General features: G+C 50.1%; 4 protein-coding genes and 1 non-coding gene across 11 annotated transcripts; 3 read left to right on the top strand and 2 right to left on the bottom strand.

The window, feature by feature from the left end:
* The first annotated feature begins 19,223 nt into the window (after positions 1-19,223).
* Positions 19,224-22,097, top strand: Gprin1 (G protein regulated inducer of neurite outgrowth 1). The gene has a single exon (XM_048333865.1). It carries the CDS (start codon positions 19,224-19,226, stop codon positions 22,095-22,097), a length of 2,874 nt encoding a protein of 957 aa, XP_048189822.1.
* A 1,007-nt stretch (positions 22,098-23,104) lies between these two features.
* Cdhr2 (cadherin related family member 2) lies at positions 23,105-48,566 on the bottom strand. The gene is made up of 32 exons (XM_048334387.1): positions 48,470-48,566; positions 44,341-44,401; positions 43,716-43,790; positions 42,546-42,685; positions 42,298-42,351; positions 41,699-41,788; positions 40,935-41,024; positions 39,803-39,928; positions 39,559-39,705; positions 39,390-39,465; positions 39,007-39,131; positions 38,691-38,924; positions 37,985-38,140; positions 37,523-37,684; positions 37,256-37,317; positions 36,479-36,722; positions 35,032-35,271; positions 34,328-34,397; positions 32,730-33,335; positions 31,359-31,430; positions 30,689-30,738; positions 28,954-29,105; positions 28,443-28,551; positions 28,247-28,335; positions 27,842-27,910; positions 27,679-27,756; positions 27,503-27,563; positions 27,101-27,225; positions 26,686-26,799; positions 26,533-26,607; positions 26,209-26,266; positions 23,105-23,297 (listed from the first exon to the last, which is right to left on the bottom strand). The coding sequence occupies exons 2-32, from the start codon at positions 44,390-44,392 to the stop codon at positions 23,157-23,159; spliced, it is 3,942 nt and encodes a 1,313-aa protein (XP_048190344.1). The 5' UTR covers positions 44,393-44,401; positions 48,470-48,566; the 3' UTR covers positions 23,105-23,156.
* Positions 48,567-60,236: 11,670 nt separating this feature from the next.
* Rnf44 (ring finger protein 44) lies at positions 60,237-73,416 on the top strand. Of its 6 annotated transcripts, none has more exons than XM_048334389.1 (11): positions 60,237-60,515; positions 66,516-66,666; positions 66,810-66,999; positions 67,355-67,522; positions 68,502-68,678; positions 68,775-68,936; positions 69,659-69,789; positions 69,964-70,051; positions 70,150-70,271; positions 70,365-70,464; positions 70,948-73,416. In XM_048334389.1, exons 2-11 carry the CDS (start codon positions 66,560-66,562, stop codon positions 71,008-71,010), a joined length of 1,308 nt encoding a protein of 435 aa, XP_048190346.1. In that variant the 5' UTR covers positions 60,237-60,515; positions 66,516-66,559; the 3' UTR covers positions 71,011-73,416. The 6 variants fall into 6 exon arrangements, with proteins under 6 accessions (XP_048190346.1, XP_048190351.1, XP_048190350.1 ...); XM_048334394.1 differs by having other exon boundaries at positions 60,238-60,515; positions 68,514-68,678; XM_048334393.1 differs by having other exon boundaries at positions 60,248-60,515; positions 68,505-68,678.
* Positions 62,940-119,192, bottom strand: Faf2 (Fas associated factor family member 2). Of its 2 annotated transcripts, XR_007209179.1 has the most exons (13): positions 119,092-119,192; positions 99,382-99,450; positions 96,376-96,510; positions 91,941-92,017; positions 87,759-87,897; positions 86,237-86,322; positions 86,058-86,149; positions 84,126-84,303; positions 81,034-81,205; positions 80,319-80,462; positions 76,900-77,131; positions 76,713-76,846; positions 62,940-62,950 (listed from the first exon to the last, which is right to left on the bottom strand). XR_007209179.1 is itself a non-coding variant. In XM_048334388.1 (12 exons), exons 1-11 carry the CDS (start codon positions 119,152-119,154, stop codon positions 76,949-76,951), a joined length of 1,338 nt encoding a protein of 445 aa, XP_048190345.1. In that variant the 5' UTR covers positions 119,155-119,192; the 3' UTR covers positions 76,234-76,846; positions 76,900-76,948. The 2 variants fall into 2 exon arrangements, 1 of the variants encoding a protein (XP_048190345.1); XM_048334388.1 differs by lacking the exon at positions 62,940-62,950 and having other exon boundaries at positions 76,234-76,846.
* Positions 99,063-99,169, top strand: LOC125342258. The gene has a single exon (XR_007209194.1). It is a non-coding gene; the product is annotated as a U6 spliceosomal RNA (small nuclear RNA).
* Positions 119,193-124,159: the final 4,967 nt, after the last annotated feature.

Here is a 124,159-nt window from a genome sequence, read left to right as displayed (position 1 = left end):
GACGGACCTCCCCACCACCACCACTCCAAACCGCGTGCACGCACACAACCCTGCGCACCCCTGCCCAACGCAGGACGGAAGAGCCATTGCCCTAGAAAGGGCTCCCAGCTCCGGGCTAAAACCTGCGCCACCCTCCTCGAAGGGGGCAGCAAGCTGGGAAAGCATCCGAAGGTTGCTGCGGATCCAGATCGGCGCTAGAGGGCCCTCCGACATCGCCTGAGTGGAGAAGATCGGAACCGCGACCCTGCGGGCCCCGCGGGGCATTGGGGATTGGGGGGGGGGGCGGTGGCTACACCTGCCAGGGCGAAATCCCTGCCTCCATTGGCTCCGGAGCTCTGGGCTCCGCCCCCGTTGGTGCAGCGCTCATCCTTTTGCTGCAGGGGCCCCGCCCAGATCGGTGCGGGAGCCGGGCTTCACTTTGCCGCAGAGCAGCCCCCACCCCACCCCAACCTCGCCTGCGCAAGACCCTTCCCATTTTATATGCCGATCTGTCCTCAGATCCAAGCGGAAACTAGGGCTCCGTCTCCGGGAGCCAAGCTGGACGAATCTTGCTCTATTTATCATGCCCTTCGTGGAAGGGAGGAATGCCAAGCCTGGGAAGGCTTTGAAGGCAGCAGGACCAGTGTACTTCGGTCACCTTGGCCTGAAGTGTATGGAGTGTGTGTGGGTATGTGTGTGTGTAGACCTTCAACCTCAATCCTCATGATTGTAAATTCATGGCCCTTAGGCTGAGTTTGAATGTAATTTGCTAGCACAGTTTTTAAGTGTGTGTGTGTAAGTGTGCACCAGTACTGGAGTCTTCAAGGCCTGGGCATTGACCTTTAGCATTTTTCCAGTCAAGGCTGATGCTCTATCATTTGAGCCACAGCTCTACTTACAGCTTTTTGGTAGGTAATTAGAGATAAGAGTCTCTAGGGGCTTTCCTATCCAGGCTGATTTCAAACTGCTATCCTCAGATCTCCCAAGTAGTTAGGACAACAGAGGTGAGCCACTGGCAACCAGCAAGGCTTTAAATTGCTTAAGGCAAGTGCCTTTGGTCTGCACCTTTTCTAGTCCCATTTTCATGAACCCACACCCCTCAATCCAGCACCTAATCTTCATTTTTAGGTGCCCAAACCAGTTTCACCATCTGGCCTGGGGGGATATTTCGTCCTCCTTCTCAGGCACTGAGCCTTTCACCTGGCCCCACTGAGAAAGGTTCTGTCCAGAGCCCAATGTTCTCATCTGCAGAGTCACTTGAGATGCATTCCAGGCACAGGTCCAAGAAGCTCAGCCCAAACTGCCAGCCATGGCAGCCCCAACTGCACGTGTGTCTCAGCCCACCCAGCTCACAAGCTCCTTCCATGTGACAAGCAAAAAGCCATTGTCCAAGTGCCCGGTGACACTGCCCTCCCCCTTGAAGTCATTCTTCAAGCAGCTTTCTTGTAGCCCACAGATGGGGGAAGGGAGGTTATAGACACAAAGCTACCTGCTCTAGTGAGGTTGCTGGGATTTGGCAAAAGCCACGTTGTATCAAGTCTGACTCAAAAGCTGAATGCCTTAGGAATGTGGGGGGGGGGTGTGCATGGTGTATGCATGCACTAGTACAGCTTGAACTCAGAACCTTGTGCTCTTGCTTAGTTTCTTTCACGTAGTGCTGGCACTCTACCGTTTGAGCCACAGCTCCACTTTTGGCTTTTTACTGGTTAATTGGAGATAAGAGTCTCACAGACTTTTCTGCCCAGGCTGGCTTCAGATTGGGATCTTCACATCTCAGCCTTCTGAGTAGCTGGGGTTATAGGTGTGAGCCACCAGCACCTGCTGACTTTGGAATTTCTTAAACTGGTTTTTTTTTTCTGGTTCAGAAGAGAGACAAATGAAAAATACAACGGACAAATGTGGGGAGGCAGAAATGTCGTGATTGGTCTTGTGTAGTGCTGGACACTGAAGGCAACATGTGTATGTACCTCTGTGTGTTTGCACTCACATCTGTGGTAGAGATGTGTGCATGTGCTGTATTTGTATCTGCATTAACATGGGAACAGAAGTGTGTGTGCTCATCCAATCACTGAGCAATGTATACTACACACATGCAAGTCAGACACAATGGCTCATATCTGTCATCCTCGTTACTCAGGAGGCTGAGATCTGAAGAAGCCAGCCCAGGCAGACAAATCCAAGAGACTCTTTTCTCCAATCAACTACCAAAAATCTGTAACTGAAGCTGTGGCTCAAGTGGTAGAATTCCAGCCCTGAGTGGCAAAAGCCACGCATGATTGTGAGGCCCTGAGTTCAAGCCCCATTACTGGAATAACAAACAAACAAACAAACAAAAAACCCAAGGGATATCAGGGAAGAGCCCTGTATTTCTGTCCTGATAGCTCAGCCACCACCAAAGATCAATAAAGCCCACCAGAGGCCCAGACTAGTAGTTCCAACAATGGGAAGGCCGAAGGATCTCAAGTTCCAGTCCAGTCTATGCTAATAGTGAGATCCCATCTTAAAAAAAAAAAAAAAGACCTAGGACCAGTAGTTCATGCCTGTAATCCTTGCTAATGGGGAGGTTGAGATCTGAGGATCCCAGTTCAAAGCCAGTCGCAGGCACATACATCTGAAAGGGACTCTTCTCCAACTAACCAGCAAAAATCTGGAAATGGAGTTGTAGCTTATGTAGTGGAGCACCAACCTTGAACAAAAAAGCCAACCAAGAGGCTGGGAATATGGCCTAGTGGCAAGAGTGAAGCTCTTGGTTCGATTCCCCAGCACCACATATATGGAAAACGGCCAGAAGGGGCGCTGTGGCTCAGGTGGTAGAGTGCTAGCCTTGAGCGGGAAAGAAGCCAGGGACAGTGCTCAGGCCCAGAGTCCAAGGCCCAGGACTGCCCCCCCCCCAAAAAAGCCAAGCAAGAGCATGAGGCTCTGAGTTCAAGCCTCAGCACCAGCATGTGTGTGCGCGCGCACACACACACACACACATCCGCAGCATAATTTCTAGTCCCATAAAGAGCATTAAAAATGTAATAGTCAAAGAAAATGACTGAAGTCATGAATGTAAGATGGTAAGTTAGGTGTCTGTGGAGGTGAAGGACAAACCTGGGGTGAATGAGTGTGGTGGGTAGTAGGTTGGGTGAGTGTGTGCATACACACACACACACACAGGTGGGATGTGTGGTCACAGAGACAGCTCCATCCAACTGCTTCAGCTCCAAGCCTCTCGCCCCTGGTCCTGGCCCCGGCTTTCTCTCCCTTCATCTGCATTCCTTCCTCCTGGGCAGCTGACCTCCACGCTGCCTGTTGAAATCCTTCCCCTTCTGAGGCGTTCTCACGCCCACTCCTGCTCAGCTGTACCCAGAGAGCACCTTTCCTCCCCACGTCAGTTCTCTAGGCACCCTTGCTGGATGAACAACCTGCAAACCGAGAAGCTGGGGGCTGCCTCCGTGTCCTCCATCATTTGCCTGAGTCCCTACCCCCACCCCCTGTAATGCGGCTTCTAGGCTTTCTCTGGAACTTTATTTTTGTTTTCTCTCTTCCCTATTTATAGCTCTCTCTCCCCTCCGAACCATCTCTGCATCCATCCCGTTGCCTAGAAACGGTTCTCTGGGCTGAGGGAGGGGGAAGGCCAGACGGAGCCCAGGCAGGGGGAAAAGGAGAGATGTCACCCCCTCCCCCTTCCCCACTACCACCCCCAGGCTTCCAGAAGCCCACAATGCCCCTCTACCCAGCACGCTTGGATGTTTTCTTTCTCTAAAGGGTAAAACCGAATGTAAAAACACCAGCCCTTTGTGAAGTCCTTCGTGGCTTCTAAAGGGCAGATGAATGTGGTTTCACATGCCTCTTAACCTTGCCATGGGCCTGCATGCATTTCTTCAAATGGGGAAACTGAGTCTCGGGGAAACTGAGTCTCCAGGAAACTGGAGCTTCCTTTGTGAAAACTCCATGATCTGGACTTGTTAGCCTTGGGGTACTGGTCAAAAACCCTGAAAGATGGGAAAGCATTAAAAATCCATAATCCATAAATTGTATGATGGCAAAATAAGACTTCTGATGATCTTACCATGTGCAAAGCCACCAATGCTTCTGCCATGTCCTCTGCACAGCTCTTAAGACCCCTGCAAACCAAGTGTCAGTGGCTCATACTTGTAATCCTAGCTTCTCAGGAGACTGAGATCTGAGGATGATGGTTCCAAGCCAGCCCAATCAGGAAAGTCTGTGAGATTACCATCTCCAGTGAATCATCAGAAAACCGTAAGTGGTGCTGTGACTCAAGGTGGTAGAGCACTAGCTTTGAGCAAAAGAGCTCAGAGACAGTGCCCAAGCCCTGAGTTCAAGCCCCATGACAACAAAACAAAACAAAACAAAACCTGTGAAAAGCTGAGCACTGATGGCTCACACCTGTCATCCTAGCTACTCAGGAGGCTGAGGTCTAAGGATCACAGTTTGAAGTCAGCTTAGGCAAAAAAAAGCCCATGAGCCTCTTATGTACAACTAACCAGCAAAAATCCAGAAGTGAAGGAGCAGCTCAAGTGGTAGAGTACCAGCCTTGAGCAAAAAGGCTCAGAGACAGTGCCCAGGCCCTGAGTTCAAGCCCCAGGACACACTCTCTCTCTCTCTCTCTCTCTCTCACACACACACACACACACACACACACGCACGCTAGGAGTAGTGGCCTAAGTGGTAGAGCTCCAGCCTTTAGGAAAAACACTAAGAGCTAAAGCCCCTGATTTCAAGCCTCAGTTTGAACACACACACACCACACACACACACACACACACACACACACACGACCCTTGCAAGGCACCAGTCATGACCCAACCATGCCACACACTATCCTACCATGCCACACACTAGCTTGCCCCTTCCAGGCCCTGGAACGCACCTGCAACACCTTTCCCATGGCTAACACGTCATCCCTACACTGACATCTGTGTGCTTCACCTTGCTCAATGGCGGTTCCCATGCTTACCTTCCACAGACCTGAGCTCATTCCTGCCTCTGTCATTCCACCAACTGTGTGACTTTGCCCAGGGTATGTGGGGGGGGGGGGTTGGGGGGTTAACTGGGCTTTGAGTACAGGGCCTGGGGCATTGTCTTTTCAGCTTTTTCACCCAGTGTTGGTGCTCTACCACTTAGGCCACAGCTCCACTTCCAGCTTTTTTTCCTGTCTAATTGGACATAAGAATATCTCAAAATTGTCTGTCTGCAGCTGGCTTTGAACTGGTATCCTCAGATCTCAGCCTCTGGAGTAGCTAAGTTTACAGGTGTACTCCGCCAACACCTGGCTGAGAGGGCCTTTTATGTCTAAAGTGCCCCATCTTTGATAGTCCCCATCACCACTCTGTCCCCCACCCCAAGGCCTACCTCTGCTTTCCAAATAGACTCTCCGGGCAGCATGGGGGCTGGGCTGCCAAGGAGCAGCTGGGCCATGATTCAGCCTGAATCACCCATGTAAATTCTAGGGCCGCCCCCAGCCAGGGCTGGGGCCTGCCTGCAGCTGCTAAGGGTGGGGGTGGGGTGGGTGCAGGGGGGTAGTCTGGGTGGGCATCAGGGTGTGCTCTCATGCATCCAAGACAGGCGTCTCAGGACTCTCAGCTGATTCTGAGCTTTGGCTATCTGCACTGACCAAGGAGAGTGTGGCATTTGAACCACAGCCACCTGGCATGAGTCACAGACTTTAAGTAAGGTGTTTGTATGTTCTGTGTGTGTAGATGGGGGAAGGCATTGTATGTGGACGGTGCTGGACAAGCCCAAGTTTCTGAAAGTTCTGTGTACATTTCTTGTATGTCTGACTGGGGCAGACTGGGACAGCTTTGTCCCTTTCTACCTTCATAGTCCCCTTTTTTGGAGTGGGGGGTGACTAGGATTTGAAGACAGGCTCTTGTACTTGTTAGAAAGTGACTCTACTATTTGAGCCACATGCAAACCAGAGAAATTCGGAACCTCTCTGAATCCCAGTGTCCTCATCTATGGGGTAACTGTCGATCGAGGTGGCTCTGGAAGGTTAAATTGAAGGAGGGGAAAGCTGGGCACTGGGCGCTCACTCCTGTCACCCTAGCTACTCAGGAGGCTGAGATGTCAGGATTGCAGCTCAAAGCCAGCCTAGGCAGAAAAGTCCATGAGACTCTTATCTCCATTGAACCATCAGTAAACCAGAAGTGGATCTGTGGCTCAAAGTGATAGAGCACTAGCCTTGAGCACAAAAGCTCAGGGCTAGCTCCCAGGCCCTGAGATCAAGCCTCTGGACCAACACAGTCACACACAAACAGAAAAAAAAGCCATGGCTCACTGACATGCTGCCTAGAACAGAACCCATGTACAGACAAATGGATCTGAAACTGTTTTTTGGCTGGGGGGTCTCACATCTTCTTCAAAGCTTTGAGCAAAGCTGGAATGGTAGTTGTCTGTACCTCGAGAAAGGGTGGGCCTGGATGGAATGAATATGAGCATGCTCCAAACTTGGGAGAGAAGATCCGTACCATAATGGTAGGCGCGCGCATGCGCACGTGGGCTCTTACGGGTGGCAAAGGGAGGCCTGGCCGCGCATGCACGAACAGGCACTCCCAGGGTGGCACTGGAGGCTGGCTGCTGTCTCTGTTCTGGTACAGTCTGCTTGTCTCCATGGTGCCTGTTGCCACACACACTTGCTTTTTCAGAAAGTCACAGGGATTGTTTATCCCACCCCCGGGCCTGGGCGCACGCCAAGGAGCTGCAGGCACTTGTTTATCTTCTGGCAGGATACGGGTGTGTGAGTGTGTGAGTGTGTGTGTGTAGTCTCCCAGATGCAGACCAATCCGAGATACATGGTGCACACTCACACGGTGTGGGTGACCAGGTTGGTGTCTCAGGTTGAGCCCAAACGCCCAGGCCTAGACAGGGCTCCCTCCCCCTCCATCACCCAATCAATCCTGCAACTCCTCAAGTTCCAGGAAACTGTGGGGGTCACTTCCACCCCCAGAATAAATCACCATAAGATACTGGCCAGGCCTGGGTCACTACCGAGCCATCAACCTGTCCACCCCCAAGGCTGGGATGGCTAAGGGTCCTGCTACCTTCAGAAAGGAGTACAGAGCTGAATTTGAATAGCACTGGCATGCTTCACCAAGGAGCCATGAGGCCAGGCACTGGGTTCATTTTTCTCCCAGATCTCTGAGAGCCTGGTGTTATATATGGTTAAGGGAATTCCCAGAGACTTCTATCACGACCACATTGCTAGTAACTGGCCAAGTAAACTGTAAACCTACAAGGCCTGTTTCCCTGCCTGGTTTGAATTCCTCCTCTGCCTCAGCAAATGTTCTGTTGTGTTGCTTGGAGTGTGTGTGTGTGTGTGTGTGTGTGTGTGTGTGTGTGTGTGTTGGTACTGGGGCCAGGGCCTCAGTACTTGAATGTAGGGCCTCTGTGCTCTAGCTTGGCCTTTTTGCTCAAGGCTGGTACTCTACCTCCATGTCTAGCTTTTTGCTTGATAATTGGAGGTGAGTGTCTCATGGACTGTTCTGCCTGGGCTGGCTTTGAACTGTAATCCTCAGATCTCAGCCACTTGAGTAGCTAGGATTACACGTATAATATAACACCTGGCTTGTTCTCTAGATTTCTTTTTTTTGGGGGGGGGGGGCGGAGCTGGCTTGAACTCAGGGTTTGGGCACTGTCCCTGAGCTTTTTTGCTTAAAGCTTGGAGTGCCTTACTCCTTGAGCCACATCTCCACTTTCTAGCTTTTTGCTGGTTAATTGGAGGTAAGAATCTCATGGACTTTCCTGCCTGGACTGGCTTGGAACTGGGATCCTCAGATCTCAGTCTCCTGAGTAGCTGGGATGACAGGGGTGAGCCAGCAGTGCCCCACTGTCATCTGGATTTTAAAAAATGCTCTAATTAAAGTCCCTTTGGAACACAAGAGGTCAGAAAGGACGCAGATGGACAGAGGCTGTGGTTGTGCCCTCCTAGCAAACATAGCCAGAGCTCTGACCACAGCCCTGAGATCCTGAGATGCTCTGACTACTTCTGTGCCACTGTCAGGACTCCCAGCAGCCAAAATCTGTCTTGATCAAACAGATGCTTCCAGGCTGCTGGACCCCATTTTTTCCCCAGTGCATTGTGGACCAGAAATACCTAGAAATGAACCCCCAAGGACAGCCCTTGAGCCACATCGTGCCCAGAAAACTCCAGTTCCCTTGCCTAGGGGTCAGAAGAATTCTGAGATGTGCCTTTGCCCATTCTCCAAGACTTCCCTGCATAATTAAACTTCATTCACCCGCAGTGGGAGTTGGCTCAATGTCTGCCTCCCATTGGCTGCCTTCCCCACACCCCCCTGCTGGTGTCCTTACACCTCACAAATAAGCCACATGTCCTCCATCTTGGGCTCAAGCTCTGTGAGCACCCCAGGGTTCTGGATCTCACCTCCTTTCCCTTGCCAGCCCAGCCCGCATGCCCTTCCTCCATGGTGTTTCCCCCCCCCCTTTCCCTCTGTCCCCTCCACTCCTGCAATTCTCTTGTTACCTTCTTCCAAGTCCTGAGCACACCAGATTGGACTCGTTTTGTCCTCTTGAAGTGGTTGGCATGACCATCCTTCAGGAACATTCTTTCTCTTTGGCTTCTGAAACACCACCTCCTCCCAGGGTTCTCCTGGTTTCTCCTGTTTCTCTTTCTTCTTTGGAGCTTCCTTTGGCTGACCTTCTCATGCTGACTGCAGCCCCTGTGTCTTCTTCCTACCAGGTTCTTACTCTCCTTCTACAAGACCACATCCCTCACACAAGCATATCACCAGTTCAGCTCAGGGGCTTCCTGGTCTGTCTCCAAGCACAGCCACTACAGAGCTCAGCTCTGTGCTCCTGTGGCTCAGAGTAGCCACCTCCCACAGAACTTCAGAGGAGCAGCAGAACCCTCTCCCTTCACACTCACATCCATCCCACAACCAAGGCCTATAGATTTTTTCCACTATATGGATACAAGAGCTGGGCTCCAATGGCTCACACCTGTTATTCTTAGCTACTCAACAGGCTGAGATCTGATGATCATGGTTTGAAGCCAGCCTGGGAAGGAAAGTTCATGAGATTCTCACCTCCAGTTAACTAGCAAAAAGTTGTGAATGGAGGTGTGGCTTAAGGAGTAGAGTGCTGGCTCTGAGTGAATATCTAAGGGATGGTACTTGGGCTCTGGATTCAGTCCCCAATACCAACACAACAACATCAAACACAACAAAAACGCTGAGTAGGTACTAAATCTCCTTGTTCTCTCCATCCCAACAAAGGCAGCCCTGGTCTATCCAGTCACCATCACTCTAACACATGCCACAGCCTCTGCTCCAAGCTGCCTCATTCTGCTCCCACAGGAGGGCTTTGAGGCAAAGCTGACCAGACACTGGTGACTGGTGCCTGTCATCCTAGTTATTCCAGGGGCTGAGATCTAAGGATCAAGGTTCAAAGCCAGGCTGGGCAGCAAAGTCTGTGAGATTCTGATCTCCAATTAATCACCAAAAAAGCCATAAGTGGAGCTGGGTGCTAGCACAAAAGCTCAGGGTCAACACTCAGGCCCTGAGTTCAAGCTCCAGGACTAAGAAAACACACGCACACACACACACACACACACACACACACACACAGAGCAAATCTGACTCATCCACTTTACATTGTATGTGTTCGTGTGTGTGTGTGTGTGTGTGTTGGTACTGGGGCTTGAACTCAGGATCTGGGCCCTGTCTTTGAGCTTTATCACTCAAAGCTGCTGTTCTACCACTTGAATCTCACTTCCACTCCTAGCTTTTTGGTGGTTAGTTGGAGATAAGAGTCTCACAGGGCTGGCAATATGGTTTAGCGGTAGAGTGCTTGCCTAGCATGCATGAAACCCTGGGTTTGATTCCTCAGCACCACATTAACAGAAAAAGCCAGAAGTGGCACTGTGGCTCAAGTGGTAGAGTGCTAGCCTTGAGCAAAAAGAAGCCAGGGATAGTGCTCAGGCCCTGAGTCCAAGCCCCAAGACTGGGAAAAAAGACTCTCGCAGATTTTCCTGTCCCAGTTGGCTTCAAAGCAAGATCCTCAGATCTCAGCCTTCTAAATAGGTAGAACTACTGGCATGAGCCACCAGCACCAGGCTACTTCCCATGACCTGTGAATTTACCCCAGCCTCAATTGCTTCACCTCTACCACGGAGCCAAAGTTCATCTCAAAGGGCTGGAGTGGGAAGGAACTGATGAATGCCCCGAGTAACATTTGTAAACTCTGAAGAAAAGTGCCCTCGTGGGCAGCGAGGGGACCATTTTCAGCACTGGAAATTAGACAGAGGCCCGGGGTGCTGTCCGTGGTGCTGAAAATTGGTGTCAGTGGTTTTTCTTCTCTCTCCCTCCCTCCTGCTGCCTCTATAGAGATGCGAACGCTATCGGTTTTAAATCGTTTGCTATCTATATTTGTTTAAATTGTAAGGTCATGGTGAATTATGGGTCACCATTTGAGGTTTAAGACTAAAGCCTAAGGGTTAAGCGTGATGTTGTAGGAGTTAAACTGCATAGTTATTTTTATATGTCACATTTATCTGTCTTTTTCTTTAATCCGGATATAACACATTAATATTAACTTGCTTTTGAGTGAATGGAAATTTGAATTCAGTGAGATATGTAGATGAAAACTTTATCTGTGCCTAAATAAGAGCTCCATTAGCCAGGTGCCAGTGGCTCACACCTGTAACCCTAGCTACCTAGGAGGCTGAGATCTGAGGATAGTAGTTTGAAGCCAGCCTGGGCGGCAAAGTCTGTGAGACTCTTATCTCCAATGAGCCAGCCAAACGCTGGAAGGGGGGCTGTGGCTCAAGTGATAGAGCACCAGCCTTGAGTGAAGCTGGGGGCGGGGGGCAGGCCCTGAGTTCAAGGCAGGGAGAGAGAGAGAGGGAGGAAGGGAGAGAGGAGGAAGGGAGAGGAAAGAGGGAAGGTGTTACTTTGTTTGCGGAGAGCCTTTTTTAGCAGATGGATTCATAGTCAGGGGCAAGTTTTATCACTTCCAGGACAGTTTCGCAGTTGCTTTCTCCTCTGAGGGGTCTTTGGGGGCGAGGTCACTTTTCAGCCTCGGTGAACTTGTAGGCACAGGAAGGTGAGTCCTCTTGTCCTGGACCATGCTAAGCTCTAGTGGACGCCCCAGCACACCGGCTCTAGGCGCCTCCCTCCTTCCGAGACCACGGGGTCCGGTGGTGATTCCTGCCACTCCCACTTTATAGACCTGGAAACTGAGGCTCCGAGAACTGAATCGACTGGCTCGTGGGTCTCCAGGAGGAGAACCGGGCTGGCAGACATCCCGACTGCGGACGCGGGCTGGGGGAGGCGCCGCCCGGCACCTCCACGGCCCCGGTCCACGCCTCTCGCCGCAGCGTGGGCAGCGGCGAGACAAAGGCCGGGTGGGGCAGGGAGGGGTCGGGGAGGGGCCGGAAGTGCGGCCGAGGGGAGGCGGGAAATTTCCTCGAAGAGGGGAGCTTGGAGATCGCCACGACTCGGGTGTCCGCGTGCGCTCGCTCGGACCGACGACCGCCCCTCTCTGCGCCGCACCCCGCTCCCGGGGCGCCCCGGGGCCGTGCGGACTGCGACCCGAGCCCGTGCGCTCCGCGTTCGGCAGCGCGCGCAGCCTCTCCGCCCTGAGCCATGGGGACCCGACTGGGGAGAGCCGGGAACCCCAAGGCCGGGGGGTCGCGGTGAGGGGCGCCCCGCGCTGCCTCCCCAGTGAGTTCCCCGCGGGCACCGCCCCCTCCCGGGCTCGGGTCCGCGGGCCCGCAGCGCGCATGCCCGGGGCGGGGCGCGGGGCGGGACGCGGGGCGGGAGCGCGGAGCCGGCTCCGGGGACGGCGGCGCCGAGGCCGCGGGTCCGCCCGCCAGCGGGGCCGGAGGCAGCCGAGGCCGCTGGGGTGGCAGCGGCGGGAGCCGGAGCTCCGAGCGCCGCGGATCCGGAGCAGCGGCACTGCCGGGTAAGTGCCGCGCCCGCAGCGCTGCCCTTCGGGCGGGCGGCCGCGACCCCTGGGGCCCGCGGCCGCCGCCGCGGTCCCGGGTCCCCGGAGCCCCCCGGGGCGGCGGGGCGGCCGCGGTGGGTGCTGCCCGCGCGCGCCGCCGGGGGCGGAGGGCGTCCGTCTCCAAGCTGGGCTCCGGGGCGGGCGCGCGGGGTGGGGCGGGTCCCGCAGCCCCGGGAGAAGCCCCGAGGGGCCCACGGAGCCCGGCGGCCGGGCGGGAAGGACCGGGGCACCGCGTCCGGCCTCGCCGCCGCTGGATGCTTTGTTCCGCGCGAGGCAGTGCGGGAGGGGGCGCTTCCCGCCACCGGGGGGAGGGGGCCGCCCGCGTTGATTCATCCTCTCCCGAGCCAGCGCGGCGCTCGAGGGTGCCCCTGGCACCCACCGAGCACACCCCGTGTGGCACACGCCAGGACACGGCCACACGCCCGCCGCCTTCCCGCGCGCGCGCGCCCTTCCATCCTGGGCGAGGCCACAGGTCCACACGCGCGCGCAAACACACATACACACGCCATGGCCCCCGTGGTCGCTCCACCAGACGCATCCACGCGGCCACCTGTGCACCCACCCGTTCCACCGAGTGGGAGCTTTGCGTACACAGCCAGGCCCAGCTGCACATTTACACCCACCACCCCGGATCCCAGCAGACTCCACAATACTCTGGCCCAACATCCTCACAGCCATCCAGCTCTGGCCCTGGTGCGCCTCTTCTTTCAGCCTTAGACCCCAGGAAGCTGTCATTTTCCCCCCACCCACGCCAGCCCAAGTTTATGCACCCCAAGTTTATGCTCTCCAATGGATGAGTGGAGATGGGCAGGTGGACCCCGTGAGCCTTCCTCCATCCTGTTGCCAGGAGAGGGGTGTTTGCTGGGCGGCTGGAGCTCTGATGGGGGTGTAGGAATGGCTCCAGGAGGTTGGGAAGCGATCCTAGAAGGGAAGGGATGGGCTAGCCTGCTCCCTGTGCGTTCCTGGGGGCTGCTCTGCCTACAAGCACCTGTGCTCTCCCAGAAGTGATTGTCAGGCTGTGCCGATGCATTTGTGCATGTCCATGGCATCCCAGTGGTCCAGGGCATTCTTCACACACAGCTTCTATAGGTGCCTGCCAAGGGGTGTGTGTGTGTGTGTGTGCATGGACACCAGTACTGAAGCTTGACTTGAATTCAGGGCCTGTGTGCTGTCCCTTAGCTTTTTCTCTCAAGGCTAGCACTCTACCATTTGAGCCACAGTTCCACTTTTGGCTCATTGGAGATAAGAATCTCAGGGACTTTCCTGCCTAGGCTGACTTTGAACCAGGAGCCACTGGTCTTAGCTTCCTGAGTAGCAAGGATTACAGACATGAGCCACCAGCTCCAGGCACACAAAGCATTCTTGAGCATCACTCAGGAACCCAGTTCCGGCCACAGGCTATATCTCATGTTGTGAGAATTTCCACATGCACCTACTTTCTACTTGGCACACTAGGCGATCTGGAACCAGCCAGAACTCTACGAAGTCATTTCAACCTCTCCCTCAAGTGAATCCCACTGACCTGACAATGGAGAAGGATATTCCTATTATAGGAGAGCACAGAGGCAGGGACATGCTTGCTCTCTCTCCTGCATGTTCCTTGCTACTGAGCCTATGAGGTGCATGGGATTTGGCCAGACCCCAAGGGGGTTTCTTTTGTTTTGTTTTGGTTCCAGCAATGGGGCTTGAACTCATTGCTTCACATTCTTGCTTGGCTTTGTCTGCTCAAGGCTGGTGCTCTATCAGTTGAGCCACAACTCTAATTCCTACTGATCAACTGAATATAAGAGTCTCTCAGACTTTCCTGCACGCTGGCATGCAAATTATTATCCTCAGATCTCAGTCTCCCGAGTAGCTAGGATTCCAGGCATGAGCCACCAGAGCCCAGCTCTAGAAAGGGGTTTTAAGAGCCAAGTATTCGTGTGCAAGATCTTGGCTGAAATAAGCCTGGGGAAAACCCAGGTCTGGGCTCAGACACAACTGGCTTTGATGCACGGCTCCCCCCCCCCCCCCACACACACACACCAGCTGTGTGCCTTTGTCAGATCTTTTCTCTGTCTTCATCTATGGAAGGGGATATAATGCCCGATTCTGGGATTGCTGTGGGGTGGAGATGGCAAAATCAGCCTGGCTTAAACCTTGCTGGTCCTGGGCTGAGCACACAGAGGGAAAGCAATGGGATTGGGTTCTAGTTGGGTAGGTTGATAGAGGGAGGGGCAGAGAGGCTCCAGACTGGGCTGCAACTTTGGAGTTGTGGCTGGAAGACAAGAAAAGTTCCTTCAGATTCATAAGGGGGCCCAGTGTACATTCTGCTTTGGGCAAATAGCCCCTGTCTCACAGATTGGGAAACTAAGACCCAGAAAGTAGGAACACCACCCTGCATCTCAGAGCTAATCAACAACGGAGCTGGCTCACGGTGCGTTGTCTGGACCTGACCCCATCTGAGAAGCTGAGAATTTCAAGCCGGTACTGGCAGCTCATGCCTATCATCCTATCATACACTCCGGAAGCTAAGATCTGAGGATCATGGTTTGAGGCCAGCCCAGGCAGAAAAGTCCATGAGACTCTTATCTCCAGCAAAAAAACAAAAGTGGAGGTATGGCTCAGGTGACAGTGCACCAGCCTTGAGGTAGGGGGATGGAGCCAAGTGAGAGTGTGAGACCCGGAGTTCAAGCTCCAGTACAGGCACACAAAAACAGTATAACACTTGCCTGCCAGGTGTACAAGGTCTGTACACAAGTAGCAGTTGCTTTGTGCAAGGTCACATCCTGTCTTTACCGTCGTGTAGGTGGAGGGTGGAAGCTTTGGTGACCTTAGGCCTGGAGGGTAACACTTGAGGGGCTGTGATGGACAACAGCCAGGCAGTCTCAGTGTGCGAGACACAGTAGGGGTCGGTGGGGAGCGTGTCTGGTTGGAGAGTCCATACGAGTGGTCCAGGCACCCCCTCACCCCCTGCTCAGCTCCTGCTGACTGCGGCTACGTTGGATATGTGCTCTAATGCCAAAATTTTGTTTTCTGGGGGCATCTGGAAGTCCACTTCTCACATGAAATCTTATTTTCAAATGTTGATCAGTTTACTCATTTATTTAACATTGACTTTGAACTTTTTGTTTGGTTTTGTTTTTACTCAGTCAAGCATGCATGTCCAAAAGGCCCAATTTGGCTGTTTTGGGGTTGGTTTTTTTTTTTGTCTCTGTCCCAGGCCCTTCCCCACTCTACCCATCCCCACCCGCCCCCTCCTAGGAGCACAGCTGGGCTCTGACAGGCGGAGTAGATAAAAACAGGCCTTCCATGTACACAACACAACCCAGCCCTAAAGTGAGTTGAGTTGTGCCACACACACCCCACATTTGAAATCTTAAAGCAGCCTGGTGGGGTAGGGGTGGGGGTTCTTTGGGGTCCACCCAGAGCTGGCAGCTTGTTGGTGGGGCTGATGTGTGCACCCCAGAGTGGGATTACCAGGGCTGAGATGAGGGGACTGCAGATCCAGAGCAAGCACCCCTCTTTCACAGATTTCCACCACCACCCCAGGCTATTTCTCTTGTTCATCTGCCCAGATGCTGGCATTGACGGTCCTGTCCGCAGCCCCGAGGACCAGATGATCTCAGGCCACAGGCAGGTGACCTCAGAGTCAAAGCTGACCTACAGAAGGTTCATTTTGTTTGGCCCTAGCCTTCAGCAAAAGAGCTCAGGGAAAGTGCCCAGGCCCCAAGTTCAAGTCCCATGATGACCCAAAACAAAAACAAAACATTGAACCTGGCTGGACTGATGGCTTATACTAGTAATCTTAGCTACTTAGGATGCTGAGGTCTAAGGCATGGTTTGAAGCCAGCCTGGATAGAAAAGTCCATGAGACTTTTATTTAAACACACACACACACACACACACACACACACACACACACACACACACATGCACGCACAGCTAGAAGAGGAGCTGTGACTCCATGTGTATGGAGTGTCAGCCTTGAGTGAAAAAAGCAAAAGGACAGCATCCAGGCCCTGAGTTCAAGTCCCAAGATTGGCATAAATAAATAAATAAATAAATACAAGCTTGTACTTAAAATACCTGTTTAAAAATCCAGACTTGGGGCTGGGAATATGGCCTAGTGGCAAGAGTGCTTGACTCATATACATGAAGCCTTGGGTTCGATTCCCCAGCACCACATATACAGAAAACAGAAGTGGTGCTGTGGCTCAAGTGCCGAGTGCTAGCCTTGAGCAAAGAGAAGCCAGGGACCATGCTCAGGCCCTGAGTCCAAGGCCCAGGACTGGCAAAAAAATAAAATAAAATAAAAATCCAGACTTATGGCTTTGCTTGATAAATTAGGAGCCCTGCCAGGTTCACTTCTGGGCTTAAAACTCTCCTGGGGTTTCCAGTACCCCTAGGATTGGCTGTCCACTCCTCCCCCAAGCCCTTTCCTGATTGGCTGCTGCTACCCCCTCCCTTTTCCCTCTCCTGCTTCCAGCTAGGCTCCAGCCTCTGGGGCCTTTTCCTGGCTGGCTCCGATGCTAACCTCCTCAGAGGGCCTTTCTTAGCCACGTGATCCCAACCAGCTGCCCTCTCCTTTGTGCGTACAGCATCTAGTATTTGGGATGACGTTACTTATTTGCTCCTAGTTCATTACCCTCTATGCAGTCTCTCCCTGCTTTTTCCTAGCCCCAAGAATGGCACCCAGTGTATGTTGTTAATGGATAGATTCCTCCCGTTTGCCATAGTTCCCCCCACTCCCTCTTTCGCTCTGAGGATGTTGGAAGGCATTAATCCTCTCCCTTGCTCTATTGTTTTTCTTTTTTCTTGTGCTGGTACTGGGGCTTGAACTCAGGGCGTAGGCCCTGTCCTTTAGCTTTTTCACTCAAGGCTAGCACTCTACCTCTTGAGCCACACCTCTACTTTCAGCTTTTTGCTGGAATTAATTGGAGATAAGAATGTCATGGACTTTTCCTCTTTAGGCTGGCTTTGAACCACAATCCTCAGATTTCAGCCTCCTGATTAGCTAGGATGAAAGGCGAGAGCCATCACAGTCCGGCTAAAATATTTTGATCTTGATCATTAAAAAACAAAAGCAAAACCAATTAAAGCAAGTTTCCTGTCAATCGTGTGTTGGCTGCATCTCAAGCCTCTGCAGTTCGATGGTCTCTGGATGTGGCCTCGAGTCAGGTCCCTGCCACACATTGGAGATGTTTGGAAAAACAACACTGTCTTCAGCAATGTATTTTCCAGAACCTGTGCCTCCCCCACCCATTAAGCAAGGCACCATAGAACCATAGAATTGGATGCACACATGGGCAGATGAAGAAGCTCTCCCCCTGCAGATCCCTGGTCTTGTTTTTCCTTTCCTTTTCTTGCTTGGAAGTACTAAGGTTTTGAACTCAGAGCTTTGCACTGAGTTTACTGGACAGGTAGTCTACCTGCCCCGTCTACTGAGTCATGCTTCTACTATTCCCCCCCACACGCTCTCAGTATTTTTCAGATAAGGTCTCCCCCCACCCCCTTTTTTTCCCCAATAAGTCTGGCCTCAGAATAGCTGTGATTAAAGGTGTATACCACCACACCAGGCTACTGCATTTTGAGAGGCATTCACCACTAAAAGCTTCATGGGATTCCATCCAGGAATTTTCTCCCTTTAAATAGACCCATAAATGTATGTCTGAGCTTCACCTTGCCCACATGTGTGGGATCCTGGCATCTCTGCTGCCTCCTGGGTGTCTCACCACTCCATGTATTGGGAGCACCTCTCTCCATCATGCTTGCAGCTGTATGGCCAGCCATGTCCTGGTTGTGGTGACCCTTCTGGCTTTTCTTCTGTGCCCTCCTGGACCCTGATGTACCATCTGTCCATCACGAGGACAGGTCCTAGAGGAGGCTGAATGGCTCAAGTGCCATATGTGCTATGCATTTGGCTAAGAACTGACAAGTAGCCTGGAGCTAGTAACTCCCACTTGTCATCCTAGCTACTCAGGAGACTAAGATCTGAGGATGGAGGTGCCCAATCCAGGCAGAAAAATTGGAGACTTTCATCTCCAAAGGATCACCAGAAAACAGAAAGTGGCACTGTGGCTCCAAATGGGTAGAGCCCTAGCTTTGAGCAAAAACTTCAGGGACAGTACCCTGAGTTCAAGCCCCATGACGGACAAAGAAGAAAAGGAAGGAGAGAAAGAAGGGAGAGAGTCCAGGGTGACTCTGTAGTATCTAAGGCTATGAAGAATTGCTTGGAGACCCAGCTACCTGCTGCACCCTCTTCAAACTCAGTTCATCCCAATGGAGCTCCCTGTCCCCACAACGGCTCTCCCACCCAGCCCTGTCACTCATCAACCCCTTGCCCTAGCCAGTACCCCTCAAGTCACTCTGGCCATTGCCCACCATAGCCAATTGCTCACCCCTCCAGTCCTTTTCCTTCCAGTCTCAGTGCTTGCTGCCTGCAATCCCCACCCCCACCCCCACTTCTGCAGGAGCTTGCATCAGGAACAGTCCAGTGCTCCTGGCCTGTTGTAGTTGGAGCCATGTGATAGATGAAAAATCACTTGAATAAGAGCTTGAATGGATGGCTAAGCCGCCTCCACCTAGGTCCTGGCCAGCCTGGTCCTCCTCCAGCCCAACCTCCAGGCATCTGACTCTGTATTTTCCCTGACCAGACACCATTCCGTTCCCCAGGCCTACAGTCGTGTTTTCTTTGGCCCACTTTAGTGTTTGGGCTTTTTATTTTAAATCTTGAATTCATTAGCATATTTTACATTAAGGTCTGGATTTCCCACTTCTCTCAAGACACTAGGAGAGCACGTTTCAGCTGGACACTGTGGCTCATGCCTGTTATCCTATCTACTTAGAACACAGAGCTGAGGATCATGGTTCAAAATCAACCAGGCAGGCAGGTCTGTGAAACTCTTATGTTCAATGCAAAAAGCCGGAAGTTCAGCTGTGGCTCAAGTGATGGCACACCACCAGCCCTTGAGTAAAAAAAAACAACAGATGTGGAGCCTTGAGTTCAAGCCTCTTCACTGACACACACATGCGCACATGTGCTCGCACACACACACATCTCCACAGGCTCACTGGATGTGAAGAAGCAAGATAGTGCCATAGTTGGATTTGTGTGTTTAACCTAGCACCCCTCTCTGGACAGGAGCCCATCAGCCCACGGCTACATGAAGAGCGTGGGCTGCTAGGAAAATCGGGATGGAAGGCGTTCCCCTCCAGTCTCCCTAAGTCTGAGTGCCTTCTTTCTGTGTTTCAGAACTGGACAGCAGCCTTGGACTTGAGCATGGCCCTGAGGGTAGATGGACAGTTCTAAAGATCCAGCGTGCCTCCAGCTGCTTCACAGTGACTCCAGCCTCCGCGGATCCCTCAACTGCCTGCAGGATGGGAGGAGCCTGGGTACTGGGCACCCGGCCATGAGGGACCACTGCTCCTCTCAGCAAAAGCCCAGCCCTGCCCTGCCCAGGGAGACCCCTGACCAAAGCCCAGCCATGGACTTGAGACACAGCGGCCCCAGTGGGGCTGAGGAAGGGGCCTCCTGCACTGAGGGTCCTTCTGGGAGCCTGTCCTGTCCTTCGTCTACCTGCACCCCTCCCTCAGCACCATCCACCAAGGAGACCTTGGGAGCACAGGGAGCCTTGCTCTCAGGGACCATAGAGATCACTTTGTCTGGGAAGCCAGAACCCAAGTCCCCAGGAAGCCTTGCCCCCACATCCTCAGAGAACAGAAACCCCACGCTCTTGGAGAAGACCGATTCTAAGTCCTCCCTGCAGGCAGGGCCTGCCTCGGCGGGGAAGGAAGAGGCTGGGTCCTCCAAGGCAGAGCCCCTGTTGACCGAAAAGAGGGGGCCTGCAGTCTCCAATCCAGGGGATGTGGGGGCTCCTGGAAGGATGGGTCCCCCAAATCCCGGGAAGGAGGACCCTGAATCGGTGAGAAAGGCAGATCCCACTTGCACCAGCAAGGTAGCCCTGGTGTCTCCAGGCCAGGAGGACCCTGGGTCTTTGCAAAAGGTGGGGCCTGTGTTCCCAAGCAAGGAGGAGCCTAAGCCCCCCAAATCTTCAGAGAAGGTGGTCCCCGCTCCAACTGCAAAGGAGGATTTCGTGTTTTCAGGAAAACAAGATCCCGGTCCCCCTGGAAAGGCGAATCCTGCATCCTTGGAAAGTACCAAGCACACATCCACAGGAAAGACAGAAGATTCTGAACTCTCGGAGAAGCTGGAGCCCATATCTTCTGGAATAGGGGATCCTGGGGCCCCCAGAGGGGTGGACACCGCACACTTGGGAGCAGTGGGGCCTACATCTCTGGGAAATGCAGAAAAAGAGGACGGTGAGTCCCTGGGGAAGGCGGGCACTGCCTCATCAGGAGGAGGTCCAGGGCCCGTGAGAATGACAGAAGGAATGGCTGCCGTGCAGGTGGACCCCGGACCTGGAAAGATGGACCCCACCTCTGTGAAAAGCAGGGGTTCTGGGCCTTCCAGTGAGCCCGGTGCTGTTTCCTTGGGCAAAGTGGGACTCGTGTGCCCAGGAAAGCCAGAGCCCTCATCTCCTGGGCAGGCAGAAGAAAGGGGGTCTGTAGGAAAGACAGGGACATCTGAACCCTTGGGGAAAGCGGACCCCGAGTTTTCTAGGAGCGCGGAGTCCACGGCAGCTCTGGGAAATGTGAGCACATCATCTTCCGGAAAGGCCAACCGTGAATCCTTAGGAAGGGACGATCTCGTGTCCTCGAGTCCAGGGGATCCCGACCCCCCCGGGACAAGGGGTCCCCCATATGCTGTAGAAAACGCTCCAGGGACTGGAGGGAAAGCGGAGTCGCAGCCCGAGGCAGGGCCCCTGGCCTCGGGCAAGGTGGACGCAGCCCATTCTGGAGACCTTATGGCCACAGGAAAACCAGCAGTGACGCCCAAGGAAAAGATGGATCCTGGCATGGCCCTCGAGACCAAGGGGAACCCCGTGAGCTCCGCGGAGGCGGAGACCGAGGCTTCCAGGGGGACAAAGCCCAAGCCTGGGCACCAACCACAGGCCGTCCAGGACCCCGGGCAGGAGGGCACCGCACCCTCCGGGGCAGCAGAGACCCAGGCTCCGCCCAGCGAGCAGTCGCAGGCCTCTGGGAAGGCGGACCCCACCTCTTCCTCCGGGAACGCACAGCCCTCCGCGTCGTGGATCGCGGAGCCCCGGGCTCTGGGGAAGGCCGGTTTTGCCTCCGAGACCCCGGCCTTGGCCACGGCAGCCCCCCTGACTCCAGAGAAGCCCTCGCCCTGCCCGTCCCCGCGATCCGCTGCGCAGGCCTGCAGCCCCACCCTGGCTCCCACCGGGACGGCCCAGGGCAGCGGGGTCCCCGCCGCCCCGGAGCCTGTGCGCAGCCCCCAAGCCGCTTCCAGCCGGGGGTCCACAGACTTGGTGGGGAGCGGCCCCCGCCCCGAGGCCGCCGCGCCCCCGTCGGGGCCACGGACCCGCGACAACTTCACCAAGGCGCCCTCGTGGGACGCGGGCGGCCCCCCGGCGCCGCTGCCACCAGCGCGCGAGGACGCGGGCACCCAGGCGGGCGCACGGGCCTGCGTCTCGGTGGCCGTGAGCCCCATGTCCCCGCAGGACGGCGCGGGGGCCCCGGCCTTCAGCTTCCAGGGAACCCCGCGTGCGCCCAGCCCCGCGCCCGGGCCGCCCTCACGCCGGGATGCGGGGTTGCAGGTGTCCCTGGGTACCGCGGAGACGCGATCGGTGGCTACCGGGCCTATGACCCCGCAGGCCGCCGCGCCCCCCTCTGCGCCCCCGGTCTTCCCCGAGGTGCGAGTGCGGCCGGGCTCGGCGCTGGCGGCCGCCCTGGCGCCCCAGGAGGCGGCGGAACCCGTGCGCGACGTGAAGTGGGACGAGAAGGGCATGACGTGGGAGGTATACGGCGCCTCCATGGAGGTGGAGGTGCTGGGCATGGCCATCCAGAAGCATCTGGAGCGGCAGATCGAGGAGCACGGCCGTCAGGGGGGCCCCGCGCCGCCCGTCGCCGCCACCGCCACCACCACCGCCACCACCACTGCTGCCCGTGCGGGTCCGGGCCGCGCCGGGTCGGTGCGCACCGCGCCGCCCGAGGCCGAAGCCAAGCGCCCGCCGGGCCTCTTCCGAGCCCTGCTGCAGAGCGTGCGCAGGCCCCGGTGCTGCTCGCGGGCCGGGCCCACAGCGGAGTGAACCATACCCCGTTTTCTATGCACCCCCACTCCCGGGGTTCCAACCTGCTCAGGCTCCCTACGGCCCACAGCCCCTAGAAGGGGTCCCCTGGTTGTGTGAGAGGCCTCCCCCCCACCGGGAGGGCGGGCTTCTGATCTCCTTCCCTTTCCAAAAACACTTCCCCAGCCTGGAGGAACCCCGAACCCGGCCCCTATCCCGCCACCGCGTGCCCCGACCTCTCTCTCCACTCCCTCACACTGGGTGAGCTTGGGGACCTGCTGGGCACCCCTCCTCTTTCACCCTCTTTCTCCCTTAGAGCTGAGGTGAGTTCCCAAGATGGCCAAACTGGTGCCCTGGGACTCCAGTGGGGCCAGACCCCACACCCCCCACCCCCTCCACACCCCCAGAACCAGGAAAGACTGCATGCAAATCTCTAAGTAGTACTGCGCATGTGCGCACACTGGTGTGCAAGAAAGCTCCCCCACCCCCTCCCACGGGTCAGCGGGGGGGTTTGAATGGGACACAGTGTTGGCCCCCATGGCTGAGGTATCTCTTGCATGCTTTTGGTGGTCCTTCCCTCATCTGTCTCCCACCCTCCTGGCCCAGTCTCCCCCCTCCCAACCCACCCCCCACTGGGGTCACTATACCTACTAAGGCCAAAGGCCAGGACGGCCCTGGGCAGAGAGGGAGAATTGCAGAATGTCAGAGAGGGCCTCAGACAGGACTGCAGGTCACGGTCAAGTCACAGGTGGCCTCAGTGACAGCCGGCGGTGGAGAGGGAAGGCAAAGCCCTAGCTTGTCCCTTAATGAAAGGCCCTCTCTCTCCAGCTCCCCCACACCCCTCGTGTGCCGTGAAACCCCACAAGTCCCTTATAATCACTCAGTGCCCTCCACCCCCTTCCCTCCAGCCTCTGTTTTTGGCTATAAACTGTCACCATAGACATTGGTAATAAAATCTTTCCCCAATCCCTGTGTGGTGAGATGGACTGAAGGAGGAAGCAAAGGCAGTACCATCTATTATTACATCTGGGGAGAGGGGTAGGGGGCTCAGCTGAGGCAGGCCAGGATGGGGGGACCTCATCACAGGTCTGTGGTGTCCAGGCCAGCGTTGTTGAAGCACATCACCTCCTGCTGGGGTCCATTTGTGCCCACCTTCCTCTCTGCCAACACCACACTTAAGGGCTCTGGATCCAGCTCTGGTGGGCTGTGCTGAGGTTGCTTCTGGGGGGAGAGGGAGAGTGTGTAAACAGGGATGATCTCCCCAGACTCCCTGGCTGGAGAGCCCTTAGTGCTTTTCTTGGGGTCTCTGTCTCCTGGTTGTGTGGTGCCGGTGGCCACAGCTCAGGTGAAGACAGACCTGGGGTAGGGTCTTCACTGCACTTTGTGCCCCCTACAGGCAGCAGCAGTCTGGCAATTCCTGGGGAACTGTCCAGTCCTGTGTTAGCTGATCGCAGATTCTGCACCCCACCCACAGTGGGCCCCACATGGATGTTATGGAGGGTGCTCCTGGCCAGAGAGGAGCAGAGCAGCCAGGTACCGGTGGCTCACACCTGTCGTCTACTCAGGAGGTTGCAATATTAGGATTGAGGTTCAAAGCCAGCCTGGGCAGGAAAGTCCAGGAGATTCTTATCTCCAGTGAATCACCCCAAAACTGGAAGTGGTCCTGTGGCTCAAGTGGTAGAGCACTACTAGCCTTGAGCTGAAGAGCTCAGGGACGGCGTCCAGGCCTTGAGTTCAAGCCCCACAACCAACAAAAAGGGAGGGGGGGGGGGACAGGCAAGGTTTGAACCACAAGACTTGCAGATCTAAAGCCTGTCTCAGGTTGGAGGCTGTCCCTACATGGGTATCTCCATCACCCTGTGTCACCTCAGGGTCCCGCGTGCCATTTGTCCTGGTAGAACTCACTGGAAGGGAGCCCTGCCCTCCCTCTCGCTCCTCCCCGTGTGTCTTGCTGTGTGCACACCTGCCTGCTTGCACACAGCCCATAGGCTGGAGCCAGGGCCTCCCCTATCTTCCCTCAGACACTCCAAGGGCTTTTTCCAGACCAGCGCTCTTTTGGTCCCTGTTTAACAGTGGGGCCAGTGGGGCAGCGGAAGGGCACCAGACAGAAGCTCCATGTTCTGCCTGTGTCCTGGATGCAGAGCCTGAGCACAGAGCAAGTCATTGGCACAACATTGCCCAGGCTGATGCACCTTGAGATCTGATTCCTGCCCTGCACGCCATGTGACCTTGAGCAAATCAATACCCTCTCTGGGCTTAATTTCCCCGTGGCTGGGAAGGGGAAGAGTGGAGGATCTCTCTGTCCCTCACCTGGGACTCATACCACGATTGAGCCCTTGAGAAGGTCATGGCATCCAAGGGGTGTTGGCAAAGGACTACTTGAGTCCCCTCACCTGGGAAGGTGGGTGTGAAACCCTCATCTTGAATGAGCCAGCAAAAGGGACAGGTGGAGCTGTGGCTCAAATGGTAGAGCACCAGGCCCTGAGTTCCAGAAAGGTTCTACTTCAGCAGTAAGATGCAATTCCTTCTGTTTCTAGAACCCTCTCCCTAGCCAGTAACTCTCAGTACTGTCTAGGGAGAGCTAAGTATGGCTGTCCCAGCACTGAGGAGGCTGACCTTAAAGGCCAGTCTAGACACAGGCAGGTCCTTTCTCAACATCAAACAAAACAAAGCACCACACACAGGGACAGAACGCCAACACCAGGACCTCCAGAGCAGCCAGGAACTCTGGTGGTGACTTAGTATTGGTATTCAATTCCTTTTTAATTGATTCATTTCTTTTTAATCCTGCACATTGGACCCAAGGCCTCATACTTGTAGTCTAGCACTTAAGCTAGGCTCTCAGTCCTGTTTTCAGTTTGTTTTTCCACATAGGGTCTCACTAACCTTGCTCAAGGGCAGCCTCAGACCTCAATCCTCCTATTTCTGCTTCCTGGGTAGCTGGGACTACAGTTGTGTACCATCATGCTGGCCAACCCTGAGTATCTTTTTTTTTTTTTTTTTTTAAGATGATCCTAACATTAGGACAGGTTGTGAACTCTTTTTTTTTTTTTTTAATCAGTCGTGGAGCTTGAACTCAGGGCCTGGGCGCTGTCTCTGAGCTCTTCAGCTCAAGGCTAGCACTCTACCACTTGAGCCACAGCACCACTTTGGGTTTTCAGGTGGTTCATTGGAGATGAGCATCTCACAGTGATTTTCCTGCCCAGGCTGGCTTTGAACCATGATCCTCAGATCTCAACCTCCTGAGTAGCTAAGATGACAGGTATGAGCCATCAGCACCTGGCAGGTTGTGAATTTTTTTTTTTTTTTTGGCCAGTTCTGGGGCTTGGACTCAGGGCCTGAGCACTGTCCCTGGCTTCTTTTTTTGCTCAAGGCTAGCACTCTGCCGCTTGAGCCACAGAGCCACTTCTGGCCATTTTCTGTATCTGTGGTGCTGGGGAATTGAACCCAGGACTTCATGTATACGAGGCAAGCACTCTTGCCACTAGGCCATATTCCCAGCCCATGGTTGTGAATTCTTGATCAAACAAACAGAAGTAGCTAACAGAAGATGATATTATCATTTGTGAAGCCCACCTTCTCTCCTTTGCCAGATTATTTGGTTCTTCTCTGAATCTCTTTCTCACCTCATCAGCATTTCTCAGTTAGGTTGAGCCAGACTTCTGAGCCCTTGCTTTGTGCCAGGCATCTTTCATGCCTGCTTTTTGTTGTTTTTGTTGTTGTTGTCAGTTGTGAAGCTTCAACTCAGGGCCTGGGCGCTGTCTCTGAGCTCTTCAGCTCAAGGCTAGAGCTCTACCACTTGACCCACAGCACCACTTTGGGTTTTCAGATGGTTCATTGGGGATGAGCATCTCACAGTGATTTTCCTGCCCAGGCTGGCTTTGAACCGCGATCCTCAGATCTCAGCCTCCTGAGTATCTGAGGCGTGAGCCGGCAGTGCCCAGCTTGCCTGGCCTTTTTTAACCTCACCATGGCCCTGCAGGGCAGATACTATAATCCTCATTTACAGATGACAAAACTGAGGCCCAGAGGCAGAAAATCACCCGCCTGGAGTGAGTGGTGATGAGGCTGGCCCCAGGTCACTTTAGAGGCCCCAAGCCAGACACCCAGGGGCCACACCTCCCTCTCTTGCCTTAGCATCCTGTTTGTCCTTGTCCAGGTCCACAGAGTTCTCATCCAGAGAATTGAGGCTGAGGGAGAAGGGACAGAATCAGGCTGTGGGCAGGCCCAGTCCTCCCTAGCTGTGGCCTCTGCCATTATGTCCACCAGCACTATGATCACCATGCCCACACCATCACCACCACAGTTATGGCATCACCACCATCATGACCATCATCATCATCATCACCATTATTATCAACACTATCACCACTTTACCACCAGCATCACCCGCTCCCCTCTTCTAGCACTCCGCCATTTCTGTCACATGAGCCTGGCCATGAGGAAAGCTGCTTACCTGACGTAGTCCTGGTCACTGGAAGAGCTCACATACTCCAGCTCTTTGGTGGGGAGTCCCAGCATGGGGTTGGCTCTGGAAAGAAGCATGGTCAGGTGACATGGCGCCCGGCCACCCACTAGGTCCCCTGCCCACCCCAAGACTCGCACTTACCGCTCAGCATTATACACGTTGGTCCCGGGGATGGTGGGCGCGGAGGGTGCCTCCCCCACCGCAGCCCTCCGGGCCTCGTTGCCAGCCTTTATCGCCCGAAGCTTCCGGTGGTAGCTGTGGGGGGGCAGGAGGGAGTCACACCCACTGTACCCCAATGAGTGTTGGGGGGAAGGCCAGGGTGTGGCTTCTGGCAAGGCCCAAAGTAGCTGCTGAGCCAGACATGCGGAGACTGACTGGGTACCCAGCACATGGCCAAGGGCATGGAGGGGGAGACTGAGGCAGGGTTTGGGTGGGTGGGCAAGGTCTCACCGCCCACCACCCTCTGAGCACCCAGCTGCCCACTGCCTGGCCTCTGGCTCTCTCTACCACCCCTCCTGCCTGGGTGTCGGGGGCAGGGGAGGGGGTAACACCACACCTCTTGCGCACACACACAAGGGTCACAATCATGATCACGAGGACCAGCACCAAGGCCACCGCCAGCCCAATGATGGCGCTGGACAGCACCTGCGGCTGGTCAGACTCCACACTCTCCTGGGATCCCTGGGGAAGGAAGGGAGAGGGTGAGAACACCCCTCCTCCACCTTGCCCTCTCCCCATCCTGTCCTCCCCTCCACCTTTGTCTTTCCTCTCCTCCTCTATCCCCTCCCTGTCCCCTCCCCTCTCCCCTTATCTCCCATTACCCCTCCTCCTCCCCCCTCCATCTTCCCCTCCCCCATCTCCCAATCCCCCTTCTCCCTCCATCTCCTCTCCCCCTCTGGCCCCTCCCCTCCCCTTCCCCCTCTCCCCCCCCCATCCCCGCCTGATGCCCAGCTCTCACCAGGACCACCAGCCCCATGTTGAGCAGTTGTGTCAGGGCATCCTGGTCTCTCCGGATAATCCTGCCATACAATTGTGCTCAGACCGAAGGTAACCAAGACCCCACGTCCTGACCCCCCCAGACCCAGGGGTCGTGGAGCGCCTGCCTCCTGCCCATCCCCAGGCCCATCCACTCACACACTCAGCTCATTCAGTGTCAGCGCCGTCCCATTGGGGAACACAAAGTAGGCGTCGAGATAGGAGAGGGCTTGGGCCCTGGAACACAGCAGGGCCTCAGGGTCAGCTGGGGGCCACCACTGGCCTCCCCCTAAGCCCACTTTTGGGGCCTCAAGGTGCTCACCGGGCTGCAGTGTTTACATCCTGAATGTTCACCACATAGACGCTGGTCCTGGTGGCCTGAGCGAGCGCCCTGCGGAAGACACAGGCATCAGAGACTTGGAGGGTGCCAGGCTGGCCAGGGCCAGGGGTTCTTCTGGCTAAGCAAGATGCACCTCGGTTCTGTGCAAATGTGGAAAGGATTTCCTTCCCCCTGGGGTGGAGTTTTCAGCTTGCGGAGCAGAGCGGAGGCTCTGTTCCAGGCTCTCTGTACCCTTGGCCCGGCGTGAGCTTTGGGGACAAGCAGGAAAGTGGTCTAGGTACATGGTGACAGACAAGGCCAGAGTTCACAGGCAAGCACTCTATCTGGGTCTTGTTGGGGACCCCCTCAATCCTTCCCACAGCCCCTTCCTGTGTGCCCCAAACCTACGCCTTGATGTCATTCACGTTGGCGCCCACCTCCTCCTTGCTCGTGGAGAACTGCAGCCTCACACGGTAACTCTGGTCCACGGTGAAGAGCTAGGGAATAGGGTGGGGGCAGAGGCTGGGGAGATAAGTGGAGAACCAGGCCTGGCAGATGGCACGGGGGTGGGGGGAAGCAGGAGGCAGGGACGAACAGTACTCACATTTAGGGTGATCTGGGTCTTGAGTGCCACACTGTCTAAGATGTGGTCCTGGGCCTGGACTGTCACCTGGTAGGTGCCCTGAAGAGTAGAATCCAAGCTGGTCACCAGCCTGGAGGAGGAGGAAAACACAGCTCAATTTTTTTTTTTTTTTTTGTCAGTCTTGGGATTTAAACTCAGAGCCTGGGTGCTGTTCCTGAGTCTTTTTACTCAAGGCTAGTGCTCTACCACTTTAAGCCACAGCTCCACCTCTGGTTTTCTGGTGGTTCTTTGGAGATAAGCATCTCATGGATTTTCCTGTCACAAGCTGGCCTTGAACCCCAATCCTCAGATCTCAGCCTCCTAAGTAGCTAAGGTGACAGGTGTGAGTCACTGGCACCCGGCTTGAAGCCCAGCTGAGCCTTTCTGGAACTCACTGGTGCACATTCCAAGATGGAGGCAGGCCTTGGAGCCATCAAGCCTCCCTTGTCCCCCCCAGACCCCCCACCGCCATCCAGGAGCTGCTCGTAGTTACTTGATGCTGCCGGTAAACACGCCGGCCTCTGATGTGGTGGAGATCTGGAAGAAGTTACTGAACGGGGTGGTGGTCCCGTCCTTGGAGATGAAATCCACGCCGAGGATAGAGAACACAATGGCGGCATTGTCTCCGGAGTCTTCATCCTTGGCCTGGAAACAAGAGGTAAGTAAGCGTATGTGGGGGCCAGGCACCCCTCTCACAGGGATCAGAGGGGTCCACACAGGCTGCCCCAGCTCTCTGGATGCCCCACATTAAGTAAGCACAAGCGTGTGTGTGTGTGTGTGTGTGTGTGCATCCTGGGGCTTGAACTCAGGGCCCAGGCACTCTGTCTCAGCTTTTCCCCTAAAGGCTTGTGATCTACCACTTGCACCACAGCTCCATTTCTGGCTTTCTCATAGTTAATTGGCGTTAAGAGTCTCATAGACTCCTCTGCTTAGCCTGGCTTTGAACCATGATCCTCAGATCGCAGCCCCTGGATAACTGAGATTACTGATGTGAGCCACCAAGTGCCCAGCTAGCGCAGGCTTTTCTTAAGAGAAAGAAAGAGGGAGGGAGGGAGAGAGACTTTAGGAGTTTTCCTCCTATGCTTTCTTTTTTTTTTTAAAAAAGGAAGAAGGGGGTGGGGTGGAGACTGCATCTCAGAGAGACATGGCAGGCCCAGCAGCCAGGCCCAGCCCCAGGGCCTCATCCCACAGAGAGAGAGCCACCACCCTCTAATAAACACACCCAGCTCTACTTTCAACAAATTGAAAGCAGTTATAATTTTGTCCTGGAAATGAATTAAGTGGAAGGCACTCATTTAATTTATAATTGGCTGGGATTTCTACATCATATTCCAGAGTTCCTGTGTAGTGGGGGGGGGGGGGAATTCTAGCTTGCAAAGTGGTATTTGTGGTCATGAAATCCTTATAAATAGCAAATTGAACAATTAGTGAAGCCTAATGAGGTCCATTAGCCGGGCCAGCCTTGGGTGGCCTGTAATCCCAGCTACTTGAAAACCTGAGAGCTAGGGGCTGGGGATATGGCCTAGTGGCAAGAGTGCCTGCCTCATATACATGAGGCCCTGGGTTCCATTCCCCAGCACCACATATACAGAAAATGGCCAGAAGTGGCGCTGTGGCTCAAGTGGCAGAGTGCTAGCCTTGAGCAAAAAGAAGCCAGGGACAGTGCTCAGGCCTTGAGTCCAAGCCCCAGGACTGGCCAAAAAAAAAAAAAAAAGAAAAAAGAAAACCTGAGAGCTGAGGATCCCGTTTGAAGCAAGCCCAGGCAGGCAAAGTCCTTGGGATTCTTATCTCCAACTAACCACCAAAAAACAAAAAAGCCAGAAGTGGACACGCCTGCAAATCCTACCTACTCGGGAGCTGAGCTCTGAGGATCAGGATTCAAAGCCAGCCTGGGCAGGAAAGTCCATGGGACTCTTATCTCACCTTAACCACCACAAAACCAGAAGGGGTGCTAGGGCTCCAAGTGATAGAGTGCTTGCTTTGAACAAACAAAGAAAAAAGCTCAAGTTCAGCACCCAGGCCCTGAGTTCAAGTCCCAGTGTCAGCACACACACACACAATTAGCAGGTACTCATTTCCCCTTGGACTCTGTCTTTGCTGCCTTGGGACCCACTTGCTTCCTTTCTGATGTTCTGAGACATTTAGGAGACAGCTCAAAGGCCTGAAGGCTTCTGCTCTGTGTACCCCAACAGCTACTGCAACCACCAAGGTGGGAGTCAAACACTCACCTGGACAGAGGCCACCTGCTGGTTGGGAATCACAAGTTCTGGGATGATGACTGCAAGTATGAGCAGATGAGGTTAGGGCGTGGGGGCAAGGGTCAGGAAGAGGGGGAGGGGCAGGGTGGTGTTAGGGCGGGGTGGGGGCAGGCTGTGGGGACAATGCCCACCTGGGCCAGTCTGACCCACCCTCAAGGCCCTCGACACCTCTATCCAAAGAGACTCCATTCCAGCAGCCTCCGACCCACTAGTAAGTCAGTCCCTCCCCTTTTTCAGATGGAGAAACTGAGACCCAAGAAGGAAACCTGGTTCAAAGCTAAACACCAGGTAAGTCAGGGCTGAAATGGAAATTTGTGTGGCCAGATACTGGTGGCTCACACCTGAGTAGTGAGGAGCTACTCAGGAAGATGAGAGCCAAGGATCATGGTTCAAAGCCAGGCCAGGCAGAGAAGTCCATGGTTCAGGTGGTAGAGTGCCAGCCTTGAGTGACAGGCTAAACAAGAGCCTGAAGCCCTGAGTTCAAGTCCCAGTCCAGGCACATACACACAGGAAATGAGAACTGCCGTGCCCCTCCAGTTGCAGTCCCAGGGGGGTGGAAGTAGCACGTTTGTCCCTTTCTGAGGCCCCTCCAGGGTTGGCACAGGTTGGCAGAGTGGAGATTGGGTTACAGTTCCCTTACCAAAGGTCTTGTTGTCAGGCAGGAAATAGGGGGCATTGTCGTTCACGTCCTCAATGGTGATGGGGAGGCTTCCTGGGGAGAAGAGCTCATGGGCAAAGGCCTGGGCCTCACCATGCCTCCCCCTCCGCGCCTGCCCTGGCATTGCCCTGACCCCCATGCCCCCCAGCTTTCTTCACCATGCATGGCGGCGACTCTCACCCCTAGGCCAGGGAACGGCAAACAGCCATCAAGCTCATGCAAGAGGGCTGAGCCGGGACTGAACCCAGGGGCAGCCACCTGCCCCTACCTGTAAGCCCAGGACTGTGGAAGCTGAGGCAGGAGGGTCTGGAGTTCCAGCTCTGCCTGGGCTACCGAGAGAGATGCTGCCTCAGAAGGAGGAGGAGGAAACAACGAGAGGAAGGAAAGGAGAGATGGGGATTAGGAAAGGAAGGAGGGAAAGAGGAAGGGAAGGAAGAATGAAAGAAGGAAAGGAGGGAGGGGGTAGGAAGGAAAGAAGAAAGGAAGGGAGGGAGGGAGGGAAGGAGGGAAGGAGGGAAAGGAGCAAAGGAGAGGAACAAAAGAAAGAGGAAAGGAAAGGAGGGAAGGGAGGAAGAAAAGGAAGAAGCTCATAAAGCAGAGGAAAATCAAAAGTAAAATGGGTGTTGGTGGCTCACATCTGTCATCCTAGCTACTCAGGAGGGTGAGATCTGAGGATTGCGGTTCAAAGCCAGCCTGGACAGGAAAGCCTGTGAGTCTCTTATTTCCACAAAAATTCTTCAGAAAAAGCTAGACGTGGCTCTGTGACTCAAGTGGTAGAGTACTGGCTTTGAGCAAAAGCTCAGGGACAAAGCCTAGGCCCTGAGTTCAAGCTGAAAAAGAAGAAGGAGAAAGGGAGGAGGAGGAGGAGGAGGAGGAGGAGAAGCAGGAGGAAGAGGAAGAGGAGGAGAAGGAGGAGGAGGAGGAGAAGGAGGAAGAGGAAGAGGAGGAGGAGGAGGAAGAGAAAGAGAGAGAGATCAAGAGAGAGATCCACCCTGTGACTCAGTTTCCTCATCTGTATATGTTCTGTGCAGGTAAAGAACGAGCCATTTGCTAGGTGCTGGCCTGGCTCTGGGTTATTACTCATTATCCTTGCTGTAGCTATCAGAGGTGAGATTTGAATGCAGATCTAACTTTCCTTCCCACTGTCTCCCAAAACAGCTGCACTGATCGGGTGCCCCCTGTATGCCAGGCTCTGCCTACATGGCCCTCCTCCATTTTCTGCCTGGCTCCACTGGACAACTGGGGAAACTGAGGCTAGATGAATTTGATAGACGCAATGGGAAGAACCTCAGGAACCAGTGCCCCCCTGCTCTGTCCTGCAGCCCCTGAGCTGCGATACACCGAGGTTCTCACCATTGTCGCTGAAGGCCTCAAAGCGGGGATCTGTGTTGCGATCCCAGGCCCGCACCACCAGCGTGACCAGGTTACAGGCCTCATAGTCGATGGCCTTGCTCTGATTGATGTACACGGAGCCATTAGCTGCCACCCAGAACCAGCCATGGCACAGGCTGCCCACATCCACCCCGGCCTTGGTACAGATGACATTCATGAGTTCAATCTCCAGCTGGGCTTCGCTGTCCACATCCTGGGCCTTGATCTCGGCTACCTGGCCGTGCTGAGAACCGTTCTCTGCCACCTTGATGGCGCGGAGCGAGGCCGCCACCAGGGTGGGCGGCGTGTCGTTCACGTCCACCACGCTCACATTGACTTCGGCGGTGGCCTCCAGCCCCTGGGGGCCCAGGTTCTCCGCAGTGACAATCAGCTTGAAGAAATCCTGCGTCTCATAGTCCAGGCTCACACCAGGAGGCAGCCAGAGTCTCCCCTCAGCCCTCCCAGACTCCAGCACCGAGCTTTGGAGCAGGAAGTTATTGGAGCCATCGCCAGACAAGCTGAAGCTGATCCGGTTGTTGGCCTCTGTCTGGTCTGCGTCCCAGGCCTCCACTGTGCCCACCCAGACGCCTGTGAACAACCAACAGAGCTTGAAGGGGGCCCCCAGACCTGGATACCACAAACCCCTCTCGCTCTTCACCTTTGGGCCAGTGCTGTGGCTGACACTGTTAATATGCTTCGTGTGGCCTGGCACTGGTGGCTCACGCCTGTCATCCCAGAGACTCAGGAAGCTGAGATCTGAGATCGTGGTTTGAAGGCAGCCTGGGTAGGAAAGTCCATGAGACTTTTTCTTTTTGCCAGTCCTAGGGCTTGAATTCAGGGCCTGGGCACTGTCCCTGAGCTTATTCATTCAAGGCTGGTGTTGTAGCATTTGGGTCACAGCTCCACTTCGGGCTTTGTCTGCTTCTGTGTACTGTGGAATCAAACTCAGGGCTTCATGCATGCTAGGCAAGCACTCTATGTATGGCTAAGCCTCATTCCTAGTCCTGTCAGACTCTTATCTCCAATTAACTATGCAGAAAAAACTAGAAGCAGCACTGTGGCACAAATAGTAGAGCACTAGCCTTGAGCAAAAGATAGGGACAGCACCCAGGCCCTGAGTTCAAGCCCTAGTTCTGACAAAAAGAAAACAGATGCATGTAGATGTGCATGTATGTGTGTGCACACACATATTGGAGCCTGATCTCAGGGCCTCACACTCTCCATTGGCTTTTCCACTCAAAGCTAGTGCTCTACCACTTGAGCCATACCTCCACTTGCAACCTTTGCTGGTTCATTGGAGATAATCTCCATCTCAGATCTCAGCTTCTTGAGCAGCTAGGATGACAGGTGTAAGCCACCATACCTGATGGACTACCATTCTTTCTGCTCTTTGGGGTCTGACATGGGAGGTAAATGGACACCTGAACCCACAGTTTGTGGTGTCCTTTCCACAGCCTGAACCCCTGTCTATGACATGTCAGGCATCACAAGGAAGCCTACCTGCGGATTCTTCTACCCTCACAGCTAAGGTGTCCAACCCAGTGCCCCAGCACCCCCACCCTGGGCGCAGAGAGACTGACCTGGGTCCTGCTCTCTCACAAGGAATTGGTAGCTGGACTGGTTGAAGATGGGCTGGTTATCGTTGATGTCCTGCAGGCAGCAGAGGGAAATCTGAGCCCCAGGGGGCCCTGGCAGTCCTGCTAACACCCTCCCCACTCCAGCCTAGGAAGCTTCCCCTCCCCTCCCTTCCCCTGCCTTCTCTTCTTTCCCCTTCCCTTCTCTTCCCTTCCACCCTCCCTCTCTTTCTTTCTCCTTTTTTGTTGATCCTGGGACTTGAACTCAGGGCTTGGGTGCTGTCCTTGAGCATTTGCACTCAAAGCTAGCACTCTACCACTTGAGCCACAACTCTACTTCTAGTTTTTTGGTGGTTTATTGGAGATTGAGCGTCTCACAGACTCTTCCTCCCCAGCTGCCTTTGTTTCTTCTGTTTGTTTACCACCTGGTACTTGAACTTGCTGACACTTGCTTTCACTCATTGGCTGGTGCTCTACCACCTGAGTCACGCCTCCAATTCCTGAGATGGCTTTGAACCTTGACCCTCAGATCTCAGCTAGGCTGACAGGTGTGGGCCACCAGCACCCGGTTTCACCCCTTTCCCATCCCGGTCCCCCAGCCAAGATTCTGACACCAGGCACAGGCTGCCCAACCCTCAGACCCAGGGTTCCAAGGAGGAGGAAGTTGCACCCCTCCCCACTCCCACTGGGGTCCCACTGGCCTCCCTCACCTCCACCGTGATGGTGATGTTGACATCCGTGCTCAGGGGAGGCACCCCACAGTCAGACACACGCACGGTCAGCACGATGCGGCCCTCCAGGGCAGGGTCAATAGCCTCTCGATCCAGGGGCCCCAGGTTCGTAAGGAGTCCCGTGTTGGGGTTCAGGGAGAAGTTGTGGCTGTAGGGCCCGGGTAGCAGGCTAAAGACCAGGAGGCTGTTGTTGGTGTCTGGCTGGTCATTGTCGTGCGCCTGTTAAGTAAGCAAGGCGGGCATCAGGCTGGGGACTGTCCAGTACCAAGGTGACCCATCTCCCAGTCCCGTCTGAGGAGCTCAGATCCACAGCTCACAAAGGCGTTAGAGCCAAGCACTAGTGGTTCACGACTGTCATCCTAGCTACACACAGGCTGAGATCTGAGGATCCTGGTTCAAAGCCAGCCAGGGGAAAAAAAAATCCTCAATTAACCAACAGAGCCAGAAGTAGAGCTGCGACTCAGGTGGTAGAGTGGCCAGCCTTGAGTGAAAGAAAGCTTGGGAACAGTGCCCAGGCACTGAATTCAAGCCTCAGGACTGGCACCAAGGATGATTAGATGGATGGATAGATAGATAACTGGGGCTTTGGAGAGCACTGTGGTCATTTCTTCATCTCGCACATCTTTACTATCCTCTCTGCGTCTGGCCCTTACCTGGGCACCAGGAATAGGACCCATCATTAATGTTTTGTGGCCCCAACACCCTAGGGGGAAGAGGGACCTGGGAAAGATCCCTCTTTTAAAAAAATATATTCTGAATATTGCAGATACACAAAATTACAGCAAAGACACAAGAATACCAACAGCCTGGTCCCGTAGTATAGACCTATAATCCCAGGCAGAGGCAGAGACCAGAAGATCTCAGTCTGAGATCTTTGTCCAGGCTTGCCTGGCCAAAGTTAACCAGGCCCATCTCAAAAAGAAAAATAAATAAATAAATTGTGTGGGTTGGTACTTGGACTTAAACCCAGGCAGGCCTTGCATTCTTGCTTTTTTTTTTTTTTCCTTTCTGCTCAAGGCTGGCACTCTACCACTTGAGCCACAGCTCTATTTCCATCTTTTTCTGGTGGTTATTTAGACATAACAGTTTCACTGACTTGGCTGCCCAGGCTGGCTTTGAACAGAGATCCTCAGATCTCAGCCTCTTGTGTAGCAAGTATTACAGGTGTGAGCCACGGTGCCCAGCAGGAGTACCATATGTAGTTGAAAGGTTGTTCCAAGTGGGACTATCTTATGATTTCCCCAGGAACTCAGCGAGTTTGACGACTGTCTTCATTCTTTGAAGAGGAAAGCCAGGCTCAGAGGGACTGAGACATTCTCTCAGGGTCACACAGCACAGGGCAGACTTCAAGAGGATCCAGCATGGCCACAGAAGCCTGGATCTCTTGGTCTCCTGCCCCAGCTTACCCAGGGTGGCTGATACCTACCTGGATGGCCACAGACACATTGCCTTTCCCCTCCTGGACGAAGATGTTGTAGGAGCCAGTGACCTCGGGGGCGTTGTCATTGATATCCAGCAGGTGGACCTCCAGCATGGTGGTGGAGGACTGGTTTCCCCCGTCGGTGGCCTGCAGCGTGAGGTAATACACCGCCTGCCGCTCACGGTCGAGCGCTGTGCCGTTTCTCACCGTCACAGTCCCCGTGTGTGGGTCCACCTCGAAAAGGTCCACCCTGCTCAGGGTGGCCAGAGTCAGCAAATACGACCGCAGAGGCCCACAAGACTACAGCTCTTACCACTTAAGCCACTCCCAGCTTTCCCCCCCACCCACCTTTTTCTGGTGGTTCATTGAAGATCAAAGTCTCACAGACTTTCCTGCCCAGGCTGGCTTCAAACCACAATCCTCAGACCTCAGCCTCCTGAGCAGCTGGGAGGACAGGCATGAGCTGCCAGTATCAGGCTGGATTTCCTGTCCTGTTGTGTTGTCTCTCTCAAGTTGTGACTACTACAATGTCACCCACCATGAAGTCCCACCAGAGCTGAGCCCATGCCAGGCCCTTGGACCCCCCAGAACCATGAGCTAAACAAACCTCTTCTTCTCATCAAGTGTTCCGCCTCAGGCATGTAGTAACAGAAAACAAGATGAATCACTTAAAAACTGTCACTGAGCTGTCACTGAGTGTCCTATATTTTCTCAGCCCCCTTGTGGGGCCGAGAGGTGGGATCTGAGCCACACTAGCCCTACCTGGCCCTCTGCCCACCTTACCCATTTCCAGGGAGCAGGCTGTAGGTGATACGGCCCCACTCGCCCGTGTCAGGGTCTGTAGCCTGCAAAGCAGAGAGGTAAAGGGGACGGTGTGTGGACACAGGGATGCTCACTGCAAACAGGGACAGGCCGCCACGTGCATAGCCACACACCCCCACTTTGGGTTCTAGTGAGATCAGATGACCTGTGGGCCCCCCTCCCCCCAGGGCCACAATCCCAGATCTTCCCTCTGCCCAGCCACACCTGGCTGCGCCCCACACCACTCACCACGGTGCTGTTGGTGACCACAAAGCCCGTGGGACTACACTCTGGCACTTCAATGATATACAGGTTCTTGGGGAATGTGGGCCGGTGGTCGTTAATGTCTCTAAGGTGTATTGTCACTGAGGCCACAGAAGAGTTCCTGCTCACCAAGTCGGTGGCCACCACCTAAGGACAGAAGAGGCAGCAACACTAGGGAGGCACTGGGGCGTTCACACCTGTAATCTGAGCTATTCAGGAGGCTGAGACCTGAGGACCGAGATTTGAAGCCAGCCAGAGCAAACAAATTTGGGAGACTCTTATACAATGAAGGCAGGCCGGAAGTGGAGGTGTGGCTCGAGTGGTACAGTGCCAGTATTGAGCATTAAAAAAAAGCCAAGCGCTACTATGAGGCCTTTAGTTCAAGCCTCAATGCCTGATGGGTTCCCCCGTGGCTTTGGTGCCCCAGTGCCCCAGGTCACCCCTCACCTGCACCACTATCACCGTCTTCCTCTCATAATCCACCATGTTGGAGTCTTTCACCAGCACCTGAATGTCGGCTGAGCCTGCTGCTCGCGCTGGGGAGACGCTGAAGGCTGGGGCATCAGGGCCTTTCAGGGACAGCTCGAAGGTGCCATTGCTGCCCTGTGGGGAGGCTCTGCGTGACAGAGACCCCATGCCCACAGCCCACCCTCACCTTCTTCCCCTACAGTCCCAGCCTGATGGAGCCCCCAAGATGGGGACCACAGGGCCACTCTGTAGGATGGCTCCACCAGGCAAGAGCACCCACGGGCAATGCAGGGCCCTGGGCGGGGGAAGGGGGGGAGGGAACACAGTGTGGGCACCGTACCTCAGCCCCATGAAGTATTCCCTACATTCACCCAAAGCCACCACCAACATGAGGTGCTGCGGGCCTGGCCCTGCCCAGTGTCCACCCTGCTTTCTGCTCTCCATGTTTGATTTCCCACAGATTCCAGTCATGACGATCTACCCCATGCTATTCCCACTCAGGGCCCCCCACCCCAAGTCCCCAGTCACCCACAGGCCCGGGACTGTGCCCCAATGCCGCCTCCCTCCTCCCTACACGGCTGCAGGGCAGCACATCTGGATTGTCCCCAGAAGCAGTACCATGGGCCAGCTCTCCCAGCCAATGCCCACCCCCCCACACCAGCCCAGGCCCATCCCATGTGCATGCCTTGTCTGGGTCATAGGCCACCATGGTGAGGCCCTCAATGGGGATGCGGGCGGCGGCGTGCTCCTCCACCCAGCCTGAGAAGTTGTCTTGGGCCTCGTTGGAGGTGAAGCTACAGTTTTCCAGGCTGCAGTTGTAAAATTCCGGCTTGTGATCGTTGACATCCAGCACTCGGATGGTGACCCAGATACTTGCCTTGGCTTCTTGCCCATAGATGTTGGGATGCACCTCGGTGGCCTGAGGCCCAGGGCAGAGGTCAGAGGTCAAAGAGCCAAGTCACAGGTCAGAGGTTAGGGAAAGTGAACTGTGTCACACTCACCGTGACCTGAACCTGCACCTCTTCATTCTCCTGAAGCAGCTGCTCTCGGTCTAGAATGTTCTTGACTTTGATGATCCCGACTCCTCTCTCAGTCTGGATGTCGAACCAATCAAACTTCGTGGAGTCTGATTAAGAAGAAGGTGGCAGGCATTTGTTTGTTTTGTTTTGTTGGTAGTGGGTCCCTGAGCTTTTTCACTCAAGGCTAGCACTCTCCCACTTGAGCCATAGCACCACTTCTGGCTTTTTCTGAGTCTTTTATTGCAGATAAGTCTCACGGACTTCCTATTCCCGCTGGCTTTGAACCGCGGACCCTCAGATCTCAGCCTCCCGAGGCCCCACCCACCCCTCTCCCGAGGCCCAGCCTGGTGACACCCGGTCCTCACTAGAAATGCTGTAGTTCAACTTGTTGTTGACCCCTTTGTCACCATCGACAGCCTCCACTGCCAGCACAGAGGTTCCCTGGAAAGAGGCCGACCAGCTCAGAACCCCGACTTTTTAGGTCCCCCTGCCCCTGCCTCCCCCACAGGCCGACCTTCCAGCGCCCGCACACACCACAGCTGCATCCTCAGACACAGAGGCCGAGTAAAAATCCCTGACAAACTGGGGGTCCAGATCAGACTCATCCACCACGGAGACGGACAGGAAGACGGGCTGGGAGCACTGAGTGATAGGCTCATTGTACAGTATGCCACCTAAATCCTGCAGGGATGAGGGGCCTTCCGTGAGTGGGGCCCCCTGCACACGTGCACACACATGCACACATGCACACACGCACACCCGTGCCTCCCCTACGCACGCAGGCCTTCAGCTCCAGCTGGTAGAAGGAGCTCTTGTTATTGTAGCTGAGGCTGCCATTGAGGATGATGGAGCCGTTGTCCAGGATCTGGAAGAGGTGCTGGTTTTCCACAGTGTTAGGGATTACCTGGGCAGAGAACATGCAGGTTGGACTCCCTCAGGACAGGGCCATCCATTTATATTGCAGCTGGTGGCCCAGTGGCTCTTTTGGAACATTCCAAGTTTGGTTGCAAGCTGGGCTCTAGCAGCTCACACCTATCATCCTATCATCCTAGCTACTCAGGAGGCTGAGATCTGAAGATCACGATTAGAAGCCAGCTTGGGCAGAAATGTCTGTAAGACTCTTATCTCCAATGAACCTCCAGAAAACCAAAAATGATGCTGTGGCAGAGAGAGAGAGAGAGAGAGACAGACAGACAGACAGACAGACGGACAGAATGGAGCTCATGCTAGGTGCCAGGTGGCTCAGGCCTGTAATTCCAGCTACTCAGGAGGCTGAGATCTGAGGATCTCAATTAGAAATCCACGATACTCTTATCACCAATCAACCACCAAAAAGTTGGATAAAGCTGAAAGTGGAGGTGGAGCTCAAGTGGTAGAGCACCAGCCTTGGGTGGAAAAGCCCAGTAAGAGTTCAAGTCTCTCTCTCACACACACACACAAAGAACAGCACTCACATACCCCTTCATTTTCTTTCTTTTTTTTTTTTTTTGCCAGTCCTGGGGCTTGGACTCAGGGCCTGAGCACTGTCCCTGGCTTCTTTTTGCTCAAGGCTAGCACTCTACCACTTGAGCCACAGTGCTACTTCTGGCTTTCTCTGTGTATGTGGTGCTGAGGACTTGAACCCAGGGTTTCATGCGTGCTAGGCAAGCGCTCTACCACTAAGCCACCTTCCTAGCCAACACAAGTTTGTGAAAACTTAGGATAAGACTCAAGACCACTCAAACTCTTCATTCTTCTTCCTGAAACAGCTATGTGGAAAATGGAGGTTCCCCAAAGCAGGGTGCAGGAAAACCAAAAGAAAACCAGAGCTGGGCCAGGGCAGGGCCAAAGCAGCCAAGGACCCCTTGGTTGCCTTGGAGATGCTGCCACCTGGTGGCAGGAACGTGTACAACACCCAAGCATACACTCACCTTTTCTATGTAATAGTTCACCACGCCAGCAGGTCCTGAGTCCTTGTCCTCTGCCAGCACGGAGAACACCAGCGAGCCGACTGGCAGGGTCTGTAAGGAGGGACTGGTCACCCATGGGCTCCCATCCATCTGCTCCACTCCTGACTTTGTGCCTCTATTTTCCCTTCTCCACTCCCGGCACCCTGGGCTTAGAACCCCACTATCCTCCTGTGCCTACTCTGCCTCCCTGACACCTGAGCATCTTTGTGCTCAAGGCTAGCGCTCTACTTCTTGAGCCACAGCGACACTCCCGGTTTTTGCGGGGTTCTTTGGAGATAAGAGTCTTATGGGGACTTTTCTTCCTGGGCTGGCTTTGAACTGCGATCCTCCTGAGAAGCTGGGATTGCAGGCCTGAGCCAACGGTGCCCAGAGCGACCTGGGGATCCTGTTTCAAAGCCAGCCCTGCTAGGAAAACTTCACGAGACTCCTATCTCCAATTAATGAGCCAAAAGCCAGAAGTGGAGGTATGGCTCAAATGGCAGAGCTCTAGCCTAGAGTGGAAAAGCTAAGGGGTAGGGTAGGGCCCAGGCCCTGAATTCAAGCCCCAGTCTGACACATGCACACACATCCTAATTCAGTTGCTCGTTAAATGTTTCTGTAACTGTGGTTCATGGGGGGCTGTGTGTCTCTCACAGCTGGGCCTGCTCCTTACCCTCGCCAGCTGCCTGTCCTTCTTTCCACTGTACCATGCTCTGGGAAGCCCCTCCCCATCAGGCAGAGCTCACCTCACTGATGTTGGTGGACAAATTGGTGGTCTTGAAGACAGGTACATTGTCATTTCTGTCTTCCAAGATCACCGTCATCGTCCTCTGTATCTGCAGAGGAGAGAGGCCAGGGGAGTCCACAGAATGTGACTCAAGTGAAACTCCAAGCCACAGAACACAGAAAACCCCGAAAACAGAGATCACTCCCATAAAATGGAGGAGGCAGAGAGCAAGAGGACTTTGGTCCAAGGCCAAGATCCTAGGCAAGCAGAAAGCATGAGACCCTGTCTGAAAAGTAAGTAAAGTGAAAGAAGAAAAGACTACTGAGGTGTCTCCAGTGGTAGAGGCTAAAATACGTGCCTAGCTAGTGCAAGGCCTGCCAAAAGTGAGGGAGGATGAGGGGGGAGTGGGGAAGGGGAGGGGGAAGAAGGAGGTAAGGAAGAGAAGAAGAAGGCAGGAAGGCAGGTGGGCAGGCAGAAAGGAAGGAAGGAAGGAAGGAAGGAAGGAAGGAAGGAAGGAAGGAAGGAAGGAAGGAAGGAAGGATATTTCTAATGGAAAACAACAGGGATACCTGGGACTCTGATCTCCCAGCCCCTCCCTCCCTCCACTTTGCAACTCACTGGCTTGTTGTGTGAGTCGCTCACAGAGACATTGATCATGAGGTAGGAGTCTGTCTGTAGTGGGCAGAAAGGAGGGGGCCAGAGGCAGGCCACTGTTCAGTGTGGGGGTGCAGGCTGGGCACCCACCCCCATCAGGACTCTGGATCTGAAAACCTGGCTCCCTACTCTGTCCTCCCTATCCCTCTCCCTCCCTTTTCCCTCTCCCTCTCCCCCCTCTCTCTAGTCCCTTCTCACATTGCTGCATTTACCTCAAAGTCCAGAGGACTAGCCACTGTCACTTCCCCAGTGGTTGAGTTGATAGAGAAGAAAGTATGGTCCGTGCCACTAATGGCATAGGTCAGAGGGTCATTGTCTATGTCTCGGGCAAGCACCCAGAAGGCCTCCGCACCTGGAGAAGAATCAAACTACCCAGGGTCTGTGGCCAACTCTCTCAGGCCACCTCTGAACTCTGAGACACCTCAGCCTCCGGGGGCGGGGCCCGAGGTGAGGGAGGTGAGGATCAGGTGTGGTTGTTATGGGGCCAGCAGTATCCTGAGGGCACAGGTCACTGCACAGGCCCAAGGACCTGCCTGGGTTTTGTGGAGAGGTTGGAAATGGCTGGAGTCAGTACATCCTTTAGGCAGCTGGAGGCATCCAAGGTGAAAGATGCTCATGACCCCTGGAAGTGACTCAGCCTCGCCTCGCCCTTGAGTCTCTGCTTCAGCTCTGATTGGCCAGAGAGGGTCAACTGTGCCCTCCCAGAACCCGATCCTCCCTTCCACCCCCATGGGAGAGCAGGGTCCCCCAGGATGATGGGGGAGGGGAGGATCACAGACTCACCGACCACTTGGGTCCCCAGGAATGTCCAATGTCTTTTAGGTGTTTTTTTGCGGGGGGGGGGTTGTTTTGGTTGGTTTTTTGTTGTTGTTTGTTTTTGGTCAGTTGTGAGGCTTGAACTCAGGGCCTGGGCGCTGTCCCTGATAAGCTGTTTTACTCAAGGCTAGCGCTCTACCACTTTGAGCCACAGCTCCACTTCCTTCAATGTCTTTTAAAATCCCACACTTCTGATCTGGTTTGAGTGATAGTGGTCTCTGTGTCCACGCAGGCACAAAATATAATTGGGTGAGTGGAGCGTTTTCTCTCTCTCTCTCTCTCTCTCTCTCTCTCTCTCTCTCTCTTCCCCTCTCTCTCTCTCCCTCCCCCCTCTGTCTCTGTCTGTCTGTCTGTGTCTGTCTCTCTCTCTGTGTGTCTGTCTGTCTGTGTCTGTGACACACACACACACACACACACACACACACACACACACACCCCTCTGGAATTCCATCCCCCTCAGGCCGCCTCTGCCCAGTGGTAAGGCATAATATCACAGGGATCTGGGTCCCCCAGCGGCTCCTGGGACAGGGGCTTGATTCTGGTCTGGCCCAGGAACCATTACTCACCCACTGCTAGGTCCTCGGGTAGCTGCACTACAAACGACATGTTTTTCAGGAATTCTGGGGGCGTATTGGCGGTCGCTGCAGAGACACCAAACAGGGGGGCCTCTGGGCACCATGCAAAGCTTAACACCCTCCCCCCCCGACACCCAGCTGTACTCCTGAGACTCCACACCGGCAGCCCAGCTCACCAGTCTGGAACCAGACACCTCCTGGGTGCTCTCCAGACCTCCTGTGCTGATGGGGACCACCCCATCCCCTCTTCACGATCCTACTGAGGACTCCCAGTTCTGTTCTGTGTGTGCGTGTGTGTGTGTGTGTGTGTGTGTGTGTGTGTGTGTGTGTGTGAGTCCTAGGGCTTGAACTCAGGGCCTGGGCGCTGTCCCCAAGCTTCTTGCTCAAGGTTACCGCTCTACCACTTGAGCCACAGCGCCACTTCTGGCTTTGTGTGTATGGCGGGGGCGGGGGGGGGGGGGTTTGCTTCATTGGAGATAGAGTCTCACAGACTTTTCTGCCCAGTCTGGCTTTGAACCATGATCGTCAAAGCTCAGCCTCCTGAGTAACAATATTACAGATGTGAGCCTCTGTGCCAGGACTCAGTTCTGTTCTTGCCGGGGAGTGGGACACCTACCAGACCCCAGGAGGGCAGGAAGCAGGAAGCAGGGCAGCCATAGCCGCGCCATCACGGGGGGGACCTAGGGGAACAAATGTCAGAGAAATATGCCTGGCCCCTGGCCTCCTTCCTCTCACACAGCTCCATCTGCCCGGCTCACACCCTAACCTGCCTCTCACCCACACCTTCTTGTAGATGCTCCAGTGTTGGGGGGGTCCAGAGGGGTTCCAGTTAGGACGTCTGACCTTGTTACTTCCATAGTAACCAGGTGACTGCTAAGCCATAGACACAGACAGTGGGGCTCCCATGAACCATGGACACTCAGGCTTGAACTCAGGTCTTTTGCAGCCTGGAGTCCTTGTGGTCAAGCCGTATACTACCCAGTGGTTCAAAGCCAGCCAGGGACAGGAAGGTCCATGAGACTCTTATCTCCTATTAACCACCAAAAAAGCTGGAAGTGGAGCTGTGGCTTGCGTGGTAGAGCACCAACCTTGAGTGGAAAAGCTAAAGGACAGTGCATAGATCCTGAGTTCAAGCCCCAGTAATCTGCACAAAATAAATTAAAATAGGGCACAACAAGCCTCTTTAAGTTGATTGTGGTACTGAAGTTTGAACCCATGACTTCAAGACTTTCCTAGGTCAGCTCTCCCCTACTTGAGGCCCTCCCCCTTCTCTTTTGATCTGTCCTAAGAGGGTCATTAGCTAGAGGACAATTCATCCTTCGATTGCTCCACTAAGAGATGCATTAATCACCGTAACAAAGTCCATCTGTCTTGATGGATGGAAATTTCTGGCACTTTGTACCCACTAATCACTCCCACCCAAGAAGAGAAGGGACAAGGCCCAGGCAGTGAGGGAAGGTTTAGACTCCCAAACCAGATCACCTGTTTGCTCTCAAGCTTGGCTTAGTGGCTCCCACCTCTAATCACTGCTACTTCGGAGGGTGAGGCAGGAGGATCTCAAATCCAAGGCCAACCTAAACAACTTATAGGGAGTCTGTCTCAAGATATAAATATAGCAAAAGCTCTGGGGTGTAACTCAGAGGTAGAACACTTGCCTAGCATGTATGAGGCCCTAGGTTAAATCCCTAGAACTGAAAAAATAAAATAAAATAAATCTATGTTTTTTCTCTCTGTCAGCTTTTCCCGCAGGTTTCACAGACAAGTGAGGTGGATGGACAGCAAACTGAGCTGGAACCTTCCTTCTCCATTGTCCCAGGAGTTTCCACCCACAGCACCTCTTTGCATATCACCATCACTTACCCAGTTCTCCTCAAGTTGGGTACCAGTAGCTCGTGCCTGTAATCCTAGCTACTCAGGAGGCTGAGATCTGAGGATTGTGGATGGAAGCCAGCCTGGACAGGAAAATCCGTGAGCCTCCCCCACCCCCACCCCCACCCCAACCCCCACCTCAGTCCTGGAGCTTGAACTCTGGGCCTAGGCACTGTCCCTGAGCTCCTTTTGCTCAAGGCTAGCACTCTACCACTTGAGCCACAGTGCCACTTCCCACTTTTTCTGTGATTAATTGGTGATGAGTCTCACAGACTTTCCTGCCTGGACTGTCTTTGAACCACAATCCTCAGATCTCAGCCTCCCCTATAGCTAGGATTATAGTGAGCCACTGGTGCCTGGCTCCATGAGACTTATCTCTAAATGAACCACCAAAAGGTGGAAGTGGAGCTTAAGTGGCAGAACACTAGCCTTGAGCACAAGAACTCAGGCACAACAGCCAGGCCCTGAGTTTAAGCCCAGGACTGTTGTGTATGCATGCGTGTGCACACACACAGAATTCTCCTCCTCCCTACCATTCTCTCAGGAAGCTGCCTCTCAGAGCTAGCAACATGGTGTATCACATTTGTGTAGAAGCACAAATCTTTCCGTATCTGGCCCTCACATCCTTGAAGAGAAGAAAAGTCTTAGCGTTCCTTTTCTCCATGGGGGACCCCCTTTCTCCACGAGGAAGCCAAGGCTGCTCCTCATCACCCCAAAGCCAATCAGAGGGGGAGCTAGGATGGGGGTATGTTCTGACCCCTGATTTCCGAGTTTCTTGTGCCTCTCCTCCTTCCTGCCCCTGGGCCTGGGTTCCATGAGCTCTTCCCTCCTCTCTGTCATGGAGATGTTTTACAAACCCAGCCTGGACGAAAAGAAAAAGGAAAAAGTGGAAGGCCTTATTTCTTTTGTGCCTGTGCCAGTACCGGGGCTTGAACTCAGGGCCTGGGCCCTGTCCCTGGACTTTTTCATTCAAGGATATCCCTCTACCATTTGAGCCACAGCTCCATTTCTGACTTTTTTTGTGGTTGGTTAGACATAAGAATCTCACAGACTTTCATGCCTGGACTAGCTTTGAACCATGATCTTCAGATCTCAGCCTCCTGAGTACTTAGGATAACAAGTGTGAGCCACTGGCTCCCAGATCCAGCCCAATTTTTTTAAAAAGAAAATAATCTAAAATAGTTGTTTAAAGTGTTTGAAGTAAGGTTTGACAGTGTTTACCTATATATCCCAGCTATGCAGGAGGGAAGAAAAATATATATATATTTATATATGGGTGTTTTTTTTTCCAGTCCTGGGGCTTGAACTCAGGGCCTGAGCACTGTCCCTGAGCTTCTTTTGCTCAAGGCTAGCACTCTACCACCTGAGCCACAGCTCCACTTCCAGCTTTTTCTGTGTATGTAGTACTGAGGAATCCAACCCAGGGCTTCATGGATGTTAGACAAGCATGCTACCACTAAGCCACATTCCCAGCCCCTCTAAAACTTTTTTTTATTGTTTGAAGTGGGGCTCGGTAGTGTACACCTGTAATCCCAAGCTATACAGGGGGCAGAAGCAGAAGGATTATGTGTTCAGGGCTAGCCTAGGCATAATTAGCTGCAATTCCATCTCCAAAACACAACATAAACAAACAACGAAGGCCTGAGGCGTGGCTCCAGTGGTAAATTGCTTTGCCTAGAGTACTTGAGGCCCTGAGTTCAAACCTCAGTATTACCCAGAAGGGACACGGAGGCTCTGTGCAAACCCAGATGCCCTCCCCAGCCCTGTCTTGTTCAGGAAGTGCAGCCACAGCGCGGAACAGAACTCGAGAGAGCTGCTAGAATTCACATTCACTGGGCAGGAAGGATCCCAGGTTGACCCAGAAGGGAGCACCTCATCATTCAAGGCTCAGGCCCCCATGCCACAGGAGTCCCCCACCCACAGCCAAACTGCCTTACTCGCTAGGCACAGCCAGCACCTGTACAGTCACCCGCCTTCACTTCCGTTTTCTCCTGCTTTCTTCCCACCAAACATCAAGCTCCTTGCCAGCCTCACAGTGACTTGGATGTAAACAATCCAGAATCTGGATTCCAGCTTTTAACCTGGTATTGTGCGAAGCCAGGCAAGTCCGTCTCCTCTCTGGGCCTCAGTTTCCCCACTGAGAAATAGGGTAAAGGTGAGGTATGAGTTGGTTTTCAGTCACAAGCTCTCCATGTTTATGGAGATGCTGGTCTCCACCTAGAAAACAAGTCCCTCCCTTGGGGGGTGGTGAGCCCTGGCCCCAGCTCTCAGTCCATCTACCTTGTTGCCAGGAGAGGGGTGGGGGTTAAGGAAGAGTGGCCAGGACCCATTGCCCTCCTGGCCTGTCTGAGGTGGCTCTGAAATGAGTCCCCTGGGCCCTGAAAGGGTGGGCCAGCCCCACTCTGCCTGCCTTGGGGCTCTGCAGTTTTGTGCTCTTGCCAGACTACCCCCCCCCCACGATGCAGATGAGGAAACTGAGGCCTGGAAGAGCTAATAAGCTGTCAAAGTCAAGGCAGAACTCTGCTCCAAACCCAGCACTTAGAGGTATGAACCAGGCTGTTCCTCCTTAAGTGTTAGTGGCTTGTCCTTATCCCCTTGGGCCTCCTTCAAGTGGGGTCCATGAGAAGTCCCTCTCCTCCATCTGGTGAAGAGCCACAAAGGATCCAAATTACCCAAAGACCCAAGAGGGCAAGGGAAGACCACCAAAAAGCACTTAGTCTAGCACCTTAACTTCTCCTATCCACCGTGTCCACACCCAGCTATGGGGATAAGAATCACCCCCAAGCTGGTCTTGGCCCTAAGATCTCCTACCTCACCCCTTGGTCAGGAGACACCCCCTCCCCCAGCCACCGACCCAGCTGAGCTGGGTAGTTCTTACCTGTGCCCCGGAAGGGGCGCAGAGGCGGCGATGGGCACCAGTGGGCACAGATGGGCACTGAGGCCACAGCAGCCCAGGCTGCAGACTTTAGCACCATCTCCGCCTCCCCTGAGCAATCATTAACCCCACAGAGACCACACCTCCATCAGAGGCCACTCCTCAGGAGGCAATGACCACAGCTGGGGGGGGGGGGGAGACATGATTCAGGGTGCTCCTGGCACTGGGGGCACCCAGTGAGAAGGCACCAGACAGGTCTGAGCCCAGGGGACCTGAAAATGAGGCCTGCGGCAGGCCCAGGTGGGAATCAGAGCCCTCTTTACCCCCTATCACAAGTCTGCAGTAATAAGGAAGTGGAAAAGGTGGGGGGGGGGGGCAGTAAACCAAGAATCAGGACTCATCAGGCAAGGACACCATAAAAGTCAAAGTATCGACTCTATGAGAAGCCAAGAGCCCAATGCAGAGGTCAGGGGACCCCAATACCAGAGCAGTCCTGAGACTCTTGGTCCACCAGCACAGATGAGTCACAGGCCCTCTCTCAATGGCCCCATGAAGGCCCTGTGTCCCCCTGGCCCTGGCCGGGAGTCACAGGGGAGAGGAGCCAGTGTTTAGAAAGCCTCGGAGCGGATCCACCAGAGGCTACAAGATGCAAATCTTGGGAATTTGCATCTTTTTATTTATTTATTTTAATTGTGCCCGTACTGAGGCTTGGACTTAGGGCCTGGGCTCTGTCTTTTAGCTTGTTCACTCTTGGCAGGTGTTCTACTACTTAAGCCACAGCTCTACTTCTGGCTTTTTGCTGCTTAGCTGGAGATAAGAGTCTCACTTTTTTTTTTGGGGGGGGGGGTTGTCCAGGCTATCTTCAAACTACAATCCTCAGATCTCAGCCTCCTGAGAAGCTAGAATTACAGGCATGAGTCACTGGCCCCTGACCCTAATGTGTGGTTTGCATCAGGATCTTACTGGTGCCTTCTGTGTTTATTAAGTCCATTCCACAGAAAAGAAGCCAAGGCAAATGCCCACATACCCCCAGGGCAGAGGGCTGAGCCCAGAGCCCACCTGACCACTGAAAGGGGTCTCAAACGGGGTGGAAATGGCGGAACAGCTACGCCGACTTTCCTCACTTGCCTGGGCCCTCCCCATGCTCTGCTGGTGAGGTGGGGAGGGGGGGTCCTACCACTAAGTGGGGTACTGATGGCTCACATCTGCAATCCTAGCTACTCAGGGGACTGAGACGTGAGGACCACAGTTCAAAGTCAGCCCAGGCAGGAAAGTCCATGAGACTCTTGTCTCCAATGAACCCACAAACAACAACAACAACAACAACCTGGAAGTGGATCTGTGGCTCAAGGGGTAGAGCAATAACATTGAGTGCAAAAGTCAAAGGGCAGGGACTGTGGCCTAGTGGCAAGAGTGCTTGCGTCATATACATGAAGCCCTGGGTTCGATTCCCCAGCACCACACATATAGAAAACAGCCAGAAGGGGCGCTGTGGCTCAAGTGGCAGAGTGCTAGCCTTGAGCGGGAAGAAGCCAGGGACAGTGCTCAGGCTCTGAGTCCAAGCCCCAGGACTGGCCAAAAAGAAAAAAAAAAAAAAGCAAAAGGACAGCTCCCAGGCCTTGAGTGCAAGCCCTAGTGTACACACACACACACACACACACACACACACACACACACAGAGACAGACAGCTTTCCCTGCCCCCCCCCCCAAGCAGGGGACACTGATAGTCCAGCAGCCCTTCCTTTGGGAATGACCTCCATGTGCCACACTGCTGTGCCAGTAGTGAAAGTCTCTCCACCATCCCTATTGGGTTAGGGTAGGCTTGTGACCAAACTGTGACAGTAAGAACTAAGTGGGAAGCCAGATGCCGTAGCACATTCCTGTAATCCCAGCAGCAATAGGGAGGCAGGAGGTAACATTTCAAGGCCATAGAGTGAAAAGAGACAGAGACAGACTGATGGAGGGAATCAATGATCTTTTTTTTTTTTTTTTTTTTTTTTTTTGCCAGTCCTGGCCTTGGACTCAGGGCCTGAGCATTGTCCCTGGCTTCTTTTTGCTCAAAGCTAGCACTCTGCCACTTGAGCCACAGCACCACTTCTGGCCATTTTCTATGTATGTGGTGCTGGGGAATTGAACCCAAGGCTTCATGTATACGAGTCTTGCCACTAGGCCATATTCTCAGCCCGGAACCAATGATCTTAAATAACGAACTTTTTTTGGAATGGTTGTGTGTGAGAGGAAAAACCCTCCCTGCTTGGTGGGGGGGGGGGGCGGAGGGGGATGTTTAAGTTTTAAGAAAATAACTCTGAGACTTCCAACAGCTGTTTTCCACCATGAAGGCAAAACTGACTAAGAAATAATCTAAGAATAAGGGGTAAAGCAAAGGAAAGAAATGGAAACACATGGATTCCTTATGACTTTGTGTGATCTCCTGGATGCAGCCCTGCCGGAAGTCATCCTCCTTTACTGAATAAATAATCTCTTCTCCAGGCCTTGTTGAATTGATCCACTTGAGGTGAAAGGTTTCTTCACCACTTCACCCAAGTGCATACATAAAGGGCAGGGTTGAGTTAAAATGCCAGAATTAGAATCATTTTATTTGTGCTGGTACTGGGGCTTGAACTCAAGGCTTGGGCACTATCCCTGAGCTCTTTTTGCTCAAGGCTAGCACTCTACCACTTTGAGCCACAGCTCCACTTCTGGCTTTTGAGTTGTTCATTGGAGATAAGAGTCTCACAGGGACTTTTCTTCCAGGGCTGGCTTTGAATTGTGATCCTCAGATCTCAGCCTCCAGAGTGGATAGGATTACAGGTGTGAGCCGCTGGTACCTAGCCTAATGTTTTGTTTCACACACACACAGTGGAAAAAGGGGAGTTGATTGATGCTGATGGTGTAAGACCCCAGGAACACAGAGGGCTGAGTCAGTCAGCAGATGCATAAGGCCTGGACACACATAGCAGGTTATGGCACATATGACACACGTCTGTGCCACTATGTTTTTATTGGGATGTGCTGCTGGTGGTTTTATTGTTTGCAAGATGGGAAAACAGAGGCCAACCCATGCATATCAGTGTCACACAGCTGTGCAGCCTGACCCCTCTGTCCCTGAGAAGACAAGGGAATTGCCAGGCACTGACAGCTCACGCCTGTAATCCACTCTACTCAGGAAGCTGAGATGTAAGAATCTTGATTCCAAACCAGCCAGGGCAGCAAAGTCTATGAGACTTTTATCTCTAGTTAGTCAGAAAAAAAACTGGAAGTAAGCTCAGGAGTGCCATCCTTGAGCAGAAAAAGCTAAAGGATAGTGCACAGGCCCTGAGTTCAAGCCCCAGGACCAGCACACACATTAAACAAACAAAAAAGTAGGTAGGAATCCTTGTTGCCAGGAGAAGGAGGTGTGTCATTTCAGCCTCACATCAAAAGGGCGAGTCAGCCTGGTAGGTCTGCCCAGCCTGACCCCTGCTCTGAGTCAGTGCTGTTAGTCACCAGGTGTGTCCTGCCCCATCCAGGCCTTTGGACAGCATCTGGATGAGCCAGATGTGACCAGGTAGTGCCCTGCCCATCTCAAGGGCATCTGCCCACCTGGACAACCTGGGGGAAAGACCAGGATCCTAATGCCCTTTGTACAACTTACCAACTTTGGGGGGGGGGGGGTCGTATTTTGGGCAAAGCACATCTCTGATGCTTAGCATGCTTGTCTGCAAAATGGGCTGCAAAGTCAGACTACTGATGCATACAGGGCAAGTAATAGCAAAGTGCACTTGAGGTAACAATGTATCCACACCACAGTTCCTTCCCAGTTACACTGTTAGTGGGTGCTCCCTGAGTTAAAAAAAAAAAAAAAAAAAAGACCTGAAAAGCTACTCTTTGTAGCTGGATGCTGATGACTCACACCTGTAATCCTAGCTACTCGGGAGGCTGAGATCTGAGGATCCCGGATCAAATCCAGCCTAGGAAGAACAGTTCATGAGACTCTTACCACCTTTCCTATTAAACTACCAAAAAGCCAGAAGTGGCGCTGTGGCTCAAATGATGGAGCGCCAGCTGGCCATAAGCAGAAGAAAGGCTTCGAGACAGTGAGGCCTTGAGTTCAAGCCCCAGTAATGGCACACACACACACACACACACACACACACACACACACACACACACACACACACACACACACACACACACACACACACACACACACACACACACACACACACACACACACACACACACACACACACACACACACACACACACACACACACACACACACACACACACACACACACACACACACACACACACACACACACACACACACACACACACACACACACACACACACACCCCCTCAGCCTGGCTATGCCATGTCTACACTGCGTGCTCAGAAATGGATCAGGGTGAAATCCTGGGCAAATCGGCCACTTCATCTGACACCTGGAGACTCGCCTCGGCCCCACCCAGTACTGGGACTAGCTGCGTCCCGGTCACCCCGGGGGTGTAAAGTCCCACCACCCAGGAACCAGCCTCTCACCCCCCCGACCCCCCTCCGGGGCACACACGCGCGCCCTTTAAGGTGCTCTTTCCCGGAGGAAGCTCGAGAACCGTGGTTGGCCCGGAGGAAATAGAGCTACGGTCCAAACAGCTCTCCAGGGCGATCGGGGTCATCTCCCCCGCAGCAGGTCCCCCGGGAGGCGTGGCTTGCAGGGACCGAGCTGACCTCGTGACCGGGCCGCGCGAGGCGGGCTGGGAGTTGTAGTCCTTCGTGGCCTGCTCCCCCGCCCCCTTCCCGGGCTAGGAAACCCGGCTAGGGCAGGTATCCGCGGCGCTCGGGTCCAGGATGGGCAAACGCGGGGTGTATGGAGAGGGGCGCGATCCCTTCCGAGGTCCCCGCCAGCTGCCACGTCTTCGAGCCGCTGGGCTCGCCCTTCTTCCTCCTGCAGAAGTTTTCATCGCTCCCCTTGCGCAGACGGGAGCACTGAGGCCCAGAGAATGACTCTAAGTGGGAACCCAGATCTGCCGAGCCTATTTCTAGTGTGTCTACCCCCGATCTCCTCCCAAACCGCGGCTAGGGAGAAACACAAACTCTGCAGGAAGCGAAGATTCCTTGAACAGCCACGGAGTTTATTATTTTCTTTATTTCACAGAGGAGGAAACGGAGTCAGTCCTCATCCAAGGTCACCGAGGCAGTAAGTAGGAGGCAGGGATGCTTTGCCCCCGCGCGCCCTTTGCCACCGGGCACCGTGTGGGCGTGGCCGCCAGCCCAGAGATCTCCGCAGAGGCCCCCCCCCCGGCTCCCCACGCCCATGGTACAGTCCAGGCAGATCCAATCTCGCGGGAGCTGGGAGAGGAGGGCCGTCGGCCGCTCAGCCGACGTGCCTCTGCCTACCCCCGCCCCACGTGGGCCGAATGGTGAGGTCCGTGGACGGTTCCACTGTACGCATCGAGGGGGGTGGTGTGCCGCGGCAGGCGGCTCTGGGCCGCAGCTGCTTGCAGCGGGAGCGACGCGCCGCCGCCGGGTGGGGGTGGAGCCCCGCCGCGGCCCCAGGTAACGCCGGGCCGCTACCAGACTCCGAGCGCCTCAAGTGCGGAGAGGACATAGCGGCTGGGGTCGGCTCCGGGCAAGCAGGGTAGCGGTGGGGTGCTCCCTGGTAGGCCTCTGCGTGCAGCCGCACGGCCCAAGATCGCCCTCCCGGAGTCAGTGCCGCGCCGCTTCCCCTAGGGTCCACTAGGTCTGAATGTCCCGTCTGGGGGAATGCCCAGCGAACTACAAGTCCCAGGGAACCTTGCGCCCCGCGCATGCTCGATTGCAACCCCTAGTGGTCTGGCTTCGGCTGGACCCGGGGAGTTTCGGGAGCGGGAGGATCGCTGTAACCCTGTGGCTGCGTTGTGGAGGCTTCGAGCCCTTGTGGTTTATGGAGTGGCTGTGGTCTTGGCCAGAGTCACAGTTTCCATTGCCCAAGTGGGGACTGGGGGCCCGGGAGGCGAGGAGCCCCCTCAACTTGGGGGCGGGTCTCTGCAATCCTGCTCCACCCCTACCGTTTCCACCTCAGGACGGTGGCATACTTTATTTATTTTTCTTTTGTCTTGAACTCAGGGCCCGGGCACTGACTCTTGAGTTTTCCACACAAGGCTGGCACTCCACCACTTGAGCCTCAACTCTATCTCCAACTTCTTGGTAGTTCCACTGGAGATAAGAGCCCCACGCATTTTCCTGATCCTCAGATCTCAGCCTCCTGAGTAGCTAGGATTACAGGCGAGAGCCACTGGTGCGCGGTGTGTAGCATGCTTTTATCCCTATCCTTAATGCTGCGGGGGACCCCCTCCCAATAACACACAAAGCTCACATGTCCAAATTCAGACTCAGAAAGAGGGCCCTGAGATACACACGCACTGAGAGGCACCATTGCCTCACTAAGATGAGGAGCTCTTCCCTGTTTATACCCCTGGACAGACAGCCTCAGAGATCAGGAGCTCTTAGGGTCAAGTGTATTTAACTATTAGTATTGTCCTGTCTATTCCGTGACCTGCAGCAGATGGATAATGCTAGCCTGTCTAGGTGCTCCTTAAGCTTCCTCTGTCATCAATTTCTTGTCATTGTCCCCATTTACAGATGAGAGACTTGAGTGGAGATGGAAGACAGAGCTTCCTCAGCTCCCAAAACCCAAGCCAGACTGCTACTATGAGCCCCAAACCCAGAGTATGTTTTTTATGTGTATATGTGCCCATCCTAGGGCTTGAACTCAGGGCCTGAGTGCTATCCCTGAGCTTTATCCACTCAAGGCTAGAGCTCTATGATTTGAGTCACAGTTCCACTCTGACTTTCAGGTGGTTCATTGGAGATATGAGTCTCATGTACTTTCCTGCCATGGCTGGCTTTGAGCCCTGATCCTCAGATCTCAGCCACCTGAGTAGCAAGATGACAGGTGTGAGCCATTGACACCTGGCTGACCCAGAACATCTTTACAGACATCCCAATCTTCTGCAAACCCTCTCTTCCATCTGCAGTCAGCTCTTTCCCCACCCCCAGAGAGATTGGGCAGATTGGAGAAAAAGTTTTTTTTTTTCTTTCTGGTTTTATTTTTTTTAATATTTTTTTATTATTAATTGAACATAAATTTTTTACAAGGTGTTGTGCAAAGAGGGTGCAGTTACATAGTAGGGCAGTGTGTACATTTCTTGTGATATCTTACAACCTGTTTTTCCATCCCTTGTCTAGGTCAGGTAGACCCATATGCAATATACAATGTATCAAGCACATATACAGTGTTCACAGACTTGGTCTCTACTGTCTCTCTCCGTCTCCCTTTGTTAACAGTCATATATCAGGGAGTGGAGAAAAAGTTTTGACCCAAATACAGTAACTATAAACATTGTAGTCTAAATCTAATCCTTAAGGGCTACTTTTTACACAGTTAGAAAAAATTGCTTGCTACTCTACTGCTGATTTGGCTAATCTAACTGAATTATTTGATAGGAGTTGACTCTATTATCCACTAGTATTGGGAGGGGTAAAAACGGATTTTTTTTTTTGCTTTATTTTTGTTCTGTTTTTCTTCTGGTAGAAGGCATAGATGTTGTCTTGAACCAGTTTTCCACTTAGTCAATTCTTTTCTTTTGTCAGTGGTGGGGCTTGAACTCGGGACTGGGCACTGTCCCTGAGCTCTTCAGCTTAAGGCTAGTAGCACTCTACCACCTTGAGCCATCGCGCCACTTCTGGTCTTCTGGTGGTTCACTGGAGATAAAAGTCTTAAGAACTTTCCTGCCTTTGAATCGAGATCCGTACATCTCATCCTCCTGAGTAGCTAGGATTACAGGCATGAGCCACCAGCTACTGGCTAGTCAAGTCTTTCATTTATTTACTTTTACAGTATTATTTTTGTTTGCTGGTACTGGGGCTTGAACTCAGGGCTGTACTCTCTCACTTGGCTTTTTTTACTCAAGGCTGGCTCTCTACCCACTTGAGCCACAGCTCCAATTCTTGCTTTTTGTTGGTTAATTGAAAATAAGAGTCTGAAGTATTTTTCTTGTCCTGCCTGGGTTGGCTTTGAACCATAATCCTTAGATCTCAAGAAATAGCTGGGATTACAGATGTGAGCCACCAGCAATCGGCTTGCCATCAGTTCTTTTTAAGGTAGGCAGTTTGGAGTTCAAGTATATTCTGTCCTGCTCAGAGCAGAGAAGCTTGGAAGGGGCCCTGGAAGTCCCTTCCCTGATTTGACTCCATGTGCTGTCCCTACACTCTGTGCCATCTTGGGAGGTTGAGACCAGAGCTGGCTTGCCTGGCCATGCTGAGGGTCCTGGGGTGTACCTCCATGATCAGTGCCCCACAGATGCACCCTGGGAAGATTACCCTGGGAAGGTGCCCTGTCTGTTTGGAGGAGAGTTGGAGAGAGAGTATTTTCTGATTTGCAAGGATGGGAGGCAGCCAGTCTTGCAGGTTCTGGGTTAGGTTCCCTGGCTGTGGGCTGGGGAATGTGGCCCAGTGGTAGAGTGCTTGCCTAGCATGCATGAAGCTCTGGGTTCATTCAGTTCCTCAGTACCACATACACAGAAAAAGCCAGAAGTGGCACTGTGGCTTAAGTGGTAGAGTGCTAGCCTTGAGCAAAAGCTCAGGGACAGTGTTCAGGCCCCATGTTTAAGTCCCAGGACTGACAAAAAAAAAAAAAAAAAGAAACAAACAAACCTGGCTGAGCAGGGCACCAGCTGGAAATGAGGACCACACCCTTCTCTTCCTGCCTCAGCCTGCCCAAGCCCCTCCCATTTGCTGGGGCAGCCTGGCAGAGGAAGCAGGAAGTCAGAATGTGGCAATGAGTGCTTTGTACTGGGGTCACAACTGGAGTCTCTCTGGGTAGATCCTCCACCTTATCACCTGGAGCCACCCGTGGTCTCCTGATCTGGGAGCATTTAGCCCAGATTTTTTTTTTTTTTTGCCAGTCCTGGGGCTTGAACTCAGGGCCAGGGCACTGTCCCTAAGCTTCTTTTGCTCAAGGCTAGCACTCTACCACTTGTGTCACCATGCCACTTCTGGTTTTTGGTGGCTCATTGGAGATGAGATTCACAGACTTTCTTGCCTGGGCTTGTTTTGAACTGGGATTCTCAGATCTCAGCCACCAGAGAAGCTAGGATTACAGGCATGAGCCACCATCTCCTGGCCCCAGAATTTTAAGCAGCTGCAGTAATCACGAGGGATCCATTGATGCTATTTGCATTATATGACCCAACCTTAAAAAGATCCTAGAAGTTGGGCACCTGTGGCTCACACCTGTAATCCTAGCTACTTGGAAGGTTGAGATCTGAGGAATTGTAGTTGAAGACAGCAGAACTGAAAAGTCCATGAGACCTTTATGTCTAACTAACCAGCAAAAAAAAGCCAGAAGGAGAGGTCTGGCTCAAGTGGTAGAACACCAGCCTTGAGCAGAAAAAGCTAAGGGATAGTGCCCAGGCCCTGAGTTCAAGCCCCCAATGTGACCCTAGATTTGCCCCTTGATTTAAAGTAACATGGGGGCTGGGAATGTGGCCTAGTGGTAGAGTGCTTGCCTAGCATGCATGAAGCCCTGGGTTCGATTCCTCAGCACCACATATATAGAAAAAGCCAGAAGTGGTGCTGTGGCTCAAGTGGTAGAGTGCTAGTCTTGAGCAAAAAGAAGCCAGGGACAGTGCTCAGGCCCTGAGTCCAAGCCCCAGGACTGGCAAAATAATAATAATAATAACAACAATAACATGGCTTTTGGCCTCAGTTTCTCCCTGAAGTGGAGGTCATTGTGAGATGATCAGACCTTGCAAGAGACCATAGGGCCTTGCCTTCCCCCCACAGACTTGCAACAGGCAGTGTCAGAAGAGGGCCACCACACTTGTGGTTTGTGGTGCTCAGAAGGCCACCCTTCTGGGTTCTGTGGTGAGGGCAGGGACTTCCTGTCTTTGAACCACTTTCCGTGGTGAAAGAAAACAGCACCTGCCTTCATGGGAGCAGGGTGTGACAGGAGCAGGTAGGAGGTAGGAGTGTGGTCTGTAGCCCCCCATTGGGGTTCCAAATCACAGGATTTTGAAGTAAAGTTCAGAATGTCTGGGTTTTGTTGAAACATTCAACAGTTGGATAAAATTGGGCTCTTCTGCCTTTTGCATATACTCAAGAGCTTTTCAGGTTAAAGGGAATTGCATTATTGTTCTTTGGTCTCTGGGGCTTTATTGAGGACTTCCAGGACTAGGCCCAGCATGGGGAAGTAAAAAGATGGTGAGAGAAAAAAGGAAAAAAGGGCAGAGGATCTTGACCAAGTACTACCAGGGGCTTCTCACAGCCTTTCCTTTGGACTTCCATTGCTAATGGTCCAGGCCAGAACTGGGTGACTAGGCCTGGCTGTGGAGGTGGCAGGAGAGCCCCATGGAGATACTTTACTGCTTTTGGGGACACTGTGGTATTAATCCTACCAGCTCAAAAAAAAAAAAAAGTGGCATATGTACTGGGTGCCCATGGCTCGCACTTCTAATCCTAGGTACTCATGAGGCTGAGATGTGAGGATCCCAATTCCAAGCCAGGTTGAGCAGGAAAGACCATGAGACTCTTTTTTTTTTTTTTTTTTTTTTTTTGGCCAGTCCTGGGCCTTGGACTCAGGGCCTGAGCACTGTCCCTGGCTTTTTCCCGCTCAAGGCTAGCACTCTGCCACTTGAGCCACAGCGCCGCTTCTGGCCGTTTTCTGCATATGTGGTGCTGGGGAATCGAACCTAGGGCCTCGTGTATTCGAGGCAGGCACTCTTGCCACTAGGCTATATCCCCAGCCCCCCATGAGACTCTTAATCTCCAATAAACCACCAATAAGCCTGAAGTAGGGCTGTGGCTCAAGCGCTAGGACATCACTCTTGCGTAGTAAAAGCTAAGGAATAGGGCCCAGGCCCTGAGTTCAAACACTAGTACCAATCAAAAATTAATAGAAATAAAAAGGCTGAGCCTTCTCTGCCAGGTAGGGGATAGTAACAGGGCTCTGGGCTCATTAAATGGCAGATGTGATGGGGTGTGTGTGGCCGGGGGCGGGGGGGGGGGGTGTATCTAGGCGGAGTGGAGGGTTAGTCGGGAACACTGCAATACATAGCTCCCGGAAAAAGATGTGGTGGAACAGCCTGAAAAGGCGGAAAGGAGAGCGAGCAGATCCAGGCAGGATAGTGGCAGTCAGGGACAGCCAGGGATGGCAACCAGCAGGGTGTGGGAGTGGATTTGGCAGAGGTGACCCCAAAAAGGTCGGCCAGGAGAGATGGCTAAGTGCACCCCTAAGGCCTGTTTATCAGCAGTTGCAGGAGGAAGACACTCTTTCTCAACAAAACAGTTCCCCAACAAAGCAGGAAGGGGCTGGAGTGGGGCCAGTGGTTATAAATGTAGCTTGATCTTTCTATGAGGGCAAGGTGCCAGCACTGGGGCTAGAACTCAAGAGCTTTTTCCCTCAAAGGTAGCCCTCTCCCACTTGAGCCACAGCTCTACTTCCTCCAGCTTCCTGGAGGCTAAGTGGAGATGAGTCTCACTGTCATAAATTCCTAGGCTCAAGCTGGTGGAAGGAGTGGAGAAAGTACCGAAGGTTCCTTGAGCTTAGTTTCCCGGGATTGGACCTCAGCTCTGCCGGGCTGCTCCGCGAGGCTCGAGTAGGCTTAAACTGCATCTGTGCCCCGCCCCTTTCCGCCGGCCACGCCGGGGGCGGGGCAGGTAATTGTGTGTGTGACGCCAGCGCGCGTCGGGCCAATCCCCAGGCTCAGTAGACTTTAGCTCGTTTGCATAGGTCGCCTCTCATTGGTTTGTTGGACAATCCGGGCCGTCCCACCATTTTAAAGGCGCCGCTTAGTATAAACAAGACGCTATGGGGGGGTGGCGAGGCCATGATGTCATCGCGGTCCTGCACCTCTTGGAGGTGACGTCATCTCCGGGAAGGTTGCGGGCTCCGGGCTGGTGGGACGTCCCCATCCTAACCGCCCGGGCCAGTTTGAGAAGCTTCCTCTGCTTCATCGGAGGTCAGCCCGTTGCACGAAAGAGTCCCTAGAGGCGCTCTGGCCCCGAGGAGGTGGCCATGACAGGGTAAGTGCAGGCTTGCGGCGTTACTGGAGGGACTCTTTTCTCCCACCGGGAAACTGCCTCAGAGGCGCAGTGGTAGGCGAGTTTTCTGGGCAAGCTTGAGTTGCCGCCGGCCGATCTTGTGCACCACGGGGTCTTCATCTCTTTATCAGGCTCCGAGGCCCCGCCCCTTGCCTTTGACTCTGACTGCGGTGACTTTAAGTGGGAAGGTGGGGTCGAATCGGAGGGTTTTTTTTTCCTCTCTTGCACCCCCCGCCTTTTAAGATGGCGGCCTTATAGTCACGTGACGGTGTGTGGTCCGTGATTGGCTGGCGGGGCCGCGAAGGGGCGGAGCCCTTGGCGTGGGGCGGGGCTGCCGCGGGCTCGCATCAGGCTACTGTTTGCGGGCGCCTCCGGGCGCGCCCCCGCGAGCCCCCCTCCCGCCCGGGCGCGCGACCTCGCTGCCTCGAATGTTGTGAATCAAATGTGGGGTTTGTTACATTCCGCCGCCGCCGTGGACAGTTCTTAAAGGGCCAGCCGCCGGCCTCCGCGCACCCCGGCGGCGTCCGGCGCCGCCTCCCGCTCCCCTTAGGCCTGGGCGGAGAGGCCGAGCGCGCGTGAGCCCCGCGAGCCGGCGGACGGCGTCCGGCGGACAACAAAGAGAGAGGCCCCGGAAGGAGCCGGCGGGCCCGGGCCCGGGGTGGGGAGGGAGCACATTGTTCCGCAGGGCGGGGACTCGTAGAGGGGTCCGGGCCGCCCCCTTCGTCCCCTGCCCGTCGTAGCCATCCGGGATCGCGAACAAAGAAGCCGTCGTGAGGCCGGCAGGCCGAAGGTGAGTGGAGGCCGGGGCTTCTAACTCCCGATTCCCTTGGCCCTGAAACTCCGGTTCCTCTCCCCCGGGAAGGGGGGGGGGGACCGTGACCAGCCGGCTCTGCAGGGGTTAACCGAGGGCGGTCCAGATCCCTGAGATCTGGGGACCCCCTCCTCCTAGTGTCCCCCAAGGCTGGGCCGGCTGCCCCTCTCCGGAGGCCGAGCGCTGCGGTTGGAGAGGTAGGAGCCGCCCCCTCCCCCTGCGGCCGCCACTTCCTTTGTTGTTGCTTTTGTCTCACGTCGAGCACATGGTCCGGGCTCCTCGGTTCTTAAAGTCACAGCGCGCCGGCCCCGGCGCTGCCGCCGGGCCTCCCTCCTCGCCAGCTCCTTCCGAGCGCGGTACGAGGAACCGGCGAGGCCTTGAGGAGAATCGGTGTCCAGCCTGAGCCCCATCCCCAGGGAGGGGTGGCTTGGGGAGCTTCCTGGAGCCCCACAATCTGCGCCTGGCCTGCTGTGGGGAGGAGCCTGCCCCCCGGGACGCTGCTTTCCTCCCCCAGGAATGTGCCCACCTGCTTTCCTTGCTTGTCTCTTCCTTGTCTTTCTTTTTTGTTTCCCTTAGGGGTGCTCTGGGGAGGAGAGATTTCCAGTTCCCATTTTACAGTTGCGGCGACTAAGGCTTACAGAAGCTAAAGGATTTCCTTGACCAAGGTCATCCTGAGTCTAGGCTTCTTGGAGGGTGGTGGTCCTGCCCGCCACCGCCTTTTGGGGACTTCGTCTTTGGAATGGGGGCTGGGCAGGGTAGTAGGGTAGTGGGGCCTCTCTGCCCGGGCCTGCTTTTGCTTCCTAGCTTTTGACTTTGCTCATAGGCCAAGGGGAATGACTCTTTAACTGCTTGCCAGACCCCAGGCTTAAATGACCGGGCAAAGGCTGCCCTGGCCAAGGTCAGAGTTGGGTACTTGGGAGTTGGTGGGTGTGGGTGTGTGTGGAGGGGGAGGGTCAGGACACTTTTACTACAAAGTGAGATGCTCAGCCTCCAGGCAAGATGGGTCTCTGAAGAGCCATTTGCACAGAACTCATTGGCGCTGTACAGGCCTGGAAAGGCAGAGCAAGTTACTAGGTGGCCTCATGGCCACCCTTGCTGGTCGACCTTGAACAAGTTGCTAGCTCCAACCCATACCTTGCCTGTCCACCATGGCAGAGCTCTGCACAGGTGTCTAAAAAAGAACACCCGCTGTACCTTCCTTAGTGTAGAATACAGGTGGTTAAAGAGGGCTTCTGCCTCAGGCTCTGGTGCCAGTGTGTGAGTGAGGGGTTGAAGTGGCCAGCCAGGGCCAATTCTGTTCTGGTTTTATGGTCTAGAACAACTGGAAAGTGGGTGTGTTCTGTCTTCACCTCTTATACCCAGGGAAGACTTAGAGAATTGAGAGCTGCTTGCTCTCTTCATGAAGGCAGCATATTTCCACTGCCTCCTGCAGCCTCGAAGGGGAGCCTTGTTTCTGTTTAGGGATGTTTTCTAGACACACACACACACACACACACACACACTCTACGGGTCAGTTATGTGTCTTTTGAGGAAATCCTTTTGCATGCATATGTGCCAAAACTGGGACTTGGACTCAAGGTCTTACACTCTTGCTTAGCTTTCTCCCCTCTAGGCTGCACTCTGTTTGAGCCACACTTTCACTTCTGCCATTTTTGCTGGTTAATTGGAGATAAGAGGCTCTCAGGGGGCTGGGAGTATGGCCTAATGGCAAGAGTGCTTGCCTTGTGTACATGAAGCCCTGGGTTCAATTCTGCAGCACCACATATATAGAAAACAACCAGAAGTGGTGCTGTGGCTCAAGTGGCAGAGTGCTGCCTTGAGCAAAAAGAAGCCAGGTACAGACAGTGCTCAGGCCCTGAGTCCAAGCCCCATGACTGGCAAAAAAAAAAAAAAAAAGAAGGCGCTCAGATTTATCTAGCCAGCCTGGCTTTGAGCTACAATCATCTGGTCTCATCCATCCTGAAATCTCAGTTTACAGACTAGTAGCCTGGATTACAGGTGTGAGCCACCAGAGCTGGCTTGGGAGATAGACTGTGCACTCTTCCCATTTTACAGACAAGGAGACAGGCGAGATCTTGTGCCTAAGTTTTCATCCAGGACTCTAGGCAGAAGCTGAGGGTGATAAGTGTGGAACTGTAATTGGCAACACTGTCAGCTCTGGCGTCATCACCTCCAACTAGAGGCCCTTCTGCCTGCTGTTCTGTTTCTCAGCTCCTGACCTCTCTTCCCTTTCCTGAAGAGTGGGTCCCTTTGTAGTGGGTCTGCAGATTCCCTCAGACCTGAGCCTGTGGATCAGCACCCTTGAGTCTTGGTACTGTCTGGCCTCAAGAGACAACTAAACACAAGAGGAACAGTGAAAACCACTGGCTTGGTTTCTAACCCTAGGCTAGACACTCAGCCTCAGTGTTCTTTCTGCAAGGGCTGCTGTCAGAACTTGCCAAGCTGGTATATAGGAGTTGGCATAGTTCTCCCAGGCTCCCAGACAAGGGCTGAGGTTTCCAAACTGGGCTGGGCCATAGAAACTGCTGGGGAGGGCTGGGAATGTGGCTTAGTGGTAGAGTGCATGAAGCCAAGGGTTGGATTCCTCAGCACCACATACACAGGAAAGGCCAGAAGTGGTGCTGTGGCTCAATGGTAGAGTGCTCAAGCCCCAAGACTGGCAATAGAAAAAAAAAAAGGAAAGAAAGAAACAAGCAAACTGCTAGGGAATGTGGTAAAAAAAAGAAAAAAAAATCCAAGTATCAGTAGAGTCTGATATGTAAGGATCTGGGTTCAATCCCAGCCTGGGCAGAAAAGTGTGAGACTCATCTCCAGTGAACCACCAAGAAGCCAAAAGTGGAAGCTGTGGAGCACTGGTCTTGAGGGGAAAAAGCTAACTCAGCACTTGTGTTCAAGCCCCAGTATTGACACACACACACACACACACACACACACACACACACACGATCCAGATGTTCTTTTTTTTTTTGTCAGTAGTGGGGTTTGAACTCTGGGCCGGGGTGCTGTCCCTGAGCTCTCCAGCTCAAGGCTAGTGCACTACCACTTGAGCCACAGTGCCACTCCTGGTTTTCTGGTGGTTCATTGGAGATAAAGAGTCTCACAGACTTTCCTGTCTAGACTGGTGTTGAACTGCAATCCTCAGATCTCAGCCTCCTGAGCAGCTAGGATTATAGGTATGAGCCACTGGTGCCCTGCTTCCAGATGTTCTTATTTCCCAGTCCTTCAAAGAAAGTCTGGGGTGTGCCAGAACATGTATTTTCAGTTATTTGGAGTTTTCTCGGAGCCTCCCTTGTACTCTGTGTGGCTGGATGGGCAGCAGGAAGTTGGGGAGGTATGTGTGCACAGGTGTCGGGTTGTGCACTTGGCCTGTGCTAGGAGTTACAGACCCAGTCACAGGTGGTGGGGCAGGCAAAGGGCAGATTGGGGGGACCTGCGGAGGAAGCTTTTGCACTGAAAGAGGGGGATAAAGCCTAGTGTGGCTCCCTTTTTTCTTCCTATCAGAGACCAGGTTGTTTTGTAATATCTTCAATGTTGTTTGTTTTGTGCTAGTCCTGGGGCTTGAACTCAAGGCCTGGGCACTGTCCCTTAGCTTTTTCTTTCAAGGCTGGCACTCAGTCACTTGAGCCACAGTTCCACTTCCAGCTTTTTGCTGGGTAATTGGAGATAAGAGTCTCAGAGACTTTCTTGCCCTGGTTGGCTTCTAACAGTGATCCTCAGATCTCAGCCTTCTAAGTAGCTAGGATGACATAAGCACCTAACAAGATCCCAAGTTTTCATCATTGGCATTGAATATCATCACTGCCAGATGGTGGCCTTAGAAGCTGTGTGACCTACCCCCTTTGATGAGTGCATGGGTCCTGAGTTAGCAGAAGTGTCCCATTCTGCCTGGGACCCTTGTTGGAGGTGAGGCTTTGACCAAACGTTGTCCTGTAAAGTGGAGAAGGGCCCCCTGTACAGAGATTTGGGGAGCAAGCTTGTGCTGCTGGCAGGAAAGACTGGGGTTCCAAGCTGAAAGTTGATGGGCTCCCTTGCCTGTGTGAACAGGAGTGGAAGGTGTTGGCTCTATGTAGGTGATGTGTGCACCTTTTGACTTTATAGGTCCTCGTTGGTTCCAGAACATTTCCTGTCACAGGCTCATTCCTACCTCTGGAGTTAGTGGGTGGAAGGAAGCGTGGGTTGAGCCAGGTTCCCACCTGAACCCCTAGTCTGACCCACAGGGAGGAGACCCCGCCCTGACCTACGGTTGCTCAACTTCCCCTTAGGTTCTTCCTCTTTATTTCTCAGCAGGCCCCACCTTCCATTTGGGGAGATGTGTTGGGGCTCCCAGGGCAAGGGCCTGACTGCAGGGACAGCCAGGACCCCTCTGTAGCTGAGCCTTAGTAAAATACCCCATCACCTGTGGCTCACACCTGTAATCCTTGCTACTCAGGAGGTAGAGCTGGGGTTCAAGTGGTGTAGTACTAGCTTGAGCACAAAAGCTCAGGGACAGTTCTCAGGCTCTGAGTGCGAGCCCCAGATCCAGCCCCAAAAAGAAAAAAAGAGAAAAGTAAAATAGCCCCAAAAAGAAAAAAAGAGAAAAGTAAAATGATGACACTGCTCTTAATGTGTTGACATCACACCTCTGGGTACCCAGGGAACAGGTTAGGAACAGAATACTTCCTTGTCTTGAACCAAACCCTTCTCAAGGGCAGGAAGCAGTCAATAAGCTTTTTCCCCAGTATGACTGAAAGAGAACTGGGTCCCAGACCTGTTAGCAGTCTCTCCAGGGCCAGCCAGATGGAAGGGAGGAACCTAGAGTCCGCTCCAGGGAGCCCCCTGGTGGTCTGGAGGCCTCATTACTACCACTGGTAGGTAGAGAATAAAGTTTCAGACTTTAAAAACAACCTGGGCTGGCAGTGAGCCTCAATCCTCACATCTCAGCTTCCTCCTGAATAGCTAGGATGAGAGGAGTGAGCCACCAACCCCTGGCTACTCTGCAAGCACTTGATCCTATTTCACCCAGCAGGAAGCTGAGGCCTGGGTTCCTTGATCCTGAGCCTGTTGAGCATCCACGAGCACGGGACTCTGAGCCCTGGAGCACAGGGAACATCACTGGAATTGGATCCATTTCCTAATTGGGCAGGTGGCTGGATTTCTCCAGGCCTCAATTTCTTGGTCTGCTTGCCTTCTAGGGTTGTGACCCCCGGCCTGGCCCCCCCAGCCCTCTGCTCTCCTGATGCGACCATGGGCTCTAGCAGTGACTAGGTGGCCACCCTCTGCCCCTGCGGCCCAGCGACGATTCTCCGCAGGGCCGAGCAGCACTCCAGGCCAGCTTTGGGGAAGGTAGGATGGAAGACCCCCTTCCTCCTGGAATTGGATGGGGTGGCCAGCTTGGGTAGGGGGCCTAGGGACTCTGGCTTCTCTCCCTGTTCCGTGAATGTATAGTGGCCCCTCATTCCTACTGGGGCCTCCTCTCTGTGGTGCAGCCTCGGCCGCCAGGGCCCCCTGGCCAGCCCGCCTGCCCAGGATGAGAGCTTACCCTCCCAGCAGCCACTGCCCAGACTACCACACCTCCCTGTAGAGGAGCGCCGGGCCTCGGCTCCTGCCGGCGGGAGCCCCCGAATGCTGCACCAAGCTGCCCAGCAGAGCCCATTCATGGTTGATCTCCACGAGCAGGTAGGCAGAACTCCTCCCCAGCTCCCCTGCACCCCAACTCTTGACAAGCCAGTCTGAGAAACAGGCGACAGGCCTCGTTCCACATTGCTTTACTCTACATGTCCAAGCAAAACATTATTAGGTATAGGTAGGTAAACTGAGGCCCGGAGAACCTGGAGGGCCTTCCTTGGGGCCATGACTGGCAAAGCTGGCTGTCCCTTCCAGATTTCAGGATACCTGGGGCAAAAGGCTACCTAGGTGGGCAATCTAGCTAGAGAAGGGGTGAGAACTGGGAGCTGAGCTTGGGTGGTTCTGGAGGGTCCCCACATGGCCACACTTCCTCCCTGCAGTGCCCTGACAATCTCTCTCCTCACAGGTGCACCAGGGACCTGTCCCTCTGTCCTACACCGTCACCACCGTGACCACCCAAGGCTTCCCCTTGCCTGCAGGCCAACACATCCCTGGCTGCAGCGCTCAGCAGCTCCCAGCATGCTCCGTGATGTTCAGTGGGCAGCATTACCCGCTCTGCTGCCTCCCACCCCCGGTGAGTGAGCAATCTTTCCAGGCTACACTGCACCTTGTAGCTGGGCAGCCAGACAGGGCCAGATACTCCCGGTGACCATGGTTTTAAAATGCCTGTGCCGAGGCCAGGGACCAGTGGCTCATACCTGTCATCCGAGCTGCACAGGAGGCTCAGATCTGAGGATGGTCAGCCTGGGCAGACAAATCTGAGAGACTTTGATCTCCAACCTTGAGTGAAAAAGTCAAGGGAGAGTGTGAGCCCTTGAGTTCAAGCCCAGTATCAGCACCAAAAGAGAGGGAGAGGGAGAGGGGGGAGGTGAGAAGTGAGAGGTGAGATATGAGGACCACTGTTCAAAGCCAGCCCAGGCAGGAAAGTATGTGAGACTCTTATCTGCTATTAGCCAGCCACAAAGCTGAAAGTTGAGCTTTGGCTAAGGGACAATGCCTGAGCTCTGAATTCAAGCACCAGGACTAGACTGAGCTGGGACTATGGTTTAGTGGTAGAGTGCTTGCCTACTGTGCATGAAGCCCTGGGTTTGATTCCTCAGCACCACATAAGCAGAAAAAGCTGGAAGTGGCATGTGGCTCAAATGGTAGAGTGTTAGCCTTGAGCAAAAAGAAGCCAGGGACAGTGCTCAGGCCCTGAGTTCAAGCCCCAGGACTGGCAAAACAAAACAAAAACTTAGAAATATCACATGGGGGCTGGGAATATGGCCTAGTGGCAAGAGTGCTTGCCTCATATATATGAAGCCCTGGGTTCGAGTCCTCAGCACCATATATATAGAAAATGGCCAGAAGTGGCGCTGTGGCTCAAGTGGCAGAGTGCTAGCCTTGAGCAAAAAGAAGCCAGGGACAGTGCTCAGGCCCTGGGTCCAAGGCCTAAGACTGGCAAAAAAAGAAAAAAGAAAAAGAAACATCACATGGGCTGAGCAATAGGCCCAGCCCAGAGCCCAGAAAACTATTCTCCAGCTTTCTTCCATCCTCTCTTCCCCTTCTCTCAGCAGCTGATCCAGGCATGCACTATGCAACAGCTCCCTGTGTCCTACCAGGCCTACCCCCACCTCATCTCCAGTGACCACTACATTCTGCATCCCCCACCACCCGCCCCACCGCCCCAGCCTGCCCACATGGCGCCTCTTGGGCAGTTTGTATCACTGCAGACCCAACACCCACGGATGGTGAGTTAGGGGAACAGATTTGATGCTGGAGAAAGACGAGGGTTGGGGCCTTCCCTTGTCATGGACCTGTGACCAACCCACCTCTGCCTCCTGTAGCCCCTGCAGCGGCTGGACAATGACATGGACCTACGTGGGGACCAGCACCCCTTGGGCAGCTTTACTTACCCCACGTCCGCCCCCGGTCCAGCCTTGTCCCCTTCAGTACCCCTGAACTACCTGCCCCACGATCCGCTGCACCAGGAGTTGTCCTTTGGGGTGGTGAGTACCCCTGCCTGTCCCCCGCCTGGGCTCAACCACTGGGAATGTGAGAAAAACTGTCTTTCCTGTCAGTGTGCATTGCTTAAAAGGTCCTGCTTTGGCCTGGTGGTTTGGCTCTTGTTAAGGAAAAGAGGACCCTGCTTTGGGACAGGAAAGGATTTTTGAAATGTAAGATTTTATCTTAAAATGGTTTCTCAGGGCTGGAAATGTGGCTTGGTGGTAGAGTGCTTGCCTAGCATGCATGAAGCCCTGGGTTTGATTCCTCAGTACCACATACACAGAAAAAGAAAAAAAAAATGGTTTCTTTCCAAGATGGAATTGAGACCTCAGATTGCTCAAGAAATAGCATAGAGTGTGTGGGTATATTTTAAGATTACTTTGTGTACTGTCCATCTTATCTCAAAATTATCTTACATAAATACATTTTCCCTTTTTCAAGTTAGCCAGTCATGAGCAGATTGTGAATCTGAGCTCAGCCAATCTGAGCAGTGGGGGCAGGGCCTGCCAGGCTAGGGATAAAAAGGGAGCAGCCTTCCTGCTCTGCATGCTTGCTTGCTTGCCAGAGTTTTGGCTGGTGGCACACCCTTCTGCAAAAAGCCATTTTTGCCTTGCTGAGACAATTCTTTATGTGTCTTTATCTTTGTGCCTCTAATGGTTCTTGGAGAGCATATTTATAACAGGAGGAAGGTCTGCACCCTGACCTCCATTGGCCCCTCTTACAGCCCTATTCTCACATGATGCCACGGAGATTGAGCACCCAGAGGTATCGCCTGCAACAGCCACTGCCCCCACCGCCGCCGCCGCCACCACCCCCTCCACCATCTTACTACCCCAGCTTCCTGCCCTACTTCCTGTAAGTACCAGCATGGTGGCCCGAGAGCCCTGGTGCCACATGAAGATGGACGCATCCCTCCCCGCTCCGGTCATGTCCTGAGATAGACATCCAGGGCAGTGGAAGGGAGGGGAGCACTTTGTGCCCTCCAGTCCCTAGTGACCTTGACACTGAGCCCCTTGACCTGTCCTCCAGCTCGATGCTGCCCATGTCACCCACAGCTATGGGACCCACCATCAGTCTGGATCTGGACGTGGATGATATGGAGATGGAGAACTATGAGGTCTGTGCTGGAAGGGAGGGTGGGTCTGGGTGGGGTGTTGGGAGCCCCAGCACCCCTGGGTGTACTGACTTCCTCCCCTTCCATCCTGTCTTGTCCAGGCCCTCCTGAACCTGGCCGAGCGGCTGGGAGATGCCAAGCCCCGGGGCCTCACCAAAGCCGATATAGAACAGCTCCCATCATACCGCTTCCACCCTGACAGTCACCAATCGGAGCAGACGCTGTAAGTTCTGGCTGGGCTGCAGAGACCCTGGGGGACGGGAGGCTTCCTTTGTGGTGAGCCCTCGGCATGGGGTGATGCTTTGTACTCCTCCAGGTGTGTGGTCTGCTTCAGCGACTTCGAGGTGCGGCAGCTGCTCCGAGTCCTCCCCTGCAACCACGAGTTTCACGCCAAGTGTGTGGACAAATGGTTGAAGGTAAGATGGCCGAAACTGGCTTCTGAATAGAAACTTGGCAGGAAGCCCAGCACTGGTGACTCACACCTGTAATCCCAGCTACTCAGACTATGGTCTTAGGATGGAAGTTCAAAGCCAGCCTGAGTGGGAAAGTCAGTGAGACTCTTTTATCTCCAGTTTCCCAGCAAAAAGCTAGAAGTGAGCTGCCTGCTGGTAATCCTTGCTACTTAGGAGGCTGAGATCTGAGGATCTCGGTGTGAAGCCGTCCTGGGCAGGAAAGTCCATGAGACTCTTGTCTCCAATGAACCACCAAAAAGCCAAAAGTGGAGCTATAGCTCAAGTAGTAGAGCATCAGTCTTAAGTGAAAAAGCTCGGGGACAGTCCCCAGGCACTGAGTTCAAGCCCCAGGACTGTCACCCCCACCCCCAAGAAGCATAAAAACAACCACCCCAATTGGGATGAAGGCCGTGGGAGCAAAGCCTGACTCATACCCCCATCCCCCAGGCCAACCGGACGTGTCCCATCTGCCGGGCTGATGCCTCTGAGGTGCCCCGGGAGGCTGAGTGAGGCTCCACAGCTGCCCACGAGAACCCTGCCTGAAGCTCTGGAGACTCGGGGAGACCCAGGGAGGATGGGGAGGGAGGGGCCCAGGCCTGCCTCGTCCTTCCACCATCAACTCCAGAGCTGGTGCCAGGGTCAGCCCTGCGAGAAACCCCTGCAATAAGCCCCTGCATTTGCCAAGCTCCAAAGACTCCTTCCCCCTCTGCCTGCCTGTCTGCCCGCCATGGAGCTGCCTGGGTGTTGCCCCCCCACCCCAGTCTCCCTCCTGACTTACCCTGGGGCCCTCCTTCCTGCTGGCACTGGGAACCGCAAATCTTCCCCCAGTGTGGCTGGTGGGATCCTTGGCCCCCCAGCATGGGCAAAGGGGTCACCATCCTGGGTCACCTGAGCTCTGCACTGAAATGCTGTGCCCACTGCCCAGGTGGCACTGCCAGGGTGTGTGGGACAGATGATGGCTAGAAGCCATTTCCTGAACCCCAGGGCCGAGTCCCTCCTGCCTGACCCAAGAAAGACTCAGGAGGCAGCTTGGCTCTGGTTGTCTGGTTCCTCCAGGACCTGCACCCAAGGCAGAGCCCGTGCCAGCCCCACCCCAGGCTGGAGGGCGTCCCAGCCACGCCCTCTGGAGCAATCTGGAGACAGGGCCTGTGTTCCTGTGTTCCTGGTGGCGGCTCCTCCACGGTGCCACACAGGGTCAGACCTGGCCTAATGTCCCCTCTTGTGGTTTCTGCATGAATGTGAGGAGTAGCCGTTTCTCCTATTCATTTCTCTTATTCATTTGGCCCGATACTTGCGTGTAGAGTTTGGAGGTGTGGATATTTACAATTTTTTTTTCTTTTTCTTTTTCTTTTAGTGGGATACAGGGACCAACCAGGACCGGAGTGCCCCAGAGTAGAGGGGGGGGCAGACCAGTGGGGTGGTGCTGCCTGGCCTGCATGTATGTGTGCAGGCAGGGGCTGCGCTGGCCGAGCTGGCACTGGGAGGGGGGAGGTCTGGGGGGGGGGGCTGTGCTCAGCTGATAACTGCCACGCACTGTACTGCACACGTCCCTAGAGCCTATTGGGACCCTACGCTTTTCAGGGCATTTCTCCCCTCTCCAGCCAGGCCCATCTTCCACCTGCCTGGGTGAGTCTCCCCCACTTCTTCCCCACTCCCCATAACCCAAGGAATCCCAGGAGACAGGGACCAGGGAAAGCCTGGGCTTCCATCCACTTCTAGGGGATCCCTTCCAGCCTGCTCTCTGCTGTCCTCTGGAGGAGGCCCTTGTAGGGTCTGGCTGAACTTCCCACCCCCCACTTTCCCTCCCTGTCTCCCCCCACCGCCCTCCCCACCCCCCACAGCTGGGGTTGCTGCCCTGGATGAACGAACCGCGTGTGGGGCTGGCACATCCTAGCAGGCAGCCCTTGGCTCCTGCTGCCTCAGGGATGCTCCAAGCACCCTCGTTCTGCCTGCAGCACCCCTGTCTCCCTCCCTTCCCCCCCCCAGCACCCCTGCCTGCCACAGGGCCCAGCAGTCTGGGCCCACCCCACGGAGAACCCAAAGTCTTACTGTATATAACTCCAGGTGACGTTTCTATATTTATAGCAGTGTTGAAAACCCACGTGTTTTACAGAGAACCATCCTCTCTGATACCCCCCTTTCCCCTCTCCACCCCAACAACAACAACAAAAGGTTTTCAAATCCTTAATGCTTCCGGGGCAAGGGGGTTTGGAGGGGGGCGGGCAGGTGGAAATGGCTCATGGACTGTATCCGCTGCAGACATGGGATTTCAACTAGCAGCTACTGGGGAGGGGTGGGGAAACACAGCATTTAACAACAACAAAATCATTAAAAAAACAACAAAAAAATGATTTATGAAGCAATTATTTAGGATGTTTGTGATTTGCGACCTTGCTCTATAGATGCCATGTGACCAATGATTTCCTGTGGTGGGGGCTTGTCATTGTTTACGATTTCCCAACCTCTGGCCGAGGCATGACAGTGGGCCTCCCCAGCACTGGCTGGGCCAGCGCCTGTGTTCCGTGTTAGAAAGGTTTTCTATATATATAATTACATATATATGAATATATGTAATTCGGGGGGCCCTGTTCCTTGCACATTTTACAGTTACCTCATTTTTCCCCATGTATGTATTTGAGAAAAATGCTAATATATAGAGAAAAAAATGGTTCTTAAAGCTTAAATGTGTGGTTTTTCCTCCATTCCAGTGGATTCACATTGGTTTGTAGCATTTAACTAACTAGTATGTTGTATTATATATATGTGTATACTGATTGAAATTTTTAACAGATTTGTACTTTTTTTAAAATGAAAGTTGCTAGTTCTGCTTGACCAAGTAGTGCAATCATTATTTTTTTTAATATTGTTGCTGATTTCAGAGGGAATATTCACTAATAAATGTATGATGTATACCAAGTGCTGTCCAGGCTGCTTTTGGCTGAGCCTTTCTTTGAGTGGAAATTGGGGCTCAGACACTGAGGAGTGAGGGACAGAAGAGCATGCTCTCTGTTACGGAACAGTGGGGTTTGGGAGACTTCCTCGGTAGTGCAATAGTTCCTTGGGGGGAGGGGTGGTCTGTCTCACATAAAAGGATTCCATCTACTTAATCCTTTGGGGATTCTGAGGTAGAGCGCTTTCCTGCCTTGGTAGGTATTTTAGCAGATCAGGGACTTGGGTCTGCCCTAAGGAAATGAGATCTCATAAATGGCATCATCACCAGAAAAAAAACACATTTTCCCAAGGAACTCAAGTTATAATTTTTTTTGGTGGCAGTACTGACACTTGAACTCTGCCAGGACACTGCTCTCTATTATTTGAGCCCCAGCTCCACTTCTGGCTTTATGATGGCTCATTGGAGATAGTCTTATGGGCTTTCTTGGAATCATGATGCTCAGATCTCAGCCTCCTGAGTATCTAGGATGATAGGCCTGAGCCCCCCAGTGCCTGCCATGCCAGAAAAGGATAATTTGGGGAAAATAAGGTTGGGGAGTTGCAGTAGCCCCAAATGTGTGAAGTTAGACCACAACTGACATGTGCAGGCTTGGGTGGTCCTCTGCCAGATGACTAGTTCTTACTCCCATTCCTATGAGAGCAACGGAACAGACATCAATGACATCTACTTGAGTCGTGTTCAAATGTGTCCTGGTGGCAGGGGACAAGTGATAGCTGACATACATCCTGGGTGTACCCCGGCTCCTCCCTGAACTGTTCTGTCCAAGCTGCCCCCTCACAGGGTACACAGGTGGCAAGAAAGCTGAGACATCATAACACCGACATGCAGTCTCCGTTACTCTAGACAAACACCCACCACTAATTGTAAGATTTTGTTATAAAACATTTAATGTTAACCTGTAATACAATGTAAACCTTTATGAAAAAAATTTACACTTTTCCCCCCACACCTAGAAATGATCATCACGTAACTAAGGGGGTTCAGTGCAAGCTGAGGCACTGCTTCCTTGGTGAGTGAACTTCCTGTTGCTCCACCCCTCATCCGTCGCACCAAAGCAGGGGTTAGTGGAGCTTTTGTTCAAACACCAGGCAAATGACCCTCCAACCACTCATCTTCTGTGACTCTCCCCTCAGCCTTGGCACCATGAGTAATGGCCATAACTGCTCAGTTAATCCTAAATTCTTAATGTTTTAGAGACAGATACTCATTCTTCTCTGCCATTTGTCCCTAACCTCACTGTAGAGGCAAGCAAGGAGAAATACTTATTGCAGGGAGTCCTGCAGATGTAGAGAAGCCCAGAAGGGCCACACTGAGGTGGCTGCAAAATTGTTCAGCTGACCCCAACTTGGGTGTCTGCGTAGTCATTTCCCATAGTTCTGCAGTTGACTCTATGTCAATCTCGGGCATGTGGAACAAAACTTGAAATGTTTCCGCTCACTTGATGACTTGCCTTTTGGAAAGAACAGCTGGAATATTCCAGCAATGACTTGGAAACAGGAGTACAGCCTTGCAGCTCCCGAAGGTCCTTAGGAGCAACATAGATGGTATTGGCATGGTGACACACATGCAGCCCCATGTCACCTATGAGGGAAACGGTACCTGGAGGCAGCGCTAGACCAGCAAGAAGACAGGCATGGGTAGATAGGGTCTACAGAAAGCAGAAAGCACAACCCTTTCAAAGGGACCAGTAAATGGGCAGGGGTCCCAGGAGTTACCTGGACTGAAAGGGACCTTGTCTTAATACTGTGGCACCTCACCTCCTTTGTTCAAGTTGTCAGAGGCAAGAGGCATAACTAAAAGTGCACATTACTGAACCAGATCCTATTAGAGAAAATCCCCAACTTCCTCTGACGTTTACATGTGACACAAAGCACACCCTGCCTAGAGCAAGTCCTCAGCCCCCACCCCCCAGTGCGTGTTGCTAGGACTTGGGACAGGAAGAGGCCGCAGGAGGAAAAATTTGCTCCTTGCAGCTTGGTGAAGCAGACTTTACCTGGGTTGAGTGGAGAATAAGGTTCGTGTATCTGATGCTCGCTGGGGTTTCCTACACCTGGCCTGGCTAGGAGCAGAGCTGGTCTTAAGAGATGGTGTTCAAGGGCACTGGAAAAATCATAGGCTTCTCTAGTGCATGGCTTCCTCTGCCCCATTCCAACAGAGGGCTGCACAAAGCCTTATGCCTATAGCAGAGAGGCCCTTCGGGTTTTGCTAAGCAAAGAAGCTTTTGAAGATGGTAAGTCGTGCTTTACCCTGACGTGACCCTCCTGTCTGTACAGTGTGCTATAGATCTGAGCCTTGCAGACCAGCCACCCACACTTTGAAATGTGTCAGTTCACTGTGGCTATCTATGGTAGCCACTACCATAAACTCAGCAGCATTAACCCGGGGCAGCACACAGCTGCTACTTGAACATGGCAGCCCAGGGAGGATAGAACCTCCAGCAGGTCCTGGCCTCACAGTGAACCATGGGTGCCTAGCCTGCACGCATTGTCCCCAGCCTGAGTTCCCTCTATACCTTAAACACCAGGGCCTCTCACGGCCCACCATAGGCTCTGTCCATGGAAAAGCACCCTGTTTGGCAATTCAGGAAAGCAGCTTAAAGAGGAATGAAGAACTGCTGCCCTTTGCTTGAGACCACTTAGGTCATTGACAGAAGCTGCAGTGTGAAAGGGATTGTGTGCACAGAGCTTTAGGTGCACACAGCTTTAGGTGCACAGGTGGCAAGAAAGGACAGCAGGTTGGACAAATGCCTTCTCTGTGGGACAGGAGAGGGACTATGGCAGAAAGAAGCACAAAGCAGCCCAGGCACCTTTATTATGCTACTGAGGGCTAAGGAGCCCAGGGCATGAACTCACGGCTTTAAGAATTGGCTCTTTATCAAATAAAGGAAAAAAAATACATCCATGACAGCCTCATTCCTTTGGTCATCAGAAAGCAACAGAAACAATGAAAAGTGATTCAAAAACTAGGCAGTTCAAGGAACGTCTCTGCTTTCCCCCTCCTCCAGAGGCGGGAGAAGGAAAGTCTTCAGGAGATGGTGCTGGAGCTGCTGGCTGGAAGCTTTCACTTTTATTTTTCATAAAAGCAAAAATGAATGAATGAGAACAAGTGGGAATGTCCCCTTCCCCAGATGGGACACCGACACTGGACAGGTGTCCGTTGGCTGGAGGCTGCGTGGTACAGAGGCCATCGGAAGGGCGAAGCGAGCTTTGCCGAGCGAGGGTGCGTTCATGGCTAACCACACACACACACACACACACACACACTCGCACGCACACACATGCACGCAAACGCACACGATGACTCGCAGGCGGCATGGTTTCTGATCCTTCCTTAGGATGCAGCAGTCTTTTAAAAAAAATATTGTATTATAATAATAGGAATCTCTCTCTCTCTCTCTCTCTCTCTCTCTCTCTCTCTCTCTCTCTCTCTCTCTCTCTCTCTCTCTTTTTCCATTTCCTTTAGGGGGCAGGGTGGGAGGGGAGAGGATGGCAAGTGTCATTCGTCTGTTAGGTCCTGAACAAAGAGAACTTCTGTGTGGCTGAGTCCCGCCTCCTGCAGCGTAGGAGGGTTGGGCAATTCCTCTGAAGGAACACAGGGCAGTACCCGCCTGGGAAAGTTGGCTTCAATCTGAAATTTCTCTGGGCTTTCCTTCAAGGAGAATAAGAAGTCGTGGATTACCTGCAGAGGTCACATGGAAAAGAATGGCAGTGAGACAGGTTGTGCACCCCAAGTCTCCCCAGGATGGCTGACATGGGGAGGAGGTAAATCACCACTGGAATTCTATGCAGGGGTCCATTTCCCAGGGCCAATACATATGCATCCCTTTTAAAAGAAATCACAAGCCCAATGCTAACCTACTCTCAAGTGTTCACCTTAGCAATCTGATAATGTGCTTTTTTTTTTTGGGGGGGGGGGCAGGTCAGTCCTGGCAAATGAACTCAAAGCACCTGGGCACAGTCCTTGAGCTTTTGTGCCCAAGGCTTCCTAGCACTCTACCACCTGAGCCAATGCCACTTTTAGCTTTTTGCTGGTTAATTGGAGATAAGAGTCTCACAGATTTTCCTGCTTAACCTGGCTTCAAACTGTGATCCTCAGATCTCAGCCTCCTGAGTAGCTAGGATTACAGGTGTGAGCCACTAGCACCAGGGTATTTTCACATAGAAATAATCAAGTTCCAGAAGGGATAGAAGTATAGGGCACTGAAGCCTTTCCTTGGACCAAGTGTAGGTGAGCAGCCATCTGGGTTCCAGGTCACCTAAAGACTTGTGGGTGTAATGTACAACCAGGGCCGCTTTCTGTGTAACACCACAGTCAGCAATTGTAGGTGCTAAGTTATTTCCATGATACAATAAATAGTCATCCCCGCAGAATCCATAGGGCTAGTTCTAGAAACACCTCTGGAGAGATGCAAATCCACAGATGTTCAAGTCCCTTACACAAGGGGTCAGAGCACATACCTGCATCCTTTAAACCAGGTTTCAGTTTCATCTCATACTTAATAGAATGGAAATGCTATAAAATAATAGCCTGCACTGTACTATTTAGGGTAGAATGACAAGAAATCCTGATGCCAATGTTTTCCTGGTATTTCTGATCTGTAACTGACTGAATCTGTCTGTGGATTGTGATGAGCTCAAGATACAGAGGGCTGTGGGCTATTGTTATTTACACTCTATTCAAAATGGGCCAGTTGTCTTGTGGGTTTTTTGGGGGGTGAGGGGTAATTGCTCAAGGCTGGTGCTCTACCACGTTGAGGCACACATCTACCTCCGTTTTGCTGGTTAGCAGACAATAAACTGGCTAATCCTGTGAGACGCTAGGATTATAAGCATGAGCTATTTAAAAACCAAACAAAACCCCCAAGATGACTGTCTGAAACTGAGAGGGGAAGTCATCCTAGCTACTGAGGTGGAGATCTGAGGATCGTGGTTCAAAGCCCACACAAGAAAGTCCATGTGACTTATCTACAATGAACCACCACAAAACTGGAAGAAGTGAGGTGGCTCAAAGTAGAAAAGCACCTAACCTTAAAAAACAACTCAAGACAGCGATCAGGCCCTGAGTTCAAGCCCCATGACCTACAAAAATAAATAGGAGAGAGCAGGAACAGTGTTGATCTGGCCTTGAACAGCCCAGGAAAAATGACAGCTAGCAACAGTGGGATTTAGTGTTTGTGTACTCTAGCCTGTGTCATCTTGCCATGAGCTGAGTCATTCAAGTATAACCTCAACAAGGGACAAAGCTGCAGATGAGATCAGCTCTCAAAGAAGTAAAATGGCATGGTTAAAAAAAAAAAAAAAGGCTTAACTACAGAAAACATCTCCATGACCCTGAAGAGGTTGAAGAGTGACTGCTAGAGTTTTCTCAGGTTGTGAGGAGGGAGTAGAGAGGGTGCTGGGTTTGAACTCAGAGACTTGCCCTTGTGAAGCAGGCACTCCACCACGTCAGCCACACATCCAGCCCTTCTTTTCAATCTATTCAGAAGAGATCCACTACAAACCACAAAGGCCCAGGAGACTGTGGGGCTGTGACGTCTTCTGATGGCATCAGCCCTTTTTCAGCTGTGAAAGAAAGGAGTTCCCAAGCCAAGAGTGAAAAGGGAACATAGAGTTTAGATTCACCACAGCTAAAAGCCATGGAGGATTCATGCCAGGTGCCTCTCAAAGAGAAAGCAATAAGGTCGGTAGATTAAATTAAGAAATTTATAAAGTTGTATCAGAGCTGGATACAATCACTCATCCCTGTAAATTCAGCTACTCAGGAGGCAGAGAAATCAGGAGGATCTTACGTTAAGGCCAGCCAAGGCTAAAAGTGAGTGATTTTCACTATCTCAACATATAAGCCAGTCGTGGCAATTCATCTGTGTAATCTCAGCTATGTGGTACCTGAAATTCCAGTAACATGGAGATGCATAAAACAGGAGGACCTCAATCCAGGCTGAATGAATGAGAATCTGGTCTTCTTTCTGCAAGAGTTTGAGCCTCTGTTCCATGAATGACAAGCACTGTTGTGTGCATTCAAATGCACAAAGGAACCCCCAGGAAGTGGGGTTTCTTCTGTGCAACATGGGTAGAGGAGAGAACAACAGCCTCACCATATCTGCTCTTCTATTCGACACAACTGTGCTTTCTCTGCAGAGCAAGGGGCTCTGAAGCCAAGGGCAGGGGAGAGGGACTTGTTAGATGCTTTCTGGGCAGAATTCAAACATTATGATGGAAGAAAACCTCGAAAACATCAGACACTGGTGGCTCACACCTGTCATCCTAGCTACTAGGCAGGCTGAGTGAGATCTGAGGATCACAGTTTGAAGACAGCTTAGGCAGAAAAGTCCATGAGACTCTTATCTCCAATTAACCACTAGCAAATCTGAAGTGGCACTGTGGCTCAAAGTGGTAGAGTGCTAGCCTTGAGCAAAAGAGCTCAGGGACAGCATCCAGGTCCTGAGTTCAAGTCACAACTGCCCCCCCCCCCCAAAAAAAAGAATGAAAACTACTTCAAGCTGTGCACTGGTGGCTTACTCAGGAGGCTGATGAGATCTAAGGATCACAGTTCAAAGCCAGCCTGGGGGCAGGCTCTTTTCCCCAACCACCAAAAAGTGGGAAATAGACTGTCGTTCAAGTGGTAGAGCAAATTTGCTCAGGGACAGCACCCAGGCCCTGAGTTCAAGCCCCAATACTGTCACTGGTGTGTCAGCCTGGACTGGAGGAACCCTTGGCAGTTCAGTTCATGGCATCCATCCTCTCTGGGTCCCCCCAGCATCTAACCCCATCTTTCTGAAATGCCTCCTGTTCAACACAGAGAGCCTGAGAAGCTTCCACACCTCCAGCCCAGATGCTACAAGCACATGTGCCCCAATGATCCTTACTGTTAGAGACTGTGAAAAGTGGAATCGTCTTTCTACTCGAGAATCATTGGGTAATTTGAAGATGATCTTGACACTTTCAGGGTCATCAGGGGAAGGCTCAGGAGGTAGGCACTCCAATTTTCTTTCCTTTTCCTCCTGTAAATTCTGTGGAGACACAACACAAAGGTGAGGGTAGGCTTCAAGAGGGGAAAGAACCGTGAGGAACTGCCTTCACAAGAAGCCAATCAACCCCATCAGATACACTATGCTGCTGGCTGGCTGTATTTATTAGGTATTTGACTGTTTGCAGAGACTGTTTGCGGCTACCAGCAAGCAATAATACACAGTAAAACAAGATCACAAATGGAATAGCATGGGGCTGGGAATATGGCCTAGTGGCAAGAGTGCTTGCTTCGCATACATGAAGCCCTGGGTTCAATTCCTCAGGATCACATATATAGAATAGGCCACAAGTGGTACTGTGGCTCAAGTGGCAGACTACTAGCCTTGAGCAAAAAGAAGCCAGGGACAGTGCTCAGGCCCTGAGTCTAAGCCCCAGGACTGGCAAAAAAAAAAAAAAAAAAAGAGGAATAGCATGCCAGCTAAGTATCAGCTAGGAACTAAAAATGCACGAGGCAGGAAAAGCAGAAGCTGCCCACAATCCCTTCACACACAGGCAGACCACCACACAGTCTCACGGTCTGGAATCATGGGACACACAGGCCCTGCCCATCACCTGCCGCCGCCTCTCCTCTGCCAGCTTCTGCTGTTGCACCTCCTCCTCCTTCCGCCTCTTCCGCTCCCGCTCCTCTCGCTTCTTCCTTTCTTTCTCCTGGTCAGCCCTGAGAGAGGCCAGGTAGGCCTCGTCCTGCTGCTGTCTCAGCACCTGAGTCTGGTTCCTTTCTTCCCTGCGGGCAGATCAAAAGCATAAAAACAAAAGTGGGAGCCCAGCACCAGTGGCTCACACATAATCCTAGCTACTCAGGAGGATGAGATCTGAGGACTGAGGCTGCCAGCTGGTCCAGGTAGGAAAGTCCACGACTGTTATTTCCAATTAATCACCAAAACCAGAAGTGGCGCTGTGGCTCAAGTGCAGAATGCTAGCCTTGAGCAGAAGCAGCTCAGGAACGGTACCTAGGCCTCGAGTTCAAACCCCAGGACCAGTACAAAAAAAACAAAAATAAAAGACAAAGCTAAGGTACCATAAATTTAGGTATACAACATGTATTTTTTTTTTTTTTTTGCCAGTCCTGGGGCTTGGACTCAGGGCCTGAGCACTGTCCCTGGCTTCTTTTTGCTCAAAGCTAGCACTCTGCCACTTGAGCCACAGCGCCACTTCTGGCCATTTTCTATATATGTGGTGCTGGGGAATCGAACCCAGGGCCTCATGTATATGAGGCAGGCACTCTTGCCACTAGGCCATATCCCCAGCCCACAACATGTATTTTCTCCAGTGAAATTTTATGATTTTTTTCGTTTTCGCCAGTCCTGGGGCTTGAACTCAGAGCCTGGGCTCTGTCCCTGAGCCTCTATGTGCTCAAGGCTAGCACTCTATCACTTGAGCCACAGCACCACTTCCAGCTTTTTCTATGTTTGTGGTACTGAGGAATTGAACCTAGGGTTTCATGCACGCTAGCCAAGCACTCTACCACTAGGCCACATTCTCAGCCCCCTCTTTGTTTATGGCAATACAGGGGTTTGAGACCCAGAGTCTTGAGTGTACCAGGTAAGCACATTGAGCCATACCTCCATCACAAGTTTTATATTCTCTTTGCAAAGACAATCAAAAGGTTGAGAAGACCAATATTTTTTCAAAATGTCTGAAGTGGGGGCTGGGAATGTGGCCTAGTGGTAGAGTGCTCGGTTCTAATACATGAAGCCCTGGGTTCAATTCCTCAGCATCACATATATAGAAAAAGCCAGAAGTGGCACTGTGGCTCAAGTGGTAGAGTGCTAGCTTGGAGCAAAAGAAGACATAGACAGTGCTCAGGCCCTGAGTTCAAGCCCCAGGACTGGCAAGCAATAAATAAATAAGCAAATAAGTAAGAAAATGTCTGAAATGCAGATTTTAAATACATAATTCAATGATGTTGAGAAATGTGACCATGGAATCACCTCCCCAATCAAGACAGAAATAAAGTATGTACTTTTCTTTTTATGCTGCTGAGGATCATAGCAGGGTCTTGTGCATGCAGGGTGAGCCCTACACACCCCTGCCCTTCTTACTCACATGGTTAAAATTCTATTACATTCATAGTTTTCTTTATTTCAGTCCTGGGGCGTGGACTCAGGGCCTGAGCACTGTCCCTGGCTTCTTTTTGCTCAAGGCTAGCACTCCACCTCTTGAGCCAAAGCACCACTTCTGGCTTTTTCTATATATATGTGGTGCTGAAAAACCAAACCCAGGGCTTCATGTATACAAAGGCAAGCACTCTACCACTAGGCCATATTCCCAGCCCCCGTTTTCTTTCTTTAAAAGAGTATTTTTGACAGGTTCTAGGACTTGAAATCAGGACTGTACCCTTCCCAGCTTACTTGCTCCTGGCTACCTAACACTCTACCACTTGACCCATGCCTCCAGTACATGTAATGAATGCTTCTTTAAAAAAAAAAGAAAAGGGGGCTGGGGATATAGCCTAGTGGCAAGAGTGCCTGCCTCGGATACATGAGGCCCTAGGTTCGATTCCCCAGCACCACATATACAGAAAACGGCCAGAAGCGGTGCTGTAGCTCAAGTGGCAGAGTGCTAGCCTTGAGCGGGAAGAAGCCAGGGACAGTGCTCAGGCCCTGAGCCCAAGGCCCAGGACTGGCCTAAATAAATAAATAAATAAATAAATAAATAAATAAATAAATAAATAAATAAATAAATAAATAAATAAAAATAAAAATAAAAAAATAAAAGAAGAAGAAGAAGAAAGAGGCTGGGAATATGGCCTAGTGGCAAGAGTGCTTGCCTTGTATACATAAAGCCCTGGGTTCGATTCCTCAGCACAACATATATAGAAAAGGCCAGAAGTGGCGCTGTGGCTCAAGAGGTGGAGTGCTAGCCTTGAGCAAAAAGAAGCCAGGGACAGTGCTCAGGCCCTGAGTCCAAGGCCAGGACTGGCAAAAACAAAACAAAACAAAACAAAAAACAGGGCTGGGGATATAGCCTAGTGGCAAGAGTGCCTGCCTCAGATACATGAGGCCCTAGGTTCGATTCCCCAGCACCACATATACAGAAAACGGCCAGAAGCGGCGCTGTGGCGCAAGTGGCAGAGTGCTAGCCTTGAGCGGGAAGAAGCCAGGGACAGTGCTCAGGCCCTGAGTCCAAGGCCCAGGACTGGCCAAAAAAAAAAAAAAACCAGACCAGCACTGCTGCACAACTGACTGCTTGCCTGCTCTGTGGAATAAAACATGGCCCCTATTCTGGTACCCAAGCTGGCCTCAAATTCATAATCCTCCTGCCTTAGCTTCCTTAGTACTGGGATTATAGATGTTCTTCATCACACTCAGGATTTCCTGTGCTTTAAAGCTTTTCTAAAATTAATGTATACAATTCATGTAATGGGGGTGGAATTATTACCACTGTACAATTTTTATATTTAAGTTCTTTCTAGGATGTCAGCTATTCTAATTGATACAATTCTCATTCTTGGACAGGAAGCTCTGCCTTTATTGATTTGCACATCTAAAAATGGATGATCTAATCCAGATTAATTTAAGTCAAGTATGCAACTGTCCTGACACCAAACAGGCAAGACACTTAAAGCTGTCTAAGGCAAAGAAACAAACTAGACTTCAAACACATAGCTAGTCCTTTCCTTTCAGGAAAAATCTCTCTAGTACCTTTCCAGCCGTTCTGAGAGCAGGTAAGTCTGGTTTGCGTCCATAATAAACATCAGCTGGTTAATGAGGTCATCAGGTTGAATGAGGCCTTCTAGCCGACCCACCACAGTCATCCTCCGGTCCTTCAGCATGATCATGGCCAGGAATGGATAGGTATTCTCTCTTAATGCCTGTGAGACTGACAGAAACACCCAAGAGATAAAGGGCAAGACTTGGAGATGAAACAGATCAACCCTCCGACTTTCCATGAGAAAGAAGAGCTTTAATTCCAGTTGGGAAAAAAAGAAGGTACATTTCTTCTCTACTTCCTTTTCTCCTTGGGAGAGTTTGGAATAAGTTTGTGTTCCTAAACCAAGGTTTAGAATAGGCTGGGCTTTTCTGGCTGTTAGGATGCTAAGAGAGACTGCAGATCTCAGAAGATAATGCTTCTACCTAATGACAAGGAAGGATCTATAAAGAACCTGGCTACTGGGTGGCACCCGTGGCTCACACCTGTACTCCTAGTGACTCAAGAGGCTGAGATCTGAGGATTTCAGTTCAAAGCCAGCCTGGGCAGGAAAGTCCATGAGACTCGTCATCCCCAATGAACCACCAGAAAACTGAAGTGGCAGTGTGGCACAAAGTGGTGGAGCACTAGCCTTGAGCAAGAAGAGCTCAGGGGCAGTGCCCATACCCTGAGTTCAAGACCCATGACTGACAAGAAAGAAAGAAAGAAAGAAAGAAAGAAAGAAAGAAAGAAAGAAAGAAAGAAAGAAAGAAGAAAGAAAGAAAGAAAGAAAGAAAGAAAGAAAGGAGTGATAGAGAGAGAAGGAAGGAAGGAAGGAAGGAAGGAAGGAAGGAAGGAAGGAAGGAAGGAAGGAAGGAAGGAAGGAAGGAGCCTATTAAGACTAAAAGCAGAGGGCTCTGAATGTGGCTTAGAGGTAGAGTGCTTGCCTAGCATACACGAAGCCCTGGGTTCAATTCTTCAGCGCCACATACACAGAAAAAGCCAGAAGTGGTGCTGTGGCTCAAGAGGTAGAGTGCTAGCCTTGAGCAAAAAAAAGCCAGGGACAGTGCTCAGGCCCTGAGTCCAAGCCCCAGGGCTGGCAACAAAAACAAACAAACCAAGACTGAAGGCAGAGGCTATGAATGTGATCTAGTGGTAGAGTGCTTGCCTAGCATGCATGAAGCCCTGGGTTTGATTCCTCAGCACCACATACACAGAAAAGGCTGGAAGTGGTGCTATGGTGCTATGGAAGTGGTAGAGTGCTAGCCTTGAGCAAAAAAGAAGCCAGGGACAGTGTTCAAGCCCTGAATTTAAGCCCCAGGACTGGCAAAAAAAAAAAGGAAAAAAAAGACCAAAGGCAAGCTAGGCACTAGTGGTTCCCACCTGTAATCCCAGCTACTCTGGAGGCTGAGAGCGAAGGATTGCGGTTCAAAGCCAGCCTGAGCAGGAAAGTTCGTGAGACTCTTATCTCCAATGGACCACCAGCAAAGTGTGAGGGGCCCTTTGGCACAAAGTGGTGGAGTGCTAGCTAGCCTTGAGCGAAAAAGTTCAGGGACAGCACCCAGTCCAAGTTCAAGCCCCATGACTGACCAAAAAAAAAAAAAAAAAAAAAAGGCTTAAGGCAAGCTGCTGGCCATAATTAACTTAAAAATAGAACAGTTCCTGGCAATGGCTCTCTGTAACACACAGGCCTCAGAATCTATGAGACTCGATCCTGCTTCAAAACTTGAGAACTGTGTGATCCTAGCTTGAACTCCTCAAGTCTGTTTTCTATATCATGAAGTAGAAGCAATATAACCCTCACCTCTAAGGCCTGCTGACAAGACTAAATGATGTAAAAACAGCAACTGACATTATGTCTAGCACAGAACACTGACGTCGCAGGTGGCAGCATGTCTTTCCAAAGACATCCTGATCATCTCAATGAGGCAAAAGGAAACACATACCCCTGTATCCCTCAGGTTTGTTTGTGGAACAGGCCCAGAAGAGCATCCTAGTGTTTATTAGTGAAATAACTTCAGGTGCGCAGAGAGTATTGCTGTGGAGTGATGAAAAAAACAATGTAAGAACAACTAGGTCACTACAAACCATGAGAAGAAAGTCAGATGGTGAATCATCCACTTACCGACAGAACTCATCCGAGTCCTGGTGGTCATCTCCATGAAGATAAACCAGGAGAAAGCGAAGCTCTCGCTTGGCATCATTGAGTGCCTGTAAGAGACAGAAGGTCACTGGTGATTATAAAGACCATTCCAGAGCTTAGAGACCCATGTATTAATGAACAAAAAGAAATAAGGAAAAGGTAAGCAAGAGTACAGACAAGTCCTAGGCTTCTGAAGCCTTGGCACCCCTGGCGTTTTTTACCCTGTAGAAAATCTAGGCTACTAAGTTTCAACAAAAGGGTTTAGTGTTGTTAGGATTTAAATTCTGTCAGGAACATAAGTAGACAAGCTGAGGCATACAGGTTCATCAACAAACAGTGGAAAAGTCAGTTGTTCCCACAGCAGAAAGAAAACAGGAGAATCTGACCATGTGGAAAGGGAGCTGAGAATTTTGCCACTTCACAGCTACCAAATTCTTATAAATAAAAAGTAAGTGCAAAGATGAGGCTGATCCTAGGCCACACAGCAATCAGGAATGAGATCAAAGCCATGCTAAGGAGCTAGCATCTAAGCCTCTTGTGTAGCTTGTGCATGGGCGTATCCCGAGCACCTTCTACTCTCATGAGTGTTCCCTCAATGGCCAGAGGTGGCTGACCCTCAGGACCATGGTAGGAGGTCTCCAGCATGGAGCACACGCCTTACTGCCACACAGGAGGTATGTGATATCTCTTGACTGAAGTGGCAGCAGCTGGCAAGGAGACAGAAAAATTGGATGTTGAAAAAAATAAAAGCAGGAACATGGTTTAGTTTTTTTTATTCCCCTTTCTTCAGATAAGGTTTGGGAATCCTGGAGCTTCTAGGATTCTACCCTTTCATCTATACTCATAATATTTATTCCTTATTTTTCTCTGGCAATTTTATATGCTTACTAACCAGAGACCTCTGAGTGTTCTTTGCCTCCTTGGGTGACAAAGGTCTTTGAGGCTTAGAATGAATGAGTCTATGACTTATATGCTATTCAGTTCTGTGACGATCAAATCAGATTTATTAGGCTTTTTCTTCACCACATGGGCAGTCTGGTCAAAGAAGTAAGACAAACACAAACAAGCATAAGGAGGAAAGTGAAACTGCTACAAACAAAAAGGGAAGAACAGGACACTGGTGTTTCCAATTCCAAGTAGGGCACAAACCAGAATGGTTGCAAGAGGGAATGACATGTGCTCACTGAAGAATGGGCAAAATGGGAAGAAGGCATTCCAGGGGGAGGCAACAACACAAGCCATGGCACTGAGGTAGGAGTGCTTGGGTAAGAAGGGCGCTAGAATGGGGTAAAGGAACAAAGTGATCAGAACAGACCTCAGAAGAAGGCTGGCACTAGAGCAAGGAGGGCCCAGGTAAAGGTGTGGCCTCTTTTTCATTTCTGTAGGCAATAAAGAGCTAAGCAAGGGTTTTGAGTAAAAGAATGGCATGATGAGGGCTAGGCTCTGCTTTTCTTATAGACAAAATCATATTGGTAAGGTGGCATCTACAGTTCGTGGCACTGACCTGGCTGTACGTTCCCTGGTAGAAGACAGGGTGTGCCCTCCCATATTTCTCTTCAAAAGAGTGCATAAATGAAACAATGTCCCCAACGGGGTCAGTGACCCGGCTGCGAGGGTCAGGCCGTATAAAACGAAGAGCAAACCTGGGGAGGAAGGAATAAATATCACATGAATTGGTTTACTGTAGTGCATATGGGGTGGGCCAGTTTGTATAGACTCCTGTTAACAGAGCCCAGGCATGGCAGCAAAGGGGACTGGACAGTGTGGAGTGGACCATCAAACCTGAGAGCAGAGTCTGCTTTAAGAGCCACAAAGCTCTGTGTGCTGTTCCACGGCCTGTTTGAGAAGAACACAAACTACTAGGATTATAAATTCCAGCACTGGCCTAAATAAATCCTGAGGTCTTTCTGCAGAAAAACTGAAGGCCAGAAGGGCTAGAAAATGAAGATCATGGGCCTGGTAAAGTTCTCAGACACTGGCTAATTGTGAATATTCTTTTCTTTTTCTTTCTTTTTTTTTTTCTTTTTTTTCTTTTTTTGCCAGTCCTGGGGCTTAGACTCAGGGCCTGAGCACTGTCCCTGGCTTCTTTTTGCTCAAGGCTAGCATTCTACCTCTTGAGCCTCAGCACTACTTCTGGCTTTTTCTATATATGTGGTGCTGAAGAATCAAACCCAGGGCTTCATGTATGCAAGGCAAGCACTCTACCACTAGGCCATATTCCCAGCCCTAATTGTGAATATTCTAAATTAATTAATACTCTTGTGTGTATGTGAACACTAGGTCTTGAACTCAGTGTCTGTGCACTGTCCCTGAGCTTTTTTGTTTTGTTTTGCGCTTTACCACTTGACTCACAGCTCTTCTCTGGCTTTTTGATGGTTAACTGAAGATAAGAGTCTCACAGACTTTCCTGCCCGGGGATGCTTTGAAACATGATCTTCAGATTTCAACCTCTAGAGTAGCTAGGATTTCAGGCATGAGCCACCAGTGCCTGGTCTTGTAAATTTAAACACAATAAAAACACATGGTACCTCAGTCACCAGCCACACTGCAGACAGTGCTCTGCAGCCTCCTGTGGTCAGTAGTTTCCACGGGAGCTGCGTGGAGACAGAGCATGTCTGTCCTTGCAGGAGGATTGGCCAGTGCCATCCCATAGCACAAATTTATTTTTGGAGGTGCCTCTCCCTTTCCTTTCTGTTTTCTTCCGATTTTCAATTTTCAGTTCATGCTCCCAAGGTATGCAAATTATAGATAGGAGCACTTCACACACAAACTTATAATCACAATTTGCCTGTTCTTCCAAGTGGAAGGTGAATTTTGCTTGCTAGCCAGGCATTGGTGGCTCAAACCTGTAATACCTAGATTAGGAGGCCGAGACATGAGGGTTGTGGTTCAGAGTCAGCCCAGGCAGGAAAGTCTGTGAGACTCTTATGTCCAATGAACCTCCAGAAAACCAGAAGTGGTGACATAGCTCAAAGTGGTAGAGTGCTAGCCCTAGCCTTGAACAAAAAAGCTCAAGGACAGCACACAGGCCCTAAAACTCCATGACAAAAAACAACAACAAAAAAAAAAACCCACAAAACTTTTTTGGTTGCTCATTATGGCTGACTGCATGTATGAAGTTAAAAACAGACTGAGATTCTTGACAGGTTTGGAGAGCCATTAACTACTCCAAAGCTGACACGGATTCCTGGCAAGCTCACCCTACCCTGTGTGTCTGGCATCATCCATTTCTTTAGGCTTTGGGTTTCTGCAGAGGGCAAGGGGGTAGAGGCCAATGTGCTACAGAACATGGAACACGTAGCCTGATGATACAGCTAAATTAAAATTAGTAACACATGCCATGCATAACTTCCCAAGGAAAGCAAACAGAATTCATTTACTTGAGGACATTTCAGCACAGAAAGGGTAACTAAACTACAACACTTTCTCTGCTAAATCTTGAGCCAATTCTTAACAAATTCCCCATGTATATACAATTACACTTGGAATTTCTCCTGAGTAATCAAACCCAATTCATTGACACAAACATCCAGAATGCAAAACACAAGAAGTTATGTGTGTGAGAAGGTACTTAGCAATCCCGGAAAAGATTGGTATTTTGATACTTTCTCTTAAATTAATTGTTACAATTTTCTCCTTAACTTTGGGAATTAGATAAAAATAAACATTTTTTTAAATTTCTGATTGCAGGGGCTGGGAATATGGCCTGTGGCAAGAGTGCTTGCCTCCTACACATGAGGCTCTCGGTTCGATTCCCCAGCACCACATATATGGAAAACGGCCAGAAGGGGCGCTGTGGCTCAGGTGGCAGAGTGCTAGCCTTGAGCGGGAAGAAGCCAGGGACGGGCTCAGGCCCTGAGTCCAAGGCCCAGGACTGGTCGGAAAAATTTAAAAAAATAAATAAATAAATTCTGATTGCAGTATATTCCTATGACCAACAAAATTTAAGAGATGTCAAATTAGACTTATGATTTTAAAGGTTGTGATGTGTCCAGCAGTAAATAAGAGGAATGGAAAGAGAAATGAGCAGGTCACTCACTGTGACCATTACGAGCTTTGGAGAAGCCAGGAAGCTTCTAAACAGGCAGTCCCCTAAAACAGCCAGGAGTAAGGCAATTCCTGAACTCCCAAAGCTGCTCAGTCTTCCCTGTATGACACAGGAAAAAACACCCCATAATCTGGAGGGAGGTACACACATTGCACTTCATGCAAGGTACAGATCACATGTCTAGCTCTATCTGCTGGCATGGATGCCCTAAACATTTTAGCTTCCCAAAAAGCTGAAGTGTAGTTCTACATGGGACACCTCAAGTCTGATCTGTCAAGAAGTCAGGTTACACTCAACATTTCCTAATGGTGGACCCTACAGCTCCATTGAGGAGCTCTTTGAATAGTGCACGGAGGAGCTAGGTGAAAGTCTGAAGCAAGTGGGTATATCTATGAACGAGTTCCAGCACCAGCAACCAACGGGTTGCCATGGCAAAAGGAAATATGCAAAACAGTGTCCATGTGACAACAAGGGGAGAAACCTAGAGCTAATTGAGTAACCTCAGAGCAAGAGAATATGTTGGGATTGTGAGTGGTCAGAGAGAGAAGAGGTTTGGGGGTTTCAATTCCTGGAGCATGAGATGAGATGATGGTAAGAAACAAAAGGGAATGGTGATTAACTAACTACCAAGAGCAGGGCCAGGGGCCCTTTCCCCTGCCAAGGGCTACTTGGTACACGATGTTAGCTGCTACTAAGGTTTGTCTTGCTATGGAAAAGCTCCTAGATTTACTGATTTCCATCCTGCCTGCAGCTGCACTGAGTACTCTCTACCCCCGAACTAGGGGGTGGAGATGCGATAAATGTGGTGGGGGGGGGGAATAGTGAGGAGACCAATAGATATGGACAGGTTAATGATTTTTTGTTGTTGTTGTTATATTGGGGTCTGAACTCAGTTGTGCTTACCAGGAAGGAGCCCTACAATTTGAGCTACATGTACAGCCCCATTTTTCTGCACTGGTCCTGCCTGAGGCTTGAACTCAGGTCCTCTAAGTGCTGTCCCTGAACCTTGCACTCTACCACTTGAGCCACAGTTCCAATGAGAGAGAGAGAGGTTAACTGGAGATAATCTCGTGGACTTTCCCACCCTGGCTGGCTTCAAACAGCAATCCTCAGATTTCAGCCTCCTGAATAATAAGGATTACAGACACTAGCCACTCACGCCCAGCTTGTCCAGACCTTTTATTTTGGAGACAGTGTCTCACTTTTTGCCTAGGCCAGCATAGACGGTGATCCTCTTATTTTTGTTCCTCCCATAGCTGGGATGACAGGTGGGCAACACCACACCCAGGCTATTGGGTGAGATGAGATGTCACAAACCCTTTGCCCAAGCTGACCTTGAACCCTGATCCACACCATGTCCATCTCCTAAGAAGCTCAGATTGTAGTGACCGGCTTGGATTGATACTATTTTTGCAAATAAGCAAGACTAATTTAAAAACAATTTCATTTATAAAACCTGCTGCTAAGCTTGGACAATTTAAATTATTTTTATACTATAGTAAAAGAGAGTACAGAAAGAATATTCAATATGACCATAATTGGCAAGTCAAAACTAGTAGAATATTAAAAATTATTCTGGTCATGTTTCAGCTCCAAAGTCTATTCTTGTTATTGATACATAAATGCAGAAGTACATACCTAAATATATCAAGTATCGTGTAATAGGTAAACCGGAATGGAAGCATTATCAAGTAATAACCCCATCCAAGCAGCCCCTGAAATTCCAAAAACAAAGTTAGAAACCCAATATTTTCTATCTCTCCTACTTTACTAAGTAACTAGGTCAGCGTTTTGTCAGCTTTTGCATTCTTCCCTGTGATTTCTCCCTGTGTAACAACAGTTTTCTCTTCCTGGCCATGTCAGCCTTAAATACTATGATTGCCTTTGATATCATTTCATCTAATATTTTCATCTCCCCAAATAAACATTCAATCTTTCCTTTTTAGCCTTAGGCATCAAAACACTACACAGAGAAACAGCAAGATAAACATTAATATTACTTTGGATATTTTTGTAAACACGCAGTAAACATACCGTAAAGCAGCTAATCTTATTAATAACACACATTATTAACATTTATTAATTCATTTGTACTTAGGACTCTGGTTGCCAGATGCCACTTAGATGTCATAGTGTGTTAACCTGAGACTTCTCTGTAGCGATGGCAAGGCACTCTAGAGCTCCATGAAGCTGATATCAGGACCTCAAACACTAAGTCAAGCGCAAAAGCAAGCCCAAGGCACATACAGAGAAGCCCTCCCTGAGTCAGAGAATTGCTCCAGCAATCTGTTACTTTTCTTACTTCAGAAAACCCCAAAACGATTGTAGTAGCCCTTTTCCTCCTTGACCTTCAGTTCCAGTTACCCGCAGCCAACCAAAAGCCTGAACATATTCAATGGAAAATTCAGGAAATAAACAATTCATGAGTTTTAAAATCCACATAGTGCTGAGTAGCATGATGAAATCTGTGCCATCCTGCTTCTTCCCTCCTGGGATATGACTTACTCTCTGTCTAGCATACTCTCCAAGATACCTGCCCAGGAGTCACAACTACGTGACAGTAGCTATTTTGATTATCAGTACCGTATTGATGTGTTTAAGTAATAATAGCCCCATGAAACAAGAATGATGATGATGTTGGCAATTCTGATATGCAAAGAAAATTCCTTTAAGTGAAAAGATGAAAGTTCTCACCTTAAGAAAAAAAAAAGTATGCTGAGGTTGCTAAGATCCACATTATGAACACTCTTTTATTCATGAGATTGTGAGGAAGAAAAAAAGAAATCTGTGCTGATTTTCCTGCTGTACCTCAAACTGTGAAAGTCCCAGCCAAGGTACACGGCAAGCGCTTAAGAGGGAAAAGGCATTCAGTTACAAGGTTTGGTGCCACTGGCAGCTTCAGCCATTACTGGGGATTTCAGAATGTATGCTACAAGAAGAAAGGTGCATTATATATTTGGCAAAGGGATCTCACTATGTTGGTTTCAAACTGGTGGTCATCCAGCCTGAGATTTAACTCTATTTTTCAAATACCAAGTTACGCCACCAAAAAATGCAGGATGAGAGACTAAATTCTAATTGTGCCAAAGTTAAAGGAGTATTTCCTTAGGATTCTAAATGTAAGTATAATAGGTGAGTATAATTCCAGGAATTAAGAAAGATAAACTCCAACATCTTTGGCATTCATCATCAGTGTGTATGTCCCATTTTCTTAACTGTAAAAATCTAAATTTAAAATAGGAAGGCTAAGGCTAAAGGATTGAGAATATTAATGTACCAAAACTAACTAGTGAGACTCTCAGGGCACTGGTGGCTCCTATCTGTAATCCTAGCTACTCAGGAACGGTACAGTGCTAGCCTTGAGCAAAAAGAAGCTCAGAACACAGAAAACAAAGGGGCATGATCTCCCTGATATATGACTGTTAACAAAGGGAGACGAAGAGACAGTAGAGACCAAGTCTGTGAAACCAAAAACTGCTTGTCAAATAGTATTCCCCACAGGATTGGGGCAGCGACCCAACAGTATGTAACTAAAACCAAACAATTACTCAACATATAAAGGTCAAAAATTGACCTCTCAGGGGAATACAATAGCTCAAAAGCTATGTATGTACGTTCATATAAGACTACTGTCGACATATTGTCTAATATCGACATTACATTTAAAGCCCGAGGCGAACTTTCTTGGGTGTGGCCACTGTATATATTCTTGATACATTGTATATTGTATATATGTCTACCTGACCTAGAGAAGGGATAGAAAAACAGGGCGTAAGATATCACAAGAAATGTACACACTGCCCTACTATGTAACTGTACCCTTTTTGCATAACACCTTGTCAAAAAATTTGTGTTCAATTAATAAATAAATTAAATTTTAAAAAAAAGAATAAGAGAGAAGGATCACGTAAGCCCAAGAATTCTCAATCAGCCTGGATAACACAGAAGGAGCCAACCTCTTAAAAAAAAGAAAGGAAGGAAGAGGGATGGAAATAAAGGGAAAGAAGGAAAAAGTACTTGTGTTCTTCCAATACCAGAAAGAAATCTTATTAAAAACAACATTTTTATTAAAAAAAAAAAAAAAAGAAGAAGCAGCAGCTCAGAGACAGAGCCTAGGTCCTGAGTTCAAGCCCCAGAACTGGCACGAAAAAAATAGGAGAAGAATTGGTGAAATACTACATGCTTCTTGCTCATTTGTAGAAGCCAAAAACACATCCATGGACATGTATATATCTATATATACATATATAAATACATACAACTCTTTAACTCAGGAACTACTGAGGTGGTGAGAGGAAGAGAAGAGGGAAAAACTGATGGTGTCTGAGTAACAACTAAGAATTGGGTTGGGCGCTGGTGGCTCATGCCTGTTATCCTAGCTACTCAGGAGGCTGAGATCTGAGGATTGCAGTTCAAAGCCAGCCCAGGCGGGAAAGTCCATGACCTGAGACTCTTGTCTCCAATGAACCACCAGAAAACTGGAAGTGGTTCTATGGCTCAAGTGGTAGAGAACTGGCTTTGAGCTGAAGAGCTAAGGGACAGCGTCCAGGCCCAGAGTTCAAGCCCCATTACTGACAAAAAAAAAAAAAAGAAGAAGAATTACACTCATGCCTGGAAATGTGGCTTCGTGGTAGAGTGCTTGCCTAGCACGCATGAAACTGTGGGTTCAATTCCTCAGTACCACATAAACAGAAAAGGCTGGAAGGGGTGCTGTGGCTCAAGTGGTAGAGTACTAGCCTTGAGCACAGAGAGGCTCAGGGACAGAGCCCAGACCTTGAGTTCAAACCCCAGGACTGACCAAAAAAAAAAAAAAAATTGTACTCACATATGAAGATGGCACAAGGAATCTAGGAAAGCTGTTGATCAATAGAGGGTTGAAGGGCTGGGAATATGGCCTACTGGCAAGTGCTTGCCTCATATACATGAAGCCCTAGGTTCGATTCCCCAGCACCACACATATAGAAAATGGCCAGAAGTGGCGCTGTGGCTCAAGTGGCAGAGTGCTAGCCTTGAGCAAAAAGAAGCCAGGGACAGTGCTCAGGCCCTGAGTCCAAGCCCAGGACTGGCAAAAAATAATAATAATAATTTTAAAAAATAGAGGGTTGAGAGGGCAGGAAAAGAGAAAACAATACAGAGGATTATCCTGATTAAAATGTATGTAACATCTCAAATACGATGGCAAAATTCCTTGGTATAACTAACACACATTCAAAAAAAAAAAAAAAAAGAATGACAGGAAAGCACCACAGGATCCTCATAAGTGGGACAGTGAATGGAGAGCATGAGGGAGGATGGGTATTTCACTTGCATATATGAACACAGAACAAAACCTGCCAACATTTTTAGAAGAAGTATAGGAATAGGGAGAGTGACAGAGACGTGTTTGGTGGGAGACATTGTATGTGTGTATGGAAAAGACACCATGAAACCTCACTTGTCCAAGTAAAATAAGCTGAGAGAGAGAGAGAGAGAGAGGAATAGATAAAACTAAACTGAAGCAAAGTCAACAGATTAACAGATTCTAATTAAAAGTAGGAGCTTTAGCTGGACATCAATGGTTCATGTCTGTAATCTTAGCTACTAAGGAAGCTGAGATCCAGAGGATTGAGATTTGAAGGCTGCTTGGGCAGAGAAGTCTTTGAGAATCCATCTCCATTTAACTAGCAGAATGCCAGAAGCATGGCTTAAGTGATAGAGAGCAAAGCATGTGTTTAAACCCTAGTACTAGCAAAGTAGAAAAAAAAAAAAAAAAAGAGGGACCCTCTATCCCTCTATTAAACCTACATCATACGTTTTGATATGTCAATGAAACTGTCCACATACTCAAAACAAGGCACAGGAAACACTCTCCAAATAACTAGCAAAGAACAGAAAAAGGTTTCTATAACAATTTATTAAGAAATCAAGGGAAAATGGTATAAACACTAAATCTACCAAGGGCCCACCCAGGCCTAGCTAACACATTTACATTCTAAGTATCTTTCTTGTTCCTATCATACAGAAATCAATACAAACCCAGGTGAATGAGCTTATAAAATAAAAAGTGGGAAATGCCAGCTACAAAATAACTTGCCCTTGGTTGTGGTCTTGAGACAACATAGCTGTAGATCCTGTGGTCAGCTGTATTAACCTGAAGGGGTCGGGATGGAGGAGGGTTGAAAACACTCGGTACTCCCTCTTGCTCATTCAGCCTGTCCTGTACAGCAGCCTGAGAGGGAAAACAGAGTAACAAGACTTTCAGCGATGCTCAAATGAACCCAGAGGGGATGCATGTACTACTGCTCAGTGTCTCCAAACAAGGTAAGCTTTACACAAAGGTAACCTGACGAGTGCATTTGCAAAGACCTTTCAACCTCTTTTACCAGAGGCAATGAAAATTCACATGTTGTAGAACAGAGCAGGGAACTTGTTTTTGTAGAAGAGACTAGGGAACTTGTCTGGAAGCAACTGTTATGCACTAAGCATGTTGCTTTTATTCACAGGAGTGTACTACTTAGGGTGCTGAAAACAATGTACTTCACTGTGGGAGGAAAAAAAATAGTCCAGCCGGGTACTGGTGGCTCACACCTGTAATCCTAGTACTCAAGAAGCTGAGATCTGAGGATCATGGTTCAAAGCAGGCCAGACAGGAAAAGTTTGTGGGACTCTTATCTCCAATTAACCACCAGAGAACTGGAAATGGAGCTGTAGCTCAAAGTGGTAGAGGCTAGCCTTGAGCAAAAAGCTCAGAAACAGTAAACAGAGTCTAGTTCAAACACAACTGGCAAAAACAAAAAAACACAGTCCACACAGAATACAACGTGGACAGTGGTCCTGGAATTGCTATGAAACAGACCTGATGACTGCTGTCTGATGGAGGACTTAAAAAGAAATCTAGGTCTAAGCCAAGCACCAGTGGCTCACGCCTGTCATCCTAGCTACTTAGGAGGCTGAGATCTGATGACTGCGGTTCCAAGCTAGCCAGAGCTGGAAAGTGTGACTCATCTTCATGCTCAGGGATAGCACCCAGGCCCTGAGTTCAAGCCCTAGGACTGGCAGACTCAAAAAACAAACAAACAAAAAACAGAAATGTAGCTCTGAATCCTACCAGTGCCACTGCCCAGAAAAGTCATTCCATCATATGAGCTTTGGTTCATCATATGCAAAATAAAGGAACAATAATAGCTCTGAGTTAATTTGAAACGTTAATGAGATGTGTACACATAAAAATTCTAACACATCTATACACCACTAATATTCATTTAAAAGAAAAACTCATTTCTCTTTTCAACTCTGCCCTTCTGTCCCAGTATAGCAAAAAGGTGACCAGACCCAAAGAAATACCTGGCCTCAGCCTCTGCAAAATATTCTATGTCACAACTGATTGGGATTCCTTTTTTTGTTCCTGGACTGTAGCTGGAGCTGCTTAACACCAAAGTCATAGGATGAAGACTGGCTATTCCAGAAAGATCAGCCATATGATTTAGGATGGGAACTTTGAGTAACTTGGTACTAGTCAATTTGGAGACTGAGTCAAACACATGGGAAGCCAAATGAATCACCATCAATCTTGCCTATGGAATGAAGCCCAATAGAAACTCAGGTTCACATGTGTAATCCAAGCTGAGATCTGAAGATCAAGGTTTGAAACCAGCCTGGGCAGAAAAGTCTATGAGACTCTTATCTCCAACTAACCACTAAAAGCACTAGAAGTGGAGCTGTGGCTCAAGTAGTAGAGTGCTAGCCTTGAGCAAAAGAGCTCAGGGACAGCACCCAAGTCCTGAGTTCAAGCCCCAGAGCAAGTGGGAAAAGGGGGGAGTTACTGCCTCAGGATGCTTGAGCTCAAGCACATTTCTCTGGTTAGCAACAAGTAGTGCATATCGTCACACAGGTGTGCCGGGGGGTGGGGGGGCTCTATAAGAGAAAAGTGTGTCAGCTATACCTTTGAGGACGGTGGAGACTCTACCCTACTACATCATTTCCCTATCACCTACTATAGCCATGAATGTAAAGCTTCCAATGAGTTCTAGTGAACCATGCCCCTGAGGGTGGTTTTTGAAACCCTCAGAATTTGGAGTTGCTGTTAGAACTAAGTGTGGTCTTTGAGAGGGCCAGGAGTCCTCTGAACCTAACAGCTGCCTTAAAATTCTGTGATCTGACTAATTTCAAGAAGCACCCTCCCCACATTCTTGATTCAACAAGGAAGTTTTACAATTCAACTGTTAAACTGAGGCTAAGACAGGAAGATCCCCAACTTGAGGCTAGCCTCAGTGACCTTGTAAGTTCAGGGCGCACTCTGGGCTACATTCTGACACCCTGTTCTCAAAAGCAAACAATTCATTACCAGTGCAATGGTGCTGGGAAGCAGGAGCTTTGGGAAGTGATGACGTCACCAGACTAGAACATCTACTAAAAACAAAAACACATGGAGTGGCAAGATGATAAAGACTACCTGGAAACTCCCAAAGAGTAAACTAAAAAATATTCATTAAGAAGGTTCTCATTAAGGTTCTGGATAAAACTAAACATAGCCAAGCACTGGTGGTTCATGACTATAACCCTAGCTACTCAGGAGGCTGAGATCTGAGGTTCAAGATTCAAAGTCAGCCCACACGGAAAAGTTCATAAAACTCTTATCTCCAAAAAGCCAGAAGGAGAAGTGTGGCTCAAGTGGAAGAACACTGGGCTTGAGCAAAAAAGCTGAGACAACTCAACCTCCAGTACTATCACAAAAAATAAATAAACAAAAAAATTCTAAACAGCCATTAAGAAAACACAAGGCTGCTCATTTAGGCAGCACATATACTAAAATTGGAATTATACAAAGAAGACTAACAAAACCTCTATGCAGGGATGATGGGTAAATTCATGAGGTACTGAATATTTAATTAAGAAAGAAAACAGGGAAGCACTATATTAAAAGGTTTGGTTCACACTTGTCCTAGAGTTTCATAAATTTTCACATCTTCCGTATTTCTCATACTAGTATTTTTAAAAACTAAGGAGTCATAATGCTGAAAGAAAAGTCCTGTGAAATATATATATATTCTTTCATTAGAATAGAGGGAAAAAATTAAGATTAGGATGAATCCTATTGTACCTCTATGTTCCAGTTATGCTGTTCCAAGGTATGCCGACACTGATCCATAGATTCTATCCCAGTCAGATCCTGAAAAGGATAAAGACAAGATGTTACTTTGGGAGAAACCAAGAGTATTTACTATTTTTATCTCTAATGGAATCATTAATGAATTAAATGTTGAAGGTGATATGAAAGTATGTCAAAACTTCACTGATTCAGCTAACTATTCCTCTAGAAACTATTTCAAAAACCTCACTGTGCATCAACATACTGGGTTTGTTTTGGTTTGTGGTGCTAATGTATGCTTGGCCAACACTTATTCTAACACTAGGCTACATCACCAGCCCCAATGGGATTTTCAAACTCTAAATCATTAGATGGCAGGCTGATTACTGAAAATGCAAATTTTCTGTCTGGGGGTGGACACTAGCAAGAGGGGTTAGGACTAACAAGGATAAGGAGGGTTGAATATGGGTTGAAATAAGAGTATCTGTAATTATGAAAATAGAACATCAAAATGTGTTGAAACTGTTTTGAGAAGGGGCCAGAGAGGGGTGAGACTGATTGGAATATGATGTGAATTTGTGCAAAAATAACCATGAAATGTAAAGCAATTAAAAAAATACAAATGTCTATGTAGGATTAGGGGTATAGCTAGCTCAGTGATAGTATGTTTTCCCTGCATACAAAGGGCCTGCCAAGAGAAACACAGAATTTTAGAATTTTCTTTTGTGTGTGTGTGCGCTGGTCCTGGAGCTTGAACTCATGACCTTAGTGCTGTCCCAGAGCTTTTTTTGCTCAAGGCTAGTGTTCCACAGCTCCACTTCCAGTTTTGTGGTGCTTAATGGGGAGGTAAGCATCTCACAGGCTTTCCTGCCCTAGCTGCCTTCAAAAGGTGATCCTTATATCTCAGACCCCAGAATAGCTAGGATTACAGGTGTGAGCCACCAGCATCCCACTCTAGAACAGTATTTTAAGTCTTTGATTGATTGTGTAAGGTAGTCAATGAAGGAGAACACCACAGCTCTATTCAGGCAGGAGACAAAAGTTTATTCCTGAACTGCTGGCCTGAGGTCAAGATCAACAGGGTTGAACCACCCGCCCTGGGTCATGTCTTGGTGGGGGAGGAGGATTTGGATGTGAAAAAGGGCGAGGTAACAGCATCCAGGTGTGCCAGTTACCTAGGTAAGGCAGGTACTAAGCAGACTTAAACAGGTGGGAACAGGGGTGGGGAGGAGGCACCTGCACAGGACTTTACAGATTGATGAGCCCCACCTCCACTTCTGATTAGAGATTTGTCTGCCTTCAAAAGAGAATCTTCAGGGGCTGGGAATATGGCCTAGTAGTAGAGTACTTGCCTTGTATACATGAAACCCCTGGGTTCGATTCCTCAGTACTACATACATAGAAAAAGCCATGGGGCTTGGAATATGGCCTAGTGGCAAGAGTGCTTGTCTCGTATACACGAAGCCCTGGGTTCAATTCCCCAGCACCGCATATACAGAAAATGGCCAGAAGTGGTGCTGTGGCCCAAGTGGCAGAGTGCTAGCCTTGAGCAAAAAGAAGCCAAGGACAGTGCTCAGACCCTGAGGCCAAGCCCCAGGACTGGGGGGAAAAAAAAGTTATGAACATTGTAGAGAGACTATCCAGAATAATTGCACATCTTCAATATACTGAAACCTAATCTAATTTGCAAGCAAAATCCTTTGTAAGTAGGGAGGCAGTTAAGCAGGAAGCCCAACAGAACAAACCTGTATTAAAACCACAAGACACACCCAGGACAGGATCATTCATTAATCCATCAACATACAGTCAATGATTTGGTATTTAAGATACCTAGGATATAAACGCACCTGTCCTCAGTAAATCTGCATCCTATTGACCAAAACAAGCCACATACACAGAAAATAAGTAAACAGTTTCATTTTGTTCTGAAAGTCCTTCGGATTGGGTGTTCAAGGAAGGCCTCCTCAAGGAGACTACAGTGCAGATGTGTGTGAAAGACTGGGACTAGACATGGAGAAATATCAGAACAGCAAGATGCAGGGCTGGGAATGTGGCCTAGTGGTAAGAGTGCTTGCCTTCTATACATAAAGCCCTGGGTTCAATTCCCCAGCACCACATATACAGAAAACGGCCAGAAAAGTGGTGCTGTGGCTCAAGTGGCAGAGTGCTAGCCTTGAGCAAAAAGAAACCAGGGACAGTGCTCAGGCCCTGAGTTCAAGACCTAGGACTGGCAAAAAAACAAAAAACAGAACAGCAAGATACAAAATGTTTTCAACAAACAGATATGTGATATTATGTATTTATCAAACCTCACATAACTTCACAGTAATAAAATTTCACTTTAAAGGCTGGTGGCTCATGCCTGCAATCCTACCTACTCAGGATGCTGAGATCTGAGGACTGTGACTCAAAACCAGCCCAGAGGGAAAGTTTGAGGGATTCTATCTCCAGTTAACTAGCAAAAAGCTAGACTAGAGGCATGGCTCAAGTGGTAGAGCTGAACAAGCCAAGCAAGTTCAAGGCTATGAGTTCAAACATTGTTGCATATGTATTTGACGCTTGCATACATGCACACACACTCACGCGTACAAACACACACAAAGAGAAACCCCTCTATCCTCATATAACTAATGTAAGCTAAGAAAAAAAAAATTAGGGGCTGGGAATATGGCCTAGTAGTAAAGTGCTCACCTCACATACATGAAGCCCTGTGTTCAATTCCTCAGGACCACATATAAATAGAAAAAAGTCAGAAGTGGCACTGTGGATAAAGTGGTAGAGTGCTAGCCTTGAACAAAAAGAAGAGAAGGACAGTGCTCAAGCCCTGAGTTCAAGCACCAGGACTGGCAAAAAAAAAAAAAAAAAGTCATTTAGGGGGTCAGAGGATCCCTGGATGGAAGAGACTGTGAGGAAAGAGTCTAACTGGGGGCTGGGGATATGGACGAGTGGCAAGAGTGCTTGCCTTGTATACATGAAGCCCTGGGTTTGATTCCCCAACATCACGTATACAGAAAACGGCCAGAAGTGGCACTGTGGCTCAAGTGGTAAAGTGCTAGTCTTGAGCAAAAAGAAGCCAGGGACAGTGCTCAGGCCCTGAGTCCAAGGCCCAGGACTGGCAAAAAAAAAAAAAAAAAAAAAAGAGTCTAACTGTACTGCACATCAATGAAATAACCTCCAGTAAGGGGCAGAGAGGGAGGGCTGCTAACCTAAGTAACTGCATGCTCTTGACCAAAACAAACCGCACACACACACACACACACACACACACACACACACACACACACACCACACACCACACACACACACAGACATTCTTCCATAAGTGGAATCTAGAAGGTCAAAGACAAAAGGAACTGCACATAACCACTGTCCTGTTTTCCAGAGTATGAATCAATCTGAAGCCACTTATCAGTACACATACACTGGACCCAAGCAAGTAAGTAAACAGATGTGGGAGCCAGCAGAAGTGTGAGTTCCAGGTAACTACAAAGGGAGGCTGGGGGTTGGGAATATGGCCTAGTCGCAAGAGTGCTTGCCCTAGGTTCGATTCCCCAGCACCACATATGTAGAAAACGGCCAGAAGTGGCACTGTGGCTCAAGTGAGAGTGCTAGCCTTGAGGAAAAGAAGCTCAGGGACAGGGCCCAGGCCCTGAGTTCAAGCCCCAGGCAGGAATGGCAAAACACACAAACACAAAAACAATTTCTGCAATGTAGATCTGGGATCATGATACATGAGATCAATGGGATCAATATATATAAGATCTGGGAACAGTAAAGTATGAACTCTAGTTAATAATAATGTATTGGTTAGTTTGAGGAACATAGCACTAATATTTGTAATGTAAGGTTTTTTTACTAGAGAATTGAGTGTGAGGTATATGTATATGTAGCTCAGTGGGAAAGCTTGCCCAGCATATGCAAGCCCACAAGAATGTGATCCTCAGCAACACACACACACAAACATACACACACACAAAGTGGAGCAACACAGAAAGGGGGGAAAACTCAGTGTGAACAAGCTTGGCAAGTTGGCAGATAAGATCTGAGAAGGCAGGAGATGCCTCATCTAAGGGCAATATTTCTCAATCTTATCTGCACCTAGGCAACTTTAAAAACAGCAATTTAGTCAGTCTCTAAAGGTGGAGCCTAGGCTCAGGTAATTTTCTGTAAGGCTGAGGAATGTCCAATGTCCCCTTGATTCTGAAGTACAAGGCTGAGTGTCTCCAAATCCAGAGCCTTAGACCTAGTCAGTGGAAGTCACATGATTCTAGGTATACTATTTAAAAGTAATTCTCAGAAGTAGAGGTATGGCTCAAGTGGCTGAGCATCAACCCTGAGTAAAAAGCCTAACCAGCTGGGAACCACTGGCGCATACCTGTAATCCTAGCTACTCAGGAGGCTGAGATCTGAGGATCATGGTTCAAAGACAGCCCAGGCAGGAAAGTCCATGAGACTACTATCTCCAATTAACAACCAGAAAACCAGAAGTGGCACTGTGGCTCAAAGTGGTAGCACTAGTCTTGAGCTGAAGAGCTCAGCATTCATGCCTAGTGTTCAATTCCTTAGACCACCAAAAAAAAAAAAAAAAAAAAAAAAAGGCTAACCAAAGGCCTGAGTTCAAGCCCCCAAACTGATATGCTGACTCTCGCTCATGCTCATTGCTTATGAAACAAATGCAGAGCAAATACCAGCAAGAAAATTACATAGAAGTCTGAATGAAGGGGCTGGGAATATGGCCTAGTGCCAAGAGAGCTTGCTTTGTATACTTCATGAAGCCCTGGGTTTGATTCCCCAGCACCACATATACAGAAAACGGCCAGAAGTGGCGCTGTGGCTCAAGTGGCAGAGTGCTAGCCTTGAGCAAAAGAAGCCAGGGACAGTGCTCAGGCCCTGAGTCCAAGGCCCAGGACTGGCCAAAAAAAAAAAAGTCTGAATGAAGACTGGTGCTGGTGGGGGGGAGTGAGAAACAAAGAGCAGATATATTTAGGGTCTATTTTTGAAGTACCCAAAAGGACTGGATGATAGATTAAAGGTGTGGGGTGGAAGAAACACATTTTAAGTGATAGTGCCATTTACTAAGGATAAGAAAAACTGCTGAAATAATTTCATAATTTTACATGAATAACATGGTGTGTGTGTGTGTGTGTGTGTGTGTGTGTGTGTGTGTGTGTGTGTGTGTGTGTGTGTGTGTGTTTTGATCCTGGGGCTTGAACTCTGGGCCTGGGCGCTATCCTTAAGTTTTTGTGTTCATTCTACAACTTGAGCCACAGCTCTACTTCTGGCTTTTTAGTGTTTACTTGGAGATTAAGTGTCTTATAGACTTTCCTGCCTGGCTTGTCTTTGAACCCCAATCCTCAGGTCTCAGCCTCCTGTGTAGCTACAATTACAGACAGGAACCACCAACTTCTGGCCATTCAAGACTAAAAAACAAGTCTTAGCTGTGCACTGACTGGTTGCTCACGCCCGTAATCCTAGCTAATTGAGGAGTCTGAGTCTGAGGATTGGGGTTTGAGGCCATCCTTGAGACTCTTATCTCCAGTTACCCAACAAAAAGTTAGAAGTAGAGAGGTGGCTGAAGTGATAGAGCACTAGCCTTGAGGAAGAAAAAAACAAAAGCTCAGGGATACTGCCCAGATCCTGAGTTTACGCCTCAGCTTTGGGGAAAAAAATGGAAACTGTTAAGACCTGGGTGAATGTACTCTTACTGATTTCATCATACCGAATATACTGTGAATATATTGAGGACACTGCCTGTCCTCAGTGGAGTCAGCAGGACACCTTATATCTGTCCAAAAGGTCAAATAGACAAGTACCTGGAACTTGCATAATGCTCTCCCTGTGAAAATAGTTGCACCAATAACCAGAGTTGGCTACCTGGGTTTTCTCAGTCTCTTCTTTTTGTTGCTGCTGCTGGTGGTGGTGGTTATGGGCCTTGACCTCAGGGCCAAGGAGTTACTCTGAGGTTTTTCTCTCAAGTGAAGCACTCTACCACTTTGAGCCACAGCACCACTTCTGGTTTTCTGCTGACCAATTGGAGTCTCAAGGACTTTCCTGCCCAGGCTAGCTTTGAACATGGATCCTCAAACCTCAGCCTCCTGAGTAGCTAGGATTACAGATATGAGCCACCAGCATCTGGCTTCTCTGTTTCTTATACCTTGAAATGTTAAAAACTTAAGAATGGGAGAATATAGGAGGGTTCTTTCCTGTGATTTCAACCACTGATAATACCACTGATCTATAGTTTTACTGTAGTTCCTTCCAGTTCTCCACACTCCAAGAATAGGGTTTAGGGTATTGTTTTATTTCGTGGTGGTACTGAAGCTTGGTCTCAGGGCCTTGAACTTCTTTCCCCTGGTACTTTACCACTTGAGCCACAACCATAGTTCTGGCTTTTTTTGCCAGCCTGGGGGATTTGAACTTGGGGCCTGAATGCTGTCCCTGAGGCTCTTTGTGCTCAAGGCTAGCACTTTTACCAGTAGAGCCACAGCACCACTTCTGGCTTTCCCTTAATAGTTTATTGGAGGTAAGAGTCTCACAGACTTTTCTGCCCCACTGGCTTTGAATCACAATCTTCAGATCTCAGCCTCCTGCGTAGCTAGGCATTAGCTACCAGTGCACAGCTCACTCTTACTTTTAGAGTACTCCCTCATATCTTGTCTTTCACAGTCCATGTAGTAGTTATAATATCTGAACTAGCTCCAACAATTTACATATATGACAAGTGCTTCCAACTTCTATTAAAATAGCTCTCTGATCAACAACAATTCTGGTTATAAAGTTCCTCTGACTTTAGGATTGTTTTTCTTTAGGACTCAGTTAAGATATTGGGCCAAGAAATATGAATACTTTTAAACCTGCTATGTGGTGCCAAATACATTTTTAAAGGACTGTTCTAATTTACATGACACAGGGCAGGTCTCAATGGGAGTCTAAAGGTGGGGTATCTCAAGTCAATGTTCATTTCTATTTCAGTGCCATCATGAGTATTTTGGAATGCCAGATGTTTCAAGCAGAAAGAATATTACAGTTTTGGCAGGGATACGCTATTAGCTTTGCTATTGGTTCTTGCTTCCACAATAACATAATGTTTGGCCACCAAGCATTTCTGGAAGAGGAAAAACACAGAAGAAAAAGGTTTAACAACCGCAGTCACGTTTCAGATCCTTACAAAAGAATTTCTTTACTGGCTGGGGATATGGCCTAGTGGCAAGAGTGCTTGCCTCCTATACATGAGGCCCTAGGTTCGATTCCCCAGCACCACATATACAAAAAATGGCCAGAAGTGGCGCTGTGGCTCAAGTGGCAAGAGTGCTAGCCTTGAGGGGGAAGAAGCCAGGGACAGTGCTCAGGCCCTGAGTCCAAGCCCCAGGACAGGCCAAAAAAAAAAAAGAATTTCTTTACAATGCACCAGATAATTTTCTTTACTTATTTATTTTATTATCATTATAAAGGTGATGTATTGAGGGGTAACAGTTACAAAAGTCAGATAATGAGTACATTTCTTTTTGGACAATGTCACCCCTTATAACTTTTTTTGTTAAAGCAAAATTTTTGTATGCTGTTCCTGGGTCTTGAACTCAGGGCCTGGGCACTGTTCTTTGAGCTTTCATGCTTAAGGCTAGCATTCTACCACTTGAGCCACAGCTCCACTTTCAACTTTTTGGTGATTAATTGGAGATAAGTGTTCCCAGACTTTCCTGTCTGGACTGGCTTTGAACCACGATCTTCATACCTCCTATCTCTCCTGAGTAGCTAAGATTCCAGGTGTGAGCGAGCCACCATCGCCCTAGGTACTGTTAGAGATTGAACTCAGGGCCTATCAGAACAATAAGCATATGCTCTATCACTAAACTATACCCTCAGCCCTATAGATGAAAAAACAAGGAACAATAACAATAAACACTTATTTATCTCTACTCCCAACCCCCAGTATAGTCTACCATACAGTAGAAAATGTCTGAGTGAGGGCTGGGAATATGGCCTAGTGGCAAGAGTGCTTGCCCTGGGTTCGATTCCCCAGCACCACATATATAGAAGACGGCCAGAAGTGGCACTGTGGCTCAAGTGGCAGAGTGCTAGCCTTGAGCAAAAAGAAGCCAGGGACAGTGCTCAGGCCCTGAGTCCAAGGCCCAGGACTGGCAAAAAAAAGAAAAAAGAAAATGTCTGAGTGATTAAGTGAATGATTCCTATACCCAGCAATTTGTTTTTGTTTTGTTTTTTTCCACACCTTTTTCAAGTTTCTTAAAGCATTGTTTTTTTCCATGATTAGTTGTTTCTACTCTGTATAGCAAACTATATTAACTATCCTCACTCTACCTTCCTGTACCACATTGTGAGATAGATAGGAGTGGCAAAACTTGAGCCTTTAAAAGAAATTGTATGGAAGCACCATTTGTATACAAGATCAATGCTCAATAAAAAGAAAATCTCCTCCAGCCAAAGGTGGCTCACACTGTTAATCCCAGCTACTCAGGAGGCTAAGATCTACAGAATGGAGGTGTGAAGCCAAACAGACAACTCCATCTCCATAATAATAATCAGGTGTGGCTCAAGTGGTAGTGTGCCAGCCCCCCAAACAAGCCAAGCCAAGTGCAAGGCTCTGAGTTTAAACTCCAACAGGCTAAAAAATAAAAAAATAAAAAAAAAGCTAAGCCTAAAATTTCAATGGTTTTCTCTTAAGAGTATATCTAGTTTACAATCAGATGTAAATATAAATGTTAACTTTAGCTCCCAACTCTCTTGGGGCCACATGTCCAAAATCATCAATTGTTACCACCCATCCTCCACCAGACAGGTTCAACTGAGTAGATCTTACTGTAAAATATTCCTTGCTCTTGATCTGTGTCCTTCCTGTTCGGAGACTGAGTCCAGGGGAGTATACATACTAGCAGAAGCCCTATGTCTTCTACCTCATTTTTCCTCCTTCCTTAATCCCCCTTAGAGATAACTCCCTTTCAAGAAATGACTTCTTTCCTTAGGACTACATCAATTTGCCAAAAAGCATAACTGAGGATAGACAGCACTAGTGAGAAGGGCAATATTTACCTTTGAAAAAAAACCCCAAACACTTGAATCCCAATCTCTACTAAAATGCACAGAGAAACCAGGTACTTAGTGCCGGTGGCTCACCTCTGTCATCCTAGCTACTCAGGACGCTGAGATCTGAGAATCATGGTGGAAAGACAGCCTGGGCATGAAAATAAGTGAGACTCTTACCTCTAATAAACTACAACCCACCCACCCCACACACAGAATGCACACCAGAAGTAGAGCTAGGACTCAAGTGGTAGTGCACTAGCCTTGAGCGCAAAATAAGTTTGGGGACAGTGCCCAGGCCCTGAGTTCAAGCCCCAGGACCAGCACAAGTACACAAGTGTATGTGCGCGCACACATATTATCAGGGGGTATTAGACAGAGTGATCTATTCTCACCTCTAGTTTACTCCATGCAAATTTGTTCTAACTTCCTCCACACTCATCGGAAGATAGGAAGGGGATGTCAGTCACTGGGCAACCAGCTTTAGAAACACTGTAATCCCCAATCTAGCCGTTGGAAGTATAATTCAAGGAGGGAATCATAAACAACATGTATGGGGTAGCAGTTTAACTAGACAGTATTAATGAACTATTTGGATAAGACTGGGAAACTCGGGTCATCTTGCTTTCCTAACAAGTTCTCTTTCTACATCTTAACTCTGAACAATGATATGACTTGTCAATATATATGTGATCTAAGTATTTCCATCTTAGTAGAGATTAAAGTACTCTAAATTCCAATTGTCTGGTTGGCTCCAAGTTGTGAGCATGCATATTTTTTAAGCTTTGTTTTCAGTTACTCCCAAAGAGAAACTTGGCAAAAAAACAGATCTTTGTTCTCTCCACCACACAGCTTTACTTTATAGGAAATATGCAGTCGAAATGGAACATCCATTCACAGGCCGGAACTGTAGCTCAAGTGGCAGAGGGCTTGCCTAAACTTCTATACCACCTCCCTCCCCACACACATCATTCCACAAAGTGATCACTGCTAGGCTTTCATCTTTAGCTAGAACTTTTTTGGGGGGTGCGCTACTTGGGCTTGAATTCAGGGCCTGGGCGCGCTCTCTGTGCTTTTTTGCATGGCTGGCACCTACTCTACCACTTGGGCTGTAGTTCCACTTCTGGCTTTTTGGTGCTTAATTGTATGTAGGTAAGAGTCTCGCAGATTTTCCTACCTGGGCTGGCTTCAAACTGCAATCTTTAGATCTTAGCCTCCAGAGTAGCTAGGATTACAAGGGTGAGCCACAAGCACCCAGCTTCCTCTGTAAAAAGTCAGATGGCGAAGCATCATTTTAGAACTTTTATCTTTTCTGCCTTAATTTTTCTAAATAGTCTGAGGTTCCTTATGTCCAGGCTCTCCCTCTGGGAGGGACATCAAATGTATCTGAAAATTCCTTTGATATTCATAATGATCCTGCTCTCCTGGTGCCACTCTCATGGCCCTAATGGTTCCTAGCCCTCCCCCAAATTGCAATTCTTCCAAGGCATCTGTCCTTGTCTTTAAGCCTTCTCCTTCCAATCCTTCAAGCCATTCACCACTCTGCCTTATGTGGAGAACTCCAATTTTCTATCCTCTTCACATACCAGATGAGGACAAGCATTTAAAGCTCCATCAAAGTCCAGTGGATCCTTTCCTACTCTTGGTATGTTTCCTGAGAAAGTAATGTTCCTCTCTCTTTTTTCCCTCTGGAAACCTTCTACTCTGTGCTTCTCTGGCTCCACTCTACACAGACTTTGTTGTTATGCTTCTTACAAGGGAAAAGTCTTTTGCTCTCCTCAGTTTAGTGCTGGTGGGTAAAGTCCAGATGGTATGTTTAAGTTGCCATTTGTCTTATCTTCCACCTCAACCATTCAGAAATAAACTGCTCTCTAAATTTCTGGGACAAAGTCATTAAATTGGTTCCATCACTTCTAGATTATGGGAACCCACCCACCTCCAAATTTTTATTTTTGTGTTCTGTGTCTGGTTTGTGCTTATATGTTGTGTATATGGCTTTTTGGTCCATCTGACAACCCTTCAGAAAAACCTTGTGGTTGCCTATTCCAGTAACCAGATGCCATAAAAGCCGTCTCTGCCTGGATGATGCCAGGGTACCATCAGCCACTAGAATAATAGGTCCAAAGTCCTTACCATCTTGTTACTACCTACAAAAATCCTGATTAGCCCATGATGAAAAGATCTAAAATACTGTAATATACTGTTTAAAGGACTCATTTTTCACACTAGCTCACTCTGGGCAAAACCTGCATTTGTCTTCCAAATTCCAAAATAACAAATTTTAAATATTTCAGTCTTAGCATGCCGAGCTCTGTGTGTGTGTGTGTGTGTGTGTGTGTGTGTATGTATGTGTGCACGTGACAGACCTAGGGCTTTAACTCAGGGTCTAGGTCTGACTATTAGCTTTTGTGCTCAGACTGAAGCTCTACTACTCAAGCCACGGCTTCCCTTCTGGCTTTATGGTGGTTAATTCAAGATAACAGTCTCGCAGACTATTCTGTGTGGATCAGCATCTAACCAGGATCTTCAGATCTCAGCCTCCTGAGTAGCTGGGATTACAGGTGGGAGCCACTGGTGCCTAGCCTACTTTAAAACTTTTTGTGTGTGTATGCATGGACGTCTATGTATGATGTATATATGTATGTTTAGGATGGTTCTTAAACTGCTATTACAAAGTTAATATATAAAAACTGTTCTTTGTTACGTCTCAATCAGGTCTAATTAAAATTAGTAGGCAATTCAGGAATTCTCAGTCTCTGGACAAAAGAAAGAACAGGTAGTCTGTTTAAAATGTAAGTGGTTGTCTTGGCTTGTAAATAAGACTTAGAAGTTTGATTATTTAAACAAAGAATCTTAAGCAGGGTGCTGGTACCTACTCAAGAAGATGAGATCTAAGGATTGTAGTTCAAAGCAAACCCAGGCAGACAAATCCAAGAGACTCCTATCTCCAAATAACCAGCAAAAAATCCATAAGTGGAGGTACAGATCAAGTGGTAGAAAAGGAGCAATGAGCAAAAAAGCTGAGCAAGATGGAGAGGTCAAGCCCCAGTACCAGCACACACACAAAAAAGAAATATGAATCTATAAGTAGACAGGCCTGTGTTTTAGCATTGCATTCTTGCTTATGGATATTCATGCTTACAGATATAAGCATGCCAGGAGAATTTCCATCTTTCTACTAACAAGTATGTCTATAGGTGCATAAAATCCCAGATGGCCCTCTCTATGTATGGACATTCACAGCCTCTTAAAAACAAAAGGGCTAGCTGGGGGCAAGTGACTCACACTGTAATCCTAGCTATTCAGGAGACTGAGATCTGAGGATTGTGGATCAAAGCCAGCCAGGCCAGGCCAGGAGAAAACCCATGAAACTCTTATCACCAATTAACCACAAGAAAACCAGAAGTAGTGCTATATCTCAAAATGGTACAGCTCTATCCTTGAGCAAAAGAGCTCAGAGACAGCACCCAGGCCCAGAGTTCAAGCTCCACAATTGACAGGGAAAAAAAATTAATCCAACTCATATCTCTGATAATTCATCTCAAGATCACATCAGGCATAGGGGCAAAAATGAAACAAAAATGATTATTTCTCTTCTCTGATCTATAAAGACCCGTCAAAGTAACTAATGCTGCTGCTAGGTGTCAGTGGTTCATGCCTGTAATCCTAGCTACTCGGCAGGCTGAGATCTGAGGATCACAATTCCAAGCCAGCCCCAGCAGGAAAGTCCATGACACTTGCTGAGATATGAGGATCATGATTCCAAGCCAGCCTCAGCAGGAAAGTCCATGACACTCTTAGCTCAATAAACTTTTTTTTTTTTTTAAAGCCAGAAGTGGCATTGTAGCTCAAGTGGGAATGTGCTTGCCTTGAGCAAAAGAAGCTCAGATATAGCACCTGGGCCCAGAGTTCAAGCCTCAGGACCAACAAAAACAAAACAAAAAAAAGTAGCCAATGCTTTAGATATACTTGCCAGAAGGGCATGTAACAGGCCAAGTAGAATGCAAAAATGAGTCAAGCCTGTGAAAGGGACTACCTGGAATACAGATGTAAAAACTGGGCTCTCAAGACTTACCTTGTGTTAAATTCAAAGCATGGAAGGAAAAGAGACAGCCAGTCAAAAGGGTCCATGGAAAGGGAGATGGCCAATCAGCAAAATCCCCAGTAACCTGATAAAAGCCTGTCCCCATTATTAGCCAGCTAATAAAAGATTAAAAAGCCTGATTCCTTGGGGCTGGGAATATGGCCTAGTGGTAGAGTGCTCGCCTTGTAAACATGAAGTCCTGGGTTCGATTCCTCAGCACCACATATATAGATAAAAGCCAGAAGTGGCACTGTGGCTCAAATGGTCAAGTGCTAGCCTTGAGCAAAAAGAAGCCAGGGACAGTGCTGAGGCCCTGAGTCCACGCCCCAGGACTGGCAACAAAAACAAAACAAATAAACAAAAAGCCTGCTTCCAATCCCATCATCAGTGCAACATCAACAGCACTATGCATCTTTGCAAATATGCCCAACTGTTTTAAGTGGTGTCTTAATAAACCAACCTTTCTCTTGTCTCTCCCTTGTAAGAGTCATTTGCTTACTCCAAGTCATTACATTCAATTCTCTAAAATTTTAGCTCCTGGATCCCTAACAATCTTTGCAATTCTTCTTTCATCCTGGTGATTTTACTACTTGCATAACTGTTCTAGTAACAGCTGACACTTTTATCTACATACACAAATTCAACCACATCAAAAAATATTTCGGAGAGCTGGGTGCTGGTGGCTTATGCCTGAAATCCTCTCTACTCAGGAGGCTGAGATCTGAGGACTATGCAGTTCAAAGCCAGCCTGGGAAGGAAAGTCCATGAGACTCTTATTTCCAATTAACCACCAGAAAACTAGAAATGGAACTGTGTCTCAAAGTGGTAGAGCACTAGCCTTGAGCAAAAGAGCTCAGGGACAGCACCCAGGCCCTCAGTTCAAGCCCCACAACAACAACAACAACAAAAAGCCAAAAGCAGAATTGTGGCTCAAGTAGTAGAAGGCTAGTCTTAAGCAAAAAAGCTTAAAGCCCTAGCTGGGCACCAGTGACTCACATCCATAATTCCTAGCTACTCAGAAGGCCGATGTTTTAGGGTTACAGTTCAAAGCTGGCCAAGGGAGGAAAGTCCATGAGACTTTTATCTCTACCCAACAAAAAGCTGGATAAATCTAAAAGCCTGAAGTAACCTAAAACAATTGTCTTCACTAGTTACTCAAAATCAACTGGCTCCAAACACAAGAAATGGAAAACTATAGGAAACAAAAACTTAGAAACAGGCTAGGAATGTGGCTTAGTGGCAGAGTACTTACTTGCCTAGCATGCATGAAACCGTGGGTTTGATATCTCAGTACCACATAAACAGGAAAAGCCAGAAATGGCACTGTGGCTCAAGTGGTAGAGCACTAGTCTTGAGCACAGAGAGGCTCAGGGACAGGGACCAGTCCCTGAGTTCAAACCCCAGGGCTGGAGCAAAAAAAAAACACCAAAATACACCTTAGGAGTTTTGATCCAAATCATGTGTCACAAGATGAAACTGGAAATTTGAGATTTCTAAAATCTTTTTTTTTTTGGCCAGTCCTGGGCCTTGGACTCAGGGCCTGAGCACTGTCCCTGGCTTCTTCCCGCTCAAGGTTAGTAGCACTCTGCCACTTGAGCCACAGCGCCACTTCTGGCCGTTTTCTGTATATGTGGTGCTGGGGAATCGAACCTAGGGCCTCGTGTATCCGAGGCAGGCACTCTTGCCACTAGGCTATATCCCCAGCCCTCTAAAATCTTTTACTTTCACTAAGTATCTTAGCATTGTTGTATTCTCTTGACAGGTATGGAGAATCTGAGCACACGCCTGCTGTCAGTGATACAAACTCAAAACCTGGTGTTGCCTCTCTTGAATAAAATCTTTCATGCCTCCCTATGCCTTCGGATTATACTGAAACAGTCTGCACAGTTGAAAGGCCTCCAGAAGCTGGGGCTATTTCAGTCTTCCAAAGTAGTTTTATTTTCCTTTTGTGCCACTCCTGTGGCTCAAACTCAGGGCCTACGTATTGTCCCTTACCTTTTTCACTCAAAGCTGGCACTCTACCACTTGAGCTACAGCTCCACTTCAGGCTTTTTGGTGGTTAATTGGAGGTTAAGAGTCCCATGGACTTTCCTGCCCAATATATCTTCGAATGGTGATCCTCACATCTCAGCTTTCTGGGTAGCTAAGATTATAGGTGCAAGCCACCAGCACCCAGCATGCAGTCTGATATTCCACTCCCAGTTCTCCAAATCTATCACAGCAGTCACACTCAACACATTCCCTTTTGCCCCAGTGTGCAACCTGTGTATCAGCATTAAATATTCTCCTGCCCACAACCAGCTGAAATTCTCTCCCTCCCTCAAAGCAGCAAGGTAGAGAGACAAGAGTCCAGACCCAGATCCAGATCCACTAGCAGTCAACTACTAGATAATTTAAGGAACTTGAGCAAATCCACCAGTAGATCTGTTCCCTCACTGATAGCAGGCCTATCACATACACTCTTTTACAGGACTACTGTATGAAATAAGCAATGATTCTGAATTATCTAACACTATGTCTAAGGCACAGCAGCTATTCAACAACTGGTAACTAAGCCATCCTTCATCCTCCACCTACTGCTCTTACTCTAAGCTCTATATGAAGTATCATATGAACACTACTGTCTTCCTAGATACTCTCATGTCATCCATCTGGCTTCATACAATCACAGATAATGTGACTATAGATAAAGATAACATTTGTAAATCCTTGCCACACATTACTTGTGCAGATCATTTGACCCCTCTTACTTATTTCTTCATTAATAAATGGTGCTACCGGGAGCTGGTGGCTCATACCTGTAATCCTAGCTACTCAGGAGGTTCAAAACTAGCCTGGGCAGGAAAGTTTGTGAAACTCTTGTCTCCAATTAACCGCCAGAAAACCAGAGTGGAGCTGTGGCTCTACCCATGAGCAGAAAAGCTTAGGGACAGTGCCCAGGCCCAAGCTCCGTGACCAACAAGAAAACTAAACAATTGGTGCTCAACTCTGTTTTACAGTCTTGCCAGGAGGTTTCAAAAAGCCAGGCAAGGACTGGGGATTTGGCCTAGTGGCAAAGAGTGCTTGCCTCACATACATGAAGCCCTGGGTTCAATTCCCCAGCACCACATATACAGAAAACGGCCAGAGATGGCACTGTGGCTCAAGTGGCAGAGTGCTAGCCTTGAGCAAAAAGAAGCCAGGGACAGTACTGTGCTCAGGCCCTGAGTCCAAGCCCCAGGACTGGCAAAAAAAAAAAAAGCTGGGCAATGGTGGCTCATGCCTAGAATTCTAGCTACTCACGAGGCTAAGATCTGGAGAGTATGGTTCAAAGCAAACCCAAGCAGAAAAATCCAAGAGCCTCTTTTTATTTTTTTATTATTTTTATTTTTTGGCCTTTCCTGGGGCTTGGACTCAGGGCCTGAGCACTGTCCCTGGCTTCCTTTTGCTCACGGCTAGCCCTCTGCCACTTTAGCCACAGTGCCACTTCTGGCCATTTTCTATATATGTGGTGCTGGGGAGTTGAACCCAGGGCTTCATGTATACGAGGCAAGTGCTCTTGCCACTAGGCCATATTCCCAGCCCCTCTTTTTATTATTTTTTAAATAATTACTTATTTATTGCCCAAGAACCCCTTATCTCCAATTAACCAGCAAAAAGCCAGAAATGGAGGTGCAGCTCAAGTGGTAGATTGTCAACCAAGCAAGCCAAGCAAACGGAGCAAGTCAAGCAAGAACAAGGTCCTGGTTCCCACAGAAAAGAATGAATGAGTCAATGAATATCAATACAGAGGTTTAATGACAGTCCTATCATAAATCTCATCATGAATGTTTACTTTTTTTTTTTCTTTTCTTTTTTGGTACTGGGGATCGAACCCAGGACATCGCACTTGCTAGACAAGCACTTTGCCACTGAGCTACATCCCAGACCATCATGACTGTTTATACAACACACAAATGTAAAATATGCTTCCTCAACAAATTCAATTTTATAAATCTTCATTAACTTTGTGGCTCAAATGATAAAGCACTAGCCTTGAGCAAAAAAGCTGAAGGAGAGCTGGGAATGTGGTTTAGTGGTAGGTAGATTGCTTGCCTAGCATGCATGAAGCCCTGGGCTCGGGTCCTCAGTACCACATACACAGAAAAAGCCAGAAGTGGTGCTGTGACTCAAGTGGTAGAGTGCTAGCTAGGCTTGAGCAAAAGAAGCTCAAGGTCAGTGCCCAGGCCATGAGTTCAAGCTCCAGGAATGGAGAGAGAGAGAGAGAGAGAGAGAGAGAGAAATAAAAGCTGAAGGACCCAGAGTTCAAGTCCCAGTACAGGGACTAATACTTATACAACACAGGGCATGATCCTGAAGAACCATAAAGGGTAAAAATCTTCTGCCAAAGTTAAAACTCTGAAACTAGTGGTCTACAATGAGCTGAAGCGGAGTATCTGCTGGGAACTTAATTCGTTCATTTCAATGAACTGGGTCAATTTCATTCCAAAAATGCCAATCAAATCATCAGCTTTGGAGAGAGAAAAGAAAGGGGTGACACTGTTCAGAAAGAAATGTACTCACTGCCCGACTTATGAAACTTATGTACATTATTTTATAGTAACAACAACATGAACTATATTTCTAATAGCATTTTACCATTTCATTTATACACTCCCAACACAACTGGAGGGTGGAACATCTCAAAATTAACAGTGAAATCTAGTGAAGTTACAGAAAGGCCAAGAACTCATATGCACAAAATTAACATTGCATATATCATAAGATTTATAAAGATTGTACAGCAGAGAAGTTAAAAGTTTAGGAAAGGTTTTGGGAAGATGGGCCTAGCTTTAAATCTGGTGCCATCATTTAGAAGGTTAATTACTAGTTGTATTCTCTATGCATATTACCCACGCCTTATATCCTTCATCTGTACGAGTAATAGTATGAACTTGGTAGGGTTGTTAGTGTTAAATGAGATGTGTGTGCTACTTGCTTAGCAGAGTACTTACACTATGGTGAATATGTAATAAATAGTGTTCTACATAGTAGTGTATGAGTACTAAGGTTCATAAATACTGCCAAAGCCAAGTTCCAATGGCTCATGCCCATAAAACCTAGCAATTCAGGAGACTGAGATCTGATCACGGTTGGAAGCCAGCTAGAAGCTGGAAGTGGAGCTGTGGTTTAAGTAGCAGAACACCAACCCAAAGAGAAAAAGCAAAGGGACAGCACCCAGGCCCTGAGTTTGAGCCCCAGTACCAAGAACACACTAAAAAATTTAAAAAAAAATACTGCTGAATAGTAATACTGCTAAATCCATATTAATGCTTGGACACTTTGCAGTTCACACCCTTAAATTCATTGCAACTCTGAAACCTTAAGAAGGTATGTACTCCAGAGAGAACAAAAAACTGATTAACAAGAGGGTTTGGGGCCAATGCCGGTGGCTCATACATATAATCCCAGCTACTCCGGAGGCTGAGCTCTGAGGATCGCAGTTCAAAAGCCAGCCCGGGCAGGAAAGGCCTTGAGTCTCTTACCTCCAATTAACCACCAGAAAACTGGAAGTGGTGCTGTGGCTCAAGTGGTAGAGCACTAACCTTGAGCTGAAGAACTCAAGAGACAGTGCCTAGGGCCACAATTCAAGCCCTACGACCGACCCCCACACACCAAAAAAAAGAGGGTTTGGTGGGTGGCTCAGGCCTATAATTCTAGCTACTCAGGAGGCTGAGGCGTGAGGATCCTTATTTGACAAATAACCAGCAAAATATATGCATGTATACATACATATATACATATATGCTGGAGGTGGAAGTGTGACTCAAGTAGTAGAGCTCTAGCCTAAAGCAAAAACAAAAACAAGCGAGAGCTTGAAAGCCCTGAGTTCGGGTCCCAGTATCGGCATGAAAAAAGGCTACCGGTATTAGTTTCCTCCAACCAGATTCTGCAGCTCAGCGGTTAGGCGCTTGATGCCACTGACAGGCCAGCAGATTCCTGACAAGCTGCTGCCCCCCAACCCTACTCAGAAGTACAGGAGTGAGCTCCAAGTACCAGACGGCGTCAGAAGCCGCGGCCGAGCCTTGCTTGGGCTGTGGCACGGGGTCTGTACGGGTGTCCTAAGGGTGGGCGTGGGACAGGCCTGGATGAAGGTGCCTGCCTCCCTCTGAAAACACACCCCTCCCAACCAACGCTCTAGGATCCAAGAGTCCCACGGTTCCCTCGTCTGTGGGGACGGGACAGCCGGCGGAGGTGTGCTCGGAGACCCACGCTGACGCCCAAAGTGGAGGGCGGGAATTAGAGGCATGTCTGGCATATCGGAGTCGTTTGGGCAGAGACGGGTCTCGCCAGGGCGAGAAAGATGAGTGAGGAAGGCAGCGCTAAGGGGAGCGAGGGAAGGGGACTTCACTGAGGGTCTGGCGGACGGCGACGGCAGGAAAAGGCTGGGGGAGCCGACCCAGAGAGGCTTCGGGACTGGGGAAAATCGGGGACAGTTGGCGTCCGACGGAGGGGGGAGGGGAGAGGGCCGCCTGCTCGTCTGAGGAAGAGCCCGACCGTAAACTGAGGGGGACGCTCCGCTCCGCGGAGGGCCCACTCCGCAGCGCGCGGCGGCATCTGCTGCACCGAGTACTCGCTGCTACCTGAAACTGCAGCAGCTTCTCGGTCTGCTCCTGGGTTAGATCCCGCTCCTCAGGCGCCGCCATCTTGCCGCCGCCTCTACGCTCCTGACCCGTCCGCACCGTCACCCGCCGGAAGTGACGTCAGGCGCAACCACTTCCGGTCCCGAACGGCCGCCGGCTCGCTGGCAACTGCGTCTGCGCGCGCGGACGCACGCGCCTCTTCCGCCGGGCTGCCGCCAGAGGGCGCGAAGCTCGGGCAGATCCCGAACAATTCCGGAAACTGCCGAGCGGAGGGTGGACTACCAGTTGCCTTGATCATGATGGTGTTGCCCAAGATCTGCATGGGAGTCCGAAATTCCTGAACTGAGTGATCTCTCTAGAAGACTCCGGGAAGTCCCGAGCGGCGTTCGGCTCCTTTCAACGACGTCTCTCTGGCCATTTTCCAGTCATCTTGGATAGGCCTCAAGATTTGGCGGGAAACGTGGCCCTGGTGAAATACCAGTAGTTCGAGGCCCGATCATGGTGCCCCAGATGTTTCCAAAAGCTTCTGACCTTGTCTCTGGAGGTTCCCGAAACTCCTCGAACTGGGGCTTTTGAGACGCAGCCTAGGACCTCGAAGCGATGGAGAGCTCCAACTGAGACTTAGGGTCACTCACTGGGAGTGTTTGCACCCAACTTCCTAGTCGTGGGTGACTAATGCTTCTCCCACACTTCAGCCTCCCGAGTCACAAAGGCTGTGGGGAGCCTGCACCTGGCCTCATGTCACTTAGGACCAAGGGTCCTCTCCCTTAGATGGGGTTAGGGTCTGGTTATCACCTTGCAAGTGCTGGACATCCTTGGGCAGATTTCTTGGGCTCCATGTGGCCAAGAGTTGAATGAGATTCCTCTGTGCGGGGCTGGGAATATGGCCTAGTGGTAAGAGTGCTTGCCTTGTATACATGAAGCCCTGGGTTTGATTCCCCAGCACCACATATATAGGAAACAGCCAGAAGTGGTGCTGAGGCTCAAGTGGTAGAGTGCTAGCCTTGAGCAAAAAGAAGCCAGGGACAGTGCTTAGGCCCTGAGTCCAAGGCCCAGGCCAAAAAAAAAGGAGATTTCTCTGTGGATCCTTGACAAACCACCTGTACTCATCTTTTGGGGGCGGGGAGGTGGGGATTGGACTCAGGGCCTCAGAGCACTGTCCCTGGCTTCCTTTTGCTCAAGGCTAGCACTCTACCTCTTGAGCCACAGCGCCACTTCTGGCTTTTTCTATGTATGTGGTGCTGAGGAATTGAACCCAGGGCTTCATGCATGCTAGATAAGTACTCTACCACTATGCTATATTGCCAGCCCTGTACTCTTCTCTTTAAAGGCTGTCTGATAGCCAGGTGCTGGCAGCTCTCACCTGAAATTCAGTTATTCTGGAGGCTGAGAATTGAGGATCGTGGTCCAAAGCCAGCCTGGACAGAAAAGTTGATGAAATGCTTATCTCCAGCTAACTAGAGAAAGCCAGAGTAGAGCTGTGGCTCAAATAATAGAGCATCAGCTATGGGACCGTACCCAGGCCCTGAGTTCAAGCTCCAGTACCATCACAAAAGGGGGTGGGAGGGTAGGAATGTGGCTTAGCAGTAGAGTGCATGCCTAACATGCACAAAGCCCTGCGTTCCATTCCTCAGCACCACATAAACAGAAAAAGCCAGAAGTGGCACTGTGACTCAAAAGGTAGAGTGCTAGCCATGAGCAAAGAGAAGCCAGGGACAGTGCTCAGGCTGTGAGTCCAAGCCCTAGGACTGGATAAAAACGGGTGGGGGTGGGGGGTGGGAATATGGCCTAGTAGTAGAATGCTTGCCTTGTATACAAGCACCACATACATAGAAAAAGCCAGAAGTGGCACTGTGGCTCAAGTGGTAGAGTGCCAGCCTTGAGCAAAAAAGAAGCCAGGGACAGTGCTCAGGCCCTGAGTTCAAGCCCCAGGACTGGCAAAAAAAAAAGGCTGTTTGATAGGTAGCAGCTACCTGTGAGCCAAGGGAGATGCAAAGAAAATCTAAAATGAGTTGGGCAAAATAAATAAATAAAATAAATAAAATGAGTTGGGCACTGGTGGCGGACACCTGTAATCTTGGCTATTCAGGAGGCTGAGATCTGAGGATTGAAATTCAAAGTCAGCTGAGACAGAAAAGTCTGTGAATAAACCAGAAATGGAGCTGTGGCTCACATGGTAGTGCTCAAGCCTTGAGCAGTAAAGCTCAGGGACAGCACTCAGGCCCTGAGTTCAATGTCCAAGGCTGACAAAAATAAAGAAAGGAAGGAAGGGAGAGAAAATTTCTTCAAAGCATCTAGTCCTTAAAGAGAAAAAAATGCTAGACAGCAGAAAGATATAAGGAGGCTGAGTGTTGGTGGCTCATGCCTTGTAATCCTGCCTACTCAGGAGGCTGAGATTTGAGGCATTGAGTTGAAGCCCCCAGGACTGGCACACACACAATCCAATGGGAGAATGCAATGAGAGAAACAGATCAAAGGGTATCTGAGCAAATACAACCACTCAATAACATTCTTGCATGTTTGCCAGCATAGGATAGTAATCCCACCTGTGGCCTCCTGCTTAGCTGGGCCCACAGGTGTGAACTGCAGTACCCAGCTTCTATGTTGATATGAGCATCTCACTACCTTTGCCCTGAGTTACCCTCAAAGTATGATCCTTCTGACCGCTGCCTCCTATGTAGCTGAGACTGTAGATGTGAACCACAATGCCCCACTAGGAATACTGATACTTCACAGTTTTCAGAATGGACATATGGGGCAGGAAATGTGGCTTAGTGGTAGAGTGTTTGCCTAGCATGCATGATGCCTTGGGTTCAATTCCTGGGTACCACATAAATTTTAATAAAGTGAAATATAACTGTTAAAAATCATTAATAGGGCTGGGGATATAGCCTAGTGGCAAGAGTGCCTGCCTCGGATACATGAGGCCCTAGGTTCGGTTCCCCAGCACCACATATACAGAAAACGGCCAGAAGCAGCGCTGTGGCTCAAGTGGCAGAGTGCTAGCCTTGAGCGGGAAGAAGCCAGGGACAGTGCTCAGGCCCTGAGTCCAAGGCCCAGGACTGGCCAAAAAAAAAAAAAAAAAAAAAAAAAATCATTAATAAACGGTTCCCAGTGGCTCATGCCTGTAATCCTAGCTACTCAGGAGGCTGAGATCTAAGGATTGCAATCCGAAGCCAGCCTGGGCAGAAAAGTCCTGGTGAGACTTTCACCTACAATTAACCACTCAAAAACCGGAAGTGGTGCTGTGGCTGACAATGGTAGAGTACTAGCCTTGAGCAAAACAGCTCAGGGACAATGCTCAGTCCCTGAGTTCAAGCCTCATGACGACCACCACCACCAACAAAAATTATTAATAAAATAAAATGGGGGGCTGGGAATATGGCCTAGTGGTAAAGTGCTCGTCTCGTATACATGAAGCCCTGGGTTTAATTTCTCAGCACCACATATACAGAAAATGGCCAGCTACCTGACCTAGAGAAGGGAAAGAAAAACAGGGCATAAGATATCACAAGAGGAAAAAAAAAAAAAGATATCACAAGAAAGGAACACACTGCCCTACTATGTAACTGTACCCTTTTTGCACAACACCTTGTCAAAAAAATGTGTGTTCAATTAATAAATAAATTTAAAAAAAAGAAAAGAAAACGGCCAGAAGTGGTGCTGTGGCTCAAGTGGCAGAGTGCTAGCCTTGAGCAAAGAGAAGCCAGGGACAGTGCCCAGGCCCTGAGTCCAAGCCCCAGGACTGGCAAAAAAAAACAAACCAAACAATAAAATAAAATGGACATGTGGCTATAGTATGTTGGAAATGAATATATAAATCTACTTAAAGTTTGAAAATGCATTAATGAAAACAGCGGAATACATTAGTAATAAGACATGAAATAGGAGTTGATGAGTAGATTGATTATTATACATTGCATATGTCTGTTTTCTATTTGTTTTTGCCAGTCTGGGGGCTTGAACTCATGGCCTGGGCACTGTCTCTGAGCTTCTTTCGCTCAAGGTTAGTGCTCTACCATTTGAGCCACAGTGCATTTCCAGCTTTTTCTGATATGTGGTACTATGGAATTGAACCCAGGCTTCATGCATGCTAGACAAGCACTCTACCATTAAGCCACATTCACAGCCCATGGCTGCATTTTTGTGTGTGTATTTGAGTACTGGGGCTTGAACACAGGGGCCCGGTGTTGTCCTTTAGCTTTTTTCTGACTAATAGAAGATAAAAGTCTCTTAGACTTTCCTTCTTGAGCTGGCTTTGAACCTTAAACACCAGTACCTGGCTTCATTGAGAGTCTTTTTTCTTTTTTTTGTGGTGGTGGTGGGGCTTAAACTCAGGCCCTGGGAATTGGCCCTGAGCCTTTTCACTCAAGGTTAGTGATTTACCACCTTGAGCCACAGTGCCACTTCTGGTTTTCTGATTGCTCATTGGAGAAAAGAGTCCCACAGACTTTTCTGCCCAGGGTTGGCTTTGAACCACAATCCTCAGATCTTAGCCTCCTGAGTAGCTAGGATTACAGGTGTCTACTGCCACTGCCTGGCTAGTTTTGACTATTTTATCCAATGGAAGTGGGGCCTGGTGGAAGGAAATAGGTCATAGCTCTTAGACTCTGCTTCCTATTGGCCACTTTTCCACCACATGCTGCTATGTCATGGTGTTCTGCCTCAGCATGCACATGCTTAAAAGCGACAGAATCAAGTGACAGTGGACTGAGACCTCTGAAACTGTGAGCCAAAACAAACCTTTTCTTCTTTTAAGTATTGCTCAGGTATTTTGTCATTGTGACTAATTCAGATTTGCACAATGACAACTGTAAAACACTGCTGAGAGAAATTAAGAAGACATAAGTAGACATCTCTGTTCATGTATTGAAAGACTTGATACTGTTAACAAAGCAATACAACTGAAAGTGATCTGTAAATTTAACACAGCCCTTATCAAAACCCCGATGGCAGAAATCCCAATGATGGCAGAGCATGGTAGTGCACATCTGTAATCTCAAATACTGTGGACACAAAGACAGGAGAATCTTGAGTTCAAGAGCAGTGCCAGGCAAACACAGCAGGG

Source organism: Perognathus longimembris, chromosome 25, assembly GCF_023159225.1.
Source record: "Perognathus longimembris pacificus isolate PPM17 chromosome 25, ASM2315922v1, whole genome shotgun sequence".
Classification (NCBI taxonomy): domain Eukaryota; kingdom Metazoa; phylum Chordata; class Mammalia; order Rodentia; family Heteromyidae; genus Perognathus; species Perognathus longimembris.
Note: the sequence above shows the minus strand (reverse complement) of the source record. Positions and strands in the feature narration are given on the sequence as shown.

Excerpts from the sequence above, each read along its gene's own strand:
- Gprin1 (XM_048333865.1), top strand. The coding sequence starts at position 19,224 with ATGGACAGTTCTAAAGATCCAGCGTGCCTCCAGCTGCTTCACAGTGAC.
- Cdhr2 (XM_048334387.1), bottom strand. The coding sequence starts at position 44,392 with ATGGCGCGGCTATGGCTGCCCTGCTTCCTGCTTCCTGCCCTCCTGGGG. Across the intron at positions 28,336-28,442 it reads AGACCCAGATCACCCTAAAT|CTCTTCACCGTGGACCAGAG; the intron begins GTGAGTACTGTT and ends CCTATTCCCTAG. Across the intron at positions 27,226-27,502 it reads ACATGGGGCTGGTGGTCCTG|GGATCCCAGGAGAGTGTGGA; the intron begins GTGAGAGCTGGG and ends TTCCTTCCCCAG.
- Rnf44 (XM_048334389.1), top strand. The coding sequence starts at position 66,560 with ATGCGACCATGGGCTCTAGCAGTGACTAGGTGGCCACCCTCTGCCCCT. Across the intron at positions 68,679-68,774 it reads AGACCCAACACCCACGGATG|CCCCTGCAGCGGCTGGACAA; the intron begins GTGAGTTAGGGG and ends TGCCTCCTGTAG. Across the intron at positions 68,937-69,658 it reads AGGAGTTGTCCTTTGGGGTG|CCCTATTCTCACATGATGCC; the intron begins GTGAGTACCCCT and ends CCCCTCTTACAG.
- Faf2 (XM_048334388.1), bottom strand. The coding sequence starts at position 119,154 with ATGGCGGCGCCTGAGGAGCGGGATCTAACCCAGGAGCAGACCGAGAAG. Across the intron at positions 92,018-96,375 it reads TCTCAAGACCACAACCAAGG|GGGCTGCTTGGATGGGGTTA; the intron begins GCAAGTTATTTT and ends TTGGAATTTCAG. Across the intron at positions 87,898-91,940 it reads ACGATACTTGATATATTTAG|GTTTGCTCTTCGTTTTATAC; the intron begins GTATGTACTTCT and ends CTTCCTCCCCAG.